A 140,250-nucleotide genomic window follows, 5' to 3' on the forward strand; every position below is an offset into this window, starting at 1 on the left:
CTGATCCTGCATCTTTATGTTCAGTACATTCAGGCTGAGCACCACTTCCATGTCCAGATGAGTCCCAGGATCCCACCATATTCCCGCTCCCCTTTCCCCAGGGAAACTGCTTGAAGAGGAGACTCAGAGGAGCAGAATTTGTGGGCTGCAAAGAGTCCACATGCTGCACAATGTGATCATAGCTGCAAGGATGTCCTCGTGCTGGGGAGGCTCTCACCCTTTCTCCATGCCAAGCCATTGCAAAATCAGCTTCTGGGAGGACTCTGCTTCTCATTTATTTCTCCTGGGCCTGTCCATGCTTCCCCCCATTAACCTTGCCAAATTTTAGTTTGTTCTTAAAACAGTTCCAATTAAATGGCTTTTCAATCAGTTTGATCGCAAGTGCTCTTGCCAGAAATGCGGCACACCCGTGAAATCAGGAATTTCCTGCAGGACAGCTACTTTCTGAAAAAAATCTGGATTTTCTCTTGGAAAATGATCAGCTCAAAACCAGAACAATTTGGCCTCATAGCCAACATTTTCCTTTTTATTTCTTCCAGAATTTGGAGTACATTCTCCTCCTCCCCCTAAAATTTCGTTCTCCACAAAATATTTCATGGATAAAAAGCAAACCAAAAGCACTCTACCCTGGCTTGGAGTTCAAACAGGCGGGAATTTTCACACAGCCCAGACCTGGGGCTTGGAAAGGTTCTGACTTCTTGGCAAAGCCCTTTCAGTAAAGTAGCTCAGTGTGCCCATGTTTGTCCAAGGCACACCTCCAACCAGTTTAACATTGGGGAGGCTAACCCAGTTCAAATAATTTCTAATATAGATCTGCTGAGGCTTTCCAGTAAATATTTATTTTTTTGTTAGCAGCAACTATCTGAGAGGCATATTTTCAGGGTTGGCTCTTTCCCCCTTTCTCAGCCTCTTGAGGACCAAGTCATGATTTTACATGCATCGCGTTTTTTCCCTCATTCGACACTCACCAGTCCAGGGGATCACTGTGATTTATTTGAGCAACAAGGGTGCACCCGGTGTTTGTTCACCGGACCAGATTGCTGCAAGATAGAAGAGCCAGGCTGCGCTCCCCCCTGCTCCTAATGCCGAGAGATTAGATGGGGAAGCCAGATAGCCCAGCTCTGGAAGCAAGCAAATGAGCAACCCTAAATACCTTCCTAGACCCAGTGACCTTAAGTCCTTGGCAGTGACTGGTCCTTGTGGGATAATGCCAGGAATAGGCAAATTAAGCACATGAATGTCAAGTCCTAATTCATCTCTTTAATGTTGTACAGTAGCAGGACTGTACCCCCCTGCTGTGGTGTAATTTCACGCTGAGGAGTCTGATGGGGCTTCCTGCAGACTGATCCTTTATGGATCAGAAAACTCACTTTCTCTTTGTGTTAGAGTGCCCAGAGATTATCTTATTAACCATCTCCATGCCAGCGTAGATTAAACACTGGGCTCTGCCTCTTCCAAGGACTCCATTTAGTCCTTCTTTTCCCCTCCTATTGGTTCACATTGCAGAGGTGAAGAACATTAAACACCCAAGCCTCTACCAGCGGCTTTCCCGCTTATATGAGCAGTACTTTGTGGCTCAGATGGAACACTGGCCTTGTTTGAACCCTAAATCAGCTTAAGCAGCTTGGTGCATCCACATTAGGGCTCCTGTATCCCCTTTCTGGGTGCTTTTCTGGGTCCTTTTCTCCTCTCCTTTCCCTAAAAGAGGCAACATTTAAACTACCTCAGAGCAATGCCCTGCAGATACCACCAGCCCCAGAGCTGCTAGCTCGACTGCAGGAGTGGGTCCACCTCAGGCGCTACACTCTGTAGGATGTGGCCAGCTGAAGGAAGGGCTTCTTCTCTTCCACCATCTCAGTCCACCAGACTGCCACTCCTGCACTGACTTCGCAAGCATCTCCAGACCACACCACGGGGACAGCGAGATGCAGCAGTGACCAGTTAGGATGTTCCTGTGGCCTCTAAAGGTGTCAGGCACTGCACACAGGTCAGGAAAGGGCTGCAGGAGGGAAGGGAGAAACCGAATGCATTCTCAGACACTCCTCAGGATGGGAGATTTTCCAATTTGAGGAGACAAAAGCCTTCTGCTTTCACCACTAGACCACGGCTGCCTCCCCGAATGATGCTAGAGGGCCACCCTGTAGCCACGTCCCAGCGTGTAACAAGGGATGATAGTTTATAATCTCATTTTCTGGGCTGGCTGCCCTTCTGGTGCCCCTCATGCTCCATGTAAATCATCTGGAGTCTGATTTCTTTGGCTCACAGCGCTGCTCTTCCCTCACCTGCTTCTAACAAGCTCCTGGCTGAGCAGGGAGTTTGTTGGTGGAGAGAGTCCCAGGACAGTCCCACCAAAAATCCTGCAATTCAGTCTTGATTGGACAAAATTCTGCAGCCAGGGCCAGGCTCCTGTCCACACGCAGTTTCGGCAGACTGGGAGTGGCTCTGGCATGCTTGCATCTTCTGTTCAATGCATATGTGCCTCCCCATCCACCAGCACCTTTTCCTGAATCAGGGTCATCCCATCCCTTTGTTGCTTCACCTGATGCACTTACAAAAAGCAGCTCAACACAGCCCTCAGTGGATTTCAATTATTTTTAGGGTATTGCTCATATCTGCTCCTGTTGTGTCAAGCTACAGACCTGGTAGCAATTTTTGCCGCCACCGACAGCCTTTTTGCAGCTAATGAAAAATAACCTGCTTTTTACCTGCAGAAAATAGCATCGCCTGGGTCTTATCAGGGCAAATTATTTAATGGCTCTCCAAGCATTAAATAGTCCTTCCTTGACTATAGGGCTGTGTAAATCTCTTTCCAGCTGCTCTTCCGCTGCATTGCTGAGCACCCCAACTTGCAAAGCAGAGCCAAAAACGACAGCCGTAGCTGTCCTGTCCAAGCAGGGAGCTAGAGTGGCCCCTAGCATTGCTGGAGGCAGAGGGAATCACGTGCCCTCCCCCAGGTCCCCGGCTCTTCTCCCCCAACACACGTCACTGTTCCTGGGAGGATGCAGGACAGCAGGATTCTGGCTTAGGGAGGAAAGTCCTGTAGTTGTGCTTGAGGACACAGCAGCATCCCAGTGGGATCCCAGGAGGAGAGGCAGGTGCTGAGCCTGCAGCCCACCTCTGCTGGGAAACAGTGAAGCACAGAAAACACTGAGCCCCCAAATTTCCAAGCATCTGGCCCCCTCCTGTTTGCAGAAGAGGGAAAGCCACTGATCCCATTTGCATTACAGCCTCCCTGGGAAAGGGGCTGTGCTGGAATCCAGCACCCTGCACGAGGCCACAGCGCCCACAGCAGAGCCCAGGGCAGGAGCCCAGCCTGGAGCTGCCTCTCCCTCTGCCACAGTCAGTGCCATGGTGGCATGGTCAGAAAAAAGGGACCTGTCAGAGGGAAGTTGCTAAGTCAGGGGCTGTTTTTAAGAAGCTGATCATTAATAGGGTGGTTGGGTTTTATTTTCTAATGCAGGGAGAACAGGGAAGGATTTGTTCTTTTGATTGCAATATTATTCTCATTCTTATTTTATTTTTTTGTAAGGGGAAACCCAAATCCCTCTGTTCTACCCCAGCTTCGCTTGAAGTACAGCAATATGGCAAATGGACAGCAGTGAGAAACCTCTTCTCAAATTCTCCAGGAGGAATTGGACCTTTTTTTTTTTTTTTTTCCAAACAACCTACTTAAGAAACGTCCTGGGGGAAATGTGTAACATGCATTTACAGTCTGACAACTCTCTCCTTTGCCCACATGAGCTGGGTCAGGTTTGGCTTGGGCTTGGGGCTTTTAGGCTCTCTTTCCAGCCAAGCCTATGGAGGTGATGGGAGAAGGCTTATGAAGGTGATGGAGGAAGGTTTTTGAGGCTGTGTAGGTCCTGAGGTCCTGCTGGATGGGAAGCACAGCTTGCAGCCATGAGGCAGCCTCTGCAACCACAGAAGCAAAGCTGAAGCCGTCGATACTATGATTCTAAGGAAATAAATTCACAATATGCTTTCATTATATGATTCTATGATTCTATGATAGCAAACAGAAAGCAGCTCCCCCAAGGACACATTAGAGTGAGCCGGTGTATGCAGAGCTGCTCACTTGCTGTGGGACTGGAGCAAAAGCCATGGGAGAGCTTTTGCCTTCCTGCACGGCAGGAGTGGAGCTGCAGATCCCCGTGCAGCTACTGCCCACGCAGCCGCGGGCAGAGCTAAGGGGACAAGTAGGGAAGGCAGCATCCCTGCAGCACAGTCCAGGGAGCGCCTTCATCTTGCAAAGGTGAAGATTTTCAGCCTGAATAAATGCAAAGCCCCCTATTCTGCTTGACACAGTGGGTTTTCCTGAGACTCAGCCCATGCCTTAATGAAGGATCCTTTCCAATCCACGAGCCGCCAGATGCCAGAGCAGAAGAGAGGACTGTTTGTTTAGACCTATGTGGGTTAGGCAGCTCAGACTTTATTCTTGCACTTTGATAGGTTCCTAAATGAAAATCCAATAATATTTTAAGCAGAACGAGTTCCCATGAAAGTCATTTCTAAATTGCCTGGCTCATCCTACCTGTCGGCTGGATTCTCCATCCCCACTGGCCTAAGCCTGGTGTAACGTCACTGCTCCCAAGAGCATTACTCCCAGGAGCTGAGTCCGGCCCTGCCGCAGAGAGCACCCGCTGCCGCCTGCCTTTAATGAACATGTAAATAGACGGAAGGCTTCAGAGCAGAGTAACCCTGCAGTCAGGAAGTTCTCCAAAGCAGCTCGGGAGAAATAATACTTTATTCCTGGTGGTGCAAATAACTGATAGGGACTGGCTAAGAAGGGTTCATGCAAATACTCCCGAATTAAGCTCCGTCTGAAGTTAGAAAGGAAAGATGATAAACACACCCGGCTTTAAAACTGCAAAATATGCTTTGCAGGCATGAAACTGGAGGAGTAACAAAACTATCTGACATCATATTAAACAGCAAAGCATTTCTTATTCTCAGGGCTGCAGTTACCTAAAACCAGAGTCCCATTAAAGAGTCCTAACTATTATTTACATTTCTAAATCTTAAAACCATTAACAAAAGCCACTTAATTCAATTACTTTCCCTGGGTGCTGATGTTATTACATTATTTTCACGAAGCTGAGTATGGCTCTGGGTTTCTCTTTTTTTTTCTTTCTTTAAATTCATTCCTCTTTTCTCTGTGCCGAGTGCCTCCCCCCCACCTCCCCATCTTCCTCTCCCCCGATGTCATTGTGTAGAACTAATGGGGTAAACTGAAATGGTATCTGTCCTCATTGACAGGTTTATGAGAATTTAATAAAGCGTGGCACGGATAAAATGAGATATTACAAGGCCACACAAAGCTGATTGACTTCTCCACGTCAGCATTTTTATTTGGTTATTTATTTATTTTTTTTCAACACAGGGGTGATCTCACCAGTCCTTCAGTAGTGCTGGCCCGGGAGAGAGGAGAGGGGGAGGGAAAACGCAGGCAGCGGGAGGGACTGATCGATCCATTGACTTGTTTGCTGTGACCATGGGCCACGATGCTTTGCGGCTTTCCAATCGCCCCAGGAAGATGACAAGCCAAGAGTCAGCAAGGACCCCTCCGCCACTGCCTATGTGTGTTCGTGGTGGGGTGAGCTTGACAACAGCTTGGCCACGGGTGTGGGTCCCCACCACTTCGCCATCAGGGGGTCTGAACCAGGGACCGGCTGCAGTTGTGCAAGACACTGAACAGACACTTGGCATGGATGGGGCGGGAGGCGCATTGGCATCGCGTGAATCGTGTGTCCCTACAGGGGTGACATCCAAGGTCATGCTAAAATGGCCCCCCATAGTCCACCTGGTGGGCTCAGCCCTGACCCAGAGGACAGGGAGGTTTACACTGACTGACACAGAGCAATCACAACCTGCAATAGGACGCAGGACATCCTCAAGAAGGGTGCCACCAACGAGCTCCACCAAGGCATGGACCTGCTCTGTGCCTCAGTTCCCCCCCTGCCCGATGCCATCCTGCTTGTGTAAATGTAAATTGCAGGTCACCCAGGGCCTGCACAGATCAAACCTTCCCTCTGGAAAAATCAGTGTGCATATTTAAATGTGTTTGCTCCCATCCCATGGCAAACAGGGCGAGCTGGAAGTCTGGGCTGTGCAGTAACTGGCTGGCTGTCTCCCTCTCCTGGCCTATTCAGAAAGCAGGGCTCTCAGAAAAAAACGAAAATTCAGGGTTTGTGTGCTTTTTTTCCAGGTAAGGAAAACCACACTACCAATGGTCAAGGATGTCTGGATTCAGCCCAGCCACACTCAGAGACGGATGAGGGCTCAGGACCCTGCTACAACTCAGGACCTCACTTAAACCTTGACCCCAAACTATGGAAGAACATTGCTTTGGGGGAAGACTGTCAGGATTAAACTGGGGCTGCCCCTGTTGGCCTCAAAACTTGGCCTGTGGGGCTTCAAACACAAATAATATTAATTGTTTCCCCCTTTCTGCAATATGCAGTCAGAGAAAGTAGGGATGCCCCTGCTCATTCGAAAGTGCAGGCAGCCTGCCAGATTTGAGACACAGTCCTGGACACTGCATCACATCCTCATAGCAGCAATGCTGCCAGTCTCTGAGCACTGACAGTTTGCAGGATCAAGCCCTGCAGGGATGTCCTCCTTAGCAAAACCAGCGTGGCCCAGATGGACCAACAGCAAAACTCCCATCATTTCATAAGAGCACTTAAAACCGTCTGAAATGAAAGCACCACTCCTCACAAAAGCTCGGGCTGTCCCATCACCCAAAGAGCCAGAAAAGGGCTTTCTGCTTCGTTCCACACTCCTTGCAAGTTCAGAGTGTATAGTGCACCGTTTTAGGGTGCAAAAGCCTCCGAGCACCAGATTTCTGCCAGGACAGCAGCTCAATCCTGCTCTCTGGTGGCTCACACCCGAAAGGCCAAACGCATCCAGCAGCGATGTCTTCTCAGAGCAGTGGGAGATGTGTTCCCTCATGGGCTGGAAAGGGCCTCTGCTCCTCTTTCTTTATTAATTTAGCTCAAGAAACAGCTCAGAAGGCAGCTGTGCACAAGAAGATGGAGATCGCGGAAGGTTTTAAGCTTCCTTGCTTGAGCAGAGCATGGGTCCGTCGCTGGAGAGGGACCATGGGCTCCATAAGGGGGCTGCAACCCACCACCCTTCTTTTAAAAGCCCCTCCAAATTCTTTGCATCATGGGAAGCATCCTGCTGCTCTGCACAGATTGCTCACAACCCCTGCAACAGCTTTTTCTGGGCTGTCCCAGTCTGTAAACATCCCCCCAATATCATGTCTCCTTGCTGAAGGGCCACAAGGTGTGGAGCAAGCCAGGGAGCATTTCTTCTAGATTTCCTCACCCTGTCCCACTGAGATGTACCTCATCTCCCAGCCTCACCAATGCAGCAGCACAATGGGCTCACTTGAAGCACAGGGCACAGCAGATGCCCCTTGAGGACACCACCTCTGCCATTGCCACCACCACCGTTGGTTTCCCGAGGCTGGGCAATGACTGCCTCCGACCCCAGGATTGGTTTTATCGATTCAACACACCATGAGGCAGCATCCTATAAAGCCTGGACTCATCCCTTGCTATTCTGAGGAGTATTTAACCAGCTTCCCCATACTGGCTTCACCCTGTAAAGTTCTAAACACAGAGATGAGTCCCCATTCTTTGCTCTGTAATGCACAATAAAGAAAAAGATGGGGTGAAACTTGTCCCCCCCTCACCAGCTTTGCTGCCCTGGCTCTGCTCCCCCCTCCCTGAGCACCAGAGCTGCTCAGCGTGTAAATGTATGTAAATCTTTGGCATATCCACAATAGCCCCCTATCTCCTGCTCTCTTTCTCTGAGCGGCTGGAGTAATTACAGTGTAGCAGTGCCAGCACGAGGCATTTCTGCTGATGAATGCACTCAATCTAAGCACAGTTTTATGTATCATTAATTCCTTTAGTGTTCAAAAAAATAACTTTTTTGATGGCAGATAATACTGTAATCACTCACAATTGCCAATACAATTATCTTCACTCAGCTGTGTAAAACAACTATAGGAGTAATTTTACCCACTTAAATTTTCTTTCTCTTTCCCCCCCCCCGCCTTATTTTTTAATGTTCACATGAAATGCAAAGCTGTTTGGACTTAGGTTGCTGTAACACAGGCACTACTAGAAATACGTCCCCACTCCCTCATTTGTATAGAAAGGAGGTTTTCAGAGCCTGAAACTATTTGCCTAAGGTGTCTTCAGAAATCTTAGGGATCTCCCAAAGGGTCCCCCCCCATCCTAGGGACCCCACTGCTATGATCTCTTCAGCTGTTCCTTACTCTACATCAAGCTACTGTGCAACAGCTGTGTCCTGGTTTCGGCTGGGATAGAGTTAATTTTCTTCCTAGTAGCTGCTGTAGTGCTGTGTTTTGGCTTTAGTAGGAGAAGAATGTTGATAACACACTGATGTTTTTAGTTGTTGCTGAGTACTGCTTATGCTAGTCAAGGACTTTTCAGCTTCCCATGCTCTGCCAGGTGCACAAGAAACTGGGAGGGGGCACAGCCAGAATAGTTGATCCAAACTGGCCAAAAGGCTATTCCATACCATATGACATCATGCTCAGTATATAACTGGGGGGGGTTGGCCGGGGAGCAGCGATCGCTGCTCGGGAACTGTCCAGGTATCGGTCAGCGGGTGATGAGCAATTGCATTGTGCATCACTTGCTTTGTATATCATTATTATTATTATCATTATTATACTGTTACTATTGTCTTTACTATTTTACTTTATTTCAATTATTAAACTGTTCTTATCTCAACCCAGGAGTGTTTCTCACTCTTACTCCTCTGATTCTCTCCCCCATCCCATCGGGGTAGGGGGAGTGAGCAAGCGGCTGCGTGGTGCTTACTTGCTGGCTGGGGCTAAACCACGACAAGCTGTCAGGTATATGAGGAGCAAGAGAGTTTGTGCAAGTGCAAGCTGCACACGCAAGTCATGGCCCTCTTTCAGGTCAGTTCCTCCTCTGCTCTGCTGGTGGAGAAAATACGTGAGCACACACTAATCTGCTTCAGAGCAGAGTCCACAAAGCTGGCACAAACTGTGTGTTCAATATGCTTACGGTAACTCAGGTACTCCAGCATGAAGCAGATTTGGGAGCAACTAGCTCCCCCGCTGGCAGATCCCTGGAGCACCATCCGTGAGGAGGACAAGCATCTTCTACAGGCAGAGGTGACTACAAAGTGAACAAAAGTGTCACCGAGTGAACAACTTGGTTGAAACATGCAATTTTCTTGCAGGGGCAAAAGGAATCCCTCCCTCTTGACACTACCTCTTGCCTGAGCTGCTGGACAACCTTTTTGCAGGGGTTAAACTCCAGCTCTGAGAGGAGCTGCTTCACCTTCTTGCAGATCATGTGGATGAATCCTACTCAAGAGTCAGGAACCTACAAGGAGAGGAGAAACGAAGCAAGAGAGACTGTTGGCTTTTGTAAATGAAGTTTGGATCTTCTTCCAGAGGGTCAGAGCCCAGGAAGGGGGTGACTGGCAGCTGGTGGCAGAAGCAGGTTGTTAACCTCTGGGAAACAGTCTAAAACGAGTAGGGTGAAATGGAAGAACAGAAGTGTATAAATTCCCGGGTGAACAGTGAACAATTCCTTATTGCCTCTTCTGAAACAAGGGGCAGCAAATGAAATCAGCTGAGGGCAGCAAACACGAGATGTCACTTCCCTGTAAGCACATGGATAAACTGTGGAAGTCCCTGCTGCAGGACACTGTGAGTGCCAGAACCGGATTCCTTCACACCAGAAATATCTGTATGATCACACAGCTATTAGTCACTGAAACTTAACCTTTGGCTTGGGAAGCCACAGCTCTCCGGGTGCCAGGAGACAGTGTTAGGAAAACATTGCTGTGTGTTTGCCACGTTCTTGGCATCTGCTCTGGTGTCAGATGAACGAGGGTAGCTGGTTCTTCAGCCCAAGCCGGCACAGCTGATCTTGTGTGATGTGTCACAGCTGGAAGAAGATGACAGCTTTCTGCCTCTGGGGTGTGGTGGTACCCACCCACTCATGGCTCTGTTGACACATGGAGGCATGTGGGCAATGGGGAAGGAAGCCTTCACAGATCCAGCTGATCCTTTCAGCCTGCCTTAGCCGCAGGCTCCAAGCCCTGCCAGGCAGTGGGGGAGGTGCAGGGGCAGGATCCGTCCTTGTTTCCAGCACCCTGAGACTCAAGCCCCCTTTGCTGCAGCATATGGGCAGCCCTATGGACATAACAGCAGAAAAGCTCCATTTGTTCATCTGGCAAGGTGTTGTGGTTTAACCTGGCAGGCAGCTAAACACCACAGAGCCGTTCGCTCAGTCCCCCCTCCCCAGTAGGATGGGGGACAGAATTGGAAAAAAAAGAAAAAAAGAAGTAAAATTCATGGGTTGAGGTAAAGACAGTTTAATAGGACAGAAAAGGAAGGGAAAATAATAATAGTAATAATGATAATAGAATATACAAAACAAGTGATGCACAATGGAATTGCTCATCTCCCACCGACTTATGCCCAGGCAGTTCCCAAGCAGCGGTACCCCCCTGGCCAACTCCCCCCAGTTTATATACTGAGCACGATGTCATATGGTATGGAATAGCCCTTCGGGCAGTTTGGCTCAGCTGTTCTGGCTGTGTTCCGTCCCAGCTTCTCGCTGGCAGGGCATGAGAAGCTGAAAAGTCCTTGATTAGTGTAAGCAGTACTTAGCAACAACTAAAACATCAGTGTGTTATCAACATTATTCTCATACTAAATCCAAATGAAAGCACTATGCCAGCTACTAGAACAACAAAAAAAATTAACTCTACCCCAGACGAAACTAGGACACAACGACACACCAGTGTCCTAAAAGGACATCAGGGCATCCAAGCCAGCAGTTGTCCCCCCACGCCGGCCCATGGGGAGCAAGGCCAGACCCATTTTACCTCTCTTAGGCAGTCCCAGGCACATCTTCCTGGACAGCGTGTCCCCAGCCACCACCTGCCTATGCTGGAGCCTGTCCCATCTCTGCTGGCAGCTGGGTCACAGCAGAGACCTGCTGCATTTTGGGGTTTCCCATGCGCTGGGATAACCTCCTGGAGCTGGCCGGCCCCAACAGAGATCCAAGCCTTGCCACTGTCCTGCCTGATACCTCAACCCCATTTATTCACCTCCATACACCTGCCCAGCAAACGGGAGAAGGGGGGTCTCTGGCAGCAGCTCCTGGAGGCATAGGTGCTCCAGGCATAAAGCTCATTGTTTTGTTTTCTTCCCTTTGACAAGCTGAACTGCAGAAGTTGAAAATTGTTCCTGCATGAGAGATTTTAAGCGGGGTTTAAGCTAGGGGGAAGAGAGTTGGAGAAGTAATTTTCTCTTCCACCAGAACTAGTTTTTAAGTTCTGTTTCTCGAAAGTTCACCACCTTTCTTGTTCTCTTGTTAAAACACTTCAGGTGTGCCTGGTTTTACAGCCTGTAGGGAAACAGCCCTATTTTGGCATTGTGCTGCCATGGGGTGAGATCAGTGCAGCTGAGGAGAGCATGAAGCCTCCAGCATGAGAAAGACGGAAGGAGGAGATAGGGATCACAGCATCTGCTCTCACCAACCTTGAGCTCATTTCCATCCTCCTGGCTCATTGCAAAGGCACCCCACCAACCCCGCTCCCCTCCCAGTTTCTTGTGCTGCAAGTAGTCTGCACACATGGGACTGCAGTGCCCTTGGAAGCTTGCATTACTGTATAATTCTGCAAGCCCTGCAGTCTGAAAGATGCATGAAAAAGAAAAAAGAAGGAAAAAAAAAAAAAAACAAACAAGGGGGAAAAAGACTGTCCTTGCATGTAATTTCCTTGACCCGGATAACAGGGAGCTGCTCATCCTCAAATACAGAGCAAGAAGCCCTAGGCCACAAGTTTAGTGAGGGCTAAATATTTCCGAGGCTTCAACACCCTTCAGCAAAGAGCCCCAGGACGCTGCGTAGGTACAGTGCAGCATTTCCTTCCGGGGGAGTCAGGCTCTGGTGCAAGCCGCTCGGGTGCTGCTAAAGTAGCCCTGATGGCCTGAAGGTTGAAGTAAAGACAGTGGCCTGAAGCACTAATGCCAGGAAAATCGGGTCTGAGGGCAGGTAACGCTCCATCGCATTTTCTAGCTCAGCATCTGCCGGGGGGGGGCGTGGCTTAGGCACAGCTCACCCTGCTGGGAGGCAGGAGGAGAAAGAAATCCCAAATCCTTCCCAGCAGGTTTTCCACAATCCTATGGACAGCACCTAAGCCGGATAGCTTGAAATATTTGCTTATGAACTTTTGCAAGCGGTGAAGGTTTTTTAAGGATGGACCTTCGAAATTGTTTTGGAGTTTCCCCTTAAAACTGAGTGCAAGGCCCCAGCAAGCACCCCCCAGCCTGCGCAGGGTTGACACGTATCTGTGTTGGAAGCCACAGCACTTAGCAAAGCACAGGCACACCCATGCTCTGCCAGCGGCGAAGCGGACTCCGCTGGGCACAGGCTGGGACATTTATTGTTTCTTTTTCCCACACCGCTGCTCGGCTTCAGGAAGCACAAAGCAGCCAGCTATCTTTGGGACTTCCCCCCGGCTGCTTTGATGCCCCCAGCCAAGCCTATCCCTAGAAAGGCTGAAAAATTACAGGAAGATCAAAGCCTCTCCTGGGGAACGGCAAAATAAATAAACCTTATCAGAAGGAGACCACCGAGCACAGGGAGGGGTGAGTTTTCATCCAGAAGCTTTTCCTGCTCCCAAGCCTCCTCCTCCCCCTCCCCACCCGCGCTGCCGCTGCAAAGCAGCAAACTGGTTAAATCCCTTTCCAGCGAGCCCAGCCCTCTCCCGCCCGCGAATCCTCCCCAGGTTTTGCCTCCCTCTTCTCCACCTCCCCACCGGCGAGCGGGTGCCCTTGGACCCGGCGGGGAGCGGGGAGGCGCCGGGAGCCGGAGGAGCGGGGCCATGCGGGTCCCCCTGCCCGCCCTGCTCTGCTGCTCGGCCGCCAGCCTGCTGCTGCTGCTGCGATGGCGGCGGCGCAGGGGGCTCTGGAGGAAGGTGAAGGAGGCTCGGCAGCGGCAGGAGCGGAGCTTGGTGCAGATGGAGATGGCTGTACGGCGCTTTCGGGAGCAGGTGGGTGCGATACGCCGCGCTTCTCCCCTCCACCCCCGGGCGGGGAGGCTGCGGATGGGCAAAGCCGCCTCCGCCCGCCCGGCGACGGCCTCTCGCCCTGGCCCCGTCCCGTAGCACAGCCCCGGGGACAGCGGTGCCGCAGCCCATGCTGCGGGCGGCGGTGGCTCCCTGCAAGAGGCAGCTGCTGGGCGGCTCTGGCAGGGCTGGCCCGCCTGCGAGACGGCACCCCGGCTCCTAATATGGAGCTACGGGGGTTTAGTTTCTTTTTGTCTTTTTTAAATCTGTATGTGCATGCATACACACATATTCCCCGCCCCCCCCAGCAATGCAGCGATCCCCTCTGCAGCCGGGATGGGGAGGAAAAGCTTCCCGCGGCAGCGGGGGATAACGGGCGGGGGCGCAGGCGCCAGCCGACGGTAACCGGCAGCGAGAGGGGAGAATCCCTGCCCCTCGTCTGAAAGCTTCCCGGCCTCTTCCGCCACGGAGGGGGGCTGAGGCCGACCGCCGCGGAGGCGGGAGGAGAAGGCGAGAGGCCGTGTGTTATCAGCAGACGCCCAAGTGCAGCCGCGCAGCCCGGGGACGCTGCCCGCAGGGACGGGGTGCGATGCCACCGGTGCCGAGGTGCGGGTGCCCGGAAATCCGGCTCGGCCCCTCCGTGCCACCTGCCACCCCCTCAGACTGCCCGGCCTGCGCTTGGAGAGCGCTCAGTGGGTTCAGAGTCCAGCTTGGGGGGTGAAGTTTGATGCTTTTTTTTTTCATGGTATTTCCGCACCACCTGTGGTGACGAAATCTCTGCTGACCCAAACCCGACCTGTCTGCTGTTAGCCGAGTGGCTCCCTGGTTTCTTCACTTCCCTGCAGGATGTCTTGGTGATGCCAGGAGAAGAGCTGGCACCAGGTCTGGTTTCATGTCTTGCCAGAGCAATGTCTGTAACCATGATGTCAATTCCCGCTGTAATTCAGCAGAGAGCGTTGCACCGAGCAGTTCCCCCAAGCCTGGCCAAGACCTGTCTGAACAAAGCTGCATGAAAGGCTTTCTCTTAAACAGCAGGTGTTTGGTGAGACCGGTTTGGCCAGGGAAGAGAAGGCTTTAGAAAGCCTGGGTTACTACTGGCCCTGCAGGTTTCACGCCATGCTCACTGGTATCAGATAGGAGCAAGATTGCGGTCTTGAGGCAGATACTGCATTTGGCCACTAAGTGGCAGCTATTTTTTGGATGGGGTACAGTGGGCACCAAGGGCAGAGGGTGAGCTGACCAGCTGAGGCAGAGGTGTGTCATTGCCTGTTCAACCTTTCCCATAGCATCCTTCCGTGAACATGATCTCCATCCTCTCTCTGCCTTTGCCGGAGCTCTCCAAGAAACTCCGGGATGGCTCCCTCCCTCCAGAGCACGTCTTCTATGCCTACGTGGGCAAGGTGAGGAGCAAGGGTGGTGGAGCAGCGTCTCGCCCATGGTGGGGCTGGCTGTTTTGGGGAGAAGCCCAGCACAAGGTTCAAACGCTGGTTCAAACCTGGTTTAAATGCTGCTGAGCTGTCACTGCTCACTGGTTAGTGCTGGGCCCTTTTGTGCTTTTCTGTGAGTGAGGGGAGAGCTGGGCATCTGGCTGCCATGGCTCTCAGCTTGTTTTGGAGCAAAAGCGAGCAGCAAGCTCAGCATCTGGAGAGCCCATACCTTCCTTGGGGAGCAGGTAGTTGCAGAGTGCTGCTGTTGTCTCCCCTCCATCTCCAAATGGGTTGGTACACCTCAAAGACTTGGTGTCCACTTTCATTCTCTACTTTTGCCATAACGCTCTGATCACGTCCTAGGTTCCTACTTTGGGGTTATCGTTTTATGCCACGCCAGCAGCTCAGTCAAGAGAATAGCCTTCAGTATTCTGCTGGGCTGAGTGCCTCTCTTCATCATGCATCAGCTGGTGCTATGGCCCCCCTGTGTCCAGACAACGTTTTGGAGTTTGGTGTGAAAATGTCTTGGAAAAGAACAGAAAGGGCTGCCCTGATACCTACTGCCCAGATGGGGAGGTGAAAAGGGGGAAGAGGTTGGGTGTCCTTTGCAAAACAGAGGCTGTTGTGCAATGTTGTGAGCTGTGTCTCACCTGTGGGCTTTGCCTGCTTTCCCCAAGGCCCTCCAAATTGCCACAGAAACCAACTGCATCACAGAATATCTGCAGGAAAGCGAGACTCAGCTCCGGAAAGCAAAGCTGACAGGGAAGCTGGGTTTGCTCTACGGGGTGCCTGTCAGCATCAAAGACTCCATCGACTGCCAGGTACCACCAGTGCAATACCGCGTGTATCCTGAGATCCTTGCGGTTTGAAGTTTAGTGGTAGGGGGAGGTTTGACCTCAGCACCTGGCTGGACTTTGTCGTAGCTGATGTGGGATGGCCTGTCCTGGCAGGTGGTGGGATTTGCTGCCTGTTTCCCATATGAGCCAACAGAGAGCTGGTCAGATTTACTACCAATACACTATGCAACGGGTGTGTGACGGGTGGGTTGTTGGAGGTGCATGCACATGCTTATATACATAGATAAAAATACGGGGGCAGGGGGAATTGCAATCCTCCATTTGGAAACCTCGTTGTTGTGTGTTCCCAGGGCCATGATTCCACGTTAGGATTTATAAAAAACCTCAATAAACCTGCGGCAGAAGACAGCGTGGTGGTGCAGGTGCTCAGGAGACAGGGGGCAATTCCGTTTGTCAAAACCAACGTTCCCCTGTCCCTCATCAGGTAGGTGGGTGCTACCTTCCCTCAGCATGGCAGCAGTCCTCCCTCCCTCATCTCAAGTGAGGGTTTCTATCAAGTCTAATTCTCATTTCCCACTTCTTAAATAACAACACCTTGTCCCCATCCTTAGTGTCTTTAAGTTTTACTTAAAAAAGTAAACACACTTACACTAAGGATGAAAAATAACTCTAATTTCAAATGAAATAAAGAAGAGAAGAGGAGAGAAATTGTTGCCCTTCTTTCCTGTGCTTTAGTTTTTAAATCACTTTTTTTTTTTTTTTAAATTAAATTAACCCTTCAGAGGTAATCCCATTTACAGTGCAAACACATATTCATGGAAGGGGAAGCTAGTTAAGCTAAGGACCTTAAATTATCCTGCCCCCAAACCTCCTGCTGTATCTGGCAAGACCACTCCTGATGCCATTGACATTGACATGGGGTGAGGTCAGGTGTGCTGCGCTAGCCACGCTGCTAGTGTCCCTGTGTCCTGCCAAGTGAACTCTAGCAAGGCTCCTCCATGGATGACTATTGCCCAGCCATATGACATGCCTTCCTTAAGGTGACACGGCAATGACTGACCATGTTTAAAAAAAGCCACACAAAGAGGTTGCCCCAGGGATTATCAGATTTTGCACCAGTTCCTGGGGGAGTCCAATGTTCAAATATCATTGCAGCTGGCATTTGGCCTGTTCCCAAGCAGGGGCTCAGCAATACCCCCCCCCCTCCCCCCTCCCCCAGGGTGGGGGGGCCTGGACCGGCTCCAGGTGGGCTGCTTTGGATGTCCTCTGGCCCTTGGGACTGCCTGAACAGGGAGCCTTTCCCAGAGGTTTGATGTATTTGTGCTGCCAGAGGGTCTGTCTGGGGAAGGTTTGACGACACTGAAATTAGCTGGCAGCGAATCTAGGTCCTGGGACCACCATGAAAAGGCTGGTGGTCTTCATGGGAGCTTTGGGAAGCTCCCTCAGACTAAGTGATGTGAATGTAACAACTAGTGAATTACACAGTTACCTTTTGAAGGTCTTTTTGTAGTGACCAGCGTCCACATCTGCAGGTATCTGCATTCCTTTCATTTGCAGTTTCTCTCTCTCTCTAGCTATGACTGCAAGAACTTAATCTTTGGTCAGACATTCAACCCTCTGCTCTACACCAGAAGTCCTGGAGGCTCCTCTGGTGGAGAAGGGGCACTTGTAGGAGGAGGTGGTTCCATCCTGGGCTTTGGGACGGATGTAGGAGGGAGCCTGCGTTTCCCCGCTGCCTTCTGTGGGATCTGTGCGCTCAAACCCACTGGGAACAGACTCAGGTACTGCAAGTAATGCAGTGATGTCTCTGGGTGAGAACCGCACTACTGACCGCTGTACTGGGATGCTCCTGCTCCTGTGGGCAAGGGGAAACCAGGGAGGAACTGAGAAGGGCTCATTTCTCCTTCCTGCCTGAACATTTTCTGGGGCTGGGGAAACCTCTTCATCTGCATGCTTAGGGGGTGGTTGTTTCTGACTGACATAAATCATCCTGGCCTAGGTTGGGTCTCTCTTGGGCTTCCCCTTGGCCCTTCCTTCTGCCAACCTCTGCATTTGCAAAAGGAGGGCAGTGTTTTCATTACCGCTTGCTACTGCTTAAAGCCTTTCCCTTCCATGAAAACTACTTAGCTGTTGTATTTTATGTGTCTCATCTCTTTGCAGTAAAAAAGGAATGATTTCTGGTGTCCTTGGGCAGAAGGCAGGTAGGAATTGATGGTTGTCCCCCAGGGAGGGCAGTAGGGCAGGGATGAGAAGGAACCTCAGCTGGTTATGGGGGACCTTCTCCAACATGTTCAGAGAGGGAAGCAGGTTCCCTTTCAGGGACTGTTTCAGAGAGCCACCCCGGTACCGTGATTCCTGACAAACTGGAATATGCGTGAGCCGAGAGGAGCAGTTTGTGTAACACATAAACCTCAACACACCCTGTAACCCCCAGGTTGCTGCGCTATCTGCCACTGCTTCAGGGCGGGTGGGATTAGCAGTCAAAGGGGGTGTCTTATGTTGCCCTTGTGTCATGATTGACAAAGCTTTTTGCTTAATTTTGTAAATCATGAAATGGAGGCATCAGGGCACATATTGATGGATAACAACTCTGGGTCCATAACCATGTAGGCATGGGTCCATAACCATGTAGGCATCCCCAGCCCAATTCTCAAAGAGGAACTGTTGCCAACACTAGACTAAGTCAAAACGATGCCAAGAGGTCCTGCTTTTGCAGGACATGCCCTTGAAAGACCCCCAACCATGAATGCACTCTTCTGGTCTCTTCCAGTGGTCGCAGCAGTGGGGCCGATGGCAAAAGACGTGGAGAGCCTGGTGCTGTGCATGCGGGCGCTCCTGTGTGAGGACATGTTCAACCTGGACAGCACAGTGCCCCCCCTTCCCTTCAATGAAGAGGTAAAGGACCTCAGAGGGGACAAAGGTCTCTGAGAAGAGCTGCATCACTCGGGTTGAAAATGCCAGTGGCTCATGGGAGCCCTCCAGGACCCGTTCCAACCTGCCACATGCTGTGGGTGGGCACATGGGCGAGCTAAGTGCTGCTTTCCAGACTCACCCTGCAGCATGGGTGTGCTGTTGTTGGCTGCTGATGCCGCTGACATCCTTCCAGCTGGTGCTCTCCCTTGCTTTGCAGATGTATTCCAGTACACAGCCCCTCCGCATAGGCTACTATGAAACCGATTTCTTCACCATGCCAAGCCCTACCATGAGACGTGCCGTGCGGGAGACAAAGCAGCTGTTGGAGGATGCTGGCCACACGGTAGGATGTTGCATGAACCCAACAGTCATGCTGCATCTATTCTTCCTTTCTACCATGTCTTTGGGACCCATGTGTGAACATCAAGGAAATTTGGCAGGGAAAGAGGGCCTGGAATCCACTCAGCTTCCCACAGCTTTGATGAAAGTAGATAGCTGCTTCTGGAAAAGAGAAATTCTTTATATTGCAACCTGATTTCTCCTCTGAGCAGGATCTCGGTGCTCTTTAGGTGTTGGTGAACACAAAAGGGAGCCCACACCAATCCATATCACATGCTGGGGAGTAGACACGCTGCTGTATGGCTTGTCTGTAGTGTGGGTGCATTTACTCAAACCCTGGCTGAGATCCGCATTGCACTAGGTGCTGTACAACCCGGGTCCTGAGGCAGTTCCCCCAAGGAGCTTACGGTCCTGGTGGTGTATGATTACTGCCAGCTCAGTGTGTGTCCTGAGCCCAATGGACCACCTCTCTTCAGTGGCTGTGACAAGCTGTTGTCCAAGTACTTGTTTAGTCTATTCTCAGGCCAATTTCACCTCTTCTGCATCGTATCCTTTAGCAGGCAGTTCCACAGATCTACTGCATGTTGCATGGAAAACCACCTCCTGTTTTTGTATCTGGAAACAAACCTAAGGAGAAAATAAAAGGGCAGTTGCAGATGGCAGATCTTTTATAGCCAAGCAGTCCCATATTGACCCAGACCCATTTCTAGGGTCTCAGGTTTCTGGGGTCCTGAGCAGAGGTTGTCTCCTTCCTCTTCTCTGCCATTTCAGCGAGGCATCTCCTGTGCGTGAGGCATGGTTGTGGCTGCATGCCTCCCCCTTACCCTTGCACAAGGATCAGGAGTGAAGTGGGGAGCACAGACTCATGCCCTCCGTCACTCACTGCCAGTTTTGGAGGGATCTTTGTGCCTTGGGGCTGCTTGGACATCGGGGGCCAAGCCCATCCTGTACCTTTTGACTCATCGGTTGTTGTTCAAGGGGAAAACTGCTTTTTCAGGAAGAATGGATGGGACGGGGAGGACCGGGTGACCTCAGATTCTAGAGGCTTTCCTGAGGACTTGTCAGGAAAACCTCAGCCCAGCTTGTCCCATTGCAAGCCCTCGATGGCTCCTCCCACACAGCTTGCTTGTGCTTGTGCCACTGACTCCTCTTCCATTGTCCTTCCAGCTGGTGCCCTTCGAACTCACAAATGTGGACCACATGATATATAACTTCTGCATCAGGGGAATGTTTGCAGATGGGGCCACCTCCTTTCTCAAGAAATTGTAAGTATAGCCTGGAACAGTTTGGTGTGATTGGTGCCTCTCTATGAAATCCTCCCTAGGGTCTGGCTAGCATCTGGATACAGGTAGCAGATCTACTGGATGAAGATAACGGCTGATATGCACTGGGATTTATTGGGGAGCTTACCATCAAGCAATTCAGCTGAACCTTGGGTCTGTTTGGGATGAAACATCAGCCTTTCATCAGCCTTGACAGGTGAAAGGAAACTGGGTGCTGATATCCTGTAAATACTGTGAGAATCAGAGGAGCCCAGAGGAATGGAGCAAACCTCTTTTTGTCACTTAGATATGCTGTTCAGAGGGGTTGCCCTTGTGAAAGCTGATCTACTGTGATTGCATCCTAACACTGCTCAGCTAAACATCCTTTTCTCTTTCAGCAAAGGGGAGCTGGAGAAAAGCAGCATGGGGCTCTTCTTCTGGCTGGCGAAGTCACCAAACTGGCTAAAAACTGTCCTCTCCTGGATTGCCAAACCCTTCGTAAGGTCCATTTCTTTCTAGCATAAATGGAGTTAAGCAGTAGGTGGTGAATAACTTGTATGCCATTGCAGTAAGGCTTTATCATAGAGAAGCTTTAAAATATTTTAAATTTTTTTTAAACACGTTCTAAATGATCCAGAAAAATATGGTTGGACTGGGTGATCTTAAAGGTCTTTTCCAACCCGAACGATTCTATGATTCTAAGTCTAAGTTGCTTCCTGACTGTGCTTAGGGGTGGTGCCACTTCTGTTCCTCCTCACTTTGGGGAGAATCCAGGAGTGCTGCCTGAGTGCTGAGTCAACAGCTTGTATTTGTGATGGAGCTGTCTCAGAGGACAGGGCTGGGTGTAATGTGTCAGAGGACAGGGCTGGGTGTAATATGAATGTGTCAGAGGACGGGGCTGGGATTCATGTAAATTATTTTCTTTTGTTTTTTGCTTTCTGCTCCTCAGGTGCCTCGATTTTCAGGTATCATAAGAAGTATGAGAGCAAAGTGAGTAAATCTGAACCTGAGCAAATGTGTGAAGATTTGGGTTTCTCTTTTGGAGAGCAGCGGCATTTGCTACATTAGGGATACTGCCCCAGCTGCCTGCATCTGAGAAAATCCAAGGCAGAAAACACAAGGGTGGGAGCCAACTGAGAGCAGTTTATGTCAACACCAAAACCCTGCAGGGTTTGGCAAACTGTTCTGCTATTGAGGATGGGAATGAGGGCAGGGGCTCACAGCCTCTTAGGAACTGGATGGAGTATGTGGGAATGAAATACAGTGTTGACTTCAGCACTGGTTAGTGCATCTGTCATGCCATGAGGTAGGGACCCCTTAAGACGGAAGGTAAATGCACAGGGAAGGAGGCTTGCTCTTCCTTGCTGTGATGTCAGTGTTGGGCAGTTAGTGGTGAGTAAGGACTCAAATCCCTTAGCAGAGAGGGTGTATTTAGTGCTCTGCCTCCAAGGCAGTATATCTGTCTCCACATCAAAGAATCAGTCCACCTCACACAGCCTGGCCTTTGAGGAAATGATGTGCCTGGGCTTCCACCTCAGCGCAGCAGCAGTAACACGGCTGGATACTTGTCAGGCCAAAGCAGCACTGCACCAATGTGCCTTTAGTCTTCAGCCCTCCATCATGGGCAGAAGCAGAAATAAGACCCCCAGCCCTTCAGAGGAAAGCCACGACTCTGCCAAAGTCCTCTCCCCTCGGCTGCAGCTCCAGGAGCAGAGCTAACCTGTGCCCATCTGCATTTTGATGCTCTTCCCTGCCCCTAAAGCTGCTCTTTGTAGCACCTTTTGATGCCTTTCTTTGGTTTTGTTTCCTTTTTCAGCACAGTGGATGAAGTCTGGAGTCTTCATTGTGAAATTGAGGTAAAGTATTGCAATTTGGGGTTAGGTAGTTCTTGTTTTATTTCTCCTTGGGAAGAGGCAGATTCAGTACCCACCAAGGTTAGGAGATGATCAAGTCACTGGTGATGTGAGGTAGGAACGTATGTCACTCCTCAACAGATCTCACTTGGATGTGCAAGTTCTCAGCACCTTTAAAGATTAGGACGACACATAGACACATTCATGATCGTGAATCAGACCTCAATTTTTTTACTCCTACACTTGAAAACATAGGCCATCAGCTGCAGCAGACTTGCCTTTATTTCCATTCTGGTTTTCTTAAGACCCATGCCCATGTCCCAGGTTGCCGTGTGCCCCTGCACTCAAATCTTTCCCCACCTCCAGTTTTAGCAGGGGGGGAGGGTGCTTTGTACGCTGGGAGGGCTGTTGGCCAAGCATGCTGGATTTTTAGTAGGATCAGGCCTGATGTAGCCTGATGGCTGCTCCTGGGGAAGGGTCGAGAGCCTGGCTGGGCATCCAAGGAGCCTCAGTCAGCAGCCATGGAACAGTACATCCACCCCACTGACTACCAGTGCGTTTCCTCCTCCTCAGGAGTTTTGCCACCAGTTCATTGCCCAGTGGAAAAAGCTGAATCTGGATGTCATGCTTTGTCCCATGCTGGGCCCGGCTCTCAGCATCGGCTACCCTGGGAAGCTCTCAGGTAGGACTGCCAATGGGGGACCTTTGCCTCCAGCATGCCCCTGCTGTGGCACTCCACCAGTATCAATGAGAAGCGTTCCTCCTCCTCCCCTCACAACCCCAAGGCACTGGCCAGCAGTGGGAAGAGCTCGGCTCTTGGGGCAGCTGCAGCCCCAGCTCGTGGGGTACACCCAGGACAAACTCCCCGGTGCCTGGGGGAGCCAAGGGGCAGGTTTCCATTCTGCAGCCCTTGAGTTCCCAGTGCAAGCGCCCCGTTAGCTGGAAGCTTGCGAACAGGGAGGGGGGCAAAGGCTTCCCTTGTGGTGGGCTGGCACTGCGAGCTCCCCCTCTCCCTCAGTGGCAGTCAGCTACACCATGCTCTACAACGTCTTGGACTTTCCCACCGGCGTGATCCCTGTCACGATGGTGACGGATGAGGATGAGGAGGAGCTGAAGAGCTACCAGGGGTACTTTCGGGACTGGTGGGACCGGACCCTGGCAAAGGTGAGCAGCGCCAGGTTCCCCAGGGGCATGAGCATCCCCATCCCTTCCCCTGGACATCCCCCTGCCCACTCCCTCTCTGTTTGTGCCACAGGCTTTTCGCGGCAGCGTGGGGCTGCCAGTAGCCGTGCAGTGCGTGGCCTTGCCGTGGCAAGAGGAGCTGTGCCTCCGGTTCATGAAGGAGGTGGAGACACTCGTCTTGAAGAAAAACAGGCTTGTCTGAGTCCTGCGTGCTCACCCAGAGCAGGAGCCCAGATAACACCAGCGCAGGTCATCCTTTGGTTTGACTCGCCCACAAGACTCGTGTTCCCCTCTGCGAGGATGCGGTGATGGCTGGGCTGGCTGCTGGCTTTGGGGAGCAAGGGTAAAGCAAGGGAAGCTCTGCAGTGCTGGTGCACGTCCAATTGTTGTCCTAATACAGTATTTTTTGCTATCGGAAAGTCTGTTATTTCAGGTCTCTGTGCGTGGGGTTGGGGCGGATTTTAATGACCCTCTCAACACCCCCCAGGGAAGTGCAAGAACGTGATCTTTCTCTTACAAATGGGGAAACTGAGACATGAGGACTGGTTTTGTCCAAGATGTTCAGACTCCTACTTGGACTACTGTAGCAAAAGGGATTTTCCCGTCTGTTCTCAGCTCCCTGAGGTCAAAATCTGGTGTTTTCCCTGCTGCAGACCAGCAATCTGAGGTCAAAACTGAGCCTGCCTGCAGGCTCTGGCAAGCAGGGAGGGAGCTGGACCACTTCCCACAACGCAGGGCTGCTAGCACCCTGCACACCATGGAGGGGAAATCTGGTGCAATCATTTAACTCCCATCTCCTTCAGACACCTACTCCTGCTTTCCCTAGAGCACAGGTATAAAGTGCTTCAGCTCACAGTATTGCGTGTACAAAGCAGTGTGCCAGGGTCAGGTGGCCAGCTGGACAGCCTGCCCTGCACACCCTCCTCCCATTTGGCAGAGCGGGCCATGCCAGTTTTTCCAGTGGGGTTTCCCAGCTGACACTGGGATTGGCAGCACTAGCTGCTCCTGGTAGGTTTCCACAGGTGCTCCAGAAAGGTATACCACAACGCAAAAGCATTTTCCCAATGCAGCAATGTCGCAAGTGAATTGTAACAAAGCTCTGACAAGTTTTATGTTTGGGGTTTTTTTAATGTATTATTGTTGTTTAAACCAGGGTCATGCAAAAGCACGGGGCTGGGCAGAGAGGTTTATCCCAGCCTACGAGAAAGTAGCCCCCATGAGCCTGATTCTTTATCAGCGGGCTTTGAAAAAAGGACAGAGGGAGCTCCAGGCATCCCAGGACTGAATGCTATGTAAAGCCAAGCCGCAGAAGACCTTGGGTGGGGTTTTTCACCAGTTGCTCCCTGCCCACACAGAAAATGCTGGCCAGGGTTTATCTGTTTGCATTTTAAAATCCAAGCTTCGAGGAGCTTGTCCCAGGAGAGGCAATGCGCCCGTGCTCCCGGAGAGCCAAGCACTGCATCGCTCTGTTAGTTTAACCGCTCTCTCCCTGGCATGGAGGCGGGCAGGGTGCAGGAGTCCAAACGACAGGGATACCAGTGGACCTGAACCAGTAAACGCTCCTCGCTGGAAGCCCTGAGTGAAGACCTGCAGCAAGCTGTGCCCGCTGCCATGGCACAGTGCACCGAACAGGGCCAAAGTTGCTGTGTGGCTCTGGGAACTTGAGGTTACCAAAAAGGGCCAGCTGCAGGCTGCTCCCAGCCCAGCCTGGACAGAGGGAAGTCAGTGTGAATGGCAGCACTGAAGCATAAGTTTGGGACAGGGCAATGAAGACCACATCCCCACAGTCAGTGGGGAGAGGTTGGTGACATCCACGTGGAGTTGTTTGCCTCTTTTTGCTCTCCATCCTGGCTGAACAGGCAGGAGCCTCCTTGCCTTTCCAGTCAGCAACTAATTTCTCTGAGGTCTTGCTTCTTCCCCAAGCTCCCTCCCTGCTGCCACAGGAATAATCCCACAGGATGTGTCTGTAACAGGCAAGGTGACATGATAGCAGCACGATCACTGGCTTTCGGTCCCCAAACAAGACATCTCCACTAGACAGCAATGATTACCCTGGATGCAGCCTCCTTACAAACTCTGCTACCCTACTTTTAGAATCATAGAATGCTTTGGGTTGGAAGGGACCTTTAGAGTTCACCCAGTGCAACCCCCCTGCAGTGAGCAGGGACATCTTTAACTAGAGCAGGGTGCTCAGAGCCCCATCCAACCTGACCTTGAATGTTTCTAGGGATGGGGCCTCCACTACCTCTCTGGGCAACCTGTTCCAGTGCCTCACCACCCTCATTGTAAAAAAATTTCTTCCTTATATCCAGTCCAAATCTATTCTTCCTTAGTTTAAAACCATTACTCCTTGTCCTGTCACAACAGAGCCTGCTAAAAAGATTGTCCCTATCTTTCCTATAGGCCCCCTTTAAGTACTGAAAGGCTGCAATAAGGTCTCCCCACAGCCTTCTCTTCTCCAGGCTGAACAACCCCAACTCCCCCAGCCTCGTAGGAGAGGTGCTCCAGCCCTCGGATCATTTTTGTGGCCTTCCTCTGGACCCGCTCCAACAGGTCCATGTCCTTCTTGTGCTGAGGGCCCCAGAGCTGGACGCAGTACTCCAGGTGAGGTCTCACCGGAGCAGAGTAGAGGGGCAGAATCACCTCCCTCGACCTGCTGGCCATGCTTCTTTTGATGCAGCCCAGGATACGGTTGGCTTTCTGGGCTGCAAGCGCACATTGTTGGTTCATGTCCAGCTTTGCATCCACCAGTACCCCCAAGTCTGACACAGAGCTTATACTCCTTGAAGGCATCTTCAGATAGCTCATTCCACACTGCCTTTCTGGAGTCTCTGTATCCTCCTTGCACCTTCATACTCTTGGTTCTCCTGGGCTCCTTCTTCTCTGACAGGTGCAATTTCACCCCCTGCACCGGGTTTCCCAGGACAAGCAGAGCTATGTTGTCCCAGCCTCAAAGGGCTGCACATGCTGCTGCCTGAGGGACAGAGATGATGGCTGAGCACCTCGCATTAATGGCCTTAAATGCTAATTAATTATTAGACGTGGGTATAGGAGGGATAGCCCAGACCTGGATTTTGCAGGCATTCAGCTTGGTTCATCAGCTCTGTCCCCTGTGTGTAGCCAGGTACAGCAGCAGCCAGTGGCTTGGGGAGACACAGCCTTGGGGGACACCCCCCCAAACCCAGTGTGAGCTGAGCACACTGCTTTGCAGCCCAACCCACAATCCTTGTCCAGCAGGCAGACCCTTTCAAAGTCCATGGTCTAAAGAATCCATTCCTGGACTTTGTTAATGTAACTCTGCTTCAGAGCTGATCCTGCACAGCACACAATCGCATAGTCTGCATTCATCAGCCCTCCTTAGAAGAAGGTGGGAGACCCAGGTGTCCGTAGCTGGCCCAGAACAGAAAGGACTGGGAGAGAAATCATGATCCAAGAACGACTGTGGCAGGTCCTAGACCCATCATGGGGAGACCCTCGCACCCTCTCAGCTCTGCTCTGCAGTTCAGCTGCAGCTGTTGTGCTACTGAAATGGCTGGGACGTAGGCAGATCCAGCAGAAGATGGAGGAGGCCAGGAGGACACGGGATCTGGCCCTGGAGCGAATGGAGAAGGCAGCTCACAGGTTTAGGCAAGAGGTAATTTTGGGGACTGTGTGGGTGGGAAGAAGGGATTGTATTTTGGGTAACCTAAGAAATGGGGGAGTGGTGATCAATCCCTCTTTGAATGGTGGTTAGGGCATGTGCACATTTTGGATCATCACCAATTTTTTCGAGGGTCACCACCCTCCAATGTCACAAAAAAAACTTCCTGAAAAGATAGCATAAAGGAAGTATTTCTTAATACAGACCTGTTGAGGGAATCCTGGGGATGAAAGATAGATCGGAGTTTGGGATGTTCTGACACAGAACTCCAGGTGAGGTCTCACCAGAGCAGAGTAGAGGGGCAGAATCACCTCCCTCGACCTGCTGGCCACACTTCTTTTGATGCAGCCCAGGATACAGTTGGCTTTCTGGGCTGCAAACCACCCCAGACCTCCCTATGCCCTTTTCTCTTCATCTGTCCTTATTGCCAAGCCTTTCCTCTCCCATCCTCCTTACCTCTGTCCCTCCATAGGGACCTGTCTGCCCCATCATCCTCAAAGTATGGGGGGGTCTTCACATCCCTCCAACATCTGCAACTGAAAGCCATTTCCTCCTGCCCAAGCCCCATTAAAGAAGCACCTGGATTTTAGGAGGTCAGGTCCTTGGATTTGGCATTTGTCTTAAACCCATAATAAATACCTACTTGGCGGGGGGAGGTTGCAAACAGCCGACACACTTTTTTTCCCCATGTTAATGATAAATTTTGTAAAACTTTAGCTCATTGAACTGCTATTCAACACATTGTCTATGAGTTAGAAGGGGGTGAAGACTGCAGGAGAGTAAACAGAGATAGGTCAAACCTCTCTTACAGGTTCATGCAACTCTCCAGTCGAGAAGCAGTTTTCTGCCTGTTTTGGTTCTGGTTTTATGAACTAAGACTCAGCAAATTCCCCGTCAGCAAATTCCCCACTCTAGCACATGCAGTGCTGTGTGGGAGGTCTGCGTTTCTACATGGAGTGTCTCCTAAAATTCTCCATTCAAGGTCATTGCTGGGCAAATGTTATAATTGGGTATTTGCAGCCTCAACACCAGTCTTTTCTGTCATTTTCTTCCCTCTGCACCCCATTTCCTACCCTTTGCAGAACCCAGGCACCCAGACTGCACATGTCCTCTCGCTGACAATGGTGGAGCTGGTGGAGAAGCTGAAGGAGGGGTCCCTGACCCCAGAAAGTGTCCTCTACTCCTATATGGGCAAAGTGAGTGATACCTCCAGCATGGGAGAGATGCTATGGGGCTCTTCTACAGTGAGGGCTTTCAAATTAAAAACCGGCTCATTAGCTGAGAGAACTAGCAATGCTGAGGATTACAGTTTGTCAATACTGAGATGTCTGAAGGGTGGCTTATGGGCAAATAAGTAGGACAGAAATCCAGGGCAGAAAATTATCGCAGCAAGAGACATCTAAAGTTTATAGGTAAGGTCTGAATAATGAATGCTGGAGGTTTGAAGAGATTGAATTTTCAGCTTGAAAACTCAGTTTAAATACTATTTCATTCCTTCCATCCATTCATCTGTCTTCCTGCTCTTCTCTGTTCTGGAGAGGCTTTGGAGGTGACTCGGGAGGTGAACTGTGTGATAGACTTCATTCATGGCTGTGAGGATCAGCTCCAGAAACTGAAGAAGCAGAAGGAGAAGGGTCTGCTCTATGGCATTCCCATCAGCATCAAGGACCACATTAACTGCAAGGTACATCCCTAATTCTCCTGCCTCTTGGCCTGGGAACAGGCCAGGATGTCCCATCCTCATCAGGACTGGCTAAGAGTTCCCTCAGAGAAGGATGTTCTGGACCAAATGTTGTGGGACCAGCAAACCTGCCTTTCTTCTGATGAAAATTTTGTTTTCTGCAGAAATTTATAACCTGCTCTGATCCGGTTTTCCCTGGGGTAGTCAGGTCCTGTTCTGCCCATGAGAAAAGTTACGTGGGAACTTCGTCACAGGAGGCATCAGGACTTATGTCTGTTATTGTCACAGTTCCAAACAGCATCTTTCCTGGTACCTAAAGAGCTTTGCTTCCCATCCCCAAGGGCCACGTCTCCTCTGGAGGGATGGTGAAGTTTCTGGGCCAAGTGAAGGAAGAAGACAGTGTCATTGTCCAGGTTCTAAAGAGCCAGGGAGCAATCCCCTTCGTGAAAACCAACATCCCACAGACAATGATAAAGTAATTGCGTGTTCACCTTCATGAAAACACTACGACATGTGACTCTTGCTATCTGAGAGAGGGTGGGCCCACATGCACAAGCTCCCACCCTTGTCCAAGCTAATCATGCACGTTGAGTTAATTGCCTCCTCAATTCAATCTGAAATTATTTCTTTTATATCTGATGCCTCTTTCTTCTTAAATTCATCTGTCCAAACAAATCTACTTTGTGCTGATTCTACCTGCTGGGATTAATTCCACACTCATCCCTGCAGAGATGCTCTGTGCCCTGTATTTATGGTTTGCAGAGAGAAGTACCTCACTCACCTGCTGATCTTCTTCTCCCCAGCTATGACTGCAGCAACCTCATCTTTGGCCAGACGCTGAACCCTCTTAACCACCAGAAGAGCCCTGGGGGCTCCTCAGGAGGGGAGGGAGCTCTGATCGCAGGGGGAGGCTCCATCCTGGGTATCGGGTCAGATGTAGCTGGCAGCATCCGCCTGCCATCCAGCTTCTGCGGGTTGTGTGGGCTCAAACCCACAGGCGACAGGATCAGGTACATCCCAACATCTGTCCTCTTCTTCCACCCACCATGGATGGAGACTGCAAAGTGTTCCCCGCAATGCATCAAACCTTGCAATAGTGTCCGTGGTTTCCTCGAGGTTTAAGTTAGCACCCTAACCTGCCTGTTTCCTTGTGTCAGCTAGGGCCAAGGGCTCTATTAACAACACGTGATGACCTCCATCTGTTAACACAACAATGACTCACTCAATTTTTAATAGACCTGTCCAGGAAGCTGAAAGCAAATACTACAGGGTCGTCTCCTTTTCAGATGTTTTCCAGCCTTTGCTTTGCTTGTTAGAGTTTCCTGTTTATCAGAGGTGGTTTGTTCACAGATGAGGAATTAGATGCACCAGGGAAAGGAAATGATAAAAACTGTCTCTAGCCCCTAGCAGCTTGCAGACCATGGAAGTCTTTCTAGCCTAGAAAGTGTCAAGTCTTTGCAGGACCTTTTGCCCTCCTAGATGTTGACTGGGGGAAAATGGGAAGTCTGCAACTCAGCATGGTGACCTGCCTTACAGCGAGAGCTGCTGCTAATCTGCTTCTCCCATTATGTTCCTAGCAAACTGGGTGTGGTTTCTCCTATCATAGGAATGAAATCAGGTAAGTCCATCCAGATGACATGTTACTGGTGTCGAACCTTTGCTTCTTACATCTCCTCCTAGTGCTGAAAAGCCAGTAAATGTGCTTGCTGAATTATGTTGTCTCATGGCCACTCAAAAACAGTGATCTATTAGACTAGGGTCTGCCTTGTGCTATTACCTTTTTGCACCATGTATTCTGTTCTGGATGGTGGTAGGTGTTAGCTGAATCTGAGCAGAATTGAAGCAATATCCATTCAGGCAATGCAATGCATAGCAATGAGAAATACGAGATGTGCATCCCAAAGGCCTGGGATATTTCACTGGAGATGCTTCCAGAAGACTATGTTGGCTTCAGCTGCTGCCAGGCAGTATTGCTGTTGGCAGGAAGGCTGCAGTCCTCACTCCTCTTGAGCTGGCCTTGTGCCTGCAGCAGCCTGGCCTCAGTAGGTTGCCTCTGCTCTGAGACTTACAGATTGTCCCTGCTGGACCTCCTTGCTTACTTCTTGTGCATTACACTCGTTCCTCATTCCTCTTCCCTGGCATGACTGAAACTCTTCCATGCTGGGCCCCTACAAGTAACTATGAGACAGCAGCAGCCCATCTGCCTGCAGTGACAGGACCTTTGTGCTTGCAGTGACGGGGATGCTGGGGCCGATGGCGAGAGATGTGGACAGCCTGGCCCTGTGCATGAAGGCGCTGCTCTGTGAGGAGATGTTCCGGCTGGACCCCACAGTGCCCCCCATTCCCTTTGATGAGGAGGTAAGGTTCAGAAGCAATCCCATGTCTCCATTTGCCCAGCAACAAAGTGAGTTCTTGGGAGATTCCTATCTGGTTTTGTGTCTCATGATAGTGAAGGACCCAGGGAAGCAAGTGTCCTTCTGAACAGATGACACGCAGAATGAGCAACCACAAGAAGGAGCCACACAGTTGGCTTGCCCTGATGAGACCTGCCAGATACTGACCCCTTCCCTTCCTGGCAATGTCCAAAACAAGCTTGTTGGCTCCATCCTGGCCCAATCCCTAACAAAGCTGATTTCTACTGATCAGAGAAACTGACCCCTCACACCTTCCTGATTTAACAGTCACTGACCTAAGAAATCATTGCCCTTTGTCATTAGCTCTCTGCTTCTACTGTCTGATCATGTCTTTCTGGCTCAGGTCCTAGGATCTTTCAGTTGTCCCTGACACCCAGACAATACAGACCAGTTGCTTACCCTAGAGGAACAGGCCCCTGAACTATGTCCGTAGGCAAGCATCCCAGGCATGTGGTCTGTACAGGTGCTATCACACCTGCTGTCTCAAAGTTGGGACATGGTCATGTGGCAGGAGGTGGTGACAGAAAGACCATACCAAGGACCACTGCTGCAGACCTATGTTCTGGACAACACTGCTTTCCACCAGCCCTATTGCTCCCATCATTCCTCCAACCCAGGATGCCTCAGCTGCTGCCTCCCTGAGCCCTGGGAATGGTCCAATCTTGTATGTCTCATGTATGCAAGTGATGGCCTCTCTTCTCACAGGTTTACACCAGTTCAAAGCCGCTTCGGATTGGGTATTATGAAGGAGATGGCTACTTTCAGCCCTTGCCCAGCATGAAACGGGCCATCCAGCAGACAAGAAAGCTCCTCCAGGATGCAGGGCATACAGTGGGTTTTCATGCCTGTGGTTGCCTGGAGCTGTTACCCTGCTCCTTACAGAGTTTGGACAAGTCACTTCCCATCTCCACTTTTGCTGCCTGTAAAACAGGGACCATCCCTCCCTGCTGCAAGGGTCACAAAGAGGAAGGCAGGCAAACGCAACAGTTTGTTTCCCAAATCAAAGTGACCTTGCTTATATTCCTGGCCTAGCAGACAGGAGAATCACCTTCCGATATCTCCAAGTCACGCTTTTCTAAAGCACTGGTTTTTCCATCATATTTGGCATTCCCCTAAATACCAAACTCCCAACAGTTTCCACAATCCCTCAGCTGTTAAATGCAATTTACAGATTTCTTGGTGGGTAAGTGGGAAGGAGGTTGGAGCAGTTCACCCCCCAGGGACCTCTTCTAGCTTAAATTATTCTGTGGTTCCACCAATAGGGATTTCCATATGGGAGCTGTTCCAATGATGCAAATTAATTAAAAATACTTGGTGTTTTGAAGCCTCTAAAAATTCTTTTCTAACATGTAGAGGAGTGGAGCCTGTGCCAGGTCACAATACATGTTAATGCCTTGGAGATGGGAAAGGACAGTGGGCAGATGCTGCTAACCCAGGTCCCTTTGAAAACAGGGTCTTGCTTTCCTACAGCAGCAAGGAGGGCCTAAGCTGCCCACCACTTCCCACTCACCTCACTAGCGAAGCAAGGAGGTTCACAGAGGGCTCTATGAATCATTCGTCTTTGTTGCCTCTTGAATGGGGATGGTTTTCTTGCAGCTTGTTCCCTTTGCACCACCCAAGATTGACTACATGGTAGACGAGCTGTTCACCAGAGGGATTTTCTCGGATGGTGCTGCTCACCTGGTGGACTGCTTGTGAGTAAAACCCCCATTTCAGTGTGGGCCACGAGACTTGGCACTGTATAGCCAGTGGCTGCATCCAGACTGTTTATAGTGGGTGCAAATAGAATAATAAGCAGCAGTGGAGCAATTTCTGGAAGGATGAATTTAGCATGAGCAGCAGCAAGTTTACAAGAGCAGTGCACACGCATGGATAATGCGGTAAGGCAACAGGATACCATGTGTCAGCTGTGCTGTGGCAACTGGTTTGTGATTAGTCTGCACTGGCAACTGTGTGTGATTAGTCCATGGCACATGGGAAACATCACACACTATAGAATTTCCTATGGAGGTGTGGTGGGTTAGCTCCAGCTAGCAGCCAAACACCCACCCAGCTGCTCGCTCACTTCAAGGCGAAACACGTTCAGGGTTGTATGTGGCCCCACCTCTGCAAAGCACTCCACAGCCTTTATGGCACTGACAACGTAGGCAGTAAAGTACTTATTTCTCTATAATTTTTGCAGTGAGCATTTACACCTGAGCATCTAAACCCCACATGAGCATCTCTTGTTCAAGTGTTTCAGATTGAAACAGGCAGATTTTGTCTTCTAGCAGCTGCCCTCTAAGACAAACCCTGCTTTGGGAACAGCACTGCTGTTGCTGTAGCTCTGGCACAGATGGCTTGTCCTGATTTCTCCTTCACTCTCTTCCAGCAAAGGAGATATTGTGGATCCCAACCTGAAATCCCAGTTCAATACTTACAGGCTTCCTGCTCTGGTGAAAAGGATCTTGGCTATAATTTTGAAACCCATAGTAAGTGTGTGGACGTCTCTTCTGTGTTATAGGAAATCTGCAATCTGGGAAAGTTTCTGCATGCAGGGAAGTAGGCTGCGCCCCTCTGGGAGTGCTTTGCTGGTTCATGTTAAGTGCCTGACGGGCTTCATAGTGAAATACACTTAAATACACTTAGTCCCTAAACCCAGGCTGAACTTATCAAGTGGGTCTGACAGCCTTTTGTGTGAGTTTTGTACGAGGAGGTCGAAATAGGATCTGTTCTCAGGAACACATGAGCCATACAGTTCATCTAGCAATGGGCTCTGAGAGAATGGGCATCATTAGCAAGGATCTAAACAGCATCCCCGCATCCAGAAGATGCTTGTCAGGGCTAGCAGTGTGGTCTAGAGCCTTATTGGCATGGGTTGTTGTGATTAAATGTATAAATTAATGTGGGGGTAACACCACTTCACTGGAAACCATACTTGTTCTTCAGAGCCACTTCTGCTAGGACAAGAAGTGTGCCCAAAATGCAGTCGCATGGTAACCAGCTATTTCAGCTGCATTGTTGTTGACTAATCCCAAATTTTTCTCTTCCCTCCAAAAGTACCCACGAATCGCTCGGGATCTCAGCGCGCTTTGTGGAGTGGGGTAAGATGCACTGAAGTAGCTCTAGAGGAAGGGGATGCACATGGATGTGTCCACTGGTTCATGCAGGTAGACACCAGCCTGCTGTGCAAAGCCCTGTCACAGGGCTGTGCAGCACAGGCTGAGCCAGATGAATACGTGCTGCCTCAGCACCACCTGGGTTTAGCACAGTGTTATCCAGGGCTACGCAGCCAGATATTATTTTAAGACCTCAAGGATCCTCATCATGGCAGGGCTAGGATGTCTCCATGGAGATCAGCACAGAGAGATATGGGCTACTTTCCCCATCAGGTGGATTCTGGTACCCAGAGCATCATGTGCCAAGTTAATGCAGAGGTCTCTGCATGTGGGTGCAGTGTGGTGTGAAGTACTGACCCCTCCAAGGGAGAGAGAGACACACCAAACTGGGAGCAAGTGAATATTTAAGATTGCCATGACCTTTGTCTAGGTGCCAGAGTACCTAGACATAGTGGCGTGCTTTTAACGTAAGCTCTTTTGATGTACCTGTAAGCACATGTGGACACAGTGAAATCAGGTGGATGATTCTATAGCTTCTATACTATAGCTTGTTCCCAGAATGGTCATGCAGTTTCCATAACAATGGGCACTCTGTGCATTTTGTTAATTGTTTTCTGTTGTCACAGTCCCAAAGCTGATTAATCCTGCCACCTTTCCAGGTCTGCCAAAAACCTCTGGGATCAGCATGGAGCAGTGGCGGTAATGTGATTTTTTTTTGTTGTTTTCTTTTTTTCTTTTTCCTTACTAAATATAGTGAGAGATCCCTAAAGTTTCTAAGCAATTGCTTTGAACTCTGTGATGGATTTGGGGTTGGAAATGGATCATGTGGAAATAAAGCAGCTAGGCTTTTCTTTGAAAGTCAAGCTTTATAAGAATTGATAAGAGCTCAAGGCAATAGATGATCATGTGGAGGTCTCTACTTACTGGAGGATGGGGAAGAAAGATTATCCTTTGCCCTGCATTTTCTAAGCAGAAATAGCATAAGAACAGCCACTAAAGATGAGGCTTCATTTTTTCTTCTTTCTGTCTTTTGGTGCAAATCCTTCATTTCAGACATTAGGTGCTATTGTCATGAGCTAAGACCATGCTTGAACTATCAAGCAGAGACCTTAGGATTCAAAAATCGTGGTTGTGAACTCTTTGGCTTAGGTGGATTTCATTATGAACTCATTTGGGATCAGCAACATTGGACAGGAAGCATTCTCCTAAACAACTGAGTCCAGTGCTGCCCACAAACTGATCAGGTTCCTTTTTAAATCAGTTGAGATTTATGCTTGCATTTGTTTTTATTGGCCGGCTCCTCTCCTGCCTGCTCTGGTGGTTGGAAACCTTCATATTTCCCTTGCTATTTACTGACTTCCAGTTTATCCTCACTTTATTCCGGTCCTTGAGCTAAAATAGCACCTCTTCTCTCTGGTATTTTCCACTGCCTCCCTTGTCCTTGATCTATTTATAGAGAGCAGTTGTATCCCCTTTCAGCTGGTGTTTTGCAGGGCTGAAGAACCTGAGCTGTTTCAGTGTCCTCATACAAGGCAGGATCTGTGTTCCCAGGGACACCCTTGCAACCCTCCCCGAGAAGAAACATGCCCCCAGCCTGCACCACGCAGCCTTCATCAGTGCCAGTCACTTGATAGATGTGCACACTCACTTGCAGCAGCGCTGACAGATTATAGGGCAGAGGGAAAACTACAAACCAGCCTGGTCACAGGGCTGATGGGAATGTGTTTGGAAGGAATTGGGTTTGGGGGTTTTTTTAGGTGAAAAGAGATTCCTCTCCCCCTGAAAAAAAAAAAAAAAACCCAACCCCAAAAAACCAAAAAGAAAACTCTTAAAAATGTTTGTTGACCTCAGAAATATTTTGAATTGTTTTTCTTCAGTGAAACCATATTCACATTTTTTCATCTACTGCAAACAAGAGCTGATTCAAAACTTTTGGCTAGCAACCAGCTTTTCTTTCAGAAAAAGAAAAAAAAATCAGGTTCGCCACACTGACTGTATTTCTTGAAAAGCCCATCTCAATTGTTGAACTTTCAGCAGGAAGGATCTCAGACTGCAGATGGAAATTGAGGTCAGACTGAAAAATAGCCTCATGGGTGGGGCTTTCATAAGAGATGTGGAAGGCCCTTGTACAGAGAACTTGGAGTGAGAGAGTCGTGCATAACAGGGGCTGGACCATGGGAGAAATGTGTCCCTGTAACCAGAATATGGCTGCAGAAGCAGCCATACTGTGATCCATCCATGTCTATCTACTAAGACAAAGTGGAACAGCCCTTTGAGGATGGATTAATTCATTGTCTGATGTTCAGCAAAGCTGTGGTAAACCAGACTACAAATCTAGATCTCTGTTGCATCTACAGTACAAGCCTGAACCTGTGCCTCCTGCATTGTGGGGGTGAGACCTCGGGCTTGCCTAGCTGTCTCTTGCTACTTCCTTTTCTTACCTGTATCCTGATGTAGAATGAAAGAAGGTTTTGTAAATATATTTTGAATTCATGTCTTCTAGATTCTTCTACCAAAATAACCAAAGCTTTTAGGAAGTTTGACTTTTTAGTCAGCTAGACGTCATTCTTCAAACTATTGTTGATCTCTATTCAGTAAAATTCAAAGACAAAACTGTTCATAGGAAGGATTTGATTAATATTCAAAGAAATCAACTCTGAAATGACCACCTAGCATTAATGCCTAGGTCTGGGCAGCACATGGTATTCTGACAGAAAACCTAAGGGTGGAAGAACAAAATCCATTGGCTCTTTCAAAGCACAGCTCAGATTTTATTTGATTTTTCAGTTGTATCCAGGAAGGTTTTCTTCCTCCTTTTCCCATGCTGTAGGCATTGATCTGCCACTGCTGTCCAACAGACATCGTGTGTCATCTCCTTTGTCTTTCCTTCTAGGATTACCGCACTGAATTCATTGCTAAATGGAGGAATCTAAGGCTGGATGTGATTCTTTGTCCTGCGCTGGGGCCAGCCTTTAACCATGGCTATGCTGGGAAGCTGTTTGGTAATCTCCATTGAGGTGTCTCTGGATGCATCCATGGTAGTTCTTGTGGGCAGAGCTGGAGCAAGATATTTTGGTCTCTTGGACATTCCCCAAACCATGTGCAGTGCTTGGGCTTCCCTTTGGGGAAGAAAGCAAAGGAGAGGTCTCCTCTGGGTGGGTCTTCTCATGCCCCCACCTCATCTGAGCTGCAGGTGTTTGGACTATTATGGGACAGCCATTAGTGGCACAGCTGTCCCAGTCATTCATGGGTGAGTTTCCCTGGCATCGTCTGTCCTGTAGAAAGCCCAAGAGCTACTCTTGCAGCAGAGAGTGGCTGTGAGGATAGTTGTCAGAGGGGTGGTAGACCTTAGTACAAGTCCAGGCTCTTCTGAATGTGGCCATCTTATATTTCCCAAGACTTTGCAAATAGCAGAAAGGCTCGTTGCCTGTGACTTGCAGAAAAAGGCAAATTTTTATAGCTTCCAGCAAACAGTCAGGGTCCTCTATCTCTCTAGCAATGTCCCTTTGGAATCCAAAATCCCCAAGGTGGTGTTATACAAGTGGACTTCTGGATTATCTTGAAAAGATAGCTGGGATTTTTCCCTGGGGTATGGGAGACATAGATGCAGTCTCTGATTCAGATCAAATACTCGTATATGTCTCTCCCAGAGCAGATCTAACCTCCACCCAGCTGACAGGTGAAGGTATGGGTCTCTCTCTGGTCTCAGCAGCCATGTGGCCCTCAAACCTCTCCACCAAAAGTCCCTTTGAAAGCAGCATGTTTTCATGGTCTCTTCAGGTCCAGCAACTCCAGTCTACAATTCCTGCAACCCAAATTATCATCTGAAAGTCATTGCTGGCCCAGCACACTAAATTTTGCCATTTTGCATGCTCTGTGTGATTTTTTCCAGCTGCGACCTCCTATACCAATTTATACAATGTCTTAAACTTCCCTGCTGGGGTGGTGCCGGTCACCATGGTCACAAGAGCCGATGAAGAAGAACTGAAGCATTACCGAGGGCACTACGGAGACCCTTGGGATAAGAGGCTGAAAGAGGTCAGCAAGGAAAGAGCTTAACTCTTAGCAGAAGGTTATGACTGGCACAATGACACCTCTTGCGCATCGTCCCAAGGCTTGTCTATACCTCCTGATGAGACTGGGAGCTTGTTTAGTAATGCAGTTTGCATACACCATGTTACTACCCTGCACGTGGTGCAGCTAGGCTGGCCTGACAACCGGCCCCTTGCATGTCTTCCTTTGTCTTCTCTTCCTATAATGTCAAAAGACAGCATTCTCTCTTGTGCCTCCCCAGGTGCTCTGGTGCTCCAACTCAGCACCATGCTTAATTTTTGCAGGCTGCAGAAGGGGCCGTGGGGCTGCCGGTGGCTGTCCAATGCGTGGCTCTGCCGTGGCAAGAGGAGTTGTGCCTTCGCTTCATGAAGGAGGTGGAGACACTTGCCCACGGCACAAAGAGAAATGTGTGATTTCTGGGAACCTGCCTTCACTATGATGACTCTTCATCCCCTGCCCTTCACTCCAACCACCTTCTACCTGACGCACAAAGCAAAGTAGATGATAGCAACCTGCAGACTCTGAATCACTGTTTCAATAAACTGGCAATAAATGCTGTTTAAAAATAGTCAGCAAAAATCTCACCTCTCTTTGTTAGAGTTAAACTGAGTCAAAAAAAAAAAAAAAAAACCAAGAGAAAGGAATGAGAGTTAATGCTGGACCAAAGGAGTCCAATAACAGTAGTGTAACTATATCTGTTGCAAGATATGAGATCAAAGAGCTGTTTACTCCAATATTTTACTTCCAACAGTGAGCAGGAGCAGATGTTTGTGGGAGAGTATAACCTGGTAAATGCAGTATTCCCTCTCTGGCTGTGCCGTAGGTTGGCTAAGAGACTTTTTGGCAATAACTTGCAGTCAGCCCATCATTTTTAATAGCTGCCAAGAAAGCTTTCCTTCATGAACTTGTTGGGCTCCTTCCTGAACTCATTTACTCTCTTGATGTCCACACCATCTGGTGGCAGTGGACTCTGCAGCTTAGTTGTGCAGATACAGTTAAAAGATACAAGTGTGAACCAGATGTAGGGGTCTGTTCAGGAATTTAAAGAGCAGGTAAGTGCCTCAGCTTGGCAGAGAGTAAAGCACCTTCTTGAGCAAAACTCAGTGTCCTTCTCAAGACAGGTTATCCATGATGTCAGTTGGCATTGCTGCATAAATGTGGGGGGAGAGTGGAGGCGGTGATGCTCAGAACAGTCTGGTGAGCTCAAGCACTGAAACTCAAGGAGGGAAAGGCCTTTAGTAGGGCATAACTTTAGGTTTGCAGGAGAGTTCATCCTCCAGACCTGCTCCGGGCTGGAGAGAGGATGTCAGCTCCTTCCCACACCCACCAGCACAGTGCTGCTGTGTTTCAAACCCTTCCGTGGCTCCTTCACCATAAGCTGTTGGCTCAGGCTGTGCAGCCCTTCCAGACCTGCACAGTGTGTTTGCACAGTGCTTGTCCAGCTACCTGGCACTGACCAAAGTCCAGGCTTTGGTCTGTCTCGGAGAATTAGGTAGACATGCTGCTTGGGCCAAAAGGGCTTTGTTTCTACTAGTTTCTCTCATCTCCAGCACAATATCCTGGCTGCAGTCTTTGCTTAGATCATTTTTCCTCTTTCCTCTTGATTTGAATAAGAATTTAAATGTGCTCTCCTCAACCCACATTTCATTCTGCGGCCAGATAAGTAACTGAGCAAGGTTGAGACACTGAGTCATCAGACAATCCAGCTTTTTTATTTGGTTTTACTTTATTTTGCAGGTTTTTTTCTTTAGTTTGCAGGTTAGACTTTCTATAGTCACAACATCAGGAGCAAACAAAACTCTCTAGAAGAACTGATATTAGCAGAACATGAGTTGTTAGGACAGGTCAGTTGGCCTCTTACAGTGTCCAAAGCAAACAGAGCTCCCTGGTATAACAGAATGTGGCAGAGGGCTTTAGAGACACCAACTTCCCCAGGATCCCAGACATTAACTTCAAACAAGTTTCAAGGGAGGAGGTAGTTGAAGTAGCTAAAAGCAAATGTTTAAAAAATAGGTGAAATGAAACACCTTTACATAGCAAGGCTCACCCTTGAAACACAAAAATGCAAGAATTAGGGTTGGTACATTGTCCTGGTTTTGGTTGGGACAGAGTTAATTTTCTTCCTAGTAGCTGCTGTAGTGCTGTGTTTTGGCTTTAGTGTGAGAAGAATGTTGATAACACACTGATGTTTCAGTTGTTGCTAAGTAGTACTGGCACTAGTCAAGGACTTTTCAGCTTCCTGTGCTCTGCCAGGTGCACAGGAAACTGGGAGGGGGCACAGCCAAGGCAGTTGACCCAAACTGGCCAAAGGGCTGTTCCATACTATATGATGTCATGCTCAGTATATAAACTGGGGGGAGGTGGCCGGGGGGCAGCAATCACTGCTAGGGGACTCACTGGGCATCAGTCGGTGGGTGGTGAGTGGTTGCATCACTTGTTTTTTTTGTCCTGGGTTTTGTTTCTCTCTCTCATTGTTCTCCTTTTCATTACAATTTTTATTACTACTACTACTATATATTATTATTATTATTTTATTTCAATTATTAAACTCTTCTTATCTCAACCCACGAGTTTTCTTACTTTTGCTCTTCCGATTCTCTCCCTGTCCCATTGGGACGGGGGAGGGTGAGCAAGCGGCTGTGTGGGGCTTGGTTGCTGACAGGGACTAAATCATAACATACATCTTTTACTCTGCAACAGCTGTCAGTGGCACAAACCCTCATCTCTCCAAGCACGGTCTCAATCTGTTCTTTTCTTTTTTTTTTTTTTCTTTTTTCTTTCCTTTTTTTTTTTTTTTTTTTCTGTTACTGTTCTCCTATTTTGCACTCAAATCACCTGGCTTCCCCCCTGCCCTGCTCACCCATGGTGACACCAGTGTAAAGCCCAACTTCCTGCTGTAAGCTTTGTGCCCAGCCATGGAGCAAGCTGGGAACATCCCAGTCCTTCACCATCAGGGCACTGAACTCTCTGCTGTTACTCAGTGGGGCAGACCTGTGCAAGACACCAGGCATGAAGGAAGGAGTGGGAATGCTCCTGGACTTCTGGTGAAGAACTGTCCTGGTTTCAGCTGGGATAGAGTTAATTTTCTTCCTAGTAGCTGCTATAGTGCTGTGTTTTGGATTTAGTATGAGAATAATGTTGATAACACATGGATGTTTTAGTTGTTGCTAAGTACTGCTTATACTAGTCAAGGACTTTTCAGCTTCCCATGCTCTGCCAGGTGCACAAGAAGCTGGGAGGGGGCACAGCCAGGACAGCTGACCCAAACTGGCCAAAGGGCTATTCCATACCATATGGTGTCATGCTCAGTATATAACTGGGGGGAGTTGGCTGGGGGACAGTGATCGCTGCTTGGGAACTGGCTGGGCATTGGTTACCGGGTGGTGAGAAATTGCATTGTGCATCACTTGTGTTGTATATTCTTTTATCATTATTATTATTATTATTTTCTCTTCCTCTGCTGTCCTATTAAACTGCCTTTATCTCAACCCATGGGTTTTACTTTTTTATCCCGATACTCTCCCCCATCCCACCGTGGGGGGTGGGGTGAGTGAGCAGCTGTGTGGTGCTTAGTTGCTGACTGGGGTTAAACCACAACAAGAACTAACAGCTCTTTGCAGCATCTTTGCTGATGGTGTCTCTGCCTTGCTGGAGAAGTTGTTAAGTAGGATCCATACAACCCACCTGGCTATGGAAAGGCCCGAGGAAAATAGTGCAATACCCACAAAAGTGGGAAAGATGTATGGATGGTCAGGAGAGAAAGCAGCCCCTGCTGTCAGAGGTGTGAGAGTTGGTATGGGAGGTTTCTCTCCCAATCCTATTGCAGTTTATGCAGGGAGAGCCAACAGGGTCCTGACTGAGTAATGTGAAAAAGGGCTGATAGAAACAGACCCTTACCTCTCAACTAATGTTCTTAGTTGTTGGAAAGGTACAGATTAAATAGTGGCAAGTTTCTTACCAGCTGTTATGTTCTGTGAATGTTGGTGGAGTTGGACTGGAATTGAGGAAAGTCTCATGCTTCCAATAGACATTCCAGGCTCAAATGAATCAGAAAGTGAGGAGTTCCCAGAAAACATTTACTCAGCCCTCTGAGCCAGCTGGAACAACTTCTCCAGACCGGACTAGCCCATTTCACTGTGATTTCAGCATTTTGTGAAATGTCTTTAAAATTATTTCAGAACAGGGTAGTTAACATACCTCATTATGTAAATTGTTTTGAAAAAGCGCATCAGAGTGTTTGGTTCCAAAAACATGAACATGAGATATAACTGTCAGGATTTATTCTTAGTCATTTTAATCAAAATGGATTCAAAGCTGACTTAAAAATAATTATTACCAATTTAGAGGGAAGACAGTTTAGTTATAGAAAATTTCTGTCAAAACCCAGTCTGCTTGAGAGCTGAATGTGTTGGGTGGAATGTGATGACAGTAAGTCAGTGCAGTTTTGCTTTTGCAAGCAAAGACTGTGCAGCTCTTGCTGGGGACAAGAGTAGACTGTCTGAGTTGGTCTAACTGCCTTTTTTCTGTGATGGTCCAAAGTGAAGGAGATGTTATGGATGCCACAATGAAATCCCAGACCAGCTGCTACAGGCCGACTCTTCTTGTGAAAAGGGTCTTAGCTTTCATCTTAACTCCACTGGTGAGTTTGACCTTGGGCCTGGATTAATTCAGACAAGAAAAACATTGCAAAAACATTGCACTTGGCCTTGGTTGTTTAGTACACACCAGTGCAATGTGGAGGAGTGAACACTGACCTATGAGCCAGGAAGGTCTGTCTCCTCTGCTATGGACTTGAGATTTGACTTGGGACATCCCTTTGCTTCCCTGCCTCAGTTTCCCCATGGGGGCAGTGGTCTCTTTCTCAGCAGACGTTTCTCCCAAGCACCCCTTGCTCCTCTTTGCCTAGGTGTGGGTCCACACAAAGCCACCCACTGTGACCCAGCCCATCCACCTCTGTTTAGCAGCTCCCCTCCATGGCAGGGACTCTTTAATTTCATATGGCTCTTAGAGTCCCTCAGCAGGTCTACTTGGAGGGTGCAAAACAGGCTTGGATTTTGAAACCATCCCAGTCCTGAGGGTGGATTCGACCTTTACTCCCTCCAGTCAGTCCCCACTGCCTGTGTTGTTGCTGCAGGCTGTGGTAGGAGCCGTGGGGCTGCCCTTGGCCATGCTGTGCAAGGCCTTGCGGTGGCAGGAAGGGCCATACCTCCGGTTCGTGAAAGAGGTCGAGATGCTCGCACATTGATAAGGAAAGGGGCTTCGTCAGCAGCATCCGGCCACCTGGAAATACAGCTGCGCCTGCTGAGAAATCTGCCCTTTGAAATGCCAAGTTGGTCCAGACACAGCTGGCTCCACCTCTATCAAACATTTGCCAAGCACCTAAAGGGCAGGATCGGAGCACAGGTCCCAGTGCACAAGCAGATGTGGGAAGCCAATGCCCCAACACTTCCCAGCATGGGGAAAAAAATCTCTCAATCTGCTCAGCCCGTCATAGAGGTTATGTTGCTGTCACATAGGCAAAGAGCCCACCTCTGCTTCGGGAAGCCCTTGCACAAATTCCCGGAGGCTGGGAGAGGGTTGTGCCCAACCCCGTTCACATGCATCTTCCGGAGGCACCTGCTGCAGCCAGCACCATGGGACAGGAGCAGGCGCTGGATGGGCTGCAGGCATGGCCTCATGCTGCTGCTCTCATAAAACCAGCAGTGCCTTAGCTGAGGAGGCATCCTGTGGGCAAGGTGCCACTGAAAAGGAACACAGGAAAAGGCCAGCTTAATTTGTTACCAAGTAGCTAATTGCTGTCAGCTCCAGACTGTTTCTTAGAGGACGCCAAAGCCAATTTTGTTCAGAGTCCTTCATAAATTTCCCGTTAAGAACAAAGAGAAGAACATTCCCTACTGACACAAACTGTTACAGAAAACACCGGTGAACTCTTATAACCACTAAGAATGGACGTGACAATGGATGAAAAATCAAGCATTAGAGGACTACCTAGCCCTGATGGGAGAAGGCTCTTCTTCTTTTCCATATCCAGTTCCACACTGTTGGAGCAGGATCAGGTTCTGGGCCTCTGGCCATCAAGTGCAACCTTGCAAAGTTTTGTAATGCACAATCTAGCTGCCCAGAAACCTTTTTCAAGGTGGGACCTGTAGGAGGACCCACCATCCAAAACCAGCAGAGCAGATCACAGACAGACCATGGCATTTGTTTTGGGGCTGATGTTGGCTGGGTTGTTGCCTTCAGCTCAGTGCATGGTTCTTGTGTGCTTGTAGTGAGAGGTGTCTGTGCTGGAAAGATCTCAGATACTAGCTGTCCCAATGTCTGTTGGAAATAGTTTTCTTCTGGCCTGTAACCCTGTGGGATTTTCTACTCCTAAGGCAATACTAGCACTCTGTCATGGGGTGGAACAGCCTCTCCTTCTGCTGCATGCGGACATCATGGCAGTGCTGAGCCCTGTCCCACAGGCCTCCTGAAACAGCCTCTGGCCACCATGGGAGCATCATAGGCTAAGAGATTTGGTGAGCGAGTGGGTACCCCACAGCTATGCATCCTCTCGTCATACCATTCCCCATCCCTGTGCAGGGAAGCCTTGTGATTTCAAGCTGTTTTTCCCCCATCTCCCATTGTCCTGTCAGGCTACACAGGAAATAGGACAGCAGCTATTTCCTTGCTTCTTTTGTTCAATTGATCCCACAGTCCTTCCTCCCCAGTGGAGAACTTCCTGCAGTCCAGAAAGCCCCTATAAACCTGACACCCCAAGGTTCACTGGCCAAACAAACTTTTCCATTTCCTGGTCAATCATTCTCCACTGCACGCTCCACTGAGGGCAGCTTTGCAGAGATCAGCTTTGGACTTACAAATTATTTGCTGACCCGAGGCAGTGGCGCTGGGAGGAGGGACAGGTTTGGGGAAGTAGGGAAGGTCTCCTGCTCCTGCCTTGCTTTTCTTTCTCAGTCCATGCCTGGACACCATGAGTTATGTTATGATCCGGCAACAGCTGAGACAGCTCCTGCCAGAGAAGGAGGGGGATACTTCTGCTGCCCTCGCCCTGCTCTGTGGCTCAGTGGCAGCTGTGGTGGTCTGGAGATGGCTGGGCAAAAGGCAGATCCAGAAGAAAATGGAAGAGGCTCGGAGGACACGGGATGAGGGCATGAAGAAAATGGCAAAGGCTGTCCAGCATTTCAGGGAGCAGGTAACCCATCCTTCTGGGGAGGTCTGAGTCCTGCCGAGGCGTCTACTAATGTTGTTCTTCAGCTCCTCCTTCCAGCTCATGCCTCCGTAGCTTTTATAACGAGGAGTCCAGGGGAGATGTGCCAGCAGCCCTCCACAAGAGGAGAGGTTGCCTTAGGAGGAAGGGAGATCACTGCTCTCCTCAAGCTGGATGAGATGTGGTGGGAGTTTACAGCCAGGGAGATGTGAATTACTCACTGGGAAGAGGTTTTGGACAACACAGGTGATGAAGCACTGGACCTTCATTGATCCAAAACCCAGTTCTTTTGAGATCTAGAAATGTCTCTTGCCTCTATGGGTAGAAGCAAGAAAGCTTCTTCCTCTTCCTAACTCTAAGTTTACACATCTGTCCACACCCCTATATCTTTGTCTCTAAAACCTGGCTTCTGGATAGCTCTTGGAGAGTCTTCAAAAGAGCTTTCACTAGGGTTCCCAGCAAGTGATACCTCCTGGCCCAGCAGGCTGCTTGGCCTAGCTTAACACTAATGAAGCACAGGGCATTCAGTGTCCCCTGGGAGCAAGCAGGACATGACATGGGGATGAATGAGGCAGGCACCCAACTAGTGTGGATGTGGCCCTGAATTCCTACTGCAACACTGATTTTTAATCACTTTTCCTTCCTGCTCTATTCGCTTGAGTTAAACTGGTTAAACCAGCCCATAATTACACAGGTAATGTACCTGGAGGTAAAGCATACCAGCTACAAGTGATACACATCTTTAAAACCCTTTATAAATATGATATAAAACCTTAAAAAAAGCTGGTGGCACTGAGAACTGCCAGTCATCTTCAACTGAGTAGACCTTACCCACCTGTGAGTCCCTACTGACTTTGCAGTTTGCTGGGCTTTAGGCATTAGATGTCTGTCCTCAGACCAGGCTGACCCACACTGCCTGTACCCATTCTGAGGGGTGAAGGGCCAGCCTGAGACTGGTGTGCAAGGACTTTGGTACCTTCTGCCCAGGCTGGTGTTTGCTCAGCTGAGATTACCTCTTGGTCAGTGGGTAAGCCCCACAGTGCCAGCAGGAAGGCTCTGATGTGAGGCATCGTCTCATCCTCTGCTGCAGTGAATATGTGAATCTCTTCTACAGCTTCAGAGACAGCTGGGCTCCCATGTTTGCATCCTGTTCATGACAACCAAACTCAGGATGAAACACTCAGCAGCTCAAGGCCTGAACCCCCACATGCAGGGTCTGCCTTTCCAGCAAGCTCTATTGATAATGTTGGCAAAACTTAAGAGACTTATCCCCTCTGAGCCGAAGGGTAACTGGAGCTGCTATCCTAGCATCCCTTTCATCTTCCCCTTGCAGGTCCCCAGTGTCCAGACAGATGCCATCCTGTCCCTGCCCCTGCTGGAACTCACTGGGAGACTGCAGGAAGGGTCTCTGTGCCCCAAGACTGTCCTCTACACCTACTTAGAGAAGGTGAGTGCCTGTCTGCAGTGTGATAGGCAAACCACTTATCTTCTCCATGCCATTGTGTGTGGACGGGTGGCTGAGAAGACTTGAGCTGGTGATTATGACAAGTCTTTAATATAGCAGGTATCAGGAGAAAGATATGAAAAGGCAGGGATCTTTCTGTCTTCTGGGTCAGACCCATCACTGGACAGTCCTTTGAGATGGCTTGAGCTGGGATACTCTGGGGAGGGGGTTACCATTCATGCCAAGCCACTAGCCCTTGGTTTGAAGATCTGGATAGTTACTGAATGCAGCTGTGTAACGACGCTGTTCTTAACTAACACCTATTCCTCCACGTGTCTGGCAAAGGCCCTGGAAGTGACCCAGCAGACAAACTGCTTGCGACATTTTATCCCAGAATGTGAGGACCAGCTCCAGGAAATACAACAGCAGAGGGAGAAAGGGATGCTCTATGGCATCCCCGTCAGCATCAAGGATCACATCGGCCACAAGGTGCTTCCCTTTGTGCCTGTGAAGTGTCCCATTGTGAGCTGGGCTGGGTGGTGAAGTGGTGGGACACAAAGAATGGGGAAGGGGCCCATTCTCTCCCTGCTTACACCAGGGGAAGCCTGACTGGGTCTGAGGCTGTGGCCCCACATCTCATTGCAGCTGTGACCTTGGCAGTTAGAAGCTTTCATCAGAAAAAAACCAAAGGGTGAATATTTATACACACACATGATTTCTTCTCTGATACCTGAGACAGCACAGGCTGGGCTACATGGTCATTCGGGCCATAACTCAGACTTCTACTCAGAGGTTTGCAGTATCAAGGATAAGAACATGGCACAGCTTCTAGAAAGTCATTAGTAGCAGGAACCATTAACCTTGAATCCCTGTTGTGCTGTAGCCTGGCCACTGAGCCCCTTAGCAAAGAGCCTGTGCATGAGACGCACCAGGGACCCCCTCACAGGCAAGCCCTGATGAGGACTGACCACACACTCCTGAGCTGAATTTGTTAGGCAGTCTCCTCCATGCTGACCTACCAACACAGTTAAGAGGGCTCTAAGCTAAAAGCAAGCCACAAACACCAAGGCTAACTGAAAAGGGATCATGCTGTGTTTGCCTGGCATGTATATTCCCTCCCTGAACACCCACTGGTGGCTTCACTTGGATGGCAGGACACTGGGTTTGATCCTGAGCTAGTGCACCTATGGAGTTGCATCTGGGTCAGGGTAGAGAACTAGCATAGAAAAGAGCAAGGACAACTTCAGGAGAAGCCTTAAGTGCTTGGCAGCCCTCTGACAAGGATGGAAGGAGAGGGAGTCCTTGGGCCTTCCTGCAAGGGCTTGCAAGGTCTTGGGTTAGTTCCAACCTTCCCCCCAAAGGGGACACCAGATCATCCTTCCAAAACTGCAGGGCAACTGCACTGACCGTGTATATTGTCACTTCTCCTCTCTGCAGGGGCATCTGTCGACCTGTGGGCTTGTGCAATGCCTAGGCACTCCAGTGCAGGAGGACAGCGTCCTAGTCAAAGTTTTGAAGAGACAGGGGGCCATCCCATTTGCAATGACCAACGTGCCACAATCCCTCTTCAAGTAACATACCTCATTAGAAATCTTTCCTCTCGTTGTGCTCCTGAAGCTAAAACCCAGCCTGTAGGTCCCAGGAGAGGCTCCTTCCTGTCTCCTGAGGTGTTGCCTGGATAAGTCCCTCTTCCATCAGCTGCCAACAATCTCAGTTCAACTGAAAATAGCTTTTGGATAAGATTAAGAGGGAAAAAAACCTACCATGACATAAGAGAAATCAAGTGCACTTGTGCATGGGAGGGAGAGAGGAGGTTTATGGGAATGAGCCATGTCCTGAGGGATTTACGGGGTGGAAGGATGGGGTTGGCTATGCCCCATAAGCTCACTGCAAAGGAGAGCCAACAAACTCAAGGCATTAGGCTGCTCCTGATAGCCTGCTTGCTGGTTTTCTTCTCCCCAGCTTTGACTGCAGCAATCCCATCTTCGGCCAGACCTTGAACCCCTTCAATCACCAGAAGAGCCCCGGGGGCTCCTCGGGAGGGGAGGGAGCTCTGATTGCAGCGGGAGGCTCCATCCTGGGCATTGGCTCAGACATCGGTGGCAGCATCCGCCTGCCGTCCAGCTTCTGCGGGCTGTGCGGGCTCAAACCCACGGCTGAAAGACTCAGGTAGGTTCTGGGGTCTGCCCTTCCCACCCTGCAAGGAGCCTGCTAATTGTCGAACTCAGCAGAAGGGGCAAGGTACTCAGTGAGTACTGGGGGGAAAAGAGAGGACAGTTTCTTAAAGGCTGGCTTGCTTTGCTCAAAACCTCTCCCAGGAGGCAGTGTTGTTAGGTTTTGTGGGGAAATGGCCATGTTTTCACTGTAAATATGGCCTGAAGTTAAAAGGAATAGGGGGCTAAAATGGTTAAATAATGCCAAAATGGAACATTTTTGGTTAAACCAAAACTAAGATTTGTTGGGGTTTAGGGTTTTTTTTTCATTTCGATCAAAATTTTCTCTTTCACATGACTCAAATCAAATAATAATTTCCTTCTGGTTCAGGTCCTGAACTGAAGACCCCACTATGCTATTCAAACGTATTGGGAATATCTCACCATTACTGAAATGACAATATACTTCTTTTCCTTTTCCCACAGCCTGTCTGGAGTGAATGACCCAGTCAGTGGGATCCTGGCAGGTACACAAATTTTTAATTGATTTTCTCTATATGCTGTGAAAAGTCCTCTGTCCTTCTCTAGGCCTGTGGAAAGCCTGAGACAACCAAGATCTGTCTGGAGTCCATCTGAAACATCCCACCTCCTTGCCTGATCATCCCTTGCAGACAATGTGGCTGTGCAGAGGGTGGACCAGTGTTTGGCAGACCCGTTTGCTTAATGTGGACATTTGCTCTCGTCCCACTCCAGTTCCTTGTGCGTTGGGGCCAATGGCGAGGGACGTGGATAGCCTGGCCCTGTGCATGAAGGCGCTGCTCTGCGAGGAGATGTTCCAGCTGGACCCCACTGTGCCCCCCATCCCCTTCAATAAGGAAGTGAGTCCTTAAGTCAGCAAGCCCCAGTTCTTTTGAGGTTGCTCCACACTCAATGTATGCATTCTTTAAGGGTCCAGTTATCTTTACAGTGCTGGTTTCCACTAACTTGTTAGCTCTGTTTGAGAGCACAATTCATAATTGTTAGAAAAAAACAGGTTACTAAGTAGTTGTCCTTTCAGTCTTCTCAGTTGGTGTGTGTTTTATCAGATTGAGAGACACCAGAAAACAGTGGGGAGGAAGGCAACACCAGGAACAAAAATCTGGAGATTTTTAGGAGAAGATGAGACAGGATTGGAAACTCCTTCAGCAAATCTCTTGACTGAGGACATTTCCTTTCCCTCTGCAGCAGATGAATTTCAGAAGGTTTTTCCACCTTCATCCTTTGTAGCAATGGTTGAATCTACTGGTCTTGAGTGGCTGTGCTCTGTCTGAAGGGAGGGATGAAGGGAAGGCTGGAGAAAAAGGTGGGGGTGGACATTTGGAAAGGGTAACCTATGGAAACTGTAACCAGCAAACCAGAAAATTAGTTACTCTTTAACATCAGAAGCTTTTATCCCCTTCTTCAGTGGGCTTCACCATGGGGGCAGTCCTACCCCCGGCAGGGTTGGAAATGCTTAACTGGTGGTTCTTTGCTCCAGGTGTACTCCAGCTCTGCTCCCCTGAGGGTCGGGTACTACGACACAGATGGCTACTTCCCACTGCCCCCTTGCATGCGGCGGGCAGTGCAGGAAACCAGGGGGGCTCTGCAGGCAGCTGGGCACCAGGTGAGCACAACCACCCCACGTTCTTCTCCCCAAGGTGTCCCCAGCTTTGCTCCTCACTGCTGAAGCCACCCTTCAGAGACTAGACATAGCCCCCAAGCCCAGTTGTGGATTAAATGACCTACCAGAAGTATGGAACTAAGTTACTACAGCCACGTAACACAACGCAGACACATGCCTACCTGGGGTAGCAGTGCATCTCATGGGGAAACAGCACTAGCAATTAGCAAGCTTGTACCTTCAAGGGGCCACGGGTGTAACAAATCCATCTCTGATCTCGTGGCTGTGTTCCACACCAGACAGCAGCATCCATAAAGTGCTGCATTTGACTCTGGAAGGTTGTCCTGGCATTTTCTGGGTCTGTTGTTCCCCAGCAGGGCTCCAAGAGGTGTTTTTCCCTTCCTCCCCAATGTCCATGGAGACTTCTGTCCTTCCTGGACCACCGAGGGAAAAGGACCATGGGACATAGGATGGGAAACACTTTTCTCTCCCTGTGGAAACATGCTAGTGGTGCTTTTCATAGCAAAGTGATTCCATGTCTGAGCAGGTTTCAATTCTGTTGGGACAGGTGGGAAACTGGTGCAGTTTCTGGCTCAGTGACTGCCTGGAGCAGGATGGAGGAGGAAAGAGCTCTGAAGCGATCTCAGAGTTGAGCCAAATGGCTGTAGGGAGGAATAATCCCACAGGGAGATGCCTGTGCCGGTAGAGGGTTGAACCAGGTCTTCCGTTGGCGTGTGGAGCCCAGGGAGGTGTTGCCTTGCCTTTGAAGTATATCCACAGTCAGGCCTTGGAAATTATTCACATCCCTAGGCTGCCACATAGTCTTGTTGTGTTTTGGTACAGCTGGTGCCCTTTTCTCCACCTCGGATCCACTATGTCATGACTGAACTGTTTTTGAAGACTTTTTTTGCTGATGGAGGCCATGCTTGGTTGGACCTGTTGTAAGTAGGAGCCCTGGACCAGCAGTGCTGTAAAACACCTCCATCCCCATGCCCATGAGCACAACGCACAGGCAAAATAAGCCCATCTCTCCCACTCCAAACAGGAGATACTCAGGTTTCTGAGAAAGGGCAAACAGCTTCTCTGGCATGATCCCCTTCTCTTGTCATCTCCCAGCACAGAAGATATTGTAGATCCAAGCTTGAAATCACAGGTTAATTGCTGCAAGATCCCGAGGCTGGGGAAGAAGCTGCTGGCTCTGATTCTTAAACCTCTGGTGAGTCCCTGGCCTTAGGCTCAAAGCAGAGTGGTGTCAGCAAGGCCTTGAGATGCCTGAAAGTGGGATGGTACTGAGAGACACCTTTAAGTAGAAGCACTGGGATTTCAGGCCAAGGCACATGCTATCACTTTGGAAGGTCTTTTTTAGACCCCGCTGGGATTTATCCAGTGCAAAGGGAAATGAGAGAAGGACCAGGCAATAGCTGTAAAAGATGAATGCAGAGCCCACAGCAAGAGGTTCTTCAAATGCTAGACCTACTGGTGCCCAGTTTCTTACATATTCATGCATTAGGATTACTGCACCAGGGGGACTTGTGTTTGAAACTCTGTTCCTGTGTTGGAGGCCTCCCAAAGATCACATCTTCATGGGGACTCCTAGTGATTAATAAGAGCTGGTCTTCACTGTAGCGCTTTCACCAGGTGAGCATCATTTGTAGGGCTTCTCTCCTCTATCCTCCATTTTCTCTGCCTATCTGTCCAGTTGGGCTGTTCCCAGCTGACAGGATCAAAAAGGTAGCAGTGAGTGGGAGGCAATCAAAGTGCTTGTAGAGGTCTTGTTTCTGTGAGATACCAAGCTAAAAAATGTTTGATTTATCAAAAATAATGAAAGGCAACTTGGTTCAAGTCAGTGCATTCCTCTGTGAGCAGGAAATATTAGGCTGTAAGAAACAAACTGGGAATGAACAACCAGAAGTTGGAAGCAAAGTAAAATCAGAACCATGAGGTGCATTTTTAGTCATCATCATTCACCCTCAGTGCAGCATCCCCAGGGACAGAGGCAGGATGGGACCAAGGGTTTCCTGGGATGGCACAAGATTCTGCACCCGCATGTCATGTTCCTAACAGCAAGCTCTTGCCTTTCCAGTTTCCCCGGATGGCTGACTATCTGAGTGCCTTGAGTGGAATGAGGTAAGATGGCATCATCCCCAGGGATGTCCATGAAAATGAACAGTACCTTCCCCTCTAAGTGTCCATTGTGTGGGGGACTGGCTTCACGACAGGCTCTGACCTGCTCTCTGCAGGGGCTGTCCCTCAATCCTGGACATGGCTTCAGCCTTTAGGAACACATCTCCCCAGTGTTGCACTGCTCCTAGTCCTGAAAGGATTGAGGGACTTGGATGGATAAGGTCATACAGGAAGCCTGTGGCAGAGATGAGCACTAAATTCAGGCTCACAAGAGAAACCTTCTCTCTACCACTTCCAGACATTGTTGCTTAATTGCTTGGCCAAATGCCAAAGGAAACTTTAGGCAAATTGTGAAAGATGTATTGTTTTAAGTAATTGCTAAAATCACCGAGGCTTATCAACCTGGAGGATTATTTAAGCAATTCCTCCTCCTCTTAAAGCTTAAAAATATTGCTATGATTTCCACTTGCAGGTCAGTGAAGGAGATGTGGAATCATCACCATCAAATAGAGGTATGTTTTGAGGACTTTTGTCTCTGCCATCATGTTACAAGTTGAGGCTTTATAGCAAGTGCCAGGTCAGAGCATCATCAGTTAGGAAAGGGGTTGTGCAGGAGGGTGCTGGGGAGGAGACAAGACGGAGGCAAAGGCACAAAAGAGAGATAAGAACGGGGTAGATGGGCTTTTGGGTCAACCCAGCCAGGACTTTATCACCTGCCCACAGTGCTCATGTCCAAATGCCCCTGATTGACGGTCCCAGCACCACGAAGGCTGCCCTAGGAGTGGGGACGGCTAAAGAGGGACCTTTCCCATTCCTGGCACGTGCTGTGGAGGCAGACACTTACACGGTCCCCTGCCTCTTCCCTCAAGCACAGCTGCCTGGTGCTGCCTCCGTGGCTATGCCAGAGCCTGGTGCATACCCTGGCGAAGCCGAGATGCTCCAGGTGTGGACATGGCCTCCATGTCATCTCCCCTCTCCTCCCCAAGGTGTACCGCACCGAGTTCATCAGCCAGTGGAGGGAACTCCGGCTGGACGTTGTGCTGTGCCCTGTCCTGGGGCCTGCCTTCACCACGGGATACCCTGGAAAACTCCTCAGTAAGTGGGTCTGGGACCTTCCTGGGTGGACAGAGGACCACAGTGGTTGAGACTGGACAGAAATGTCCACTACCACGCAGCTTCACTGCCCACCTTTTATGGGCATTAGGAAGGAAAAATAACTACCATAAAGTTATCTGAGCAGATGGAGACAGACACATGCATGAAGTGATCTGATGGCAGTTGTTTCTTGCAGTAGAACTTGGACCTGCAGATGACCAGCCCTGTGCAATCTCTTCTCCCAGCAGCAGCTGGTTCTCAGGGTTTTCAGTGAACATGTAATGTGTAAGTTTGAAGGAAGACAGGAGGCTGTGACTACCTGCATTCTGTCTTCTGCTTCTCTCAGCTGCCATCTCCTCCACAATGCTGTACAACGTCTTGAACTTCCCCGCTGGGGTTGTACCCGTCAGCACAGTGACAGAAGCTGATGAGGAAGAGCTAAAGCTTTACCAAGGATGCTGTAATGACCCCTGGGACTGGACACTGAAACAGGTATGCAACATGGAAAATGGTGGAGCAGAGACTGCTGATGGGTGTTCAAGTTTCACTGAAATCAGGGGCTCCTAAATGTCTCCATCAATATGGGCACAGTGCAAAAAAAACCCCACCTCTTCTTTACATACCCCTTGCAAATCCCTTTTCTCCCAAGCCCCAAAAAATGTAAGTCACTAACTGGGGAAGCACCCCCAGGCTAGATTATAGGCTGAAACCAGAAAGGAGCCATGCAGCAAGGCTTGAGTATGTTCTTGTAACAGCCACAGCCCACAGCACTGCGCTGCACTTTCCTCCTGCTCCGTGACACCTTCACCAGGCCCAGGCTGTCAGCGGAGCATGGATCAGGAATGAAGATGCTGAAGGAAAAGGGATCTGGCTGCAAGACAGCTCAAAGCAGAGCTGGCTGGCGGGTGGGGGTGGGTGTCTTAAACATGCTGTCCAAGATTTGGCAACCATTTCTATCATGAGAACAGCAAGACCCTTCCCTCTGCCCCAGCATGCTAACACTTGCTGAATGGCAGGGCTCGGCCCCCAACCTCCCCACTCTCCGGGACGAACCACGTGCCTAAACTAAGTTTCCAAAAGCTGCTGGAGGTCTGAGCCCCCCAGGTAACCCCTCACCGCTTGTGCCCCTGCTGCAGGCTGTGGCAGGAGCTGTGGGGCTGCCTGTGGCTGTGCAGTGCGTGGCCTTGCCATGGCAGGAGGAGCTGTGCCTCCGGTTGATGAAGGAGGTGGAGACCCTCAGCAGTAAGAAGAGAGCGGCATAGCCTCCACTGTCCCATGCCTGCAGGGCCAGAGGCGAGGCGAAAGGGACAGCGCTGCACGACATCTCAGTCTCAAACAGATAAATATTCAGAGACACCACAGCAGGTCTTTCTCGTTTATTCTCTATGTCTACAGTAAAAAAGCAGACCTTCTTTGGGACATTTTCAAACGAAAAATAAATAAAAAGCAGTTTTGCTTTCCCTGGAAATTTGGGGTATTTCCTGATAGCCAGCAGACAAAGTCTCTCACCCCTTCTACATCCGACGTAATTTGCAGAAATACATAGGTCCAAAGTTGGCTGTGAGGTGAGGCAGAACAAGCTCCCCCAACCGGCAATCCGAAAAGAAGGAAAACGTGTCCTGGAAGAGCGTCCGGAAGTGGCTCAAGTCCTCAACGTGGATATTGATGTTAAACTGGGTTTCTGCAATTTCTACCGCTCTCTCGATCACATACTCATTCTGCAGTGGGGAGAGGGAGCACGTAGAATACACCACCTCTCCTCCCGGCTTGGTAGCAAGGATCCCAGCCCTGCAGGCAAGATGAATGCACACACCATCACAGGAAGAAGATGACTGTGTGGGACACCAGCATTCCCGCCCACCAAAACTGGGAAGCCAGCACGTAACTTGTAGGAGGTGAAAGACAAATCTCCTTGAACTCCACAGGCTCAGCAGTCTTACTGTGTCACAGCAGCTTGAGGACAATTTTAGACCAGGGCAACATGAGTCAAATAGATGCTTAGATTGATAAAGTACTTAACATAGGAGAGACGCTGCTGGATAGAAGCTGGAAGGTGTAATCCTACACTCGCCTCCAAGGGCATGGGATAAGAGACCATACAGGGGAAGAGGCTCTCGCAGTTCAAGAGCTGCCATGAGACTCTCTAATCTGTTTCCTTATTGCCCCAGCTCGCAGTCAGCCCATCCAGCTTTCCCAGTGAAATGGGGTGACAAAGCACCTCTGTGTCCTCCCATGTACTGGGAGATGTGGACACTCAGGAATCCTCCAGGGCTGACTGTTGGGATCTGGGAGATCATCACACAAAAGGACAACACTATACCCAACCCATTCCTAATCCATTCTAAACCCTCCGACCTACCTCCTATGGCTACCTGCTGGGGACAGGAAGGACATTTGATCTGACCAAGAACATTTGTACCTTCTTACACTTATGAATTGATGTGCTCAACTATTGCCATTTCAGAAAACTACATATGGTTTCCACATTTCCCAGTTAGGGACACATAAAGTAAGAAGAGGGTTCGGTGCTGGCCATGGAGAGCTGCTACTGTAACACAAATAGCAAAACACAGCACTGAGCTCACTCACATCAGCAGCTGCAGCTGCAGCATAGGCAACATCTGACGCTCCTTGGTTCGTCTCCTGTGGAAGATGTTGTTGTCCTCCTCCATGACAGAGTGTCTGTCGGTCGTGCAGGGCACATCCACCAGGACCTGCAGCAGCAGAGGTCCTGCATCAGTCCTGGCCGCAGGTCAAGCTCAGCGAGTCTCCTAGTGCAACCTGCCCCTTGCCCAACTCCTCCACCCTTGCCACACACCCAGCGGCTCTCAGTACCTTGCGCAGGTGACACTTCCCGAGCATAGGTGTGCACCCACGCTGGCGGTTAACTGGTCTGGCTGCTTTTGCATTTCAGAAACATGCAAACAGACACAAAACCAGCAGATAACACCACGCTCTCACATGTGTCCTCATTTAACGTTTCTACTCTGTACGTCTTCCTGGTAGGCGTTACTGCAGCACCTATGGCTGCAACCACGCACGGCCAGAGCTCCTGCAGCAACGCCTCCAGGAGTAACAAATCCAGTTCCTGTGGCTGGACGTGGCTGAGAAATAAGAATTATCTAATCTTCACATTTAACCCCTTCCAGATGATGGATTTTTAGATTTTTAAGGGGTATTACATAGGTAAATAAAGGTACAACTCTGGATGCCCATATGTTCCACATCCTGCAGGAAGGGTATAGCAGGAGGAAATGCTACTCCATATGTGGCTCAGTCTTCTCTCTTTCTCTGCACTTAAGATTATGGAAAACTATACAATTATACTGTAGGATAAGCTGCTGTCTTCCTCTGAAACAGGAGGAAAGCAAACTAGATGGGTTTATCTCCAATGGTTCCCAATCACTTACCTTATGGAAAGTGCCACCTTCCACCTGCCCCCAGTCCCTTCCATCACAGGACGTGACACTCACAGTTTCCCTGATTTCTTTGGGAACGTAGCTATGGAGAATCTGGTACAGCCTCTTCGTCCGGGAAATCGAGATGTCATTGGCTGCCAGATGCCCTGAGAGGACAGAACAGGCACAGTGGGAACATCACTCTTGCAAAAACACAACTGATTCCCAACTCTTATAACCAGAAATGATTAACGGTCAGACACTAATAGGGACAGTGCACCCTTCCAGCCCTGTTTTACGCACGGGGACAAGGAACACCCACCTCCACTTACCACAAACCCCAGTCTGCAGCAGAGCCAGAGTCTTGCCACCCGGAGCTGCACAGAGGTCGAGGACAAAGTCATCCGGCTGCACGTTGAGCGCCAGGACAGGCAGGAGAGATGCTGCATCCATGAGATAATAGTCGAGGAGCCCCAGAGTGTCTGGCCTGCAAATCACCAGTTTGCATAAAAAAAGCAAACATGCGAGGAGAAAAGAAAACAGCAGTTGGAAGTGAGGATGGGGACATACAGAAGCAGCAGGTGCTCACGCACGTGCAGCCCCTGAGACTGGCAATGACAGCCAGGGATGTCTCACCGTGCAGGGCGAAAGCGTGTGATGTCGCCCCTGGGGAAGGTGTAACACTTGATGTTGGGGCTGATGGAGGCACGAAGCACTGGCGACATCTCTGCCTGTGTCATCGTCTCTGCCTGCATCACTGTCCTGCCCTCGCCAGAGCCCTCCTGGGACCTGCCTTCCCCTCTCCCCGCTTCCCCCGCAGCTGCACCACACTGCAATTGCTGCACCTTTTTGGGGGCTTCGGAAACAAAATCGGTGGCGTTCAGCAGCTCCAGCTCTTGGGTGACGTGGCTGACAGGAGAGAAGTTGTTGAGGAGGGCACCGTACTTCTGCTCACAGAGCAGGCCGGCGCGGACAGAAGGCCACAGGTCCTTCAGCTGCAGGCTGTAGCTCGTGTCGAAGTGGTGCAGGGCCAGCCGCGTGGCTGGGATGCGGGGTGCTGTGGCAGCCTGGAGGGAAAAAAATATCAGGGATGTTAAAAGACAAAACATCTTGACATCCCAGTGCCCCCCGCCAGCCTCAACTTTTTTCTGGGAGAATCCAGCACCGGGTTCTGGACTGCCAAAAGTCCTTGGGGCCTCGCTGCAGCCCCAGAAAGCGACTGTGTCCCCAACACCTGTGGGCTGGTGGTCTCCTGGGGAGGGTTCAGGACCGGGAAGGGCTAAATGGGGCCAGGGGCACGAGGCGGGCACACGGGGAGCGTTGCGGCTGTGTATGGAGCAGTGTAACCAGGGTGTAATGGGGGTGCAATGGGCGAGGGGGTGCTATAGGGTGCAGTGAGAGGGGCAAGGGGGTGAAACGAGAGAATTAGAGGGGTGCAACAGCAATGTAACTGGGGTAAAATGGGGAGGTAGAGGGGGTACAAAGGGTGCAACGATGACAGAAGAGGCACAAGGAAGGTGGGACGGGGGAGAGGGGAGACAGGAAGGGGTGCGGCAGAGGCAGAACCCGAGTGTAATAGGGAAAGAGGAGACAGAAGGGAGGGGGAAGCGGGGGAACGATCGAAAGAGGGTAAGAGGGGGTGCGGGGGGAGAAAAGGGGTGCAACGGGGTGCAGAAGGGTTAGCGGGGGGAGAAAAGAGGGGATGCAACGCTGCACAGGGGGGGAAAGGGGGTGCGGGAGGGCAGGGCAGCCCCCGCGGCAGGGAGGGGCGGCCGCAGCGCGGGGACCCGCTCCGGCCCCGCTCACCCACTTCTCCTTGTGCCGGTGCCGGTGCCGGTGCCGGCGCGGCCCCGGTCCCAGCCCCGGCGACGGCAGCAGCCGCTCCCCGCCCCGCCACCGCCGCAGCAGCAGCAGCGCTGCCGCCCGCCCCGCACTGCCCAGCGCCGCCATCGCCCGCGCGCCCCCGGCGACTTCCGGGGCGGGGCGGCCCCGCCCCTCCCTTGGGCCCCGCCCCCTCCCTCGGGCCCCGCCCCCGCCCGGGCTCCCCGGGGGCGCGGGCTGAGGAGCCGCGGCACGGCCGGGGGAGCGGGCGAGGGGGATAGGCTGGGTTTGGGCATCAGGGGTTGAAAAGGATCCGGCGACGCAAGGGGCTTCGCGGCAGGGGACACAGGCGCAGCTGGCCGCGCCCCAGCCCTGCGGCTGCGTTCCACAGCCCGTGGTATGAAAGCCCGCATGCTCCAAATACCGACGTGCTCCGCTTACCCTGACAAAACTCCGTTTCAATCCGCTCGGGATTAAATTTGAAATCCACCAGGAAAAGGATTACAGACTGCTAGAGAACAGCCAAATTCAAAAGGTGGGGGTTTTCGCCTCAAAGAATACCCGAGAAAGGATTTGCTGCTCTGTGAAACATCGCTTTTCCTGCTACTGAACATCCTGGCTCGGAAGAAAAACAGGCAGAGCATGAACTTGACCCTTCCACAGGACAGCCCCGGGTCAGCAAAAGGAGCTGGGGTCTCACAGAGAAGGGTTTTAGCTCCCCCAGGCGACGCCTCATGCCCTGCTCGGGTTTGGGCAGGTGGAACCACCACCGTGCCTGCCTGCAGCCATGCGGTCACTCACTCCAGGCAAGAATGCGAAGCCAACCACGGCTGGGAGGCTCTTCCAGCCACTGGCGGCAGCAGCAGGCGACAGCTGATGGTTTTCCCCCAAAGGGGGTAAATTGCTCTCCTAGAAAAGGGTCACTCTCTTTAGCTTAATTTAGTCAGAACATACTGTGTGAACAATATTGGTCCTGGGGGGCTTGGAAACATCTTTGTGGCTCCAACAGGCAAACTTCTTACCTGTGGCACTGCGCTCCAGCCACTGCTCCGTGGCTGCGCAAAAAGGACGTTCCCACAGGTGAGGAAAAGTCTCCCCCCACAAACTGGGCTCTGACCCCCGCTAATTCCATCTTAACCCGGTACAAATCAGAAGCACAAGAACTAGGAAATAAAGGAGGTTATTTCCATGGGAACTCTGAATGTTTAATATGGAAAATTACACAACATCAACATGGTTCTTGCATGGCTGCGCATCTTCCACGAGAAGAGACGCAGCAACACGCCAACACTCAGTCGCTGCCAGGAAGCAGTTTCATTTATACTTGGCATGGAGGGCATGAAGGGGCAGGAAGCAGTACTGTCAATCCAGGAACCGTCGACACGGGCTGTGGAAGCAGATGGACAATCACGCCCGCCTTCACTTCAGGTTCTTAAAGAGTTTGTGAGCAACCTGAAAAGAGGCAAAGCAATCGGTAACTCACAGTTTAGGGCTGGAAATCAGCAGGGTGTTACCACCCACCTCCTGTTTTTCTTGGCCACTAAATACACACGGCCCCACAGCCCTCCGCTCTTCTCCTTGTTTTGCAACAAGTCATTCAAGAAAACTAACAAGCTGAGATTTCTTAGAAAGTTTCACCTCAGGTTGAAAAGGTTTAACTTTAAAATGGCAAATACAACACTGAAATAAGCAGTGTCATTTGCAGGCCAGAAACAACATGTTTGACTTGACTGTTTAACAATTTATCGAATCCCAGCTGGAACTGTTGTAACAAGGAGTAACCAGATATTTAACAAGAAAAAGCATCAAGGCTCACAGTTCTTCAGAGCTTACTGTGACTGAACAGCTACCACGTCTCACACTTGAATCACCTGCACTCTGAAGTGCAGCTAAAGGCAGCTCTGCTCTCAGCACCTGCAGGGATGCTGCGTCCACAGGTGCTGCACTTACGCAGTGGTCCCTGGCGTGCAGGAAGTCAAAAAGCTCCTCTGTGCACTGCTCTTCTGTCTCGGACCTGGAGGACACCCGCGCATCGCACAGCTCCAGCCGCTCCCGCGCCTTCACGCATTTCTCTGTCTGCTCACAGTGCTCACGGATCGTGGTTAAAGGATCCTGCAGACACGGGGCTGCTGTGAGAACAGGGAGACCCCGAAACGCCGTTTCCCCCCGAGGTCTTTGCTTTAACAGGGAGCCATATATCTACGCCAAAGCCCCGACTGAAGCCGCCTTCTTTTCCAAGCTCTGGGTCGCAGCACACAGCGGCGACGGGGGCCCAAGCCCCTGCGAGTTTGTTCGTCGGTGCTGAAAGGCACCGGGCCTGGGAGCAACGAGTCGCTGCAGAGGCCACGGGTCTCCCCCACCGCGGCCGAGGCCTGCCAGCCCCCCGGGCAGGGGCAGCCCAGCCCCCCCCGCCCCGCTCCCCGCCCCGCGTCTTACCACCAGCTCTTCCTCCTCCTCCTCCTCCTGGGGAAAAAAAAGAAAGCACAGCCGTTACCCACCGCCCTAGACGCCTCGGCCTAGCCCCCGCCGGCCCGGCCCGGCCCGGCTCACCTCAGGCTCCCCGGCGTGAACGACGCTGTCACGCAGCCCCATCGCTCCGCTCCCGCCGCCCAGAAGGACTCGCCAGGGTCACCCGCCGGAAGTGCCGCTGCTTGCCCCGGAAGCGGAAGCGCGCCCGCAGCGCGCTGGGGCCGCCCCCACAGGATGGTGCTCCGGGCCTGGGCGCTTCCCTTCCCAACATGGCAGCTGGCGGTGGCTGCGCTTGTGACCATCTCAAGATGGCTACCGCGCCGTTCCCGGCCTTCTTTTTGTTGTTCTTCCTGGGGATTGCAACTTTGAAGCCGGCTCGGTCTGGCTGCCGCTGCCGGCCTCTGTGGCCCCGCGTGGGAAGGGGACGCCGCTCCATGCGACCTCCCTAACATGGCCGCCCGCTCCCTCCTCCTCCCAAGATGGCGGCGGCGACCGCGAGCGGAGGGGGTGTGTCCCTTCCCAAGATGGCGGCGGCGCGGCGGCACTGAGCGGGACGATGGCGGCGGAGGGTCCGCGCAGCCTGTTCGCGCTGAGCGCGGCGGCGGTGAGCCGCAGCATGGGGGCCCTGGAGCGGGACGTCTGGGGTAAGGCGCGGGCGGCGCGGGGCGGCGGGGCGCGGGGCCTGGGGCCTGCCCGCACCCTGCCGCCCTCTCCCTCTGGCTCTCCGCAGCGCTGCCCGGGCACCTCCTGCGGGGGCTCCTGCCGCTTCTCACCGTCTTCCGCCTGGAGCGGGCCGAGGGCGCCGCGCGGAGAGCAGGTGACTCCGGCGGGGACGGCAACAAATCCTTGGGGCTACCCGCGGGCGGGAGGGACGAGCCCCCCAAAACTGACGGGCGGGGACAACCCCCGCCACACACACACTGGGGGGATGCCCCCGACCTGGAGAGGTGATCCCCACACCGGCGGGACCCCCAGCTGGAGAGAGGAGCCCCGCGCTGGAGGGGCGAGCCCCTCCCGGCTGGAAATGGGAGCCCCGGGCTGGAGGGGTGACCTCTCTACGGGGCGGGGGACGGGACACCCCCGGAGCACAAGTCCCTGCCACTGGCGCTTGGACACCTCCCGCGTCCAAAACCTTGAGCCCCGTCCCATACCCGGGCAGGGTTCACGCAGCAGTGCGGGCCCTGCTGTAACTCTCCTCCTTTTGAGGACCAACAAAACCCACCATTTTTCAACTCACCTCCCTTAAAAGGTGGTGGTCTTCCTCTCACCACAAAGCACCGTCCTTTTGCTGCAGGGGTCTGGGTCTGCACCCCACAGCGCTGCCCCTTGTCCGCCCAGCACCCCTGCGAGCTCCAGGGTAGAGCACTTGGACAGGGAGAAGGAGTGAAAGTGCCTGGTTGATTATTTTTTTTTCTCCCAGGCCTCTCAACACAGCCCATCTGGCGCAAGCTGTGGGACGACGTGATGAAAACCAGGCCGCCCAACTCGGAGGTGAGGGGACGCTGCCAGTGGGAGAAGGGGCATGACACAGGTGCCCTGTTTCCTACATCTTCCACGAGGTTTTGTTTTGAAGCCTGCCAGTGCTCCTGGCCACCTCCGACTGATTGCTGGTGCTTGTTTATAAGCATTCGTAGAGCTCAGGACCAAGGCATGACCCTGGTATTACAATAATTTTGGGAAACGGGGTTCATAAAAGGAACTGTAGTGTACAGCCACACCCTTCATCACACAACAGCAAGTTTGTTGAAAGAATAAGTCCTGTCTTTAGAGATATAGTTCTTAGGGAAACAGAGGATAAAAACAGTATCTTATATCATGCTTATGGCTATGCTGGCAAAAAAAAAGAAATGTGCTCATATCATAGAAAGCACCAAAAAAATACTTACAGAAGACACCGAGTGTGGAAGAATGGTTTTACATAGGAAAACTGAAGCAGCTCCATTGATTCAGCATCACAAAAGAATCGTTAACAGACAACTTAATCACAGCCTATAAATAGATGCTTGGGAAGAAAATTCCTGATGATGTGGTTTTTAATAGGCAAAAACATGGCTTAGCTTCAGACCACTGAGCAGGTTTAAATTAGGCCGGAAGCAGGATGAAGAGTGAGTGATGGGAGTAACTCACTTTTTCAACAGATACACTGAGGAAAGATGTTGAGACCCGGAAAGGTAGTATCAGTTGTGCTAGTGGTAGGTTTTTTTGGATACCACATTTGCCAGCTTAGCAGATAGCAATAATTTAACTTAAAAAGAGCGAGAAAAATTGTGGCTGACTTTTTGTTAATGTGGCCCTGTTGTTTAATTGCAGAATATACCCTGTTGGAGGAAGAAGTTCCTTGAAACATTCTTCTCAAACGTTCTTCACGGTGTCTTGGATGTTTCCTCTGACTGGCGTCTCAATGACCATCACTTTTCGCCGCTGCTCCACAGCTCCCCGCACGTTTCCCAGCTTACCCTCTGCAACATGCTGCAGGGCGCAGTGGAGCTCACTGCTGAGCACAACCAGAAAGTGCTTGAAAACCTGGCTGGCTCCCTGCGGATCCTGAAGTTCCAGCACCTCCTCTCCTCTGACCAGTCCATCAGGCGTTCGCTGGTTTTACTTCTTCACCGGCTAATTCACCATGGCTCTGTCAGCCAAGTGTCCATGTATTCCTGGCCTGTTCCCGACACGGTTCTTCTTGTTCTCATTTTGAGCATGAGTGCTGGGTTTTGGCGCTCAGGAAATGCCCTCGCATATCACAGCAGCCCGTGCGGCCTTTGCAGTGAGGAGGACAAAGCCCAAAGCCAGGAGTCAGCACAAGAGCGAGCAGAGAGGGACCGTTGTGATGAGAGGGAGTGGAGTGATGGTGGGAACCAGAAGAGATCCCCCAGGGCCCTGGAGGAGGCTGATGTGGACGTGAATGGATGCGGGGCTGATGCTTGCCTGAACTCTGTCCTCTCCGGACTGAGAAGTCCTCCTCTGCGAAACCAAGCATGTGGTGAGGCAAGCAGCAAGGCACCCTGTGACCACACCAGCATTCAGGGAGGATCTTCTCCTCGTTGCATCTCAGAGCAGCTGTCCTGTCACCCCGTTCTTCGAAAGACACGCAGACGGACAAAATCTGCAGTGGGGAAGAAACGTCGCTGCCTCAGACGAAGCAGGGGACCATATGCTGACCCAGAAGACCTATATGATTTTGTTTTTACTGTTGCTAGAGAGGATAATTCAGGGTTACTCAACAAAAACAGCACCACAGAAGGAGAAAACGCTGAGAACTGGACTAGTTCCTCCCCAGGATCTCTGTGTGCTGGCCATGCTGGTTGTAAGAAAAGAGGAGGATCTGCTGGGATTTTTTCTCTGAAAGCTGCTCGCCGCTTCCGAAGTGTGTCCACGCTGGAATTGTTTTCCATTCCTTTGACTGGGGAGACATGTCGGACTCTGAGTAACCTGCTGAGCTCCTGGGTGTCTTTAGAAAACTTGGTTCTGTCTTACAATGGTTAGTGGTGTGAACAGCTTGCTTCCTTCAAGCCTCAGCCTAATGGTCTGACTTATTGCTCAGGTTTACCCTATTTTATTTTTACTGGAATGGGCATTGTAAGAGTATGGGTACCCAATCTTGAGAATGGCATCAGTAGAGATGTGTAATGAGCGTGAGGACTTGTTTGAGGGAGAGAATGGGGACCTTCTGCCCCAGAACAGCCTCCGGCCTTGCGCTTAAATGCCATCCAGAGAGGGTGAAGGGAAGAGCCAGATCTCCACCTCCCATATACACAGTCTAGCTTAAGAACGTGTGGATAAAGCAGTCTGTGAGTTTATCCTTTGACTTAGGTTTCTTGGTCACTGGTGCAGCTCCAGCTGTGTGTGCGTTGGTGTCTGTATAGGCACAGCTAACACCTTTCTGTACAAATGCCGTTCCAGGCCTGGGTGCTAACATCTTCTGCATCCTCTCTGGGCTCCGGGCCCTCTCCCGCCACTCAGACTGCCACCTCCGCGTGGTGCGCGTGAGCGACGTCTTCTCCCACATGCCCTGCATGGAGCTTGTTCGCTGCATCCTGAGCGCCTTTCCCCAGCTCCACACGGTCTCAGTCAGCTTCGACCTCAAAAACCAGCTGGAGGGGAACAGGCCAGGGGGGAATCCAAGCTGCAGTGAGGCAGAAATCACAGGTAGGAATCATCATTCTGAGTGATGACCAGGACATGGCAGATAGAGCCGTAAAAGCTTGGCATGCGGATTTGAACTCTACATTGTTAGAGTGATGTGTAATCAAGGAATTACAGCCTCACCTTTCTGATTTAGATGGTGTTGCAGTTCGTCATTTCCAGTCTGCGACATCCTCTGTGGAGCCTGAGTCTTGGACAAAGCATTTTATTGCTGTACGCCAGACTGCTGCAACATCAGCTTTGTACAGGGCCAGTCATAACCTGCTAGCAGTGACCATGCAGCCCACAGGGAGTGTATCCCACCAGATCTGTAAATTGGTTGGAAGCTTCTGCTTTGTCCATCCTATTGACTGTGAGGCTCTAAGCCTTCAGTGGACCCTTAAGCAGAGGGAAAGCATCTCTTGGTCATCATAATACCAGAGGTGATTGCAAAGGACTGCCCAAGCCTCTGGATCACAGTCTGGGAGCTATAGCAGCGTGTTCTCAGCTCACAGGTCTCTCATCACCCTTATTAGATCTTGAATGACCAGAAAAGCAGTAAGCAAAGCCGGAGCGAGTATGGAGTGGGGTCAGTGAAAAGCTGTTATCTAGGAAGACACAGGCTGGTTTGTGCGTTAAGGGTGATCTTTGCTCAAGCATTGTTTCACTGCTAGAACGCAGTAGAAATTTGTGGCCCTGTGGTCTGGCAGGAGTCTTGAAGTAAGCCTTAAGTGATTTACATTACCATAGGTCTGAGTTGCCATAGAGCTCTGTGAAGCAGGGCACCGTCACATAGGCACTTTCTGCCAACCTAAACGATAGTCATGTCTAGCACACGGACTGCTTGCTTGCTGTAGGACCTAGCTATGTTGAAGATCGTCACTCCAGGCCAAGCTCTTTCATTGTCGTTTGTTTTTCTTCCCTTAGAGAGCTGCCTGGAGCAGCTGGAGATCCGATTCCCTAGGGAACCTCTGCACACTGCCTTCCTGCTGCCAGTGCTCAAGGCGTCGAAGTCCCTCCAGCAGTTGTCCCTTGACAGTGCCACACTACCCTGTTCTCAGGAGCTCGGGCTCCTTTTGGAGGCGCTCAAAGGTACTCTGCGAACCTGTAGGTAGCATCACTGCAACATAGAGAGTAGCTTCCTTGCTGTGATCTTCCATCCTTTAGCATGAAGCCAGCTTAGGTGGGTCCATTTCTTCAGTGTGGATATCCTTGAAGTTTCCTGAGAAAAGGAAGTGGGTGTCAGCCATCCCACTTTCTGTGCTGAGCATGTGAATGATCCTGCACAGCAGGATGGTTCCTTTTTAATTACCCATAATCCAGCACAAATTATCCACAGTCCAGCTCAGTTTCTGGGCTTTAGCTGTAGTTGGGTCAGGGTCTTTTTATCCCAAGGATGTACAGTACTTTACCTGAGAACTTGTTTTGCTTTTAGAGTGTAATCCAGATTTGAAGAAACTGAGCTTTCACGATGTGAACCTGGCAGAGCACCAGAAGGAAGTTCTGCTTCTGCTTCAGGATCCCATCCTGCAAGGTACAGCAAACTCCTGGGTGCTGTTGCTTGGAAAGATGCTGCAGGTGGCTGCTTTTGCCTGGCTGACATTTAAGAGGTGACCTTCAGATGTGTAAGGTTTAACCAAATGTCACTGTCCCTGGAGCAGATCTGTAGCTGTTGGCAGAGTGGGAACGTGTCTCGTTCTTTGTGGCAGCAGGGCAGAGAGAGGAGCAGCTGCAAAGCTGGCATATGCTGCAGAGAAGAGTCCATAGTCTTGGCTATAAACCAAAGATTTTTAACCTGCAGAGCACATTGGCCTTTAACTGGGTCAGCTGGCAAAGCCGCTTCCCTGGGTGTGGTCTCTGCTCTCTTCTTGTGGCAGAGCAGCAGTGCTGTTGTGTGCAATCCACTGCTGGGGAAGCTTTGTTCTTACATACAGATTAAGGGCTGGAGCTGTCTGCAGGATGTAATTATGGAATAATGAAGTGCACAGGGAGTACACCAACATGTATTGTCAATCCATTTCTTCCGTAGAAATCACGTTTTCCTTCTGCCGGCTGTTTGAAAGCTCTACTACTGAGTTTTTGTCGGAAATAATCAATACAGTGAAAAGAAATTCATCTTTGAAGAGCCTCAAACTGCCTGGGAATCGCCTTGGTGCGTACAGTGAATGCTGGTGTGGGGCCCTGACCTTAGACCAGCCCTCTTGGAGGTAACTTCAGGGTTGGAGTTAGGACCATTGCTAGCTGGTGACCTCAATGCTGAACTTAACACATGCATGAACAGAGTGGATTTAGTTCACAAAATAAGGAGCACTGAGTTCATTTTTTAAAGGCAGAATTTCAGTTGCGTTCAGTGATGTACCAAGAGCGTAGGTGCTGTGCAGGCATTACAGTTGCTTTTCCCTGCAGCAAAATCAAGTATCAGCAGAACTCCAGATTTGACTGAACACTAATCTGCTTCAGACTCTTTAACAGGAACAGATTCAGCAGCAGATGCACTGCCTCTCATTCAGAGGCACAGGTTTTGCCCAAGTTTGGGCATTTTGTGCCTTAAAAGCTGTTGGCAGCCACTGGAGGGATGGGAACAAGTAAAGGAAGGGTTTGTGTCAAAGCGGAACTGAATTTACAGAAATGATAGGCTTTTTGGATCACAGGCCAAGTAGAAATGTTTGAGAAATGAATTTCAGTAAATCCAGAATATTGTTTTCTGTTCTTTTAATGAAATGAAACAGGAAAGCTTGGGATCACCTGAAATACACTTAATTGCTAAGGTTTGTGTTTAACCCTGTGCTTTTGGCCATTTTTAAAACAAAGCTGCGTATTGACTTCTCGAACAAAACCAGGATTTTTCTAGTGAAACAAACTGCCCTATCAGAAAATGTTTCCATTGCCTTGAACACTGAGCTTGGGGGTGAACGTGCTTTAGGCCACTGAGGGGGACAAACTGAGGGTGCAGAGGTGAGCCCTTTGTGCTGTGTGCGCATGCTTACAGCCTCCTTTCTGCACTATTATCCCAGCCCTGTGGCCATTCAAATATTTAAGACAGTTCTCAGTTTGCATCTAACACCCATATTTCTCCCCTCTTAGGGAATCACAGGCTGGTTGCTCTTGCAGACATTTTCTCTGAAGATTCCTCCTCTTCTCTTTGCCAGCTGGATGTCAGGTATTCTGCTGCTCTAAGCACACTGAATTTCTTGTTTTGGGAGGGCCAGAGCTGAACTGGGCTCAGACAGCAGGAGAAGCCTGAGCATAGTTTTGTTCCTTCCTCAAGGGAACACGTGCCAAAGAAAAGCTTAGAGAAACACTGCAGTGGGCACATACAACCTCAGGGACCTCCAGCATCTCTGAGGCATCTTGCTTTCCTTTTGTAATAAGAGTCAAACTCAGTCTTAAAAGCAGCTTTGGTTTGCTGCTCCCTTGGGAGCCCTGTAGGCTAGAACTAACATCCCTACGTACATTTATTCTTAGGCATCAGCATGAATAGCTCTGTTCCCACTGCCCTGGAATAGGGAGAGAATGCTGTCATTGCCCCTGTCAGACCCTGTGAATGCCTTTGCATTCCTTTCATCATCTTTGGTCTTCAGCCTGAACTGCTGCTCTCTTCTTGAGACACAGGCAGTAACCTTCATGACACACATGGACGGTGGCATTTCTGCAATACTAATGACTGGTTTGCTTGATTTCCCCCCCCCCGGCTTCTTTAAATCCTAATGAGAGTACACAGGCTTGACAATTTATTTAACTATGGCCACTCCTTCAGCAGCCTTGAATCCTGATTGTTACTGTTCCTCTCACAAGATTAAGTCCAGCATGCAACTTCATATTTATTTACACATTTACGCAGGAGAAATGACCTTTTAATCTCCTAAAAACACCAGGACCTGACACATGCTCTCCAGATTTTCTCAGGAAGAAGAGACAAATGATCATTTAGTGCTGAGGCTTGCACTGGGACCTGTAGGTCCAGGCAGTTGACAGCTGCTGAGACTGAAGTGCTCCTGGCACTGCTTAGCCAGCAGCTTGTGTCCAGCAACATTTTAAGGCCACAGCTGGGTCTACTTAAGTCAGCAGTAAGGAGGCCAGGATAGTGAGCTTAACTTGTCACCTTAGTTTTAAAAAGCTTCCAGCCCTTCATATTACTGTGGTTCAGTTTAGTTTTTCATCAAACTAACAGACCCCTCACATTTTGTATTGCTGAAGAAAGTTGTACTTTGCATTGAAACATCCCCACGTACCTGCAGTGGCAGCTACTAGAAGGAACAGTAATTTAAACTACTCAAATGATAGCCTAGACTCTTAATGACTTCTTTTTTGTCCTTCTTTCCCTGGAAAGCTCAAATTGCATCAAACCTGATGGGCTCCTAGAGTTCACAAAGAAGCTGGAAGGCCACATCCAGCAGAGAGGGGGACAGATTCAATTCACACACCTCCGCCTCTTCCAAAATTGGCTGGACCAGGACGCTGAAACAGCTCAAGAAGCGCTTCGGCGTCTCAAAGCTGTGTGCAGTGTGGTCAACGACTCATGGGACTCCTCCCAGGCCTTTGCTGACTATATCAGTGTCATGTGATGGACACAGGAGCAGGAGAAAACCGATCAGCTTGAACTAAGCAGTTAAGTTCCTGGCCAGTAAGACTTATTTCACAGCACAGGTGGGGTTTTCTTCCCCTGGTTCAAGCAGTATTCAGTTGTTCTTGTCATTTTTCTGTTCACTGGAAGAAGGGTGCCACAGTGAAGAGACACACAAGATTGTGTGGGTCAACAGCTGTATTTCCAGGTGATCTAACTCTTGCCATCTTCTCAGTTTGAATATTTTAAGTGGGACATACCAAATGAGCTTCTGTGACTTCTGCAGGTCTCTGGACAAGCAGTTATTTATTTCACTGGGTGTTGTTACAAATTTCATGTTTCAGCCAGTGTCTCATCAATAACCGTCTCCATCATTGGAGAGACTCAAAAACTATCTGGTTGTGGTCCTTGGCAACCAGCTCTAGGCAACCTTGGTTTTGAGCAGGGGCATTGGACAATATGACCTTGAGGTCCCTTTCAACTTCAACCATTCTGCAAAATAAGAACTCCTCCTTCCATTTAAAGGGAGTAGAAAACAAGAGAAAAAAAAGAAAAAAGAGCCTTGACCTTTTATATTTGGAAAATTGTACCCTATTAAAAAAAAAAATCTTTATGTACCAAGTAGCCTGCTGTTTATTTCCAATCATGTTGCCCCTCTCCAATGTCTGCAGTCATTTTACAGAGGTTTTGAACAGTTTGTTCTTTTGTGACATTTTTATAATAAAAATATAATTAAGACCCATAATGTACCAAAGTGTGAATTTTATTACTGACTTGTAATGTGATCTAATTAAAACACTCTGCTAGATCAGGGGATCCTGCCCATAGCAAAGCAAGTGGTTTTAGAAATGGAGTTACCTTAGTAGAGCCTGATTTCCTACTGCCTGCATGATCTTTCAGGCCAGATGTTCAACATACAAGCTGAAACTTTTTTCCCTTGTAGAAATCATCTTGTTCCTGAGTAATCAGCAAGGTTCACATTTCACAACAGAAATGGATCCTGCAAGTTTCCAATCAGCAGCTGCAAGCCATAGCTGTCAAAAGAAGAACACATGACCATGCACATCAAGTGCTATAAAACTCATCTGAGTAGAAAGCACCACCATGAACAGCATGAGAACCAGTGCTGAATCTGATTAAGTACACAGGGTCCAGTTATTCCCAGTTCCCAAAGAGCTGTTTTTCAGGCACACAATACAACAGCAGAGAAAAAGCCATGGACTCCTTGCTGTTGCAGTAGACTGACCAATGCTAAGGGCCTTCCAGCCTCTCCGAAACCATGCTGCCCTGCTAATCCACAGCCACACAACAATCCAGCACATACTGCCCCTTTCCTTGAAAGGGATTAAAGCAGGGTGGACTGCCACAGCAGCCTGCCCTTGCCCCCACAGGGGACAGTAACCTGTCAGGGAATCCCTCGCTGCTCCTCATGGGAGTGATGATGAAAGGTGAAGGTGACGGCAGCATCCCATGCAGCCTTCAGCACGGAGTCCTGCAGCCCCCGCTTATCGGCACAGTGGTTCCACTGGGAGAGGTCGGAGGTACAGTCGGACCCTTCAGGAGGGGGCCGTACCTGGTGGCCGTTCACACAGCGACGACACTTGATCCTGGAACAGAGCCAGCACAAGGTCAGTGCAAGGTTCCTCCACTTCTTTAGCATACGCGTTGTTTAAAAAAAAAAATGCAGCCCAGTAACATTTGGATTAACGCCCTTTCACCTGCAACGCTGGCAACTTTTCAGACAGGATTAATTACTACCACATTTCACTTAAATGCACAACTACCTTCTGGCACGTGCAACAGATAAGGAATGACTCTCACATTTTGGAAACCCTGGGGTTCTGTTTCTAATGGCACTCCCCCTCCATGTTTAGCCATGGGGGAATGGTCCAGCAGGACCCAGAGGACGTTCAGCAGGAGTCTCCCCTGAAAGGTGAGGGATGTTGCTTAGAGCAGATCTGGAGTGAACACCCCTACTGCTAACACATTCTTAGCACTGTGTCAGGCTTCCCGAATTCAAGAAAGCACACCGTGCTCCAAACTGCTCCATCCTGGCTCCTGCCACGGCCACCAGGTTGCGCTCAGGCCGTTTTGGAGATGCCCTAGTAAGCTGCCACGTAAGGAGATGAAGAGCAGCAGCAGCAGCCCTGCCAGCAGAGCTAGTTGCCATGCAGACAAGATACCTACACAGAGCTAAGCTTTGAGTCAGCTTACAACTAATCCTCTTCACTTCTTGCCTGAGCTAAGAGTCTTAACTTTCACAGTGAAGCATTTTCCTGCACTCCCTGTCCTCCTTCTGGTGGCTACAGTACCACAGGTCTCAGGGATGGGGGAGAAGGGCCGACAATGCAGAAGAGGATTCTTTTAGTCCCCAGAACAGCACTCGGGTTGGCCCCATGAATTCTTAGCAGATGCAGTAGCCCTGGCAGTGGAAACAGCTCAGCACTGGGAGATCACAAACCACCAGGAGAGCAGCAAGGAAGAACCAAGTTGGGCTCCACCAATTTGAACAGCTCTGATCAATTTCTCTCTTTTCATTAGCAGCAGTATTTCACAGCCTCCAAACACAGGCAGCGACAAGACAGCTTGCTCACTTGTCCAGCCAGCACAGCTTTTCTAAGACAACAAAAAGGGAGGACAGCAAGGAAGTGGTCATCTCCAGGTGGTTAACAGCTTCAGAAGCAGGGACACTTGAGGCCCTCTCTCTCTGAGCTTCCTCCTGCTGCCTGAGGAACACCTGAATCAGTAGACCAAACTGCAGAGGGGTTTTTTAACTGACCCCATCTATTAGTCATTCAGTATACTCACTTGTCATGGGTGTCACTGGTGGTGGTCTCATTCAGTGTGAAGAGCTCCTTCAGCTCCCCAAGTGAGAAGTGCCTTTCTACATCCTGCTCTTCATCCACCACGCAGCTGCTGAGGGCCTTCTTGTGGGTCTGGCGTTGGAATATCTTCTCCTCTATGGTCCCTGTCTACAGGAGAAAGAGAAAGGAAGTTGGGACACTAGTGTTAAAGAAGCACTACATTGGGAAAGTGTCACAGATCAAACACCAGTAAGCTGTCAAGACCATTTACTGCCTTGCCAGACCAGTACAGATGACAGGCAAGTTTTACTAGCTGCACTCCAACCATGTCCTATTTGGTTGCTGATCTAACCCAACTCTGCTTCTCTTGTCTTTCACTGTGGCTACAGAAGTGGATCCAACAGAGATATGGAGGGGGAAGAGGTGGAGCTGCCACTTGTGGCTGGGGCTCACACACTGCGCCAGGTTGTGCTGACAGGAAGGAAGGGAAAGGAGCTGAGAAGCTACAGCCGCTCCCTGACAAAAAAACCCAAACACAACCCCCCCCCAGCAAAACCAGCAACAAGGGCTAGCCCTGGGTGACACGAGCATCAGCTGTATTTGCCGGTTCACCCACAAACAGATCAATCATGCCCACTGTCTGGAGGGAGATGACTACTTCTAGAACAGATGTGCAGAAAGCCCAGTATGCTACATTTTTAAGGCAAAAATCTAAGAGTGAAATGTCTGTTTTGCAAACAAATGTAATACAAAGGAGGGGGGTGATTAGTCATGAGTTGCAGACTGGTTTCCTAGTTGCAAAAGCAAAGGGGCTCCCTAATTCCAGGTGCAGCCAGGTCAGAGCAAAAGTGGAACACTGTAAGGAAGAGATGGGCAAAGAACATCTGTTTTGTCAAAGCAAAATAGTAATTGATCAAGGAACACAAGCTTACAAAAAAAAAACCCAACCCAAAAACCCAAACCAAAACAAAAAGACCCACAGTCTGAACTAGTGAGAGGTGAAGGTGAACAAGGGCAGAGAGGGGACATTTCTGAGCAGTAATCACTACTGGCACTGCTGGACAAAGCGTTACAGTAGCCTGAAAAGACTTGTCTCCTTCATGCTTTTCCTTTATAGAGCAGCTATCCCACCTGCTAACTGGCAGCCCCATTCCAAAAGCTGCTCTACTTCTGGAAATGTAGTTGCTGTTTATCAAGTACACATACACCCAGCCAAAACAGGCTGCAGCCAGACTGAAAAACAGCAACTTCAACATCAGACACCCCACAAAATTAAAGAAGTCAGATGCCTAAATGACTTCAAAGGAGCATCTGATCTGGAAAGCTGCAGTTGTATCTATTTCTCAGAAGCCAGTCACCATTAGAAACCACAGCTTATAGTAATGACCCTCCAGCTTGACCCTTCATGGTTTTCCATGGCAACACATCTAAGGGTAGGAAGCAATTAAGTTCCAATCAATTCTGGTCACCAACACAAAAGAGTTCTTCCCCTTCTGGTCCCAATCACAGCAGCTGCAGTCTGGGTTGGCACCAAGAACTCCATGTTGAGGAGCTGAGAGGAGTAAGACTCACTGAAAGCAGTCGATAGATGTAGCATGTCTTCTTCTGGCCATCCCGCCACACACGAGCCATGGCCTGCTCATCATTAGCTGGATTCCAGTCTGGGTCAAACATAACCAGTCTGTTAGCCCCGATCAAATTCAAACCGCAGCCACCTGCTTTGCTGCTTAACATGAAGATAAATTCAGGGCTCTGTGGAAAAAGGCAGGCTTGGATTAAACTACAGAGGCAGCCATGCTTTTACTCCCAGCATTCAGAACTGGCAGGAGAGCTGCTCACATCTGGCAGGTTCTACTTACCGAGGGGCTGTTGAATCGCTCCACAATCTTCGCTCTCTTTTTAATGGACATGGTGCCATCCAGCCGGACATATAAATACCTAGAATATACAGCATTTACTACAATCAGACTGCTGCGACCTTTAGAGTATCCTACTTGAAAGAGAAAAAATTTTCACAAACAGCCTCGTAAGAAGGGCCTGGGCTTTAGGCGCTTTTGCAGAGGGCCAGAGCTTTTCTGTTGAATGACCCCAGTAGCCAAATCACAAGCTACATTAGTTCCAATTCAGGAACACCCGAAGTAAAAGACAGATCACAAATTCCTGCTGATAGAAACTTCAAAAATAGCCAGACTCTTTTACAGTGTAGGCTGCAAGTACGGTCTTGCAGGATTAAACAAATGAAGCCCAAAGACAAACCTTCTGTTCCTGCAGAGCTTCTCAAATAGGTCCAGTGTCTGAGTGTAGTTAGACACTAAAACCACCTTGTCGTTACTGGTGCTTTTTGTAACAGCAAGGATGTAGTCCAAAACCAGCATCTTTCCTGGATAAAAAAAGAGAAAAAGAAGAAAGCTAGAGCAGAAGTTCCCAAATTCCAGACTTTGGAGGGACACTTGATAAGTTGCTAAATACAGTCTCATGATTGCCTGTGTTAGGCAGCACATTTGTACTGCTAAATTCCACAGTACCTGAAAGCTGGGGCTCCACAGATTTGGTGCTGTAGCCAGCAGGGAACAAGTCCAGGGCTCCCATAAAACCTTCTTCCTCTTCCACACATTTATCATGGATAAGAGCAGGGTCTGGAGAACAAAGAGAGCTCAGACTGTGGAGTGCACAGGGGAGACCAAGAAAAAATAATAAAAAAAAAATAATAAACCCCAACAACAACAACAACAGTGCATAAAACAAATCCATTGCACGAGTGGAACAACTCACGATTGCAAAGCTTCTTCAGGGAAGTGATGGAGGAGAGAGATGACACACTGATTTTGCCCTCCTTCAGCTCCTCCACTGGCTTGGCTTGCTTCAGGAAGTTCTTATACAGCTCAGCTTGCAGAGGTGTCAGCCTGAAACAGAACAAGAGCTCTGCAGTCTCAGCCTGCCCCCAAACCAACACTATCCTTCCTCCTCCCTCTACACAGTGCGTTCCTTTTAGCTCCAGTGCTCAGTTTTTTAGCTACAGCACAGAGAGCCTAGAACCGCCTCCAAGGCTGATGGTAGAGCATTGATATCTCAGCCCAGAGCTGGAAGATAAGCTTGCAGATACTCTGCATGGCCCAGGGCTCTGCTGTACACAGCTGCCCAGAGCACACCAGCTGACTGGCAGAACCACCAGTTGTGGGCTGTCCATCCCTGCAGCAGGAAGAAAAGCAACATATTGCCAATGGCTACAATCTCTTTCCTAGAGGGAAGCAGTCACCATAAGCATTGAAGGGATTTTTGCAACTTTTTAGCCCTTCCTGTGGCTCCTCCCTTTTCCCAGGCACAGTACAAGCTTTTTGGTACCTGCAGCAGACCACCTGCTCAATCTTCACTGGCAGGTATTTGGAGAGGATGTCTGAAGTTCTTCGGATTAAACACCTGCAGAGAGGGAAATGAAGATCACATGCTTGGATGACATAAAAAAACTCTGTTTTATCAGTATTATTCCTCACAAGCCCTTTTGATATCTAACCTCCAGAAGTCTGTGACAGTGCAACACATGGCAAAGGCCAGACACCCACCATCCACACTAAGCCACACTAAGAGGTTCCACCAGCCCATGCTACAGAGCCCAATATAACCCACAGTCTTTGTGAGGCTTCCAGATTTGGTTCATGAGATTTGGAGGGATCACGCATGATTCCACCTAACAAAGCCCAGTCCCTTACAAGAGAAACTCATCTCTTCCTCAGACTACCAACGGCATTCTCAACTTGACCTACAACACACCAGCGGCATGGACAGCAAACAAGGACAGGATTTAACCACCACACACCATGGGCATAACCCAAAGTATGAGCAGGCAGCTCCCCACGTAATAACTTAGTAGCTATCCTCAGCCAAGACAGGTTCATTGACTGACCCAAGATTTCAGCAAAGGTGTCATGGTTTAACCCCAGCCAGCGACTAAGCACATGCAGCCACTCGCTCACTCCCCCTACCCCGATGGGATGGGGGAGAGAATCAGAGGAGTAAGAGTGAAAAAACTCCTGGGTTGAGATAAGAACAGTTTAATAATTGAAATAAAGTAAAATAGTAATGATAATAATAACAATATTATAATAATAGTAATAATAATATACAAAGCAAGCGATACACAATGCAATTGCTCACCACCCACCGACCGATACCCAGACAGTTCCCGAGCAGCGATCCCTGCCCCCCGGCCAACTCCCCCCAGTTTCTATACTGAGCATGACGTCATATGGTATGGAATAGCCCTTTGGCCAGTTTGGATCAACTATCCTGGCTGTGCCCCCTCCCAGTTTCTTGTGCACCTGGCAGAACATGGGAAGCTGAAAAGGCCTTGACTAGTATAAGCAGTACCTAGCAACAACTAAAACATCCGTGTGTTATCAGCATTATTCTCCAACTAAATCCAAAACACAGCACTATGCCAGCTACTGGGAAGAAAATTAACTCTATCCCAGCTGAAACCAGGACAAAAGGGCCTATCTTTTGGGACTCTAGAAATGCCCCATGGAGTGGTTCTACCACACTTCAGAAAAAATGGAATGGACTAGAAAAAGTGCTGAACTGAGCAACCAGAATATGAAAGAGGTGCAGAAAACAGTTCTGCCAGGAAACATCAAAAATATCATGTTATAAAAACTACAGAAGACAGACAGCAGGGATACATGACAGTCCCAAAGGCTGTTAAAGAAAAGAATAATCTGGTCTCCAAACCCATAAGCATTAGGATGAAAAGTAACAGGCTTAAACTGCAGCAAGGAAGATTTGTGGTACACATTAAGAGCATTTTCTAACTGCAAAGACAGTGATGCCCTGGAAAAGGTGTCCTGGGGAATTTGTAAGGTTTTCAGTGCTGGGTGGGGGTTAAGTAAGGGACGGTTTAGGTCTAACACCTTCTACCTTGGAACAGCAAGATGGATTAGGCACCTCCTCCAGGGCCCTTCCAGCCTTATGCCTATGATTCCACATATCTTTGCATCACTGTCTCATTTGTAATTCCTACCAAATTCAACCGATTCATCTGTTACTAGTTACGTTCTTCTTCTTCTCCCTCCCTATTTGTGTATCATGACTGGTGTACAGTAAAGGAAAGAACGCAGGCCTTGACACAGCCAGGCACAAGCATTCCTGAACACACTTTTATACCCCTTTTCCATCAACTATAAAAGAAATAAATGCACCTCAAGAAGGAATAAGCTCTTCTCCTCCCAACCTTTCCTTTCTCCTAGGCTTCTGCAAGCTGACCTGAGTCAAGATCAGGGCTGTCTCTATTGAGAGGCTGTACTCAGTGTGAAATGCAATTTACCATGACTATGAACTGCAGAATTGTTTTAGTACCAGTTGCAAAAGTTCAGATCAAAAAATAGAAAGAGAAATGAAGATGCCAGCAATGATGAGAATTCAAAAGAGTCTCTAGTAAGAGTTCTTATAGAGAGAAATGATTGCCAGCAGATGCAGATAAATCAGTTGCGTTCATGAATCGAAAAGAAACCAGGTTTAAACAAATACCAAAAATCAACCAAAGAGAAATAAGACAGCATTTTACAACACAGAGGTGCTTCTTGAGGATCAAAAGTAACATCTCTGACACTAGTAGTCTAACCACATTAGCCCTACAGAGCCAGCACAGCTATGAAAGTGTGAGATGGACTCTTTTGTGACTTGGGCAATCAACAGCAAAACTGAGCGACAATCCTCATACTCTTTCTGTCTGCCACTCAACGTCTGGGCTGGATGGATCTCAAGTCTGACCCAGTCTACACTGTAGTTATGTTAACACAAATAAAAGGATGCTGCCTGACTGTTCAGATCCCAGGAGAAAACAGAAGCATAAGAGTCAAATCATGATTCAGTATGTGAGTACATTTGCTTGGGGACGACTGCAGCTAACTGTGCCATTTCAATGTGCTATTTTTCAGACTAAAGCTACATGCCATGTAGATTTCTTAGGCAATAAATACTTGCACAATCACTTGCTGAATAGATGTAACTGGCAAGAGAATTCATTACAGCTACAACTGTCATTTGGAAAGATACCAGTGTACGCCAAGGGTTTATGCAAAAGCTCTGCAAAGAGAAGAGGGATGAAGTTCACCTGTTCACAATGCTGATCAGCTCTTTAAGCCTCTCTTCTCCTTTGTGTCGCTCAGCTTCACTTGCGTCCGCATCTCTGCCTTTCAAGATGGGAATTTCAAAATGCCTTTTAAATTCCTGTGCGGTCCCTGTACAAAACAGAAGTGAAAAGGTGACAACTACTACCGAATAACCTTTCATCAGTACCCCACAACCCCAGTTATCATACCACAAGCATGGGGCCCAGCAGATAAAACAAACTCTTGGCCCGTCAGTATGATCTGTTTTCCTTTCTAGCCAGGAAAGATTCAAACAAGGCAGGCAAATCTGTGCCACAGAAAATAATTTTATACTCTAACAACAATGCACTGCACAAGGTGCAATTTTAGTTAAACCTGAGTCCAGTCAGGCATGTACTGGTCTTGCTCAAATTCCAGCTACACTTTTACTCCCAGATTTTGTCCTTGCAAACAACAGCATAGGCATTACATGTGCCTGTTCCAAAACTGTCTGTAATCAGTTGCTTATTACTGGTCACAGGCTGAAAGGGGGGAAAAAATGAGTACTGCATGCATGCAGCTTTGCTGGCAGTAGTTACAGTATTAACCTCATCTCAGACAGAACAAACTGGAAATACAAGGAGACTAGTCTTGCCCAAAGTACGGGTCAAGGAGGCAGGGGAAATCACATCAGCTCGCTGTAATAACTACCCGGAACTGAAGCACATGGAAAAAGCAGATGTAGAACATCTGCTTTTGTAGAACACCCCATCCCGTCCTTTCCTTGAGAAATCCTGGGGGCAGAACAGCTGAACAGAAAAAGATACAGCCCAAGTGCTGCTTGTAAGACTAAGAATCTGATGAGCGGTGTTTAACTAGAGTTGTGCATGCACTAGAATTAATGAGAAGCCTCTTGGACTGGATGCCAAACAATCCAAGACAAACACGGGTGATGGGTTACAGCAACAAGGAAATGATTTACAGATTGGTTTATTTTCATTCCTTGACAGGAAAAATGACCTCTCTTGACAAAGACAAGCTGCTCCACACCGGAAAGTAGTAGACCTGCTCCTAACCCAGTGACGCAGGAGAGGATGCAAAGACTACTTTGCTTTTAAAACAAAAACAGAGCTTGCAGACATAAGCAGAGCATAGGAGCCAGAGACAGAATATTTCAGTCTGCTACTAGCAACTGTAGAAGGTGTTTGATCCTGACAACTCACACTAATCAGTATCTCTCCTCCACACTCTTTTCTATCTCAGATGAAGCTAACCCCATATTCACAGGCCTCCCTTGCCTTAAAAAACAAGAGCAGTCTTAACTCCAAATGCTAGACATCACCCTCAGCTTTCTCTCAGATTATCTAAAAGTGGGATGGCAGACCACCAGAAGTTTGGGCTTTGTTGCCTAACTCTGCCACAAGGTACACAATTCCCTTCAGCCTCCTCTGCCAGATGGATACAAGAGAGAGAGAAGGGAAAAGCTGTCTCCCAGGCTGCCTCTGTACTCAATGCAGAGAGCATACCACATCAAACCCTCCTCTCCACAGAGCCTCTCCTACAAAGACATCATTCCTGGCTTAGATTTCTGAATTTGCTATAGCCTGGGAGTGTTGTGGGAAGTGTTCCCCCTCTGTCATGTTTCTCACACATTCATATCTTACCTAGGATGCCTGAATTGACAAAGTGCACCAGGCTGAAATATTCAAGCAGGTCATTCTGAATGGGCGTGCCCGAGATAAGGACTCGTCGAGGTGTATTTAAGCTGTTGAGAGCCTGGTATGTTTGGTTTTCAGAATTCTTCAGTCTATGGCCCTTTGAAAAAAGAAAAGAGGAATGAAGCCGATAAATCCACTGGCTCTGATGAGAAGCAGCTTGGAGATCCTCATCAACACTGACATGCTGTATCTCCCACAAGGCATCTCACTACTCTTTCCATTCCTGGTAGTGGACCAAGTGTTGTATGCATATTCAACTGTTATGACAGACCTCTTTCAAAGGCAAAAATCTGGTGGGAAACCTAAAACCATTACGTGAGGAAACATGACATTACAAGCTTCCGAGACTAGGAACATCTGAGTCACACCCAAACAAGAGGGCCTACCATGAAAATAACAACCAACCACATGGTCCAACTATAAGACCTGTTTCCTGTTCAAACACAGGGACATTTTCAGCTACCAACACCAGGCACCGAACTCTGGACCAGTAACATTGCATCACCAAAGGTCAAGATCACAAGCCATTCAGACCACCTATATCCAGGACTGCCAGGCCTTTGCACACTAATAAAAGAGGTTCTGCACCTCTTACAGGGGTAATCTGAATACAGGCCCCATTTCCCATGCCTGGGAAAAGCAACTTTATTAGCTTCCGAGTGCTATGCTATAGGACAAAGCATAAGTGATGAGATGCTTTTTGCAAGTGCCAGACCACTGCAGAGTTGAGTATTTATTGGGAACATACAGAAAACACAAGGCCAAGAACCTGCATTCCCAGCATCCCTAGCTGCTGGCCCCAACCCACGGGCACTGAGAGGTGCAGGAGTTACACTTGTGAGGATGCTCACTCTTTTTAAGCTCCTCTCCGCACTGTTTTAGCAAATACAAAACCAAACCACTGGGTGGCACTGCTATTTAACAAGTCTCCTCCAACTGTCAGGGGAGGACACCTCAACAGTGGCTGAGGCACCCAGCTTGATCGTTTCAAGGAGGCAGAGAGAGGGCACTTGTTTTATTTTGCCCTTCAGAGCATCTCTGGCTCTTGCTACTTATAACCACAAATAGGGAATGATAAATGAAAACACAACTCCATTTCAGCCATGTGAAAGCAGAGCTTGACAGCACAGGCTTGGCAAAGTTAGATCCAGCAGTCAGCACACAGGGAGTCAAGCCACGTCTGTCTCTTCTTGAACAAGAAACACATGAGGTAACTCCTCACCCAGCTTTCCCACCTCTGCCCCAAACAGGAAACTACAGAGAGGGGAAGAGGGTCCTGCCATGGGAGTGCCCTTCCAACTCCCCCACAAGCATAGAATAAGATGGCCAGACACAGTGGCTGACAGCAGCCAACTCTACACACAAGAGCATGCACAGAATCATTTAGGTTGGGAGAGACCTCAGGAGTCTCCGGTCCAACCTCTGCTCAAAACAGAGCCAAGTTAAAAATTACTGGGCAGAACATGAGGCCAGGCCAAACAGAAAGTACTTCTCACTTGAGCAAAGACAGGCACAGACAAATGAAAATCAGATGAGTGAGCCAGGGGAGTACTGTCCCAACAGAGTAAGGCCTATTTCAGACACAGGCAGTGGACCCCCTTTCTGCTACATCTTTCACACTGAGAGAACCCTAGTAGGTGCCCCCACCCTGCCAGGGACCTACAAAGTGCCACGGTTATCACCACCTGGATTTTCTTCATATCTCAGCTCCTGAAAACACCCTCTCTTGTTCAGGCTCACCCGGTATGGATGAGCCGGTCACCCAGAGCCTCTCAAACACCAGAGTGGGTGCCATTCACAGCTAAACCTTGTTTCCCCCTGCCCTCTCCCCTTTTAAGAAAGCCGAGACAGTTTTGCCCAGATCTCAAGAAAACATCAGGAACAGATTCTCCTTAAAGATTCTCCTGTACCTCATCACATATGACCAGCCCAACACTGCCCTTCTGCAATGCCTCAGCATGGAGTCGGAAGGTCTCATAGGAGATGATCAGAATGGGTGAAGGCACTCGCAGGCCACGCTGGTTCATAAAGCCAACTGGGGATGGAAAGGGGGAAAAGGAAAAAAAGAGGCATGAGGAAAACTAGTAGAAAAGGTTAGAAAAGTAGAAAACTTTTGCCTTAAAAATCTAGGAAAACCTGTTAAATTACTCTGTAGCATCCCTTTCACCGAAATATACCCATGCTCCCTTCACCACAACTGTCCCCATTCCCATCCCCCGCCCACCTCTGCCCACTCCTTTCCTGGCTTCTGGCTGGAGCAGAGGCAGTACTGGGACTGCCCTAACTTAAGCACATGACTGGACTTGGATTATTCCAAAAGATCAGCTACTACCAAACATGCAAGGGCCTGATCTAAACATGTTAGTGGAGAGGCTTTCATCAGTCTCCAAAGCTCTAATGACAGCTCAGAGATGTTCACATCAGCTGCTGTAGGCTTCTTCCAGTGCAAGATTTTGACCTAAGCCAGCCAACCGCACCATTTGCAAACATTTCTGTACCTAGTTTACGGTCAATCTCTTCTTTGGAGCCTCCATCAATGGCCAGCGGCTGGATCCTTCCCCCCAGCCATTTCTCTACTTCATTGTACCAGTTTCTCACCAGGCTGGAGGGAGACACCACCATGGCTTTCTCAATTTCAGGCTTGCAGTCCGGACTTTGCCGGAGAAGCGTCCACATGAGTGTGATGCACTGCAGGGTTTTGCCCAGCCCCATTTCGTCTGCCATGATACAGCCATGACTCCCGGGGATCCGCCGGCTCGTCACACAGTCCCAGAGGAATTTCACTCCCTGCCAAAAAATTGTTCTCTCAGAGCAGGATGGGGACATCAACAGAATGACAACTTCATTACCACAACGCACAGGACTGATACCACAACCAACAGCAAATCTGTGTAGCACATCCCTGGGGACATGCAGTGTTCTAATGAGACAGAGGGAAATCACCCCAGACGCAGCTAAAATGCAGCCATATCTGGTTTGGAACAACATTACTGGTGCCAAGATGTACCTCATAACACGCACAAAATCTTACTACATTTTAACTGTATGATTGTAACTAGCTTCCCAACATGAATTCCCAGAAATTTCTACCCTTGGCTGCACTAGACAGGCCCAGGCCATCAGCTAACCTGCATCAATCACTGCAAACAGGTTAATCATCTTAACAACACCCAATTAGGTAGTTTTAAAAACACAGAATCATAGAGTGAGCAGAATTGTTTCTGCTGCCTGATTAACTCCCAGAATATCCTCAGCAGCCCTCATCGCTTCTGCCTAGAAGGCAATGACTCACCTGGGGACTCAAGGCCCAAAGCTGATTTAGCTTCAGAGAAGACACAGGGCTGAGGTTATAGCCCATGTCACATGGTGGGAGAGGAGCTCAGCCCTGTATTAGGCTCTGACACATCACCAAGACAGATAAAAGGGTGAGGAAAAAAAACACCCAAAACCACACCACCAAAAAAAACCCCAGACTCTCAAAATGTTCCTCTATCATGTGATAATAGAGAATCAGAGAAAACCAGGACATTGTGCTGGGAATGTACAAGCTCCCTGCATTGTGTCAACAGAGCAGGGAGTGAGGGACACAACCTAAACACACCTGAATGGATTCACCCCTATGTGCTCCACTATTTAGGACTAGAAGATGGAGCACCTTCACTTGCACTTTCAAGTTCTTCTCTTTCTTTTTTAGGCCTTAACAACAGGTTAATGAAGTTTATTTAAGCCAGTTGAACAATTATGAAATACATTACTGACTAAAAGAGTGCATTTGGCTAGGGATCCAGTTGGGTAACCTCCCAGCAACCAAGCAAAAGACATGACAAAGACGGAGCGAAGCTGTACAGTAGTCTGGGAGCATCACCTGAATAAAGCAGCACAGGAATCTTAGCAGACAAAGACTTATTAGTCAGACTCGAACAGAGACTGCTTTATCAGAGATATCTAGCCATCAGTAAACAGCCAGTGTGCCTAGGACACCAACATAACTATCATTACTTGACAAAAGCACCAGCAGGTAGTATCTTACCCAAAAACAGAGTGCCTCCAGCTATGTAGCCAGAGACAAGCATTACACTGGGTCACAGGTTTAGTACCAACTCTGAGATAAACAAGCTAGGAGCAGCCTACAGTGCACTCAGAGCCATCTGAAGATCTCCCATGGAGGGACACATCCAGCTTGACCTGCTTAGCCTGCAAAATCAGCAATTACAGCTTCCATCTGTGCTGCCTCTAGGCTTAAATGATAATATACTGCATCTGTGATGAACTTAAAACTGTCCAGATACCTACATTAGATATTTGGAGATCAGTACACACTGCTTCGATATTGTGATGTTGCACATATTTACGACATAAAATGTTTTTCAGCAGGCGAATTCCAAGTCCATGTAGGTCATGGACAGCTCACACCTACAAAGGGTAGCCTCTGAATAAAACACAATGAGGTAGGAATCCACTCCACAGTACATTGGGAACCATGGTACCAGAAAGAAGAGCTTCAGTGTTTCCTGGCTCAAAGACTGCAGATCGAATTAATTCTGCTGACCACCAAAACATAGTGGTGGACAGTCTTCCCTGCCCAACTCAAGACTGGGCTGCAACATAATTTATTGCAACTTTATCCCATCACCTTCCACACTAAGTTCCACTCAGCAGAGCTGCATCTCCAGACTTCAAGATAACTAAAGGCTGGACTTTCAGCCCTGACCCTGCAAGATCCCATCTCCCTGCAGAATCTGGTCTTTTCCCAAGGTATCACTGGTGACACAAAAGCCAGCCAACTTGCTTTCCTAGACCTGTGCAACCAGTGCACAATGGGCACAGAAACTCCCATTTCCACTATCAGCTGACCTGACCTACAGCCCCACAGAGAACACACCTGTGCATTAGGCAACATCCCAGAGCTGGGAGTGCTCTGACCCTGCTAGATCACAAGCAAGAGAAGAGAAAATTCTTACCCACAAGAAAGCAGTAAATTTCCACAATTTTAAGGACAAACAGGACTGCTGTAATACTCCCAGCATGTCCTCTTACTTAACACAGGACAGAGAATATTTGCAGCATTCAGGCCTCTAAGAGGATGGTTAAAAACAAGTGTTTCACTTTGCATTTGCAACACACTAGAGCCTGTTAGACTGTCACAGACTGTTATTCTGTGAAGTCTATGTAGACCTCACAGTTGGTGGGTTACAACTGCAGCAGAGGAACTGCAGCTTTTTGAAACGCACCAAGTCTTCCAGCCATACCCTCAGGTCCCAATGGAAAACTTACTTCTCTCTGATGGGGCCGTAAAACACGGCTGAGGACAGGATCCACCACAACGTGGACAGGTGCTTTGTCCCTGCAGGAGGCAGTCAAGGAAGAAGACAGTGTGATTAATGAACTAAGCACAGCATATGTTTAGTTTTTTAAAATCTCACTGCTGTATCGAGGACTCCCCAGTGGCACAAGGGAAGCAACTGCCAACAAGAAAGTGAAAAATGGATTAATTCAGTTTTGAGAATGAAGTCACAGGCGCCCGATCTACAATGTAAACATCAGTGAAACCATGTATTCTGGCTGTGGTTAAAACAAGGGCAAAGTCTGGTTCAGAGACACAGTTAAAAAGTCATTATTATTTTCCTTGTTTCAGAAACAATATTGTAACTGCATTAGTGGAGAGAGGAACCCCTTCCTCCATCCATGAAGATCCAACTGACAGCCCTTTTAGGTTATAACAACAGCACAGAAGGAACTACTTAAGAATAAAAAAAACGTTAGGCAGCTTAACATTTGACTGTCAGTCATCTCCCTTTGCTTGCCCCTAGATGCTGATGTTTCCTGACTAACAACTAAGCCATAAGATTTTCTAAGCAGCTTCTCCATGTGTGCATCCTTGTTCCCTGCAACAGGTTTAAATTTTTGATGAGTGGGAGATGAAATAGCCTGTGGAAGAACACAAACAACCCAGCATGGGTACATTCCTTCTTTGATTGTTACCGTACCTGAACCAATTCAGAGGCAGAATACTTGGAAACAAACTTCCCTTGATGTTCAGACCTCAGTTCAGACACATTTGGGAAGAAAGCACACAAACCTACACGTACAAGGAGGTCAGAGCTGAAACATTTGTGCCAGGTGATGACTCACTTGTCTATTTTCAGCTGGTCGTGGGCACTCAGCAGCGGGGGCTCGTACAGAACCAGAGCTCCTTCCTCAAAAGGGTCATGGAGAGGACTCCTCAGCCCTGCCCGTTTGATACCCAGTGCACGCAAGCCCAGTGGCCCTGAAAGCAAACAAAGGCACAACTCAAAGAACAACTTCTTCCTGGAAGAAAGCAGAGTCTTGCAGAAAAGTCTGATTCCATTTAGAAACAGTGAATTAATTGGGTGCTGGAGCAGAGATGCAGGCACAACTGGTGCAGACAGCAAACCTACACAAGGCTGTTGTTTGGCAGCGCTCTGCCAGCACACAGTGGGTAGCTCTGTGGCAAGAAAGAATAGAATGAGGGAACAGAGGAAAAGATGGAGCAATGGCACTGCCCGCCACATTGGGTGCACCAAAATGGGCACCACTGGGTGCAGCAGATGGCATTTATGCTGACACACAACAGTATAAGCTGTCTTGCAAGGTGACTGATGGCTTCACCCCAGACCTGTGCCACTGGCACCCAACCATAAACAGGCACAACGTCTCCCTCAGCTACCTGTGGGCATCAAAGCTACTCCTAGTAGTCAAAGGTGGTTGTTCCAGTTTTTTGAAAGACAAGCAGGGTTCCAGAACGTATGCCTCAGCAGCTCAATAAACACATTCCCACATACATAGTAAATACTGGGTCAAATCCTCTTTTTGGACCACCTAACCCAGACTTAGCCAGAGTTGTACCTTTTATGCAAGGTCAGGAGTTGATCTTTAACAGTGATGAAGTTTCACAGTATCATAGTTAGCACCATACTGCCATTACCTACTCTAAGGTATTATTTTTTCTCTGCTGAGCAATAGTAGACATTTGGCCTTGGAGCCAATTCCTGTGAAAAGCAGAAACCAAGCACGAGTCCCTTTTCCTAGTATTATATATTTTGCTGTCCCAGTTTTGGCATGGAGATGAACACAAAAAGAACATGCATAGAAATCCCTTTTCCCATCAAAACTCAGGCAACTGTGCTCCCAGGATTGATTTTGCTTGGGGAAGATTTAAGCAGGGCCAATTTGCCTGCTGCTTGCTGAAGCTCCTTGCAAAACGAGAGTGTATCACAAGCTGAGGCAACAGTGCACGCACACCACAAAAACAGCACATGAAATGGCCTCATCTTCCAATTAAGAGAGGAAAGTAACAGGCAGAGAAAGCAGCTTCCCAGTTACAGTTCTCTTTCAGCCTCCCGATAAATCTGCTTTTCCACAGCTAACTTTGTCAAACTCTTGGGGCTTGTCATTTCATAGTCAGCATCTGCTTACAGACATATTTTTTATAACTAAAGTTTGAGTGAAACTGGTTGATCTGCATTTGAGTTTTTCAGCTGGAGGGTGAAGGGGAAGAAGGGGACAAGAACAGGTCCATTTGTTTCTGAGATCTTGTGTTTCACTAATTGAAACCAGCTGAGGCTTTGAACTTCAAAACTGCCTTGCTTTGAAGATCACCTTGAGACTCAACACACCAAGCCAAGTAGAAAGAAAACTGGCACATACTATCTTTTTCACCTACAGCCTTCTGTCTGTTAGTATCATTAGGGTATTATTTAGATGGTAAACCTTCATTGCTTGGAATTCATCTTGCTTTTGTATTTGCGATATGGTGTACAATCTTCTGGCACTACATCAAATACATAACAGTAAAAATACAAAATCCAATTCTGAAATGTAGGATTATCCAAGCTAAACACGAGTAAGAAATATGAAGACTTTGCTAATATGCCAGTATTTTTCTTTCAAAATTAAGTCAGGATTTCTGGAACATACGCATCAGTGCAAAAAATAACAATAATCCCCACAGATATATTTGACAGGCCTGAGCATCATCCGTTTTACCCGTCAGTCAACACAGACAATCCTTAAACCTCCTCATCTTACCTTTATAATTTGGAATGGGGACTTTGAAGGGTTTGGACAAAATGCTGCGGATAAAAGCCTCCTAGAAATTCAGAAAGAAAACATGCTTAAGAAGTCTGAAATCACAGATTGCTCAAGAAGGCAAGCCCAGGACATTTTTTGAAAACTCGATTTTGCCAAGTGCTGAGAGCCCTCTATCCAATCTATTGAAGCTTCAACTCCAACTATTTTCAAGCATATCCAAAGGGAAGAAAGTAACAAACAAGCACAATTCCCCCACCAGCTCTGCTTTTCAAAACTATTTTCCTTTGGGTTTTCTAATGCGTTAAATTGACTTTTCCTAAATCCCATCTTCTCAAATCCACTGGCATTATGCACTTCTTTAAATGCTATTGCTTCCCCCTTCCTTGGTAATTCAGTCAAGCAATTCATTTCCTGTAAAGTATCTAGGTTACCACTGTAGCAACATGCGTGCCGGACCAGCGAGCACCCAGCTAGTCCAGCACCCAGGCTCCAGCAGTGGAAGTCCAGAGAGAACTGGGCAAGCAGACAGCACTTGAGCCACCTGTGTGCAAAGCTACCCACATCTCTGGGCACTGTCTTTCACCTAGACCCCACAGAACTCTCTTATTCAGGATTTCCATTATGGAAAGTACTCCCACCACATCTCCTTCAACATTAAATAGCTGGAGCTAGCAAAAGGTGTCTCCTAAAGACTCTGTGTATGTGTGGCACTTCCATAACACCTCTGATTAAATGGGTCCATGGAAATTTAAGGAAATTTAGCCCTGCTGGGACTCCCTTGATGAATGAGCTCCATATGCAACCCACCTGCTATGGTGTGCTAGCAGTAACACCCACTTACATGTTGACTGCTATCCAGGCAGTGAGGCCTATTGGTCAACTGAGTCAAGGGTTTCCGAAAAGGCGACCTGTAACATTCTCTACTCTCTGTCTCACTGACGGGCTTCTGTCTCTTACGAGTCTGAAAAACAGAATCAAGACAAAACAACTCAGGGGCAGCTGGTGAGACCAGAAGATAGATGCATCGCTGTCACACTCAGTAAGCACCTAACCACACAGACAATCCACCCATCCAGCTGAGTATCTCTGAACAGACACAATCATTACTCACCCCCACTGCCAAAGGACAAAGCCAGCAACACCACCAAGGTCACCATGCCCTAAAGTTTAACCTGCACAAAGGTTAAAATACTCTTGTAGTCAAGAAAAGAGCTACCGCTTTCTAACCTGTACAAGGGCAGGCTTGTCTGTGCTAAGATTTGTCCCGCCCCCCACCCATAAAAAAGCAGAAGAAAATAAAAAGGAAGGGTCAATAGCATGGAACAAACTACATGAAAGTCCCCAGGGGCTCCCATAGCATATGTTGTTACACAGATGAAAGGCCTCACACTGAAAGCTAAATTTCAGACCCTTAGCAAGGCATGAAAATAAGCAAGTCATTGATCTGTTTCCTGATTTAACACAGTCTTCTTCAGATCTAGGCATGGTTTTAACCATCTGCTGGCATAGAAAAAGGGATTTGACACAGAAAGCACTAGGTGAGACTCTTTGACCTGTATGACATAGAACACAGCATCATAGCATTCTGTTTTGTCTTAAGTATCTACCTACTCCTAATTACCAGCCCTCTCACAAAACACTTGGAAGCTCTCCCAGGGATATTTTTTTCCATAACCACAAAACATCACCTGCACACAATGAAGTTGTTCTACCAACTACATGCCCAGACACAAGTTTTCTCCCAAACAGTGAAAACAGCGTGAACTTGGGGCCTGATCCTCAATTCCCAGAGACGGGGGCGATAACAGCCCCCGACCGGGCACCAGCGACTGACTCGGGTCCGCGCACCACATCCCGCTGCCCGCGGCTGGAGAGGCTCCGGCCGCCCCACCGGCCCCGAGGCCGCCACGTCCCGGGGCTCCTTGCTCACCGTCGGGGGGTGCCGGTCCTCCTCCTCCTCGTCGCCCGCCTTCCTCTTGGCCAGCTGGCTAGGGGCCAGGCTCCTCCTCTGGAAGAAGAGCACCACACACCCTGAGGGGGCGGCGGGGCCGGGGGGCCGCGCAGCCCCGCAGGCCAGGCCAGGCCGTCGCCCCCGCCCGCCCCGCACTCACCATCGCCTCACGGGGAAGGGGAGAGGGGGAGCGCTGACGTCCCGCGCGCGGAGCCGTTCGCGCGTACCGCGCTGAAGGCGGGAAAGGCGCTGCGGTGCCTCCGCCCCGCCTCTTCTCCACGGCAACAGGCATGGCCAAGCGAGCGCCGAGCCCTATCGACCCGCTCGGGGCTCCGCTGAGGGAGGGAGGAGAGGGGGCACGACCGGCGGGCGGGCGGACGGACGGACAGGCAGGCCGGCAGTGGCCTGCGGGTGGGGAGCAGAGCAGCGGAGAGAGGAGGGACGGGGCCTCCACCGGAGCCCCCCCGCGCCGGGCCGCGGGCAGGGGCCTCCCCGCAGCTCCCCGGTAACGGGGCAGGCGGCGGCCCCCAGGCCCCGCTCTCGCGTTCCCGGTACCGTGGGTCAGGCGCTGGCAGGAAGACGGGGCCCGTCTCCCTCTGGAGAAGAGGAGGCTGAGGGGAGACCTTGTCGCTCTCTACAGCTACCTGAAAGGAGGTCTCAGTGAGGCGGGTGTTGGTCTCCCAAGTAACGAGCCATAGGATGAGAGGAAAGGGGAGGTTTAGATTGGATATTAGGAAAAACTTCTTTACTGAAGGAGTGGTCAAGCATTGGAACAGGCTGCCCAGAGAGGTGGTGGAGTCACCATCCCTGGAGGTGTTCAAAAAACATGTAAATGTGGCACTTTGGGACATGGTTTAGTGGGCATGGTGGTGTTGGGTTGATGGTTGGACTGATGATCTTAGAGGTCCTTTCCAACCTTAATGATTCTATTCTGGTTTTACTTTGATTAAAAAATAATCTAGCCACCAAGCCAGGAAACATGAAATTAATTACTACTCTACCCTTAATTGGTTTAGTGGTGGACTTGGTAGTGTTAGGTTAATGGTTGGACTTGAGGATCTTAAAGGTCTTTTCCAACCTAAACAATTCTATGATTCTGCACAAAGGTGCAAGGACGAGAGCTTGAGCTTTAAAATGAAGCAAGTTAGACACCAGTTCTGAAGGCAGAGCCCCATGGCTGTAGTGACTCCTGCTAGCAGGACTTAAATTCTGTTACTGGGTGTTGTGACAAAAGCAGATGGGTGAGCCCTCATACTAAGGAACAGGAGTTGTGGAGAGGGAAGTGCCTTCTCTTTACAATGAAGTTTCAAAATAGACTGACACTTCTGCACAATGTTATGTTCTTTTGCATACTTACCTGTTCAGAGTATGGCTGACCCTAAAGCCTTGTATGGACCAGCATCAGTTTGTGCCCTCACAGAACAAAAAGACAATCCCTTTGGTACACCCTAAAGGGTATTTGGGGCAGTTCAGGGTGAAAAGCAAACTCAGAGAAGCAGCAATTTGAGCGTTGATTTGTTTTCCTTGAAAAAGAAGGGCGGGCTAGTCCCCAGGAAAGAGTGAGGCTGTGCCTATTCCATGGATCACAGCTGACATGATAAATGAGGACTGGTGCTCACTAAGCAATTTAAAGGATAGACTTTTTACAAATTGCAAAACCACAGCAGTTTAGAGACACCCAGCTAAATTCTCCTTCTGGCTACACAGGGGAAACCCCAAACAACCCCATGAAATAAGCCAAGTCCTCTGACCCATGCAGTTAACTCCTCCATCGGTGGGCAGGGAAGGCACCCTCAAGATGAGATTCCCACACAGCCTGTGATACAAGATGTGCTTCTCACAGGATTTGGAGCATGTCCTCTGGAGCCAGTTGGCTCCTGAAGGCCTCAGCAGCTGACAGCATTAATGGATCTTGGGAAACTCATCAAATCTCCAGATGCTGTCTGTGAAGCACCTGGGGACAGGCAGGGAGTGAGCGTGGCCTTCACTGCAGTCCAGCAAAGCAAACAATTCCATATGCAATGCACTGCAGCTCTTGAAAGGACTTTGTCTTTCCTTCCTCCTCCAAGGAGGGAAAGGAGAGGAGGAAGGATGGATTTCCCCTTTGCTGGTTGTTTCACTGGTAAACTTGGAAAATAAATTAAATGCAAAACCACTTCAGTCATTTCCAGTTGCACAGCTGACCTTCTCAAGCATGATCAAGAAACAGAAGCAGCCCCTTTGGCAGTATCCCCGCCTCAAGCTACATACTATTTTTCTATTCAATTTATTAAACATCTATGTTAACATGCACCTTTAAAATATGGACCATAAAATAGAGTGGATATAAGACAAAGCCAAATTCTTGCATCTTTAGGGCGTGAGGTGTAAGTGGGCATAGATGCCCAGGAGCCGTTTACAGCTGAATATCTAGTGCCTTAACTTTACTTTTTCCCCTGTCTTTTTCTTTTAAGTCCAAATCCATTTGTCAGTATTTTATTCCTGAAGTGCTTTCAGAGCTCGGTGACAAATGTTAGATGTTGCAATTACTGGCTCACTGGGCAGAGGATGGTTCTATAGGAAGGTAATTGGCTATTTTTCCTGGCATGAATAATATTCACATTAATAGTCTCCCTCACCACAGCTTCGAGGGCAATTCTGCGGTGTGCTTTTTGCCTGTGATGGGAACAGACAGGCTGGGCTGGGTCAATAATAAGAGGAAGAGGAGGCAAAATGCTCCTTCCTGCTCCATGTAGAGTGACAAGAAAGATCTTAGTCATCTTACACCCAACACAGAACTGCTGAGCACTCCATCCTGAGACAGCTTTTCTCTTCTAACTACTCGTGACAAATCCCAGAAGGAAATTCAGGGTGATGCTAACGCCTGAGCACAGGCAGCCCACTTGTAAGCCAACAACACCGTGAGCCTGGGGCAAGGTGGGCATGCATGGGGGAGATCCCCTTTCTTCCCAAAGAAACTGGCTAAGACATACAGCAAAAAGAAATATTTTGTTCTTTCTCCAGAGGGGAAGACTGAAGGACTTGCCCAAGGCAACAGGAGCAACCAGGGACAAGGTCAGCACTGGCCCTTTCCTGTGCTGTGCATCCCAGCACAAGACACCGCTCAGAGCTCCCTTTTCCACTCTTTTCTCCAAACTGGCACCTTCAGGCAGAGGTTAAGTCCTCCCCTCTTCCCCCTTTCTAATTACACAATTTACTCCTTTTCTAGCTGTAATCAGCTCCCATTTATACAGCCCTGAGAGATCATAGGATAATCACCGTGGGTAATAATCCTGTGATTTCCCTTGCTGTCTCTGCAGGATGCTGAGTCCCTCCAGTACAAGCAAGGAGAGGGGAGGATGCCAAATATCTTCCTCAAGGACTCTACAGGATTAGGCCAAAAACACAGTAAAAAAAAATTTAAAAATCATCAAACAGAGCCTGTCTTCCAGTCACCACCATGGTGTGAGCTCATAGCAGTCCCTCGGTGTCAACCAGCACCAACACCTCAGTGGGACAACTATTGCACCCAGACCCTGGGTGGCTCTCCAGTGACCTCCCTGATTTGTGGGATCTCCCTTCTTTTACACCCCCTTTTTTTTTTGAGGCTCCTTCCTTTTGCTGTGGAGCACACGCCCTCTCCAGTTTCCCACATAAACTTTTAAGAAATGCATTGCAGGAACTGGGGCCTTGTAACTAGCTCTTCACAGGCAGATATAAGGGCAGGTCCTGCCCAAGAGAGCTTGTGACCTTTGTAGCAGGCAGAAAACAGCATGAGGGAGAGATAATGTGAGAAAATATCTCTGATGGAAGGACACCTCAGACCTCATCTAACAGCTTCAGCCATTCTGCAATGAAACGCAGAGGTGAAAATCTGTAATCGTGGTAAGAGGGGCAGAACTACAGCTTTAATAAAATTCAGTGGTGCCACCTGGATCTGCTCAGGTGAAGCTCTGAAGGGACCAGAACTGCAGGAAGAAGACCCCTGTGCACCAGCATAGCTTGGCCATATTCAGCTGGGAAAGTAATTAGTTAAATATCCTTCCAGTTAATTCCTTTGCAAACCACAAGAGGGAAACTGAGTATGATCATACCACATTGCTGTCAGCTGGAGTTGTGATCCCATTTCATCACCACCAGAGACAGCTCAACTGCCCTTTCACCAAAGCTACTTATTGAGAGAGGAAACATTAAGTGCTTTAAAAATATTAACTTCAGGGAGAAAAATCTTCTTCCTTTCTGGAGGTCAGGTGCCATTCAACACACAGTCAGGCTGCACACTGGATGGAGGCAGAGCTTCAGCAGCAAGGATCCCAGCACTGCCATTGCTTTTGGCATGTTTGAATGAATATCACCCAAAAGAAAACTGAGTCATGAGCCCAGACTGATCTGAGTCGGGTGGCTGACATGCTTCCCACGCCCGGCCGTCTGGCTGCTGAGCTGCCACAGCGCTCGAGCACTTTACACCTGTGCCCGGTGGCGAAGGGCTGTGGCTACGGGGCTGACCCACATCCCACCCAGCCATCCCTGCAGTACCCTCCATCGCAGCCGTACAGCACCTGCTTCAGCCTGAACCCCTCTGTGTGGTAAGCACACCCAAGGCACAGCTCTCATGTCCCGCAGCGGCGTGGCACAGCTGGGCGGCCACTGACCGCTTCAGGCTCAGAGCCCTTCACCATCACGCATTACATATTAGATTTCACAATTTCTTTTGATTCGTTTAAGACTGCTGTCCCTTTGGCCCCAGTGGTACCTAATTCTTATTACTGTTAGAAGAGAAAAAATAAATCTTTGCTAATCTTGTTATTTACAAAAAAAGACCCACAACATCCTATTTCCTTAAAGCAGCAAAGGCAAAAGGAGCAGGAAAAAATCTCCACAGCCACTACTCCAGTGAGCTCTGAGCCCCAGAAATGCTCCACACCTGCCTGCTTCCTCCTGGGTTTGGTGCTTCCCTCTCCAAATACCTCCTTGACCCATGTTGGAAATCAAGACGGCTTCCCCTCAAAGCCAGAGACCTCTGCACCATGCTGAGCCACACGCCATGGCTTGAAAGCCATGAGGTGCAGAAGGGACTGGTGGCACAGACACAGGAGGAGGACATGGAATGAGCAGGGAAGCAGGAAGATGGGTGGCCTCCAGGTAATGCAACAGTCTCCTACAGGGACTAAGCCCTGGACTTTCTCCTTCAACGTTGTTGCTGCATCCAGCACTAATCACAGTCTCTCTGTCCCTAATTTGACATTCAGCAGCTGATTCCTTTTCAGGCTCATGGCACTGGCCAAAGAGCATCTGGAAGCAGAGGCTCACCCACCAGCCTGGGTTTAGCATCGCTCACCTACAAAGCGATATCCCCCCCTGCTCTGAGAAAACCATCAGCAACTTGAGTTCTTCAGCTGCTTCCCACTCTATGGGACTGCTTTCAAGAGCCAGCCCTTCATTCAAGTGGAAGGATGTTCCCCCGCGGTACCTCCCCCCTACACCACCTTTGCTTCTAATTTAATTTTTTTGCCAAAATGTTTTTAAACATGCATGAGTCTGACTCAGCAACCCAAAATATTTTGTTTGATGCAAAGCAAAATGTTCTATTTTGTTTACAAGCCAATTAGCCAGTCTTATCTCCCTCACCTTTATAAGCACAAGCAAGCCAACAACACAACCTGCAAACATTAAAAAGCCTGGTTTTAGGAAACGGCAGAGTCAAGCTGTGTTGGCACTTCCAAAAACACATCCCTTGTTTTGTAAGGGGAGGAGGGGAGGCCAAAATGACTTCCCAAATTCAGCTTGATTTTGCAAATTGGTTTAGCCGTGCTGAAGGTCCATTTTTGCAAGAAATTTACAATCAGTTGCAATTTTCCTTGTCAAGCTCAGACATTTACAGAGCACTCAGAGAGCTGCAGAATAAATCCAGGGGCAGATCTCAGCCTTATGGACCAGGGACAGCCCCTGATCCCATTGGGTCCTCACCAACCACCCAGCGCCGCCACCAGAATTATTTGGGGTTGCATTCAGGGGTGCTGCTCATGGGTACAAATACACCTTTATGCAAGTCCAGTTGCAGGACCAGGACTGAAATAAATAGTACTGCAAACATCTTCCCATAACAGCTACCTCCATCACATCACTTTTATGATCTACAGAGAAACACCCGCCATAGTAATTCTGGGTGTGAATGACAGAATATATATGAAAATATAATCTATATATACACACACACTTACTTTCTAAGCAGTTAATCTACCAAGCGTGCTCTACCACATTTAAAAATATTTGCTTATCAGCTTGCATGACCAAGAAAGTCTTTTCTGCAAATGGGTTTTTCTCCAGGGCAGGAGAAATTGCTTCCCTCCTTGCTGCCTGAGCTCCACAGAAACCAAGCACTGGCTGCCTTGTGAGAACAGTTTGGCCCCTGCATATGATTTTTGTGATCTATACAACTTCCAAGGGCCAGAAGCAAGGCTGATTGGCAGCAGAGGTGCTCTCTACACTGAGACCTGGGTTTGAGGAAACTGGCTTGATGAGTGGCGGAGGTCCATCTCTTAGAAGACATCTGAAGTGTGCACAGTCCCCAAACACTTCAGGTCCTCTATTTAAAGGGGGGCTGTCAGGAGTTGAGTATAACACACAGGCAACCGTGTTTTCAAATTATTTTTGTGGCAGCATGTGGTCCTTCCCAGATCTGCCCATTACGGTGCCAAGTTGCCCCAGGTCCTGTATGGGTCCAGTGAGCTCCGGGGCCTGCTTGGGAGCTCACAGCGTGGACCATGCAACCTTAAACACTCCTGGTCTCATGAGGTGGACGGACTGTCACATTGCTCAACGAGATACGCCTGAGCTAATAAGGGAAGCATCACCCCTAACCCTCAACCGCTTTGTCTTTGCTTAGAGAAGACCTTCCTCTAGCAGGAGGCAAAATGTTATTCTCATTGCCCCTGCTTAAATCTCAACAGAAAAAAAAAATCTGGCTCCTATAAGTAATGGCTCAGGACAGAGGAAACATCATTTCATTGGGGCAATTAGCGCAGTCTAATTAAACCCTAGTCTTCCGATCAGGCTCTGCTGATTAAGTGGGTTGCAGACACTCTGGATTATATTAACAAAATGAATCAGTTAATAACATGACAATCAATAAGAAGCAAAAAAGTAGGACAAGCAATTTGCCTTTAAATGACCATCTAAATTCATCAACATGATACATGTTTGTACGTGTTAAGGGAAGGGGCAGATATGACAGATCTCTTAGGCACTAAGATAATCATTGCTGATAGCTGCAATTCATGAAAAGCAGAGAAGGTACAGCATCTCCCTGAAAAAAATAATTATTTTTTAATAATAGTTTACAAAACAAGCAGGGCACCAGTGAACTCAGCTGCTGGGGGAAAAAAAAAGCCTTCAAAAACATAGCTCTCTAATAAAGTGAAAGTCTTAGTTTGGAGTTGTGACCTAAAATGGTCAGCATTGCTTTGAACCAGAGACATTGTGGTCTTGAATGATTATCTGACTTAGAGCTCCCATCCAAATTGAAAACCTTGGTGAAGTGGGAGCTGGAAAATGACATTGTTAAAGAGGCAATTTTTACCCTGAAAAGCTTACAGCCTGAATGGAAGGACTTAAAAAATAAAGGGGACAAACTATTTTGTGAAAAATACAGAAATATCTGTTGTTCTTATTTTGCAGGGTTCAAAACAGGCAGACCGTGAGGGATTTTCAGTGTTTGTAATGAGTGCTTTTAATCATTTTTTTTTTTAAAAAAACCAACAAACTAAAACCAGAGAGCGTTATCAAGATGACTATTGAGAATTTCTCCTTTCTGAAAGCAGGCTTTTCAGTCAAGCTAAAAAGCAATAACATTTTCAAGAAAAAAATTTACTGAAAATGTCATAAGAAATGAAATGTCTGACAAGCACAACAATCTTCCCAGCCTTGAAGAAAGGGATTGGGTATTTTATTTTTTCTTTCTGCTTTGTGATTTTGGATGGATGGATAATGCAGAATTAGGAAGGTGATTTTTCCTTTTTCCAGAGATGGAGACCTGAGGACCAGAAAGATGAGTCTTACCCCAAACCATGCCTGCAATCATAGACTCATTTAGGTGAGGAGGGACCTCTGGAGGTCTCTGGTCCAACCCTATGCTCCAAGCAGGGCCAACTTCAAAGATTAAATCAGTTTGCTCTGGACTTTGTCTGGTTGAGCTTTGAAGATCTCTGAGGATGGAGACTCCAGCACCTTCATCCCAGTCACAGAGAAATTGCACCCAAGTGTTCAGCCTCCAGGTTCAGTGCCCTGATGAAAAACTGAACTAATGCCCCTCACTGCCCTGGGATTGCCATGGAAGAAGTCCAGGAGAGTTGGCATATGCAGTGGCATCTACAGTCACAGGGGAAAGAGCCTCAGAAAGAAAGAGGTGAGGGCCAGAGCTTTTTGAAACTTTCAGGCTCTGTCCACAGCCTTCAGTAGGGACATGAGTAATTGAGTGTGAGTGCTCTCCAAACCAGCCTCATCCAAACCAGCTATGCTGTAGACACTCAGCCCCACTACAAGCCAGCCTCCAAGCTGTACTCCAAAGCTCTGACACCTGGTTTGTCATCCTTGTTTGTTTCCCCCCACCCTTTCACTCTGCTAGCAATTGCATTTCTGGGGGCATGGGGCTCATTTGTGAGTCTCTGCAGCAATGAAACAAAAAGGAAAAACCTCAATGCCACAACCTGGACTGCCAGGCAAGGAATTTGCTTGCCATTTGTGGGCAATCATTTGCCATCTTGCATGGGAAGTGGATCAAGCTACTGGGGGACGTTCAGCTCCAAAAAACACTAGAAAAAAACCTGAAACTGCCAGGAAGCAGAGGAAAGCGGATTGCAGTGAGATGGCTCGGCTGTCCCAGAGGCAGGTTTTACTGACGCTAAGACCTTCAGGCTCCTGGAATTGCTTTCCCAAAGTCTCTCCAGCTGGCTGCCAAGGTAGAGCCTGCAGAGTTGAGGCAAATACCTTTAATCTTTTTTAAGCTTTATTTCCAAAGGAAGCAGAATTATGCCACTGTTCTCTTCCTCCCCCCCCCGCCCCGCCCCCGCCCCCGCCCCCCCAATAACTTTTAAATTCTTTAGCTGCTTGCACCAGATTTTTCACTGGGGGACCAGACGTACAGTACTGACAAGCCTGGAGTAAACAGGCAGCTGGGGGAGAGGAGAGAGAAACTCCACTAGCACAAAATGCCTCTTGTCGACAGTCACACCAGAGCATGAAACATCTAATTTACTGGGCACCGTGGAGTGCAAGCAGAGCTCAGCCTCCAGGAATAACTCCATGGGAAATGGGCTGCACCAGTTCATCCCATCTGTCTCCAAAGTAAGTTGTTCTGCTTTACAGCAAGGTTTTGCAGTTTGCTCTGAGCAATGCTTGTGTGCAAGTAACAATAAAGAGTTAATTTCTAGCATGGAAAGAGGTTGTGCTCAGGGCTTCTTTAATCCTGAGCCACTGGAGCTACCCCGTGTGCAGCTGCTAAACAGCTCTGCTACATCCTGGGGTGTATCATCAGGCATAAGCCATCAGATGCATCAAGGCATCCTTCCTCTCTACACAGCTGCAATACCGTGCCCAGTTTTGGGTACCCAGTCTCAATGTGTCAGGAGGTGAGAAGAGTGACCGGTGTTATCAGAGCCCTTGAAAACAGGAAGTGTCGAAGGAGACTGAAAAAGACTGCAATTGTTTTAGTCTCAGAAGAGGGAAATATGAGAGTAATCTGCAAATTTGCAAAAAGTTCTTATGAAGAAGGGAGTCTGTGATCACAACAGGTAGGAAAGGAAGTGGCAGGCTTCAGTTGCAGCTCAAGAGGATATAAGTTAGAAATTAAGGAAAGCCTTGCCAAGAGAAAAAATAATCCTGTCTGGACAGGCATGGCGTTCCACCTTTGCAGTTTTTAAGAGCAAGCAATACACCTTTCAGCCGGGTTTATGCTTTGTATGGAGGTGACCCCTAGACCTCCCTCCTGACATAATTTCTACATTTCCATAAGGAAGCCACTGTCACTGAGGAGACCTCCAGCAGCTTAATGCATTGCCTGAAATAGATGGGCAGCATACAAACCTTAGAAGAGAGGATAATGGTTTGTGAGCTTGCCTCGTGTGCTTGGTGCTGCACAAAGCCCAAGGGCAACCCCTGCCCATTGCTCTGGACAATAAGGTTGCTGCAAATTCCAGATTATCATTCATGCCTAAATTTCCTATCTGTATTCAGCAAAACCTTCAGGCTTTCCTCCATGCCACAACTAAACTACAGTGAATTAACATTTTAAGAGCTCTACTGAATCTATATTTGGTAAGAACAATGCAACTGTTTACTAATTTAAACTTGTCTAAACCAGTATCCCACTATATAGGGGAGAATTTCAGTCTGGATCTGGACTTTGCCATTTCTGTCCACGACATTTGACTGTCTGGAGTAAATCAGCACTTTCAGCTTGAACTGCACTTACATAGATAGGAAGCACCTATCACAGACCGAAAATCTCCCTGCTTGCCAGAGCAAAGAGGCCACTGTACATGTCCAAAATACATGTGCAGTTCATATGGATGCACATGCTGGACACTACTAATGCCCCTCTGAACATTGGGAAGAAGGCCTTTCCCCTTCAAAGGCAGCCTACTAGCTTGTCCTTCTTGGAGAGTCTCTTTTGAAGGCACAAGGACCCTAAGTCAGCTGATTGTGCCACACACAGTCTAATCAGCAAACCTGGCACGTTCATGTGCAGAAAAGGAAAAAAAAAACTACTTGCCTTTTACCTTAACCAAGCCTGCCTTGATCTCACAAAACCCAGGGTGCTTGGAGTACAGAGGCACAAGTTCAAAGAAACAGCAAGAAGTTAATCTGAAAGCAAAAGGTGCTTTTCAGGCAGATGGGAAGAAGTAATTAGAAAGCACAGCTATTCCAAAGCTTCAGTAAATGACATCAAGGCAGCCATTATGCACTCACTAAAGCACAAGGGTCCTCCACTCTTGTCAATCAAGAAAAAACCCAAGACTGTAGACACATGGGCCAGACTGCAAAGGCAGGAGCTGGCAGGGCTCCTTGCCACCCCACCTTGAGCAGGGGGCAGCTACACCAACATCCACTGTGCTCCATGAGCTCCATACAGCTCCATGAGCTTCAGCTTTCTGTAGGCAATGTCCTGTTTTGGTGTTATCCATCCAAAAGGCACTGACTTTTTAGTTCAGCATTTTAATTATTATTTAATTTCACTTTCTGTCATGGCTTAACCCCAGCCAGCAACTAAGCACCATGCAGCCACTCACTCACTCCTCCTACCCCAATGGGATGGAGGAGAGAATCAGAGGAGTAAGAGTGAGAAACACTCCTGGGTTGAGATAAGAACAGTTTAAGAACTGAAATAAAATAAAGTAAAATAGTAGTAGTAGTAGCAATAATAACAATATAATAATAATAGTAATAATAATATACAAAGCAAGTGATGCACAATGCAATTGCTCACCGCACACTGACCCATACCCAGACAGTTCCCAAGCAGCGATTGCTGCCCCCGGCCAACTCCCCCCAGTTTCTATACCAAGTATTACGTCATATGGTATGGAATAGCCCTTTGGCCAGTTTGGGTCAGCTGTCCTGGCTGTGCCCCCTCCCAGTTTCTTGTGCACCTGGCAGAGCATGGGAAGCTGAAAAGTCCTTGACTAGCATAAGCAGTACTTAGCAACAACTAAAACATCCATGTGTTATCAACATTATTCTCATACTAAATCCAAAACACAGCACTATGCCTGCTACTAGGAAGAAAATTAATTCTATCCCAGCCAAAACCAGGACACCTTCAAAAACTATATCCTGGCCCACTCTGGTCCTGGGAAGCCTGGTGACAAATCAAAGGTCACTTACGCTTTCATATCTCCCAGCCCCAGGCAAATGCACCAGAGCTGGATTCAGGATCCTGTCGCTTCAAAACTGCAGATGCCCTTCTGCATAATTCTTCCATCTCTAGCTTCTCATCTGTAAAATGCAGCTAATCATTGCACAGCTTTTGTCTATTTAGGCTGTAAGCTCTTAGGGGCTATCCAAGGACACTGTGTGTGAGGAGCCCCTCCATCAGACGAACAGAAGATGACTTGCATGAGCTGAATGCAGGCAAGGTTGGCGGTGAGAGGTGGCATCTTTTATCAGAAAAATGGATTCACAAAAGCCAAGAGGAGCAGTTTTCTCTCCAGCAAGCAATATCAATACACGCATACAGATGCAGAGCTAGTGTTTCTCCCACAGCATTTCACCACCACCCTTTCAACATCCCTCTCTAGCCCTGTCCCATAGCAGCGTGATATTCAGACAACTGCTCCCCAACTCAGGCTTTTCACATCCTACATCCAGGCCTGAATCCCACATGGCGGTGATGCAAACCCAAAACCTCTCTCCTATGCCAGATGTGTGCCAGCTGCATCTGAGCAGCATGAGCTGCAATCCTCTGCTCAGCTGCCTCTGACTGAAGGAGCAGGCGGAGGTTGTGGTACCCAGCTGCTGCCAGTGGGCAGGAAGGGAAGGGATGCCGCTGAGCCGCACAGCACGTCCCTTCTGCAGACCTCCTTCTGCTCCTCTCTCTCTCCTTCTCCCCCAGGCTCAGGAGGTACCAGCCACATTATGCAGCATGATGCAGCTTCTGATCCTCGAGGGCTCAGAGAATCTCCTGGACACTGAGCAGGCTCCCACTGGAGTTTGGAAGATGCCTGTGTGGGTGTGTGATCCCTGCTGCCACCCTCTGCTGTCAGCTCTGCTCACAGGCAGATCTCTATAAGCCTTCCAAGCTGCTGTGGAGCTGGGGCTGCTGGCAACAGTAGGAGCCCTTTCCCCTTCTGTAAGCACTGATCCCTCCTAAAACCTGAAGCGATTGCATTAATCACTTTGCTTCGAAATGGGCCATGCTGAATGTGTTTGAGCCTGGCTGATAAAATGGTGAGAGGAAGAAGTGCAAGGAGATTAGAAAGGAATCGTGCTTAATTTGGGAATGTCTCTGAAGATTTATTCCAAAAGCATGAAAGCCATGGAGAACACTCCCGCCCAGAGATTAAAGATGCTCTGACTCACATCTCTGAGGCCTGACAATAGCTTATTCAGGAGAACTGCCTGCAGCCACGAGACAGAGGATACAGTTTTCCCAAAGCATTTCAATTTTCAAGAGAAAAAAAAAGAGACTAGACTTTATTAGTTTCACCAAATGACATGACATGACATGGCCCCATCTCTCTTAAAGCTGGTTAGAGATCCCTGCCCTTTCATAGGCCTAAGAAGAAACACAGCCAGCAGTTGGTGACAACTTTTGAGTCACCACTTTCTAGCATTTCCTATTGCTTTTGACCTCCAACAAAAGCAGAGCTAAGAAGCCAGTGGAAAGCCCTTGCCAGTCAGGGGGAATGCAGCAACCATCACCCCTTGCCTGCTGTGCCCCTTCATGTCTCCTTCTTGCACAGAAGTGAAATCCAGGGGCTAAAAGTGTACAGCTGTTTTGTCATGTTGGCCCCTTCCAGGCCACTTGGTTCTCCCTGCTGCACGGCCAACTCTGTGAGCATCACGTGACCCCCGAGCAGGTGTCCCCATTCTGCAGTCCCATGGGTGGCCTGCTGAACACTGGGTGTGTGGATGGTGGCAGGACCTCAGCATCTCTTTCCCCACAAGCTCATGATCGCCCCACTGTCCATGGCAACTCCAAGTCAGCCTCCAAAAGAAAGAAGGTGGCACCTGCAAGAGGGTGTGTGTAGGAATTGGTCTTGCATTTTCTGCTTTGCTCCTCTCATCATGTGCAGAAGGGAAGGGGATAGTGAGTTTGGGAGAGATGGGATGGCAGGCATGGGGAACAGTGGGATTGCTGCCAACAGATTGCCCATGCTGGAAATCCCTTTGGGAGTGCTGGTGTAACTGAGCCTTGGGGATGAGCAGCAGAACAGATCCAGAACGCTGGGAAGAAGGAACCAAATTCAGTGCTTGACTGATGTGGGCATAACTTTAACATCACCTCTTACTACTAGTGTAAACACAGCCCTGTGTTTTTACTCACAAGGACCTTTTGGTAGATAACCCAGTGAGGAGTTTGTGGCTGATGCTATTGACATCAACACCATCAAGGTAAAGGCTGACATGGGGTACACCATTTGGGAGGTGTCAGCTCTCATCTAGGGAGGTCAGGCTGCTGCTTCAGAGAGGGCTGCCAGCCGGGTCCCTCTGCACAGGACCCTGTACGGGACCACACACCAGCACTCAGGGGACAGGGGAAGCAGAGGGCAGGAGAGCAGCCATGGCACTGTGTTGCCGATGCATGAGAAGTTCCCTTGCATCGCTGTGCAGCAGATCATCTTCGATACAACGTTAGAGACGGTCCTTTCTGAGCAGCTGCCACTGCTGCTCCTTGTTCTGTTCTCCAAGATAGCTGGAGCAGAGACAAGCCCAAGAGGCTCTGCAGAGTTTGTTTTGATCTTCCTGCTGATGGGGAAGGACAGCCAGAGCCTGATGAACAGAAAATGCAGTGTACCAGCTCTCAGTGTCCAGGTAATTGTACTCATCTCCCATCCATCATCGTGGGAACAGCAGCCTCTGTTGCCAGACCTAATGCCCTTTATGCCATTTCTTTCATGGAACCAGCTTGAGATTGATTTTGAAACAGAAGCAAGAGCCTGTATCAATTTTCCCCTTGGAGGTATGACAGCATGTCTGCTTTCCGCCAGGTTAGGTTATTTTTGTTTTTCCGCTGTATATGTGTATATTCCCCTGGCTCTGTTCACTGAGACAGGTAGAAAGGATCCCATCTTTCTGAAGCTGGGCTGGTGGGGGAGAGGAGGTGACTGATAACATGATGTAGCAGAATGACAGCCACCCCCACACTTCATGTTTCGTCCATCACCTGCACCCTCACTGGCTTTGTTTGCCAGGAGAAGGGTTCAAGGAAGAGATCTGAGGCAGATCCATTCTCTACAGCTCGGTCAGTCCTTTCTAAATCATGAAATCCATCTGCCAAGACATGGAAGGAAGCTGAGTTCAAAGGCTAATGCACAAGGTTTCCTCACCTGTGGCAAGGGGACCCCATTAAAAAGCACCCCCAGGTTTCCAAGTAGTGCAAAGTCATGGCACTGCTTTTGATGTCTGTCTTGAGGCTCTGAGGTTCCTGCTTTACAATTTGTCTCTCTAACTAGAATCTGTAGTGCTAAGAACATGCAAAGAGATGACAGCCATGCCCAAGGGTCCCCCTGATCTTCTGCAGCCATGCAGCGAGATTAAGATCTTCTGGCTGGAGACAGAATTGCAGAGGGGATCCAAAATCAGAAAGAGGGTGGCTTCTTTTTTTTTTCCCCCAGATCGCTTTTGGTTTAAATACTAACAGAGCAATCAAGATTTCCTCCATTCTTAAGCAGAAATCTTATAGCATCATCTGATCTTGAAGATTCCTGTTAACAGCACAGTGTCATTCACCAAACGCAGCTGCCAGATCTACTGCAGTGGCAGTTTGAGACACTTCCAACTGGTGTGGACTTAAACCTGGTGTGAAGGTAGTCCCCTCAGCCCCAGCCAGGATCCAGGCAGGGCTGGAAGAGCCTTCACAAGGTTAGTCTATCCTCCTAAATCAGTCTGAAAATATGTTTGTTTAACCTGCCTTTTAAAACCTCCACAGACTCACGGAGTCACAGAATGGTTGACATTGGCAGGAAGCTCTGGAGGTCATCTTGTCCAACCCCCCTGCTTCATCAGGGCCACCTAGAGCTGTTTGCCCAGAACCACGTCCAGACAGCTTTTGAGTATCTCCAAGAATGGAGACTACTGACTCTCTGTGCAACCTGTTCCAGTGCTCGGTCACTACGATGTATTGGTGGTGCCTGGGGTAGTTCCTCCTCAGGTGGAAGACTTTGCAATTCTTGTTGAACTTCATGAGGTTCCTGTCGGCCCATTTCTCCAGCTTATCAAGGTCCCTCTAGATGTCAGCATGACCCTCTGGTGTATCAGGCACTCCTTCCAGTTTTGTATCATCAGCAAACTTGCTGAGGGTACACTCTGCCCCATCATCCAGATCCTTAATAAAGACGTTGAACAAGATTTGGCCCAATATTGGCCCCTGGGCTACACTGCTAGCTACTGGCCTCCATGGCCATTCAGCCAGTTTTCAAAGCACCTCACTGTCTGCTCATCTCTGGGAAGGGAGAGGTCTTGCTTTTGTCTGCAAATCTGTTGTCATGCTTCACTGTCCTCCCTCTTGGGATTTTTTTTCTTCCTCACTGCCTTTTGAAACTGATTTCCAAACAGTCCCTCCTTGCACCTGGCTAAACCTTGGTGCCACGTACAGAGGAAAGTGGGGAGAAATGCTGCTTTTCATGATTTGCTCTGTTACTGAAGGGAATAGCCCTGGCTTGTAGCATGGGCTTGTTCAGCAGCGTTTCATGTCTGTGCATCTGAATCTCTTGTTTTCAGATTACTCTGGGGCTGGTTTTATTAGTGGTTGATTGAGTGGTCTCAGCATGGCTCTCGTGGAATACCCACATCTTCCGTTCACCATGGAGCAGATGGAAATGTTCTCAGTGAGACACTCATGCATATGCAATGTCTACAGAGGAAAACATCGCAGCTCTTATTGCTGCTGCCAATAATGCTGCCTGCCAGCTTCTGGGTGAACTCCAATGATATTTATTTGGGCAGTATCAGAAAGGAGCATTGGTGGAAAGCTCACCAAGTTGTGTAAAAATGCCATTGATACTTCTGGTAGAAAATCTTCAAATGCTGTAAATATCCTATTGAAATTGCTTTTTTTGTCACTGAGTGTTGAAATCTTGACAAAATGCTTGAAAAAAAAATCCTTTGGAATGTTTTGACCACCTTTTCAAAAAGGGTGTGATTAATAAATACAATGGGCTGCTTTGCACTTGAGCAGCCTTTATACCTGCTGCAGTCTTCTGGGTGAACAAGATTAAGGTATGAAAGACTTCAGGAAGCAAAACCACCAACAGATTTGGAAAGGACAGAGCATAAAAAAGAGTGCCAGACACTCGCATTTAGGGATATTCCGGAATTGACATTAAGCCATTTTTGTGCTGCCCAGGGGTTATATGGCTAAAAAGAGGACATATGAAGCAGTCTTATGATTAGGGCGTCATGATTTTGGTGCCCTCGTGTTGCTGCCAGGAGAAACAAGCTCTCTCACCGGCTGGAAATGGATGCTGTGGCTATTGCACCTGCCCAGCATAAACACATATGGATTTATAGGTATGGCTGAGTGAATTATGACCCTGTATGTTCTTCTTTGTCTGTAACACAATAGAACAGCTCTCCTCTCCCACCTGCCATTCTTAATTATTGTTGGGTTTTGGGGTTTTTTTAATATTAAAAAGGGCATGTTTGCCATCACTCATGCTTATTCTCTAACCATCATCCTGGATCCAGACTGTCCCTCCACTGACCACAAACATCCTACAGTCAAAAATCTGGCATTCTCAGCAAGATCCAAAAGCCATAAATGTTTCATTTTAGTAGAAATTGAGTTTTTCTTGATCTTTCACACGCAAGCACAAGTTTCTGTAAATGCTATCCTGAAGCCTGTGAAATGCTGAATGGCCAAACAGTAAGGCACCGGGCTCAGGCAGTGCTTGCATCGATTAGCTGAGCTCTGATTGATGTGTGGATGCTTTATGCTTTGTTCTCTAATGTACTTTCGGCAGCGCTAATAAAATTTCCTTTGAACAAGCAGGAACAGGTGATCACACAATTATGTGTGTCTTGTCTGTCTGGATAATTCAACCTCATGTTGTTGTCATAGCAGCATGTTCCCATCGTGGGCTCGCACACTGAGGTAGGGCTCTTTTGCATGTGCTGGTTTGTGATTTGCAAATAATAAACAAAACCTGGTGCCCTGCTTTGATAGAATAGGATTTGCTGTGTCGTTGGAGTTGTAACTGCATTTAAATGTGGGAGGAAAAATGGAGCTGATTGTCAACACCCTTAGGACACCCCTGTAAGGATTTCCAAGGATGCAAGTGCAGCCCAGATTTGACCTCGATTTTGGAAGTCACAAAAAAGAGCTGTTAAATTTGTTTCTATGCCCTCTAGAGTGAGCGTCAGGTTCCCTCCCCTGCTAAAGGAAGCATACTCTTTGGCAGTGTTGTGTCATTTCTCATGCAGCACGGCCCAAGGAGCAGGACTTTGGTTATTTAACCAGTCCTGGCATGTGGTTCTCTCCAGCCCCTGAGCCACAGGTCCACACCTTGCTCTGAGTCTGTGCTGACCACCAGTCAGCCTGGCACTGTGCACTGGGATCACTAGCTGGATCCTAAGTGGGATGCAAGGCTGTGGAGTGTGATGTCATGTCATGCAATGTCATGTAATGCTGCCACATAATGCTGCCCTGACCACACTCCAGCTTGTTGGCTACTTAAAGTTGCTCTTTGCCATGCTGGCCACATAGGGAGCCATGTTGGTCTGGAAGGGCTCTTGCACCTTTCAAGCCTGTCTTCATGTATCATCACAGTCAAAGGTAGCATGTGTTTCTAGAGGTGACCTAAAACAGCAGTGTGCCAATGACCCATGACAAAGCATGCCATGAGAACTGAACCTACTGAAAAGACACAACATCTCTAGCCTTAGCTATAGAAGTAACCCAGTCTTAAACCTGCAACTTTTCCAAAGCATTGTTTCCCAAGTACATATAGGTGAATAATGAGTGGGGCATTAAGTATCTGGAGATGTTGAGACATGGAAGCCTATGTCCAGTGCCACAGCTGGGACCCTTGCAGAACTGACCAACTGTAACCAGTAGGAAGGTCCCACAGTGACCAAGGGGTTGTGCCAGTCCCAGCTAGGACACAGCATCGGGCTGTGACAGTGCATGTGAAGGACTCAAGTGAGTATTGCATGGACATCCTGAGAGCCAGCAGGTCCTTGGGAGAGGCAGGGGGAGCGCCTCTGCTAGGCAAGCATCCTGTTAACACTTTCAAAGAGGCATCTCTCCTTGCATCTGATCCCTGTGGCTTCCTGCAAGTTCAAATTGACATCCTTGGAGGCAGATCCTCAGTCAGGGTGGATCACCATCTGACTAATTCGACTTACTCTATACAGAGAGGGCCTGAGCAGCTGCAAGTCCATTTGAGGTTGATTTACAGCCAGTGGTGGTTTGGGGCATGTGTTGAAACAAGAGAAAAAGTCGACACACACGCGCACACACAGAGCAGGTAAGGAAGAGGAGAGTGGAGATCCTAAAAGAACACTACATCTAGGAGCAATCTGAGTGTCACTAATTCTTTGTTTGCCCTGGCAGACAGAGCCCAACAAGTCTAAGGAAATTTTCAATCACATTTAAAGAGAGAGAGAGAGAGGAAACTAGAAAATGGGATGGGATTGCACTGCACTGCTGTGACCTCTCTGTGCCCAGAGCTCTGCCTTAAATTGGAAGAAAAGTGCCAATTAATCTGACACTGAGGAAGGCATAGGCAACAAAACCATTTCATGGTTTCATTTCCCCCCATGACATGTAGTCCTCTCCACCTTGCTAATTGGAGAAAGCTTGCTAACAGCTCTCTGATGTGGGTTTAATTAAATACCTTTTGAATGCCTCTGAGTGGTGGGAAAAGACGGTGGAGTCATTCCAAGTCTGACACACTGAGGGACAGCTTCAAATTCGTGGCTCCTTGCTTCATCACTGAAAAAATACAGACACTGTGGGAGCAGTGGAGGATCTCTAATACCAACAGAGCTAGAAACTAAAGGCTGACAACATCTGGCTCTGGAAAGGACATATTCCACATCCCAGCAGTTCTTATAATACTGCAGAGAAGATGCTTGGTCATCCTGCAGCAAAGGAGGGGCTCTGAGGGAGGGGAAACACCTCTACAAGGGATATATCCAAGTCAAGAAAGCTGCTGTTTTGCCCCAAGAAGAAGGGCTGCAGGTCCATAAAGGGTGTGGAGTAGTGAAGGGTGGAGGAGAAGAGAGGAAGAAGATGTGCTCTTGAAGGGGACAGCCAAAGAGAGGAGCAGCAAGCACCCAGGTGTGTTGGAGCACAGCTCTGTCCCAAGTCCACAAGAGACACTTCAGCAGGTCACCTCTGTTTTGTGGGTGTACACTGGTCTTGGTCCATTGTCTGAAGAGAAGCATTCCTGCCTGGGAATCAGGGCTTCCATGTGCTGAGACCATTTGTGCCCTAAATAGGAGGGAAAAGCATGACTGATTTTATGAAGGGTGAGGTTTGACATGTGGAGATGAAGCAGGGGACAGACCGTGGGTACCGGTGGACTGTGGAACAGGTAGATGCCTTTGCAGCGAGGTCAGACCCTAAGCCAAAGCCTCAGCCATGAGACAGCTTTTCCCATTTCTTTAAAATACCCATTTTCCTGCCTCCCCATCCCAGGAGGAGGCTGGGAGTGCTGCATATAGGCTGAGCACTGCAGGAGAGAGCTTGCAAATAATCTGAAAGCAAGAGAAAAAATTTCAGCGAGACTTTGAACAAGTCTATTTAGCTTATCAGAAAGGAGGTCAAGAGGTGATTTGATTACAGTGCATAAGTGCCGTCAGCGGAAGAAAACACCAGTTTCTAAAGAGCTTTTTAATCTATCAGAGAAAACTGGAACAAGAGGCAATGGCTGAGAGATGAAGCCAGGCAAATGCAAATAAGACATAGGGAGCATATCTTTAGCAGAGAGGGAGATAAACGGGAAGAACAAACTCAAGGAGAACAGCACTCAGTATCTCTGGGTGCTTTCAACTGGGAGTTGAATAACGGGCTTAAGCCAGAGAGGAGCTGTGTTGGTTCCAAGGTGACGTTTAGGAGCTTGCAGTACATGGTATATGTATAAAGTGGTCTGGTGCTTCTTTGTCTCATAATAGCAAGAAAATCCAAGTGCCTTGCTCTTGTGGAGGCAGAAAAATGTTTGAGCACAGGCTTTGGGTAAAACCTGGGTCAGTCACCAGGAAGAGCTCAGCTCAATGTTCAAAACCATATCTTGGGGGCCTGGGCTTCTAAAGGCTTGGTGGTCTGAGCCTGTTTGGCATTCCTCCTGCCAATGGACCAGCCACATCATGGTGAGAAATTCCAGCCTAGTGGAAGGAAAAGCTCTGCCATGGGTAGGAATTAAGGCATTGCCAATTAGGAGCATAAAACAAAAAAAGACATGCCAGAAGCCCATCTCATCATGCACCTGTGTCTGGCACTGGTAAGGGACTCTAGCAGGAGTTCAGGGGGAAAAACACAAGTCTGGAGTGATCCTTCCCTGGAATTTCTTCCTTGTTTCCAGCAATTTGTGGCTGGTGGACTCCTGAAGTGGAGGTTGACGCACAGCTATTAACAGGCCCTGAAGGATGCTGCTCCCATTAAATTCTCAGGCTGCTATTTGATCTATTACACTTTTGCCTGGAGCAATAACATTCATAATTTAATAACACAATGTGTGAAAAAGTGCATCCTTTTACTTGTTTCAAATCCTCTGATCCTCTCACTGGTGCCCCTATTTTTTTGCCGGGAGGAGCACAATATACTTACTAATTGCCATTTCTTTGCATTATTCAAGATTGTTCAGGCTTCTCTTCCACCTTCCTTGATATTTAGGGCAGGGTATCCTGATGGAGTCAGTCCCCTCCTGTGGTCAAAGTGGCATATCCACTCTGTTGGTAGAAGTGTCACAGCCAGCCAAGGTGGTGTTCAGCACCAGAGGCCAAAAAGAGGTGTATGCTAGAGCCATCCTCCACAGTTGGATTACAAAGGGCGAGGAGAGTATATGTAAACAGTATGCCAGAAAATATGACTTATCTTGGCTTGGCCAGGAAAATTCTTATTTTTTATTTTTAATTTGCCCTATTTCTAACTCCAGCAACTCTGGGCATCTCTGGGAGAATGGACACTAAGCTCAAGCAAAAGAACTTCCCAGGACTAATTTCTGTGTTTTTCATCTGAATCCCTCCTGTTTGATGATAAGGGAGCATCCTCTAAGGATCTAAACCTGGATCCTCCAGGGATGTCTGGTCAGTTACCTCTTTATTATTGCCATGTTTTCTCCTTTTTCTCTGTACAGCTGTGTTCAATAAAGGAAAATTTCTAACAAATAAATGAAGCAAGCCCTTTTTGGTCCAGGGGCTATTTGCTGGTGAAACCAGTATTTAAATATTTACCACTTGAATGTGAAGGAATTTCCTGGGTTGTGCTGTCTGGCAAATGAGGCAGCTTATTCAGTATTGAGTTAAAGTCATGGTTAAGTCTGGGAAATAATTTCATATCAGTAACGGGTGTTTACTAGTGAGTAGGTAAATTGTACCATGACTGAACCCATCTTCATTCTCCGCCACTCCACGGGCTGTCATAATGAGGGTTTACAGGTGGAAAAAGTGTCAAAAGTGGGTCACCCTGCCAAATGTTTGCCAAAGCCTGCTGAAGGCAGCTATCTTGACTCAAATGAAAAAACCCACCAACAACAAATTGCTGTGATTCAGTCCACATTCTTTTTTTTTGAAATGGTTCTAAAAATAAAAAAAATCCAGTTTCATACAGCAGCATTTTTATTTAAATTTATTTTGTTTTAATTTTTATTTAAATGTTTAATCTTTTAAATTCAATTAGTTCATAAAATATAAATTCAAATAAAGGTTAACTAGCTAAAAAGAAAATAAAACATATCAGAGTATCTAAAGGAAACATACTACTTGATCCATGCTGAGAGTTAAGTAGTTTGGGAGTGCAACGAAAGTCAACATTGAGCTTTCCAATCCAGACCATGCTTGGAAAGACTTTTCAGCTCTTGAAAGGTATGTTGGTTGCAACAGCTGTTTCCCATGTTTGTTTGGATGGAAGCTGGAGTGAATAATCCTGCCTATTCAAGTCATTAGGGACATATGGGAATTTTCTTTACTGTTTGTTACAAAACAGCATGTGCAGAGTTTCCATCTGAAAATCAGACCACCAGTTCCCAGCCGGACGAAGTAGAAGATAGTCTTGACGTGGAAGAGTTTGTGGTGTAAATACACAGACCAAAGACCATTAGTCCTGTTTTACTGAGTACATAACAAAGCCCAGAGCCTTAAAAACTGGAAATTAGTTATTTCAGTAAGGTCTAAGGAGCCTGCACAGAGTTTAACTTTGATTTTCTGAACGTATTTGTGCCTTTGAGTAGACCATCCTTCCTCCAAGAGGGAAAAAACCTGCCCAAAACATCACTTGACATCACGGACCTTTTCCTCAAGTACCTACTTAGGGGTGAGGGAAACACGCTGTTAAATGTGGCTTCTCCACAGTTGTGTTTAATCACCCTTATTCCTTGGAAGCCATGTGAGGATGTAAGCACATGACAGCAGCCATCTGGAGATGATCCTGGTCCAGCTGGGCTGTCCCCCTTCCCGCTCATGCACAGAGCTGTGCCGCCCATCCCAAGTGTGCATTGGCAACAACACGGGGTCCTGAGTGCAGGTCGGAGTCGTGCCCATTGGGGTGCACATTGGGCTGTTTGCTCAGCACCATCAGCGCCACTTTTCTGGAAAGCAGGAGTGATGAAGCCTGGCTTCGTATGGATTCATGTCATCCTGTCCCCATGGCGTTCATGCCAGGGTGACCATCTTTGCCGGCAGCGACAGGACGATTAAATAAATTATATACCGCATTAAAGCCTCCAAGATACAGTCTTGTCCTGCTCTGGGTACAGGAACAACCAATCTTGAGTTTCCTTCCTTTCCTCACCCAGAGGGTGAATTTCAAGGGTTCAAAAAACACGTGCCTGGCTTCAAAAGGTAATAATACGCTTTGCTTAATTTTTTTTTTTTTTCCTCCGAGCCTTTTGGGGCCATCTGGCCTCACTTCCCAGTTTAGGGCTCCATTCCCCATCACTGTGGAGCTGTAAAAACCAAAGTAGAAAGGCAAGGTGGGATTCCCAGCTCACCCCATGACTCCCCGGGGCTTTACCTGAAGCAGCAGTTTTCATGAGACTCATGCTACAGCTCTCAAGGAAGACAGTGCCAGCAGCCACAACATGACAGCATCGAAACACCATTCATCAAGCCAGCATGGTTTCCTTTCAGCTGCTTTTAAACTTTCCCAGGTTCTCTCAGGGAACACCTTGGATCCTCCTGTGAATTGGAGAGTGCAGTCTCCCTCAGCAGACCCCAGACTTGGGCAGTTAACAGTGACAGGCTTTTCAGCAAGCACAAAATAAAGGGCTGGGCTTTTTTTAAGTGGATGCTATTAGTGTTCTGGGAAGAGCCTGGACTCATACTCATTAAGTCTGCAGTCTCCAAAGTATTTATAGAGAGGAAATGAGCATAACTGGCTGAAATTCTTATTGTTGTAGCAAATGATCAATGCACTTATTCACAGAGCCGTAGTGTCTGTGATTAATTCATAGCCAGAAATAATAGCGGAGTACCTGCTGCGTTGCTATTACCTTATCTCTGCCTCACTGGTTGATTCTCAGGTACAAGCGAAACCAACTCTTAATTACTTGGTCAAAAACCTGTTGGCTGCCAGGGAACAAATGGAATGATACAGCCACCTGTGCCGCCACACTTTACAGCTCCCAGAGATAATTGAATGGAAGGAATCATGCTTCAAAGTCCCCTAAAAGCCAGCACTGACAGTAAATGCCTGGATGTGCCCCGAGGAAGAGTCAGGGACCAGAGTCAGGCTGGCCAGAGGGATGACCTGCACCAGGAGCAAATTTCACACACTGGTGTAGAGCTGGGTTATTTCTACCCTGCTTTCAGGAGGACCTTTACCATCCCATTCAGATACCTCTCATCTGTTTTACAGTCATCTTTGCTGTTCTCCATTTTTTAGAGAGAAGCTGATGCCTTGAGACACTCCTGCCCGGCCTGGCCTGAGGCAGGGGTACTGCCATCTTCAGGCATTTGTCCCTGTAACCCTGCATGGTGCTGCTGTGCAACCCGCTCCCCCTCCAGACAAGAGAGCAGGCAGTGTTGCCTACAGCCCAGGCAGCAAAGCTCAAAGAAGGCCAGACAGCACTTGTCACATCTGGTACTGGCTAGGGAGGCCACAAGCATCCCATGGCCTCAGCCAAACAGATTCAGTGACAGCTCCATCCTCTGAAGTTTGGTACTACACAGGAGCTCCAGGGAGGCACAGAAAAACTCTGACCCTCTCACTAGTGGGATGTATCCACCAGCAGGACACTGGGGCATATATCCCAGAGATGTCCACCAATTGTGGACAGCCTTGACCATTAACACCAGGACTGTATCCCTCAGTCTTGCTGGTACCATGCCCAGACATGGCTTGTCCATCGGGCCACAGAATAATTTAGGCTGGAAGGAACCTTTCTGGAAGTCTCTGACCCAACACCCCTTAAAGCAGACCCAACTTAGATCAGGTTGCTCAGGGCTTCATCCAGCCAAGCCTTGAATATCTCTAAGGACTGAGATTCCCTCACCTCTCTGGGCCCCTGTGCCAATGTCTGACCATCGTGAGGGTGAATTTCTTTCCTAAGTCTAATTGGAATTTCAATGGTCACAACTTGTGTCCATTACTCTCTTCCTTTCGCTTGGCATCTCCAAGAATAGTCTGGCTTCATCTTCTCAGGACTCTCCCAGTGGCCCTGTCCTCAATATTCATTTTCATGCTCCTTCCCTTGCTGCCTTGCTGGCTATGCCAACATTAGAACAGCCATCTCATATGGAGGTGTGCCTGCACAGTGGTTCTCCAGGTGGGCTAGGGCATCCTCTTAGAGCCTAGGCTTTCAGGGCTGTGTAATTATGGAGAAGACATTCAGATGCCCTTGACAGGGCAAGCAGCCAGGCTTGTTCATGCTGCAGTAGGACACTGCTGCGGGATGGATGTGATTGCTTCTGAGCCACTCTCTTTAAGGACACAGGCAAATAAAAATGCAGGAGAAAATCAGCTGCGTTACATGGTGACGCTTTTAATTGCCTTGGCTAAATGGGAAATTAAATGCTGGAAACTTCAAGTCCCGTTTGATGTTTAGCATCCGTGCTCCAAAAGGATGGGTTCTCTGGGCACAGCTTTGGTATGCCCAGGAAGCGTGAAATCACTCCCAAATTGCTCGACATGTAAGGTAATTGGCCTCCATTGCCTGAAGCGCTCTGGCTGCAGACTGGGGAAGCAGTCACCATCTCCCAAGTGGAAAAAACTCAGAGACACCACAGGGGCTCTTTACATGGCACCCATGTGCCTAGCATGGAGGTCTCCCTGTCCGACTGGTGCAGAGAAAACCTACCACCTCTCCAGAGGAGCTTGGTGCCTGGCAAGGTTGGGGAAATAAGTGCCTGGGACAGAGCAAGAGAGAGATTTCCTATAATCAGCCCCGTGCCACACACTTTCCATTTTCTCCTTGTTATGCTCAATCAAGACACATTTGATTTCAGATTAGGAGGGTGTCAGAGAGAGATTTATTTCCTTAGTGAAAAGATCAGAAGTTGAATGTAACACGTGTTAAAGCATGTTTCTGCCGACAGAGAAGCACACACTTGCAAAGGCTGCCATGTTTGGAGCTCTTCTACCCCCAAGCTGGAATTTTTGTTGTCTGAAATAGGATCTGTGATAATATCTCACCTGCCAGTTTTGTGTGCCTGGTGGCCATTTCTACCCTCTCGAGCTCTGCAATGACAATCTTCTGCCCACCTCCAATTCTAACACTATGGACTGCACATCTGTTGAGAACAGTGATCACAGGGTCAGCCAAGGTGTGACCACTGCATGCAGCAAAGACACTCGGAGGCCAAACAGTCCTATCCCCCTTGTTCTTTGTATAGACACATCGCACACTGGTGGCCATCCTTGCTGAATCTCCCAGTTCCACCATGCCTTTGGAGATGAAGGACTTTGAGGGTGGGGATGATCTTCAAGACTCATGTTCATAGATTTACACAGTGGCTCAGAGACGTTCCCTGCTCTCTTCTTTTGTCCTTTCCTAATAACTTCTTGCAGCAACAGGAGATGTCACAAGAGTGCTTTGCAAATGTGTGCAACTCCACAGGACCACGGAGCAGGGCTGAGATCTGGTTCCAAGCTCACGGGCCAAGTTTCAGCAGAAATCCCATCCTCACATTTCAGGACTATCTCCCCACAGCTTTTATAATCTCCAGAAGCCCAGAAGCCCCCCAGGGATGGTGCAGCAACTCCCATCCTTCCACACTTCTCAAAGCTGTTTCATTATCAATATTCCTGGGTGTGATCTGCTGCCAGACTGCAGGAAATCTTGGCAGGCTCATGGGATGTCAGGGTTTGGGAATCAGCACCATAGTCCCTCTCCATACACCTCACCCCTATGGTTCAATGCTGTTAACCTATCTTTAATTTTCAATCTCAAAATATTTGCTTAGAGATTGGGACCAGAGGATCAGAAGACAGCCTGCAAGACCCATACACTGCTGTGAGTCTTTTGGCAGGAGAAAGGTGCCTGTTGCTTTGAGATGAGTTGTTCTCTCCAACTGAAGGAAAGAGAAAAAATTATATATGCAAACTTGGATTTTTTTTTCCCCACTCCGGGTACAAAAGGCCAGGCTCTGGTATAAATGTCTGGAGCTACATTAAAACCTGTTTATAGCTGTTGAAAAAATAAAGGTCATCAGATTATTCTTTTAATGGTTGATCATGATTGCATTGGTCATTAGGAGAACAGGGGAAGGATCTTCATATCAGCTCAATGAAGAAAGCAAGAGGGGATGGCACCCTGAGATATCACCTAACCACCCTTCCCTGGTGTGCTCTCCTGGCGTGTCCTCAGTGCATAAATCCACTTCTCTGGGGCACTAGGCTTCATTTTTCTGCACTCACTACTCGCTGCAGCTGTCTCTTTATGTCCCTGCTCCTTGGGATTCATTCTCTAAGCAGCCTTCCTCAGGGGGGAAGCACCTTGTCACTGGGCTGAGGGGAGGAATGAGCAGAAGGAGAGGAAGCCTTCATCCACCTCCTGCTCCAGCTGTCTCTGGGCAGCCCCCTCTGGGCAGGCAGAGCTGTGGCCTGCCAGCCCCAGCCTGGGGGGACCTTCCTCTTCTCATGCCCCAAGCTGGAAAGAGAGTTGGAGTCAGGGCAATTTGCCTTCTGGTTTACCAAGTCCTGCCAGGGCTACATTGCCATCAAATTATAAAAACTAGGGACTTCCAATGGACACCTATGACATCTCCTGCCCTTTAGCAGGACCCTGCTCCACCCTGTGCATACCTGATGGCAGCATGTCTAATATCCCATCTCCAAAACTTTTAGAGAAGGCATATCCACCTCTGCCCCAGGAGACAGGAGGCATCAGTAGTCACCGTGCTGGTGGGAAAATGCAGGTCAACAGGCAGCGTGGAGTTGGCAGATAAAACCCTGCTGCCAGGGGAAGGGGCCAGCTGCTGGCAGTGGGAGGGAGGTATTGGGAGCAGGGATGCACAGCACCTCCGGACACCTCTGGACACCGTGCACTCCATCTGCAGATTGCTTTTGCTGGCTGGCAGGTAAGACACCAGGGAGGCAGCAGGGCTTGCCCAGCCCTTCCCCTCCACCACAGATCCCCCCAGCTGATTTCAGCAGTGATAAAGATCACCTCATTGCCTCCAACAAAGACGATGCAATTACAGAGTGTCTCTGATCAGAGTGGCGATAATCACCAAGGTGAGCTCACCTCCTCCACTCGCTCACTTGTTTATTTTGGACGTTTCTTAATATAGCAAGAGCCAGTGAAACTAGTTCTAATCCACCCCCCAGCAGCATCTTGGCCAGGAGAGCGGAGCTGTCACCACCACCACATTCTTCCAGACAGACACTATAGAGATCAACAGTTTTGATACTGCAGGGAAACTCCCAACAGCCTCTCCTCCTCCTCCCTGTGGTCTGGTTCAGCTCCCTGTAAACAGTCACCCTCCACAGAGTGAAATGAGGTGATCTGCATGTCCCAAACAAATACCTTCCCAGGGCTCTAGAGTTCAGCAGAGAAAGGGGCTACAAGGATGGCATTTGAAGTCAGAGAAATGTAAAGGTGACCAGAATATTAGGCTTTTTTTCCCCTAGTATGGATCAATCACTGGAGCAACCTGCCCAGGAGAGCAGTGGAGTCTCCAAATTTTGGCAGCTTCAGATCACAGGCAGATGCTTTTATTTTTCCTGTGAGGGACTGTCGTGGTTTAGCCCCAGCCAGCAACTAAGCACCACGCAGCTGCTCGCTCACTCCTCCCGCCCCGGTGGGATGGGGGAGAGAATCGGAGGAGTAAGAGTGAGAAACACTCCTGGGTTGAGATAAGAACAGTTTAAGAACTGAAATAAAGTAAAATAGTAATGATAATAGTAACAATAAAATAACAATAATAATATACGAAGCAAGTGATGCACAATGCAATTGCTCACCACACACCGACCCATACCCAGACAGTCCCCGAGCAGCGATCGCTGCTCCCCAGCCAACCCCCCCCACAGTTTATATACTGAGCATGATGTCATATGGTATGGAATAGCCCTTTGGCCAGTTTGGGTCAGCTGTCCTGGCTGTGCCCCCTCCCAGTTTCTTGTGCACCTGGTAGAGCATGGGAAGCTGAAAAGTCCTTGACTAGCATAAGCAGTACTTAGCAACAACTAAAACATCCATGTGTTATCAACATTATTCTCATACTAAATCCAAAACACAGCACCATGCCTGCTACTAGGAAGAAATTAATTCTATCCCAGCCAAAACCAGGACAGGGACGTTTTAGCTGGATTCAAATAACCAGACTCATTTCAAAGAGGGAGAGATGAAACCGCCTGCTCAGATGATCTCTCCAGCCTCATAGGCATGTCACCTGCTTTCACCAGGAGGCCAGCACCTGAGCAGGACAGGACCTGCTCAGAGCCAACAGGAGCTTAGCCAGCTGTGCTGCTGTGGGGGTCTCAGCTCCACCATGGGAAGGGCTTTTCTGCTGTAGCTGTTCTTCCTATGGTCCCTGGTGCATCACCAGTGTGGACCAGTGAGAGTGTCAGACCGAAGTCTGCCTCGTTAGTGGGCCATGCTGGGAGGTCCCCAGCTGGGGCGTGTCCCAGGGATTGCTGAGAAATCCTCCACTGGGTTCCAGGTGGGTATGTCAGGTTGGGGCATCTCTGGCTCTTCACTGCTCCAGCTTGCCCAGAGGAATTCCTCAACTTAGCTGGCCCATGTGAAGCCCTCCCCATCTTTCTGCCTCTTCTCACATGCCAGGACAGGGATGAGGGCTTCATCCTCCTCCTCCTGCCCCCAACCCCTACCACTGCTAAAGACCAGTTCTGGATGGGAGAGGGCTGAGCCAGAGAGAGAGGTGCCTTCACAACCAGCTGCTCCTGGCTAAGGCACCCATGTGGCATCATCATTAAGAGATCATCACAGCCACTGAAAGGTTCTGACACTTGGCACGGACCCCTCTGCATTCTCATCAGCACCTTGACATCTGCAGGGTTAAGATTATTGCTGAGAAATGCTGCTGAGCTGGGTGCTTTTCTGAGCATGAAGGCAGGGAGGAGGGAAAGGCCCTGCAGGATACACCCTGGGTATTTCCGGCATGTCCAAGGACTACATCATCATCTTCTGTTGTGGCTCTGGTTTCTTTTTTGAGGCCTCTGGATTCATTTGGTTGGATCATTTCATTTGGACCAGGCAGAATGAGTCGTGTCGCCATCACATCAAAGACCAGAACTGGGAAGGGGAAGTCTTAATCAAGCTGTGAATTAACCCCTGGGAGAAATAGCTATGGAGACTACAGCAGAGGTCCCCAATGTAGGGATGTGTGGGGAGGGATGGAAGAGATTTATTTTCAGAGCTAGCTGGAGAAAGCTCTTCTCCCGCTTCCCGCGGCTGGACACACTCCTTTCCCTGCGTGGGAGCTGAGTCCTGTCCACTCCCATCAGCCGAGTGCCAGGAGCCCCCCAGGGACTGGCAGGCCCTGTGAGGGCTCTGGTGACACCAGTGCTTTGCGCTTTCCTCTCCAGCCCCTCTGCCCTCCCCTCCCAGCCTGAATCCTTTCAAGAGCAGGTGAGTGGATCTTCCCAAAGTACGGCTGATCCAGCACACAGCTGGCAGGGGGCACGTCCATCACACATTTCCAAAAGCCCATGGAGTTTTTCTTCTCCTTGCTTTCTTCCTCCTTTTCCTTTTATTTTTTGTGGTCTCAGGTGAATGCAGGATATTTCAAAGACAGCTCTGTGAACACCAAAGCTTTGAAGCCAGCTGGCGGAGCAACCTCAGGTGACATGGAGAAGGAGCGGGGCCCAGCTGGGTGTCTTCCCAGAACTGAATCAAAGCCAGAAGAAATGACAGCACAAGCTGATCTGACTCACTCTGGCTGGGGGTTTCTCCCTCCCTTTGTTACTGGGCCAAGCACAATGGCCCTTCCTGGTTTTAAATTAGCAAAACATTTGCTAAGCTTCAGATTAAGTTCCTTGGGTCAACAGCAGAGATGGCCTGTAGCAAAGCCCTGGATTTTATCTTTAGTTATCATCAGGAATATTACATTCTTGCAGAAATGTTGCTGAGAAAAAGCAGGCAACTGTGATCCCTGCTGTGGAGCTGAGCATCTGCTCAAGGGAAGGCTGGTAATCAGGAAGATTAATCTGTTGATCAGGGGTCAACAGAAGATGATCTTCTAAGTCTTCTTCTATAGACTGAATCTCTAATGTGTTTACTTAGCCAGATGCAAATCCCTTTCGCAAACTCATGGCACTGCTGAGTACAAGTACACACAGAAAGTTAACAAAGCTGGAGTATCAATCCTCATCTATCGCCAGTACGAGACTCCTGGTGACTACATGGGAGGAAGGAAAATGTTTTCTTTCCAGTGTCTGGGGAGACAAAGCTGAGTTTCCAGCAGCGTTCTCCAATTCTTAACCAAGAGATCCTGTCCGGCACCTTGCTGCTTCATTCTGTCTCCTGGCTGCCCTCATTCCCTGATCTGCTCCTGGGCTGCTCCTTCCCTGGGTCCCCAGGGTTTGAGTCTTGCCCTTGTCCATACCCAGCAGCACAGTCTGCCCATGGCCAGCGAACTTGCTAAGGCAGGAGATATTCAGAAAACCAGCAATGGCATAAAGTACAGAACCATCTCCAAGTGTGGTCAGGAGTCAGTTAGAAAGTGGGGACAATGTCCATGTTTGGCTGTTTGTATATGTTTGACCTATGATGGAGGAGCAGGAGGAACTGGAGGCCAAGCCAAGTTTTATTACGTGGTTGTGGAGCCACCAGAAATTCCCTAAACAGCATCCTCTATTGGGCTGGAAATGGTGCACTGGCTGGAAGATGAGGCATGGGCAGGAAAGGACAGGAAGGCAGAACAGCATGGGCTGAGCTGTTCACAGCATGGACAGCCATGGGTTGGAGCAGGTCAGTGTATTTGGAGCTTATCTTTTCACAGTTCATTTTTCTCTCTGCTCTTGACAAAAGATGTGCAGGTGTATGTGTGGTGTGTCTTAGGTTCAAGGTCACCTTGTATTCAGCCCAGCACAATAAACCTTAAAGGAATGGGGTATAACAAAAAGAGACAGGTGGCTTTGAGCCTCTCAAGGAGTGATGGGTCTTGAAATAGATCACAGCTACCTGGAAGCTAGAAAGCCCTACATCCATTGCTTTCGCAGGTCGGTTCCTAAGACACCCTGCTCCTGTAGTGCAGAGGTCTGGGGATCCCCTCTGAGCTGACAGTGACAGCTAAGGAGCAATGAGACTGGCTTAAGCAGAGCCTGTTTAATGCCATTCCAACCCCAGCCAGCCAGGTCAATTAAAAAATAAAGACGAAGCCGCTCGGTCCGGGTCTGCTGTCCCTATCAAATTCATTATTTCCCCCCGCCAACAGAAAGAGGGCAACTGTTCACGTAAGACACAGCTAATAATATCTGAGTACAGGACATTGCTGCTAAATTATAGGGAGGGCTTGGGAAGGGAAATTAGTGTCATTTGCAAGCCCAATAATAGGGGCTGTGCAGCATGAATGCCGATGCGGGAGCGGGCTGGAGGACAGCATGTGGCTTATGCAACTGTTCCCATCCTCCTCCGGTGGGCAGAGCAGGGCTGGCAGGATGCATGTTGGGGGGCTGAGGAGCAGCCTAGCAGAGAAGTGGGCTTGAAAACCAAAGGCAGTTAAAAACAAAGGGCAAAGCAGATACCTCTGTCTGAGGGTGAAGGCATCAGAAGGTGCTCCTGGGGGAAAAGGCTCAGCCCTTCCCTCCCAGCTGAGCTTTGGCAGAGCACAGCTTAGGGTCTCCCAGGGCAGCAGCTACCAGGGATGGGAGGTCTGGTGGTTTCAACTGAAGGGCTAGCTCTGGGGAGCTTCTAGGAGCAATCAAACCCAGTGAGGAAACTGAGGCACAGGGAGAATGCACAGCCTGTGCCATGTCTTGAATCTTAAGGCAATTCTCGAGTGCTTCTCAGTGATGTGAAATGTGGTACTGCTCCCTGGGGACAGCTGCATTCCTGCAGCAGGCAAAACATTTCCCATTTCAGATACAGCCATGTTTTGAGCAAAAATGTGTTACAGAGAAGCAGAAGTGTTCTCTGACCAAGCGCTCCTGGGCTGCTAACAAACCTAAAGTACCATGACCATGCTCTTGGTCACCTGTGGAGTATCTCTGGCTCCGAGTTCAAAATTCACACCCTGTCAACAACCCAGCAAACATCATGAATCTGCCAAAGAGCCCCCACTCCTCTGCAGTCCCACCATCCTCTTTGCTGGTTCTCATAGACACTCGGTTCCTGGGCCAGGGAATAATTTTACAGCAATGTTATTGGGGTGCTTAAACAAAAATAAGGAAGTGGAGCAACTCTTTACTGTGTCCAGTACATGCAAAGGCCAGTGTCCCCTTCCTGCCTGCTAGTTATGTCTAAAATTTCTCGACCTTGGACCACTCTCTAGGGACTCTCCTGTAGCTGATTAGGAAATGCCCCAATCCCCTGATGAACGGGTGAAGCTGTGATTATGCTAATCAACTGCTCATTAGTGTTACTTGGCTTCTGCTGATCCTATACCAGCTCCATGGCATACAGCCACCTCTTTCACTGAGGGATGGAGAAGCTCCTCATCTCTGTTGCTATCCCTACCTCATTTTGCCCATAGATGGAGAAGGGCTGTCCAGGGCACCACGGAGGTCTGGAAAGCAAATCTCCTCTCAGCAGATGTGAGCCCTGTTTCAGACTGTGGTTTGATCACCACAGCACTGTGCCCCTGGGTCTCAGCTATGGAGTTTCGGACCCTGAGAGGCTTCCAGCCAACTGCCACCGAGGGCTGAGAGCCATGTGAGAAGTACTACAGGTCATGATGTGCCAAGACAGAAAGAGGTCTATGAGAGCCACTTCATTTACCAAGCAGCACAGCCTCCACAGGGGACCCTCAACCCAACCTCTAGTGAGCTTTAGGTGGCCACAAAGCCAACAGCTCTGACCCTAAAAACACCCACCAAAGAAGCCAGCTGATTATAAAAGAGCAGCACAAGCACCATCGCTTTCATGGCAGCTTTGGGTCCAGCCCTCCAGCCACAGTGCAGCTGCTACAAAGCAATATTGTTGGAAAGGGAGAGTTTTACCAGCTGGCAAAAATCAAAAGCCAGCAAATATTTCATAATCTGTCCAAAACTCCCTTCAGGTCTCCATGTAGCCCCTGTTTCCCACCCCTTTTCCTAGTTCACATCTCTAGAGTGTGCTCCTGTCTTGTCTCGTCTCCCATCTCCATCCTCACAAAACTCACAGCCACTTTGAAACCAACTCTCCCCAACCACACGTACCCCCATAGCAGCTTGGCTTAAACAGCCCTTGGGCGACTGGTCCCCATGGCCACCACCTCACCTCTCCTACCACCAGACTTCCCAGGTCTGTGATGGAGTTAAAGCTGCTCCAGAGTGTTTCATCCCCATGTCCTGCGAGCCCGTGCTAATTCACATGAGATAATTAACCAGTGCTCCATCAGCTGCTTTCATATCTCAGAAGGCAGCAGAGGGATATTTCTGCATGTGCATGCACAGAGTGCCTTTGTTTTACCAGCTCAAAATCAGACAGTGGGACAGAGCCTGGGGAGAGCAGAGACCCCAGCAGGCCTGGGGGGACTAGGGTACAGTGACACAGGTGATTTTCCTGGTGCACCACAAAACCTGGTTGCGATCTGGGGACTCAGACACCTGCTCCTGCCAGCAATGGAGCAGGCTACCTCTGTTTGCATGGCAGATCTCCAAGATGTCTGGGGATGGGCACTTGGAGTGAACTGACCTGTCAGCTGGAAGGAGCAGGGACCCTCAATGCTGGAGCCAGAGGAGGCTTCAACTCCTGTCTGTGTCCCTATGGATGTGGCAGCTCCAAGAGCCAGGCCCTGGGCAGGCAGAAGAGACATCACTGGTCTCATCCCTCCTCCTTCACAGGTGTGACATGGGACAGAAATCCCCATGGGCTGCCTGCAGTCCCTGGGGCCTCCCTGCAGGAGCCACTGCTCCTCCCTTCAGGTCCATCATCCTGACAGCTCTCCCCAAGGAGGTCTTGAAACCAAGACCCCAGCACAGCAGAGTGCCAGGGACACATGCATCACTACATCTTGGCAAGTCTCAGCCTCCTCCAGCTTTCCTCGCTGAAGGCTGGGGATGCAGCCATTCTCTCCCCTTTCCCTTTCCTCCTTTGCTCCATCCTGTCAATCAGGCTCTGGCTCAGAAAGGTTTCCTCGCCCAACAGCTACACTGGCTTTAAAGAGATGCAATTAAGATGAAACCAACTTATTTAAAGCGTCTTCTCTCCCAGCACTGCTCTAATGTCACCTTTGATCACTGAAACCAACCCAGATCACAGATTTCCAGGGATGCATCTTTTCATTTTCTCCCTCTCCCCCTCACTCCATTCAGATGAAACTGGGTTCAGACAGGTTTGGCCCAGGCACAGTGCTGCCCTGTGGCTGTGCTGTAAATGAGGATGGACTGCAGCAGGGCAGGGACCCCTGTATCTGCATCTGAAAGGAAATACCCTGAATTTACTGGGGGAGAGCAGTCACTGATGGGGGAGGCTAGACCATTTCCACCACCTAACAGTTCTGCTCAAACCACCACTTAGGCACAGGCTTAGCTTTAACCCCCAGGCAGGCCTTGCTCTGTCATGCATACAGGAGCTGCTGGATCAGGACTCCCTTCTTCTCAGCAGTCCCCATCCATCCCCACACACACATTTGATTGTCAGGCATTGAAACCCCAGATCTCTTCGCCGTTAAATGCATCCATCAGGTTGCATTTTCTATTAGACTGGAGGTTTCCTGGTTGTCAGCACTTCCACCCACGCAGGCAGCTGTCTCCTGAACTCTGTCTCGCTGCCTCCAAACCTCCCTGTGTCTCATTTTCTTTGGAAATGGAGAGCAAATACATGTCTATCCCCCTGCTCTCCCAGGGAGATGGCAGAGCAATTCACAGGGTTCCCTGGGTGGACAGGCTTCTTCATCTGAACTCTTACTTCAATCTATTGTATTTTGATTGGCAGGAGAGATGTCTCTTCCCACAGGTGGAGAGAGGAGAGAGAAGCTGCCCTGTTACAAAACACCAGTGATTTGCAATTCGTCACCAGCCCAGGGCCAAGTGCACTCTCTACTGCCATTGCAGGGTGACACTTTAATGCTTAGAAGCAGAAGTTGTCAGGCCAAAAGTCTCAGCACCAGCATTACCAGGTTCCTTCTGATCTCTCCAAAGATCTTGAATTTAGCAGCTTCTGAGCACTTCTGAGCACAGAGCACATTGCTGCCATACCTAGGTGACAGCTCCTGGGCCAGGGTTTGGGTCCCGGTCAGAGCTGGTATGACCCTGCAGGGAGGGACCCCAGCCCCTGGCTCAGCTAAATCATTTGGTCACCCCTTGCAGGGAGGAATCGGTCAACTCTCAGCAAGAGGGACAGTTTTAGAGGGAAGCCCAGGCCTGCACCCCCAGAGACATCCTACTGCAACAGGCTGCTGGGGGGCTACACCCTCTTTCCTGCTTTGGTGAGGGAGCATTAACACTGCTGGGGGCAGCAGGGAAAGATTAAATGCTCCCTCTCCCCCTCCTGGTCCATGATACTAGCTGAGGTGAAGCTGGCTATCGAGATCTCAGTGCTTCAGGAGAGAGGTGTCAAGGATGGCTCTGGGGTGGACAGCAAAGAAACCAGCCCAGGTGCTTCTTCTGCCTGTAAGTCAGTCCAGATGGGCCATCGCTAATCTGCTGAGAGATGGGTCCTCTTCAGTGCAGCTTGTACAAAGATGAGCTGATCAAGTGTGGCAGGGCTTCCTCAGCACACCCTGCTGCTAGCAGCCAGAGAAGGTTAAAAACAAAGCAAATGGTTTCTCAGGAACACTGCGATCTCCACAGAACAACCTGCTCTGCCCTCAGCCGCGGAGCTTAAACAGTGACTGGCTGAGAGGCTGTCCCTGCTGCCTGCCTCCTCTGTGTCTCTCCTCCTGCCCTGTCACCATACAGAGACTGGCTTTTGTCACTTAAAGGTGTGATCAGGAAATAGAGGGCTTTTAAAAACGCTGCTATTAAGAACAATAAAAATAATAGAGCAGGAACATATGTCTCTCTGCAGGCCCATCACCTTCTGCTTGCTTGGATTGAAGTGTTTTGCCATCAGAGCGTGACAGCATGCTGATACATCACCACAGCCACAAAGCTGCTGGCTTTATTACTGTTATTAACCAGGTTTTCTGAAGAAAGGCAACAGCACACCATGTGTAACTGCCTGTGTGTCAGCCCACCCTCATGACTTTTGAATCGGTCAGCTAACTTCAACCCATGTAGCTCAAAAGGTGGAGGTTGCCAGAAGACTCAGTTTGCGCACGTGCCACTGGAACAGGCAGTAGGATGGGGCAGAGCCCCAGTGATGACCCTGCTGAGACAGGCTGCGAGGAGACCTCAGCCCCTTACTAGGCACCAGAGAGCACCCTGAGACAGTGCATGGTGCCCCACCTCATGCCTTTTTCAAGCCCAGGGAAACATAGAAAACCAGGAGCTTTTTGTAAGCTCTGCTGCACAGGGAACATCTTGCTGGTTCTCCGGTCCAGGATGGAGCCAGCACCAAGTTACAAGGCCCGGGGGAGGCTGAGGCTGAGGCTGAGCCCTCTGTCGCCACTTATCCTGCTGTAGTGCTGGCAGCAGGCAGTTCCCAAAGCCTCGGTAGGTACTGAGAGATCCCATGTCCCAGAGAGACTCCTGAGGGCTTTCTCAGGACCTCCAGACTGGGCTGGCTGATTAGGGATAACTGGTCATCCTAACCCAAACTCTGCAGTTACACAATGCTCCTCTCCAGGGATCCAGTCTTGGTTTAAATAATCAAGCAGCCATCTTCATGGTCATTCCTTCAACCTCTGACAATTCAGCCCTGCTGCTAACACCACAGTTCGCAGTCAGACCGGTTTGGGCACTGGCTCTGAAAGGCTTTACATCTCATCTCTCCATATTCTTCAATTCATTGTCACCAAGAGCTGCTGGTTTTCTCATGAGCTGCTTGGGGAAGCAGGTTAGCTTGACTCCAGGGAGGTCAGGGCTGCCCGTCTCCTTTAATAGCCCAGGGGAAGAACAGGCAGTATGAGCACACAACCACAGGAGATGCTGCATGCCCAGGAGCACAAGACCAAGGTTACATTGCCTGGGTGACATCCAAACCACCATCCATCACCCCAGCACTGATCCAGGCAAGCAGCCAGACTGGCAAGCACAGGGAGGGTTTCCCATGGAAAGCTGAAGTCAGTCCAAGCCACGGGCATGATTCAGCCAAGAATCTCTGCTCCTCATGCTGCAGGACCCTGAGGAGCTGGGAGATTTCTCCATTGACTACTTGGAGCTCACGTGTTTTAGTCTGTCACTTCAGCCCACTCTTACACAGCTGTGACCAGGCTTCTCACTATGGGATCACTCTGTTTACCAATACATGCACACAGGCTCTTAGCTAAACATCAGGGCTGGAGCAGTTTGTTCTTGCTCGTATTTTTTTTTCCTTCATTAGTAAGGCAAATATTCTGTTTAAGTAAGCAGAGAAGCATTGCTCTTGCTGCTTTAGTTGTTTCTCATTGAAAGCAAGATTGCCCTGATAAGAGCCTGGGTGAGGCAGATAAGACCTTTATAACTGCCCCTCCTGTAGTAAAATCTTTGCTGTTACTGCCATGATTTAGGCTCTCCTGTCCCCTCAGTGGGGGCAGAAGGGAGGATTTCATCCTGTCCAGCAATTTAATCCCTGACCCACATCAAACTGCTGTGTGTTGTGCACAATGGTGTTCAAGGATTGACTGATTTATGGTGAGAAACCCCAAGTGCTCAAATCACCTCTAGGGTGGAGCACGCCCCAACACCACACTGTTTAGACCAGTAATAAGCAACTATAAAGAAAAAGGAGTGGGATCTAAAGATCAATCCACATCAAAAGCTTAAAACTGAGCTGAACTTCTGGCCAGGGTTTAAACTACACAGCAGCACACCCTTAAAATAAAGCAGCAAAATAAATGAAGTCACTAAAACAGTCACAGCATTTCCAAGGTCAGGATTTTCACACCTCCCTCTCCTGTGTATTGGCTTTCAGAGTCCATTTTTCACAGGTACAGACAGTCACAAGACAGTGAAGAAAAAAAAATAAACCAACACACACTAAAAACCAGGGAGGTGACTTCAACCATTGTCATTCCCTGTCTCCCAGCAACAGCTGTGTCTTCTCCTCCTTGCTCCCCTTCCAGCCTCTCACAGCTGGCAGAGATCTTATGAACAAACAAGGCTTCCTGCAGTGAGGATTGTCTGGGAAGGTCTGATGCTTCAGTCTAGCATGAGGATGATCTCTTCACCTGCAGAGGTGACAGTTCTTGGTTTACTTCTAACCATTGGCTCTCAGATCTCCATCTGTGAAGATCACCAGCCCCATTCCAGGGCTGAGCAGCTGGAGACAGTGTCTGGGCTGACACCCAAGTGTCAACAGGGTGGCTCTGTATTTCTACCCAGACCTGACGCTGGGAGGGGAGGTAAAACATAAGCATGTGAGAAGACACTGTCACCTCACCCTGTCAAACCAGTCACATTAACCCCAGGACAAGTTCCCTGGGCTTGTGTTATTAACATTGCCTCAGCTAGGCTGAGGGAGGGTTTCCCAGGGGGTGGATTTTGCTCTAAGAGACCTTTCTGTGCCTGTCTCAGGAGGGAAATTTGTAGTCTGAGCCTCCTCCAGAGCTTTTTCTTTTTTCCAATTAATACATGAATAATCAACACAATTTCATGCCAATTGTTTTGTGTTTCTACACCACAGAGGTTCTCTGCTCCTCTGCTACCCAATCCCTCTGCTCCTTTCAATGCAATTGATTAAGTGCTAAACCACTACTCCCACATCCTCAAAATCATTCACACAACTGGTGTTGCAACAGAGCCGGGCAGAGGCAGAAGCACATCCTCAGAAGGCCATTGGAACATTAAAGTTGAGCACAATCAGTGTTTGAGGACTTCCAGGAAAGACTTGTTGAGAAGATGTTGTGGCTGGGCACCTCTTCTGAGGTGGCTCTGAAAGGACTCCATCAGCTTACCCACATGCATGGTCAACCATGCCTGCCGGGGGACAGCAGAATTTGACTCCTCTATAGATGTGTTTTCCTGGCATTTTCAGCTGTCCTAACTTTGGCTATCAGGAAGTGCCAGAGGAAGGCCAAATAATACTTCTGGCCTGTCCTGGAAACATTGCCATCAAACACTTATTTCAGCTTCCAGATGGTTTGGACTGCCTGCATGCTGGGGAAAATTAGTTGCTCTCTACTGCCTCACTAAAACCATTCTGGAAACATATTGTGGGTGTCCATCCATTGTTTACTGGTCTCAGTGATGATGGAGGACCAGAAAGTTTTTCTTCAGAGCATTCGTGTGGACTTTACACCACTCCTTTGTCTATCCTAGGCAGAAGGTAGGAAAACACACTCTCTATGCCATGAAATTTCCTCTAGAAAATTTCAGGCCAAAAATCCACAGGCAAGGGTAAAAAAGTATCCCCAAGTATTTAAGTCCCACGCAGCCACTAAGGAACTCAAGAACCTCAGTAGATACCAAGTACACATGGCCAAAGGCAAGATGAATGTCTGTATCCCTGAAGGCAGACCTGTCCTATCAGCTGTTCATATTGCTGCCAACCTTGGTACCTTTGTGTGCCATCATCAGGCAAATAAAGAATAATAACTATTAGCAAGTGCATTCAGCATGCACTAGTGATGCAGTGTCTCAGCCAGAGGAAGGTCTTCAGGATCCCTGGGGAACAGAGAAGCAGCAGCAAATTTGTGTTTAGAGGAATTGTGATCCATGCTGGATTTAACCAGGGGAGCTACAAGGATTTATGGTCCATCACAAATATGGGACCATATTTGAGTTCACTACCTCTGTTTCTATCCCAACGACATATTGTGCTTGGCTTCACAATCTTGCAGAGAAAGCAGGTTGGGCCCTGCTTATACCACATGTTAGCCATCCCCATTAAACTCAGGGGAATCTCTCCATTGCTGTCCAGGGATGCTGGATCAAGGCTTCCTTAGATGCAAGTCTGCCAGGAGGAGGCCAAGGGCTGTGAGCCCAGGCCTACGTCCAGGCCATGAAGGTCCTGCCGTGGCCCAGAGCCATAGCCACTTATAGGCTCAACAGGTCTTCTGATTCTTATCCTCTGAGTACGAAACAGCAGTAGAGTTATTAAAACACCAGGTGGGCCAGCAAAAATAAATCTCTCAAATCTGCCTGCAAAGCCAGAGTGGTACAAGACGACTCTTGACTTCTTGGGTGCCCCTCTGGGCTCTGGGGCACCTGCCATCCTCCCTCCCACATGTGTTTGTGGGTATATCCTCAAGCTGTGTTTACAAAGGGATTTCAGGCTCTTTTAGGATAAGAGGTTGCTATAGAAACAGCAGATAGGAGATTGAGCTCACTGGGAGAAGGCCTGGACTCTATTGGCTTAAACAATAGGAAAGTCCATTGGGGGAATACATCAGGCTGGAGACTGAGCATGGAGCAGAGTCTGTTTTAATGAACACATCCTCCTTTTGGAGAAAGTAGGAGACTGAATTTCTGCAGCCCTCTAGAAGACCAAAAAGCTTCCAGTGCAAGAAGAAGGTCCACTACACAGGGAACACCAAGAGACACTTCCAGCCTTGAGGTGGGATCTGGCCACCTAACAGGGTCTTTAGCCCAACCACCCTGCCAGAAAGCTTCTACCCAGCTGGAGCTTGGGCTCATAGCTCAACACTGTTGTCACCACTTAATGCCTTTGGGTGGTCTGTGAGCAGGCAGACAGAGGTGTGACTGGTCACAGAAAATGCAGAGGAACTGAGTCAGGATACAGCTGAATAAATGAAACTTGTTACAACAGACCAGTGAGGACAGACCCACAAAGAAACCCGCACCAGAATCATTAAAAAGGTGACCAACTCTGATCCAGGCAAGAGCCATTTCAAAATGCAAGCTGCAAACCAAGAAAACAGTATGTCAGCCCCAGGGGCACATCTTCCCAAAGGAGGAATCTGACCACAGAAGTCAAGCCAAGACATTTGGCTACAGGTTGATGCTTACCCCTTTTCTTGTTTCCTCCTGCAGCCAGCCTCAAATGGGAAAAAAAAAAAAGCTGCCAAAACCACACACACACCCCCCAAAAAAACCACCACACCACCTGGAATAAAAAACTTCCAGAGAAAAACCTCTCTGCAAAGCTCAGCCAGGGCTCATCAGCAAAAGGCCATGATTAACTGCTGAAATAGCAGGGCATTTCCATTTCCAAAGGCAGAGCTACCACACAGCCCTGAGAAAACCTCTTCACAATCAGCCTGTGTTGAAACAAAACCAATCAGTTAGACACCAAGAATGAGTGTCCCTCCATGGATCCCTGTGGGGAGCTGATCTGATTATAGAGTGAGCCAGGGAGGCACTGGAAAGCACCCAGTGGGGGGTTGCAGAGAAGAAAATCAGAGAGGAGTCTTGGACCAGAGAGCCTGTGAGCCATAAACTCAACTGGGTGCAAATAAGAGACAGTGGGGGGAGAGTCTGCCTTGAAAAAAGATGCAGATCCTCATACAACGTGCCTACTGAAGTGGTAGGCTGGGAACAAGAGAGCATGTGAGTCTGATCTGCACAGCGGTCTTTGTGGCCCGAACAGCTGAGAACCCAAGGAAGGAAAGCTCCAGCCCTGTTAAAACCTGGTGACTACAGCCCTAGGAAGATAATCTTTCTGCACCTACAAGCCACACCACAGGCCAAGAAGAGCCAAGAAGCACCTCCCCATGCAACGCTACAGGCCTAGGGAAGAGTGGCTGGAAAGCTGCCCAGCAGAAAAGGACCTGGGGGTGTTGGTCGACAGCCAGCTGAACATGAGCCAGCAGTGTGCCCAGGTGGCCAGGAAGGCCAACAACATCCTGGCTTGTATCAGGAATAGTGTGGCCAGCAGGAGCAGGGAAGTGATTGTTCCCCTGTACTCGGCGCTGGTGAGGCCACACCTCAAATACTGTGTCCAGTTTTGGGCCCCTCACTACAAGAAAGACATTGAGGTTTCTGGAGCACGTACAAAGAAGGGCAACAAAGCTGGTGAAGGGTCTGGAGCACAAGTCTTACGAGGAGCAGCTGAGGGAACTGGGGTTGCTTAGCCTGGAGGCTGAGGGGAGACCTTACCACTCTACAACTACCTGAGAGGAGGTTGTAGTGAGGTGGGTGTTGGTCTCTTCTGCCAAGTCACAAGCAATAAGACAAGAGGAAATGGCCTCAAGTTGTACCGGGGAGGTTTAAATTGGATATTAGGAAAGATTTCTTCACAGAAAAGGTTGTCAAGCATTGGAATGGGCTGCCCAGGGGAGTGGTTGAGTCCCTGTCCCTGGAGGTATTTAAAAGACGTGCAGATGTGGTGCTTAGGAACATGGTTTAGTGGTGGACTTGGTAGTGCTAGGTTAATGGTTGGACTTGATGATCTTAAAGGTCTTTTCCAGCCTAAATGATTCTATGATTCTACATCTACATTCTAAAGCCTTGGCATGGTCACAGGGTGGAGATGACATTTTCTTACCCTCATGAATAGGCAGGTTAAAGCCAGCAGCAGGTTCCCCAGGGACTCCCTCTCCAAGGAGGCAGCCTGGTCACCCCAACACCTGGCAGGCAACAGGGCTCAGATGTAGCAGTCAGCAGTCCACATCTCACAAGCATCTCTAAGGTCAGCTCCAAGGAGATGCCTTTATAATGAATTCAACCCCACAATGCACAGAAACCAACATACTGCTGTTGAAGGCTAACTCTGAAACTTAGCTAACATCGTATCAGGCCAAGATGTTTTTGTAAGCTGAGGAGTAAAGGACACTTAATCATTTCTAATCAGAAGAACAAACATTCAGTATCCTTTAACCAAAGACATCCCGGAGCAACTAGACCTTGAAGAAGTACTGAGAAACTGATAAAAGGGAACATCCTACCCCAGAAGTGCTGGAAAAACCGGACAATTGCCGAAAAACAGTAACTGGGGGAAAGGTAATTCCAGCAGGGGGAGATCGCGACCACCAACTCAATTTAGGACCAAAAGGATTTGTTCCCCCACACCCATAAGGAGCATGAATGCTAATTTACATAGCAAGTGAGGCTAATTAGAATATAGTTGACCAATAGTCAGTAAGATGGTAATTACTAATCAATTATCGTAAAAAGGATAATTACTAACTCCATAAGTTTTGTGTATAAAGAAGGCGCAGAAAGTCTTGTTCGGTGTGCTAGCTTTGTGGAATTACCACCTAGCACCCAGCTCTGCGCAGAAATGAAATAAGATCGATATCTCGACTCAGTGTGTGAATTGGATTGTTGCACACCGGGTAATGAACTCCTTTTGTGAGACAACAATTTTGGTGACCCAGATGGGACTGCTGTGAAGCCTTGCCCGGATGGTCTTGCCAGCTGCCGGTGGGGAGAAGCTGCTCTCTGGACTCCAAGTGCACAACGACCTGTTGTTCGGAGGACTCCGTGAGTAATCTCCCCGTCCAGAGTGGGTAAGCAACACAACAATGCAACGCTGCAGAGGTATCAATGTAAAGGAGCAGAGGCAATCAGTGAGTAGGAAATCTGTTTCTGTATCTGTTTCTGGAATTGCTCTGCATAAGTCACTCCCATGAGAGGACCACAGCAGGAGCTTTGCCTCCATGCATCGAAGTGGAGGAAAGAAAAATGGGAATATTCTTGTCCTAAGGCTGAGTGTGTGAGGTTCTAGCTCCGGTTCTGGTTATTCTGGTTCTGGTTATTCTGTGAGCTTTGTGCACATTTGGACAGTGATGACTGGAGTGCATGAAAGCGTGACTGGTCTGGACAAAAACCCAAAATATGGGTTCCATATCCTCCACCGACACACCCCCTTGCTCTCCTTTAGGTTGCATCCTGAAAAATTGGAATAAATTCAGAGGGGATCCCCTAACTAAAGAAAAAATGTAGAAGTATTGTAAACAGTGGTGGCCAATGTGTAAATTAGAGGACAGTGAAAAATGGTCTGAAAATGGAATTTTGCATTATAATACAATTAATGTTGTTCTGTAGAAGAATGGATAAATGGGATGAAGTACCGTATGCTGATTTTTTTTTTTTTTTGCTTTGCGAAGCTGACCCTAAGCTGAACAACCCAGCACCTCTTGTATGTTGTCACTTGCCCCTCTCCCCAGGACTATTTCCCAGACAGACAGAATTTGCTTTCCTCAGCAGCTGGGTCAGACAACGCTGCCAAAAGTCATAGCCCCCCCAAAAAAGAGGCCGAACTTGTGCCCCCAAATCACCCACTTCTGCTACCAGTAAGTGGGGTCTGAACTCAAACAGATCTTCCAGGAGAGCCCTAGGTCTCTTCAAAAGGATTTGGATCCACTGCTCACGTGCTTAGAGCTAAGCTCATGTGTTGGACGGGTGCTTTGGATGGGGTCCTCTGTTTCCCCACATTAGACACGCTCAGCAGCAGAAAGGGCCTGGAGTTAGTGACTCGGAGCCCACTGACTGTCGTGTTGCACAGTACGGTGCATGGTCCCTCCTGTCACGCTGCAGCTGGGAGCTACAAAGGACCTTATGAGACAGGCACCAGAGGGAAGCTGTGCAAAATAATCTGCAAACCAACGGCTAATGATATTGCCAGATCCCCAAAGGGAAGGAGGAAGAGAAGCAACCTGAAACCAACTGTCAAAACAATACACTCCCCAGTGTGGATAGGGAATGGGTTTCTCACTAGGTGCTCGAGTCACTGGTGCTCGAGTCACTGGTTTAACCTTTCTACTCACCCCTGTCTTATCACTTTAAAGTAAAATGCTTATTTAACAGCAAGAAAAAAGAAAAGCAAAAAACAGAGTTGCAGCATCCCCTGGAAGTGTGGATCAAAGGACACCGGAGGACAGAAATAGACCTGAGCGAAAGGCAGGTGCTTTGGGGACGAATGTGTGCTCTGCTAGGAGTCCGGACACCCTCCCCTTGGCCAGATCCTATTACAGGCAGTAAGATTCAGAGATACACAGAGAAAGACACTGATGCTAACTGAACAAATCCTGCTGGAGTCAGGCAGGAGCTTTTTCCCCTGTTACTTCAGGAATCTTAGACAAATTCCCAGCCAACAGCCCCTTAAGTGGAACAAGAGACCCCATAATTGATTGAAAGGCCTTCGTCTGTCTATGTCACACTCATCATTCTACTCACACACCCACCCCTCCATTCCTACCATCCATCTTTCCACTCCTTTATTCCCACCCACATCTATCTGACTGTCTTACACACCCATTCATCCAAAGCAGCGCTGGAGCTGTTTGGTACTTACAGCACAGTAACATCAAAACTCAGGAAAACTTCCTTTCTGAGCCAGGATCCATCCAGTCCCCAAACTCTCAAGTAAAAAGATATTCCAATTTCTCAAGTCCTGCATTTGGAAAAACACACGACTTGCCCAGAGGAGAAATCAACGTCAGGGTCCTGGGAGAGGATGATGTATCTGTAGCTTTCCCCAGGACCACCCATCTGCAGGCAAGACCGCCTGGATGGAAGCATGATCCTGTTGTAATTAAGAGTATTTTTCAATACTGCTGCTGAAGGACAGGTAGGCATACCCTCACCCTCCTCGATTTGTCATTTTAATAGTAAAATGAGCTAACAGTGCAGCAGAGGGGGCAAGGGCTGTTGCACTCACTGCCTGAAGAGCAGAGGAACCTCCAGAAATGGCATCATCAGGACACAGATGGAAGAAGTTCTCTTATACTGATATCAATGCACCTGGAGAACATCTTGGCTGGGATGAGCTCAGTTTGCATTTCACATAGGGGACAGTTTGGGAAGTTTTAGTTAAAAAACCCGACATTTTAGGTTTGGAATATGGAAATATTAAGGGCTGTCTTGGATAGTGAAAAACTAGAGACTTGATCCAAATGTGTGTGAGCATAAAGAGGCCATGACCACAGCTACACGCAAGAGCCCTGAGGGCTGAGAACACAGAAGGTGATTTCCCTAGGTAGAAGAGGAGGATCTGTGTTTCAGTGATCTCTCTCCTAAAAACACAGCATGGCACCAACTCCTCTAAGCACACCAAGTTCTGGGACAGAGGAAGCAGCAATCAGGCTGCCAGCAGAGACTATTTGTGCAAAAGCTGTAGAGCTGTTATGTCAGCCCATAACCTCTTTCCCCTGCCTTAAGGGATACACAGTCCTTTGGGCCAGCTTAGAGCTCTATAGCCTTGGGGAGGGCATATGGTAATGAACAAGCCCCAGCTGCGATGCTTGATCCCAGCCTAAGGCTCAGTGGAGAAAACAGGAGGGTTGGGAGTTGTGACTTCTGCAGCTTTGGGACACTTCCATGCACTGCAAGCCCAGGCACACACCTACTCCCATCAGACCAGGGACACAATGATTCATCAGGCTGGCCCTGTCCCACACTTGACTCAGGAGGAAGATTAAGAAAATACTCATTCTTTCAGCTCCCAAAGAAGAATAACAACCAGCTTTGGCAGTCAAAGTCCAGCTCCTGCTCCCAGGGGAGGGGCAGGACAGCACCCATTTAACTGGCAGAAGGGGCTTAGCTAGAGCCATAGCAGGTAATGGGATAGAAGCAACCAGAAAAAAGAGGAGGTGGAAGGACACTTAATCTCTTCAGTAAATACTCAAGCTAACATTTATATTTGTGGCCCTCACAGTGGGGGGGCAGGATGCCCCAGCACCTGAACAGGGGGAGCAGAGCAGGGTGCTGATGACAGGTCCATTGACAGCCCCAGGTGAAGCAAAGTGATAAATCAGGCACAGAGAGACAAGTAAAAATAAATCTAAAGTAGCAAGGGGTGTTTCCAGATCTTTTTCTGTTAATAGCTTATTGCCAACCAGCAATAAAAGGGAGGGAAGAATTCACTTCTTATCATACCTTCTCGGAGGTGTTGAGTAGGGTAATGAAATAGAAAATTAGTTTCCAAGGTACATTCAGCCCTGAAATCTGAGCATCTTTCCCTGGATGGTTGGGAAGGAAAAAAGAAATAAAATATGACCACTGCCTCCCAAGGTCATGACAGAAACTGAGGTGTTCATTTTAAAAAAAAGGGCGGGGGGGGGGGGGTGTTTCTGGAAGAATTCATCTATGGGACTGGTCATGCTGACACTTGCCAGGCAAATTCATCCCATGGGAGGCTGCGGCAATGAAAGTAACTGGAGATTCTTCGTGGTTTAGAGACTGTTTGAAATGAAACACTGGATTTGGGGTGTTACCATCTCTCAGCTGCGTTAAAAGCCAATGTTCAGATGCTCCCAGTGGGACGTATTTTGCACAGCCTGTATAGACAAAACACGCTGCATATCTGCTGAGTTGGAGCATGGTACAAACAGCAAACAAAGCATCTGTCTAGGGAACATCTAGGGAACTTTGCCTTCACAGTCCTCTTGCCTTACACCTCACTGCTGAGGCTGCAGATAAGAGAAGCAGGTACAGTCCCCGGGGAGCAGTAGCTTGCACTGCTCTGCAATGACAGTTCAGAATTGGAGCCTGAGGTGCCAGATCCTCAAAGCCCCTCAGACCTGCAGACTGGAGCAAAGTTCGCAAAGGACCACAGAAGGTAAGAAAGATACTACTGAGACCATGTGTGATGAAGCTAATCCCAGTCCTTTTGCTGGCTATGAAAAGAGGGTCCCACTAACAAGAAACCTGAGTGTACATGAGCAGATCTTCACACTCTGTGAAAATATCCTACTGCTAATCCCTGTCACCAGAGATGTCCCCAAACAGGGCAGGGAATCTGTGCACCCCAGCCCACAAGCACTGCCCAAGTGACCATCCTCACCCTCCTTAGACAAACCTGGCTAAAATTTGCGATGATCTGGGCCCCATCAAGCCCAGCTCCTGCCAATCCCTTCTTATCCCAGATCAAATGGCCTCTTTGAGCACTGGTTGACTGCAGGAACAGTGCTCTCGCTTGTCCCCCTTGGACAGGTCTTCACCCTTTGGTGCTTCTCTCCCCTTTCATGCTATATTGCAGGTTACTCTCCCAACAAAATGTGTGCTGAAAAGCCCATCTGTCTGCCTGCAGGACAGGCAGCTCCTGGCAGATGTCTTGCCAGTGTCCACACTTTCCTATCATTCTCCTGTCTGCCACTGCTTCTTGGATATTAAAAATCACCTGGAGCGATGAATCCTCATTGCCCTGTGCTCCCTTCTCCAGTCTGTCACCACCTAAGCCACTTGACAGGTGATTATTCGGTCACTGAAGCTGGGGAAGCCAGGCTGAAGGAAATGAGTGTCTCCTTAAATAAACATGCAGGATGAATTAGAGTTTCTCGCTGGACAAGCAGACTATTTTGGGATCGCATCACTAAGCTGCATTATGGCTTTGTGGATAGACTCTGGCTCTGTGCGGCTGGCCTGCTGGCCTTTTTCACTGCAGATGGTCACCCCTTGTTCCTCCCCTGAAGCAGCAAAGCACTGCTTAGCCTGAGCCGTGGCCGAGCCCCCGCTGGCCCGTGGCCATGGTTTCTCCGTGCCTCTTGGTACCACATGTGATGGTACAGGCTCACAGTTCTGGTCGTG

At 48.9% G+C, this 140,250-nt stretch overlaps 7 protein-coding genes across 8 annotated transcripts; 4 read left to right on the top strand and 3 right to left on the bottom strand.

The window, feature by feature from the left end:
* The first annotated feature begins 12,912 nt into the window (after window positions 1–12,912).
* Window positions 12,913–23,070, top strand: LOC104035711 (fatty-acid amide hydrolase 1). Its single transcript, XM_075710840.1, has 15 exons — window positions 12,913–13,080; window positions 14,382–14,495; window positions 15,200–15,343; window positions 15,670–15,803; window positions 16,894–17,100; window positions 17,480–17,520; window positions 18,090–18,214; window positions 18,450–18,575; window positions 19,739–19,836; window positions 20,232–20,331; window positions 20,783–20,823; window positions 21,650–21,689; window positions 22,260–22,368; window positions 22,705–22,850; window positions 22,942–23,070. Exons 1-15 carry the CDS (start codon window positions 12,913–12,915, stop codon window positions 23,068–23,070), a joined length of 1,722 nt encoding a protein of 573 aa, XP_075566955.1.
* Window positions 23,071–26,292: 3,222 nt separating this feature from the next.
* On the top strand, window positions 26,293–38,167 carry LOC104035721 (vitamin D3 hydroxylase-associated protein). Its single transcript, XM_009489103.1, has 15 exons — window positions 26,293–26,502; window positions 27,591–27,704; window positions 28,049–28,192; window positions 28,531–28,664; window positions 28,993–29,199; window positions 29,767–29,807; window positions 30,423–30,547; window positions 31,309–31,434; window positions 32,200–32,297; window positions 32,975–33,074; window positions 33,643–33,686; window positions 34,361–34,400; window positions 36,595–36,703; window positions 37,594–37,739; window positions 38,039–38,167. Exons 1-15 carry the CDS (start codon window positions 26,293–26,295, stop codon window positions 38,165–38,167), a joined length of 1,767 nt encoding a protein of 588 aa, XP_009487378.1.
* Window positions 38,168–44,733: 6,566 nt separating this feature from the next.
* LOC104029373 (vitamin D3 hydroxylase-associated protein) lies at window positions 44,734–54,675 on the top strand. The gene is made up of 15 exons (XM_009480704.1): window positions 44,734–44,943; window positions 46,292–46,405; window positions 46,748–46,891; window positions 47,840–47,973; window positions 48,365–48,571; window positions 49,042–49,082; window positions 49,309–49,433; window positions 50,072–50,197; window positions 51,038–51,135; window positions 51,311–51,410; window positions 52,278–52,321; window positions 52,791–52,830; window positions 53,305–53,413; window positions 53,760–53,905; window positions 54,550–54,675. Exons 1-15 carry the CDS (start codon window positions 44,734–44,736, stop codon window positions 54,673–54,675), a joined length of 1,764 nt encoding a protein of 587 aa, XP_009478979.1.
* A 115-nt stretch (window positions 54,676–54,790) lies between these two features.
* On the bottom strand, window positions 54,791–58,761 carry NSUN4 (NOP2/Sun RNA methyltransferase 4). The gene is made up of 6 exons (XM_075711021.1): window positions 58,618–58,761; window positions 57,448–57,878; window positions 57,144–57,298; window positions 56,824–56,978; window positions 56,003–56,127; window positions 54,791–55,201 (listed from the first exon to the last, which is right to left on the bottom strand). The coding sequence occupies exons 1-6, from the start codon at window positions 58,759–58,761 to the stop codon at window positions 54,928–54,930; spliced, it is 1,284 nt and encodes a 427-aa protein (XP_075567136.1). The 3' UTR covers window positions 54,791–54,927.
* A 1,042-nt stretch (window positions 58,762–59,803) lies between these two features.
* On the bottom strand, window positions 59,804–61,254 carry UQCRH (ubiquinol-cytochrome c reductase hinge protein). 2 transcript variants are annotated; one of them, XM_075711108.1, is made up of 4 exons: window positions 61,183–61,254; window positions 61,069–61,092; window positions 60,583–60,744; window positions 59,804–60,084 (listed from the first exon to the last, which is right to left on the bottom strand). In XM_075711108.1, exons 1-4 carry the CDS (start codon window positions 61,222–61,224, stop codon window positions 60,052–60,054), a joined length of 261 nt encoding a protein of 86 aa, XP_075567223.1. In that variant the 5' UTR covers window positions 61,225–61,254; the 3' UTR covers window positions 59,804–60,051. The 2 variants fall into 2 exon arrangements, with proteins under 2 accessions (XP_075567223.1, XP_075567222.1); XM_075711107.1 differs by having other exon boundaries at window positions 61,069–61,095.
* Window positions 61,255–61,370: 116 nt separating this feature from the next.
* Window positions 61,371–70,332, top strand: LRRC41 (leucine rich repeat containing 41). Its single transcript, XM_075710406.1, is given in 11 exon segments — window positions 61,371–61,512; window positions 61,515–61,745; window positions 61,832–61,918; window positions 62,522–62,592; window positions 63,412–64,579; window positions 65,002–65,247; window positions 66,151–66,315; window positions 66,659–66,757; window positions 67,253–67,375; window positions 68,308–68,383; window positions 69,554–70,332. Coding segments are annotated over 11 exon segments (2,643 nt in total). The 3' UTR covers window positions 69,789–70,332.
* Window positions 70,333–71,192: 860 nt separating this feature from the next.
* RAD54L (RAD54 like) lies at window positions 71,193–90,558 on the bottom strand. The gene is given in 18 exon segments (XM_075711224.1): window positions 71,193–71,394; window positions 72,596–72,759; window positions 74,164–74,343; window positions 74,451–74,529; window positions 74,848–74,971; window positions 75,117–75,227; window positions 75,364–75,494; window positions 75,934–76,008; window positions 78,698–78,824; window positions 80,339–80,489; window positions 82,303–82,427; window positions 82,891–83,179; window positions 85,667–85,736; window positions 86,525–86,660; window positions 88,442–88,502; window positions 89,286–89,405; window positions 90,375–90,471; window positions 90,473–90,558. Coding segments are annotated over 18 exon segments (2,328 nt in total).
* Between the last annotated feature and the right edge of the window lie 49,692 nt (window positions 90,559–140,250).

The sequence above is a fragment of the Pelecanus crispus genome, chromosome 5 (genome assembly GCF_030463565.1).
Source record: "Pelecanus crispus isolate bPelCri1 chromosome 5, bPelCri1.pri, whole genome shotgun sequence".
Lineage (NCBI taxonomy): Eukaryota > Metazoa > Chordata > Aves > Pelecaniformes > Pelecanidae > Pelecanus > Pelecanus crispus.

Excerpts from the sequence above, each read along its gene's own strand:
- UQCRH (XM_075711107.1), bottom strand. The coding sequence starts at position 61,224 with ATGGGGCTGCGTGACAGCGTCGTTCACGCCGGGGAGCCTGAG. Across the intron at positions 61,096-61,182 it reads TTCACGCCGGGGAGCCTGAG|GAGGAGGAGGAGGAGGAAGA; the intron begins GTGAGCCGGGCC and ends TTTTTTCCCCAG. Across the intron at positions 60,085-60,582 it reads TGCACGCCAGGGACCACTGC|GTTGCTCACAAACTCTTTAA; the intron begins GTAAGTGCAGCA and ends GCCTCTTTTCAG.
- LOC104029373 (XM_009480704.1), top strand. The coding sequence starts at position 44,734 with ATGATCCGGCAACAGCTGAGACAGCTCCTGCCAGAGAAGGAGGGGGAT. Across the intron at positions 52,322-52,790 it reads AGTGCCTTGAGTGGAATGAG|GTCAGTGAAGGAGATGTGGA; the intron begins GTAAGATGGCAT and ends TTCCACTTGCAG. Across the intron at positions 52,831-53,304 it reads ATCATCACCATCAAATAGAG|GTGTACCGCACCGAGTTCAT; the intron begins GTATGTTTTGAG and ends CTCCTCCCCAAG.
- NSUN4 (XM_075711021.1), bottom strand. The coding sequence starts at position 58,761 with ATGGCGGCGCTGGGCAGTGCGGGGCGGGCGGCAGCGCTGCTGCTGCTG. Across the intron at positions 57,879-58,617 it reads ACCGGCACAAGGAGAAGTGG|GCTGCCACAGCACCCCGCAT; the intron begins GTGAGCGGGGCC and ends TTTTCCCTCCAG. Across the intron at positions 55,202-56,002 it reads CTGCAGCTGCAGCTGCTGAT|GGCTGGGATCCTTGCTACCA; the intron begins GTGAGTGAGCTC and ends TCTTGCCTGCAG.
- LOC104035721 (XM_009489103.1), top strand. The coding sequence starts at position 26,293 with ATGATCCAAGAACGACTGTGGCAGGTCCTAGACCCATCATGGGGAGAC. Across the intron at positions 29,808-30,422 it reads TATCATAGGAATGAAATCAG|TGACGGGGATGCTGGGGCCG; the intron begins GTAAGTCCATCC and ends TTGTGCTTGCAG. Across the intron at positions 33,687-34,360 it reads AGCGCGCTTTGTGGAGTGGG|GTCTGCCAAAAACCTCTGGG; the intron begins GTAAGATGCACT and ends CCACCTTTCCAG.
- LOC104035711 (XM_075710840.1), top strand. The coding sequence starts at position 12,913 with ATGCGGGTCCCCCTGCCCGCCCTGCTCTGCTGCTCGGCCGCCAGCCTG. Across the intron at positions 19,837-20,231 it reads ACCTCCTTTCTCAAGAAATT|CAAAGGGGAGCTGGAGAAAA; the intron begins GTAAGTATAGCC and ends TTTCTCTTTCAG. Across the intron at positions 22,369-22,704 it reads CTACCCTGGGAAGCTCTCAG|TGGCAGTCAGCTACACCATG; the intron begins GTAGGACTGCCA and ends CCTCTCCCTCAG.